Below are 143,515 nucleotides of genomic sequence, written 5' to 3' on the forward strand. Positions count from 1 at the left end.
TAAATTAAACTTGGCAACATTCATTGCTTGCAGACACACCTTACAAGAAATACTAGAGAAAGTTCTTCAGGCTAAACACAAACCCAAATGGAAATTTGGAACTACTTAAAAAAAAAGTAGGAAAGCAGTAGAAGATGGCCCAAGTCCTTGGGCCCCTGCACCACAGGGGAGACCCAGAAGCAGCTCTTGGCTCCTGGCCTCAGATTGGCACAGCTCTGGCCATTATGACAACTTGGGAGTGAACCAGCAGATGGAAGACCTCTCTCTCTCTCTCTCTCTCTTTCTCTCTTTGTGCCTCTCTGTAACTCCACCTTTCAAATAAATAAGTAAAGCTTTATAAAAAAAACCCCTACAGTAAGTATGTTGGCACGCATGTATTGTTGAACCTGTACCATACAGAAATGTTATATGCTTGGCAGCAGCAGTACAAGGGGGTAGATTGGAACAAACTATGGGAAGAGGAGATGACACCAGATGGTAACTGAAACCCACAAAAACAAGTGAAAAGTAGCAAAATGGTAAACAAGAAGCTAAATATAACAAACACTATAAATGTATACCTTATTTTCTTTTTCATCTTCAATAATTATAAAATTATATAAACTAATTATAACAATTGTAGAATATAAACATTAAGTATGTATAACAAGAATAGCACAGAACGGGGAAAGATAGAATGATGTGGCCTTTTTATATCTAGTGGAATTAACTTAGTATAAATCTGAAGCGGATTCTGATTAGATCATATGCAGATGGTGAGCTCTGGAGCCAGCACAAACACTCAAAAGCCTTTAATGAAAAAAAAAAAAAAACCTTTAAATGAGTTAAGCATTTTGCACTAGACAATATTCACATACTAGAAAAAATGAGAAAAAAGGAATAGAGATGCAAAGAACTCGCGAGTTACATGGAAAACAAAAAGTAAAACGGCAAGTATAAATTCACTGTGGCGGTAAAACACGAAATGTGAGCAAGCTGACCAATGCAATCGCCTACTCTTCCACATTAAGACATGGAAATTCTGTCAAGAAGAATTTGTCCTGGTCTTTTGCAAGCTCTTTGGAAACGCAGATGTAGACACTCACTCCTTGAGGCCAGTATTATCCTGAAATACCACCAGAAAAAGCTATAACAAGAAATGAAAAAATGTACAGTAATTCCTTCATGAGTAGAGATACAAAAACCCTCAACAAAATACTAGACCAAATCCAGACACATAGAATTTTACACCGTAACCAAGTAGGTTTTACCCCAAGTTGGCAAGGTTGGTTTAACATTAAAAAAATAAATTAACATATTATGCCACTTTAGTAGAATAAGTGAAAAAAAATCAAATACATACAGAAAAACACTTGAAAAAAAACCAACATATTTTCATGATTTAAAAAGCTCAATAAATTATGGATATCAGGGAGTTTCTGATAAGGAACATGTATGAACCTCCAACACAACTTTATTTGGAAATGAGGTCCTTGGTGAAGAGAAGTCACACTGAATTAGTGTCAGCCCCAGATCCAACTACTGGGACACTTCTAAGACGGTGGCGTGATGACGGATGCAGAGACTGCAATGAGGCAGCCAGGAGACAGGGAATGCCAAGGGCTACAGGAGCCACCGGATGCTAGGAAGACAAGGAAAGGATTCCCCCCTCACTGCTCTAAAGGGAGTGCAGCCCTCCTACACTGCCATATTAGAGAGCCTGGGTTTGATTTGCAGCTCTAGCTCCTGACTCCAGCTACATGCTATTGCAGACCCTGGGAGGTAACAGTGATAACTCAAGGGACTGTGTTCCTGCCACCCATGTCGGAGATCTGGATTGAGCTGGCTTTGGCCCCAGCTAGGGGTCGTTGTGGATGTTTGGAGGGATGAACCAGTAGATAGATGGGACAGGTGTGTGTATGTGTCTGTCTCCCTCTCAAATCAGTTTATTTTTTAAAGATTTTATTTATTTACTTGAGAGGTAGAACTACAGACAGTGAAAGGGAGAGACAGAGAGAAAGGTCTTCCTTCCATTGGTTCACTCCCCAAATGACTACAATGGCTGGAGCTGTGCTGATTTGAATCCAGGAGCCAGGAGCCTCCTCTGGGTCTCCCACGTGGGTGCAGAGGCCCAAGGACTTGGACCATCTTCCACTACTATCCCAGGACACAACAGAAAGCTGGACTAGAAGAGGAGCAGCCAGGACATGAACCGGCGCCCATATGGGATGCTGGCACCGCAGGCAGAGGATTAACCTACTGTGCCACGGTGCCCGCCCTTCTAATTAGTTTTTAAATTTAATTTTAAAAAATTTAAATGACCTCCAGGCCTGAGCCACGGATGCAGAGAGTGAGGCCAGCACTACTGCAGTGTGCATGGAGCAACAAGCCAGAGGCTTTTGTTCTCAGACCTTAAGGCACAGTGGAACAGAAAACCTGCTGGGCTTGGATTCGCATGGTGTCAGTGGCCTCTTTTCTAACTCCTCCCTTTGTTTTTAGGAACATCTATCCTATATTTTGCCCATCATGGTATTTGGGAAACAGATGACTTCTTTTCTGATTTCACAGCGCACACATGGAGAGGGAGACTGCCCTGAGATGGAACATAGAGTCTCACCCGCACCTGATACAGATGAGGCTTACGACGTTCTGTGTCCACAATGTTTAGATGAGATTTTGAACTTGGCATTGAGGTGAAGACTTTGGAAGATGTTGAGATGCGGTAAGTATATTTTGCGTGTGACATGGATGTGAATTTGGGAGGCAGGACCGTTGGGGGTTGAATAGTGACCTTCTAAAATTCATGTCCACCTGGGACTACACAATGTCACCTTATTCATAAATATTATCTTTGCAGATGTGGTCAGTCAATTTGGAGCAGTGTCAGGTTAGAGCAAGCCCTCACCCCAGTGACTGGTGTTCTTCTAGGATCACAGGAGGACGTGGGAGGGAGCACTTGTGACAACAGGGGCGGAGTTGTGACGAGTGATGCAGCTGGAGGCACAGACCTGCTGGCAGCCATCACAACTGAGACTCTCTCTCCTTTTTTGGATTTTCCACCATTCTCCAAGCTACTAAAACATATATATTGAGATAGTAATTTCAGGTTTTGCATCTTTAAATTCTGACATTCCCATTGATTTTTAAAACAGATTTATTTATTTATTTGGAAGGCAGAGATACAGAGAGAGAGAGAGGAGAGAGAGACAGAGAGATCTTCCATACTCTCGTTCACTCCCCAAATGACCACAGCGGCCAGGGCTGGCCAGGCTGAGGCCGGGAGCCTCCCAGGTGCATTAGCAGGAACTGGATTGGAACTGGCACCCATATGGGATGCTGGCACTGCAGGAGGTGATCTTCCATACCACAGTGAGGGCCCCAACCCATTGATTTTGTTTGTTTGTTTAAGAAACGGAGTCTGGTTCTCAGGAAATTATCCATCTTGACTCACTAGTCAAAGCCATTTTTCCCCATAGATCTCTGATAATACTAACAACTGCCTTTCCTGCCCTTCTTCATGGTTCCGATTTGTAGCATTCTTTGATATGCTACCCTGTCCAGTCTCTGGGTGTGTCTTCCTACAGAAGGAGCACTCTCTTCATTTTCAGCAGGAAGGTAGGGGTGGCAGGCAGTCCACTTTAATCCATTCAATAATTCAATTGGCTTAAATCCAGGCGTCGGTTTTCCTAAGGTTTAATTTACTGACTCTCCCCCATTCCTAGGATGTGCATCAGGGCCTCTCCCTCTTACTGGGTCCTGAAATACAACTTTAGCTCCAGCTTTCTACAGGTTTCTGCTTTTTCTCCCCCTGCTCTGAGCAATCCAAGGATTCAGCAAATACTCAAGAGGAAAATCAGCAGAGTTCCAGGCTCATTTCTCTGAACGTTCTTTCTTAAAGGTTTATTTTTATTTATTTGAAAGGCAGTTACCATGAAAGAGGGAGAGACAGACACACACACTGAGAGAAAAAGAGAGAGAGAGACAGGGACAGAGAGAGAGAGAATCTTCTATCCACTGATTCACTTCCCAAATGGCTGGGGCTGGGCCAGGCCAAAGCTAGGAGCCGGAAGCCCCATTTGGGTCTCCCACAAGGGTGCAGGGGCCTGAATACCAGGGCCATTTTCCACTGCTTTTCCAGGTGCATTAGCAGGGGGCTGGATCAGAAGTGGAGCAGCCGGGACTCGAACTGGCACCCATATGGGTGCTGGCGTCACAGGTAGAGACTAAACCCACTGTGCCACATGCTGGCCTCCTTGCTCTTTGGCAGCTTTCCTCTCCCAAGTGCCAGTTGGTTTCATTGCTCTAAACTTTTTATCTCTTCAGTCCTGTGTGTTGCCATGATTTGTTTGCTTCCAATTCTTGGCAGCAAATCTGTTCCTGGGCCTTTTGCCCAGGTTTGTATCAAAAAGTGGGAAATCCAATAAAAGAAGAACTTGCTGCCGAATGTCTGCTCATTCCTCTGGTTATCTTCTGCGCTGGGAGTCCCCAAGGCCACATCACACCCCAAGCGCAGTGACTCAGCAGGACGCAGCACTCCCGTGGCTATGATTTGTCATGGTAAAACATCGCACAGCTCAATCACAAAGAGGCAAAAATTCATGGGATGAAGTCTGGAGGAAAGCATGCTGGCGTGCTCAGTTCCTTCACCACTGAATGGTGACGTGCTGTGAAATGCTGTCCGCCAGGGTCACTCAATGTATTGTCCAAAGTCTGTATCGGGAGCTGGTGACACAGGCACCCTCTGCCCAGCAAGGATCGCAGTTTCAGGCCTCCAGAAGGAAAGCAGGCATTCGGCATAAAGCCAGGAACTTCACTGTCATCCAAGTTCTCAGACACCAGCCAAAGCCCCACCTGCCACGCGGAGCCAGGACGGTGTCTCCGCCTGCTCTGTCAACTCCTTTCTGCACACCTTCTCCCTGGGATTTTGGCGACTGGAGAATTGGTTGGCTCGAAGTTCTCCAATGGCCTCATTCAAAAAGATGCTTTAGGCAGTTTCATCCGTAGCTGCTATCCGTTCTCAATGAGTGTTGCTCTGCTGTACCAGTATCCCGTTATTTTTTTCCTTTTCTGTTGAACGTTGTGTTTGAGAAGTTGTAAAACTGGAGGCATAAGACGATGGGGGCCCCTTGGCCCTCTATGGGGTGTTTGTTTATTCCCAGGCACCTAGAATCCAAGTTCGGGGGTTGGGATGATGTTAGGCTGTGTGGCAGTGCCTGTGTATGTGTGAGCGGGAGGGTTGATGTACTTTCAATTCACATTTAACTTCCTTTGCAGAGCGTTCTGGGGTCCCAGCCCCATGTACGGGAGTTTTCCAAGCCCTTTGATTTGGCGGGCACTCGTATCCAGGTTTTGTCCTCATAAGCACTGCTTATCCCCCTAAACACCATTTCTAAAACCAGTCGAAACCACTTGGGAGGAAGTTGTGCCAATGCTGGGCTCCCTTCTGGAGACTTGCATGTGCCACAGTTTGTCATTCAGATTATGTGGCTGGCCAGTGGAAAGTCTGGCATTAACTACCTGCTTTGCCATGGCTGGGAGCAGAATCCTACCTCCACTTCGCTTCTTACACTACAAATTAGTTCCTTGAGCAATATTTTGAGGGAAATCATGATGGCGAAAACAGTGCTGAGAATTCAAATTCATGTGACACAGAAGCATGGCCCACAGGGAAGGCAAATCCCAGTCTAGAGTCAATCTATTCCATGAGGACAAACAGCTGCCTCTCTGGGAGCGAAGAGATCTGATACAATCAGTCTGCCAGGAAGCAGCTACATGCACCTGCTGGCATGAGCGTTGGGGAAAGTCACTGCTGCTGCTGGCAGGCTGGGCTCCTGGCTGGGGCTGAGACCGCAACAGCCCTCCAGAGAGGAAGTCCAGGGCGCCCAGCTGCCTTGTTCCTAAGCTGATCGAGCAAGGACTGGGATTTCAAAGGGATCTGCTGTCATCCTGGCCATCGGATTACTTAGCACCGCCCTCACAATGGGGCTTTGATTAGCATTTAGCCCATCTTTAAGACGTCCGATCATGTGTTCCTCTCCAAGATTTTATCACTGCTCCTCCATCACCTGGCCAGGTCTAAGTGGCATAAATCTGAACCTTGGGGATGTCTCACCTTCCACACAAAGCAGACAAGAACTACTGCTGAAATCTATCCCAACTAGAATGCGTTCCTTTGCTCCCAGTCTTCCATAGCCACCTTCGAGTGGGGTTGTAATACCACAGTCTATTTCCCTCTAGTACCACACATGGTGCGGTTCTGCTGGTGTAACTCGGTTCAATTGTCTCCTCTTCAGTGACCTGGGGAAGGCGTTCTTTCCTACTGCAGGTACAGTTCATGGCTTTGCTTGCTCACACATATCCTACCTCCACTAACTCAACTTGACGGAGGTAATGAATTAAAAGGCTTACCCCATTAAGTGCCAAGTTTTCACGTCTCTGAGTATTTCAACAACATGATATTTACTTTAAAGTTACCACAGGATGTATATGCATTGCTCAGTTTAAGTCTTTATAAGGCCCTATAAATAGGAAGATGGGACATAATAAGTTAAGGAAAGAACAAATGTTAAAACAAGATTCTAGAGTGGAATAAGAAAAGTGGTGACATATTCCAGAGGTTTTCACTGCAAGAGATTTGGGGAAGAAAATGTTAGTAGAAAATTATTCAGCAGCTTGGGCAAGACAGAAGTAGAAACATGTTGGCTAAATGAAAGGGGAAAGTTTTTTTTTTTTTTTAATATTGATTGATTTGAAACACGGAGTTGCAGAGAGAGAGGCAGAAACACATACAGAAATCTTCCATTTGCTGGTTCACTCCCCAAATGGCCACCAACAGCCAGGGCTGGGCCAGACCCAAGCTAGGAACCAGGAATTCCATCTGGGTCTCCCATATGGGTGCAGGGGCCCAAGGACTTGGGCCATCTTCCACAGCTTTCCCAGGCACATTAGCAGGGAGATGAATTGGAATTCAAGCAGCCAGGACTCAAACTGGTGCCCATACGGGATGCCAGCATTGCAGGCAGCATTTTAACCCACCGTGCCACCATGCCAGTCAAGATAAACACTCTGTAGTCCTTTATTAGGTAGAAGTGGACCTAGGATTCGAAAGCTAAATATACTTGCGGGTTCTACAAAAGGAAGGAAGTGAGGCAAGAGTGAGAATTCATAGTGTGGAAGTTAGGCTGTTCCTGCTTGGTTTCCTGATAAGTCTAGATATCACTCATACGTACCCCAGGCCGACAGGAGAGAAGAATACGGCAGAAAAACACAAAGAGCAAACATCAAGAAACACTAGCCCAGAAAAGCCTTTGTACCACTCATAATCCTAAAGAAAAAGAACTATGACGCATCACAATTTACTTCCCACAAAACTTTCGCACAGACACACCTCAAAGCATTAAAGTGGTCAAGTTTTCCAACCCTCATCTTCCTCTCCGCTTGGGTATGCGTCAGAGAACCCAATGAGTTCACAGACTTCCCCTGAGCCGAAGAGGAGTAACACAGTCTCTCCTACGCTGCCAGCAGCTTCCTCTGTTGGATTCGTATTCTAGCCACTTAAGCAAATCTTCACTCAGCCCCATGTGTTAGGGATTATACTGATCTCCCACAGGGGTTCCAGTCAGGGAGGGAGACGGCCATGTGAGAAGATACCCACCAAGCAGTGCAATGAGTATCAATATAGGGCACTTAACCAGCGTGAACCGAGAACTTAGCGGGATCGGGAAGCTTTGCAAGAAACCTTAGACTTCTCCAGCAGAACCTTGGGAAGCACGAAGAACATATCAGTACACAACATAGTGCATAACATATACTTGCAGCCTCTGAATAGGGAGAGACACAGAGAGACAGAACCAAATCCCTCAGCATCAACATGGCTAAGACTGCAGTCCACCTAGGTCGACGTAAGTTAGTCATTTATTCCAAGAAAGCTGCTCAGAAAAGATAAGTTTATAAACAAACAAAAACACAATCCCCTACAGGCTGCAGAAAATAATCTGCTTACCGGGGCAAACGGTTGCTACTTAAACAACAGTTGACTCAATCAAGACCCTTCAAGATCTTTCTTGCTGTGTCCGCCAATCCTAAACCCTTGGCCAGTCTCAGACAGCTCCCAGCCTTGACAGACATGCCCTAAACCATTTGAGCACAGACCCCAAAGGCCTCCTTGGCCAGTCTCAGACAGCTCCCAGCCTTGACAGACATGCCCTAAACCATTTGAGCACAGACCCCAAAGGCCTCCAGCTTAGTGTATCCAGGTGCCACCCTCTTACTGCAACAAGCTGTGTTCGTTTTGCTTCCTTCACAGGTCATCTGATGCATTTTGGGGAGTTTAACATAAACACAGCCTTGTTGTTAAAGGACTGGTCACTTTGCAAATGTGTCCTCCTCTCACTAGAATCGATTCCTAGGTCATCTTTCGCTATCAGGTCTATGCTGCTGACGCTAATCAATGGAAACTGGCTTCATCTTACGGAGGCTCCTTTTAAAACACAAGGTCTCTCGGAAAACCAATTAATTGCAGTCGGTTTCTAGACCAAACTTTACGTTTGCATAAACAACAGCTGAGAAACTTAAGAGGTAGAGGTTTCCATACTTTATGCAGTGAATCTGATTCAGAGAATCTCCATTTCAAAAAATACCATTTTTCCTTACTGCATGCGGTGTGTAGACCACAATTTGAGAAACAATGCTTTCCTCTCCCATTACCAAGCATGTGTGTGTATTATACATATATTCACACCCATGTGAACCATTCCACACACGTGTAATTTTTAACATACAATCATGCCACATTTATACAAGGGCACCTTAAAATGCTTGCAGGAAAATGGAATTAAAAGGTCAGTTTATTTGGGTGCCAAAAATTGTGAAATCCATGCTTTTTTTTGGTGCAAAATATGCACTTTCCTTGGACATTGAGAACTACCCTCATATAGCTTCATGCCATGCCTTTTAAGGGGGAACATTTTTATTGTATAATCTAAATCATCATATATAGGTCCACATTTTTTAATGGCTACATCATATTCTACTATACATATGTATCATAAGGTTTCATTCCTCAGTGAATGGACATTTAGATCGCTGGGTGGTTTTTGGTTTTGTTTGTCTTGGGCTTTCTTCTGTTTTTGTTTTTTGCTATTAAAAGCAATGCTGCAACAAATGCCCTGCACGCTTACATTTAGAGACTTACACTACATCTCCCGAGGAACATGGAGAGGCAGAAACATGCAAGAGTAGGACTACTCGGGCAGAAGGTGCGTGGCCCCCTCTGCAGCTGCCAGCTCCTGCTGAATCGCCCACCCCTTCACAGCCCCACCTGCTGTTCCAGAGGCCCACGGCTTCCCCTACACCAATGCCAATACTATTACAAATCTTTTAAATTTTTATCAACCTGACAGGAAAGAAAAAAACTTATTTAAGTTTGCATTTCACTTTTTCATATGAGAATTAACCAGCAGTGTACCACTGAAACACAATCATCTCAAATTCTACAAAATACATTATGATTTAATTTTAGAAAAGTATTTAATTCTACTTTAAACCTTAACTCTATCACCTACGGGGTGAGTGAATTTCAAATAGATGTCTTTTAGTCAGTACTACCTAACTAGTAGCACCTAAGTAGTAGTACCTAAGTACTACCTAAGAACTGAGTACTTCTTTCACCACTTTCACTGAGCTATAGAAAAAGGAGAGAGAACTGTGGGCAATGCCTGGCTTTGCCACACGGTAGCAGTGTGACCTCCAGCAGGTCACCTACCTTCTTGAGAGCTTCAGGTTCCTCTTTTGCAAAATGGGGATTATACTCATTTTCTAGGACCGCTTTGAGGATTCAATGAGATAACAACTTTAGTTATTAGCTGTGACAACCACCACCACAATACAGCACCAGGAAAGTTACGAGAACTGTTTGTAGAGGCCTTCCTTTGCAATTATAAAGTAGTTACGTGGATATTAACAAAGTCTGGGTCTATTGGGAGAGTCAGCCATTGGCAGGGAATTCTGAAGGCACTAGATAAGCACACAGTTCACAGGGTGAGCACCTCGCTTACAGCATCGTGGCTCTGCTTGCCCACAATGCTCTTCTAAGGGTAGTTCAGAAAATAGTTGTGAAATGACTTAGTTCCTTAGATGACATACAGGGATCCAAATAGACAGCCAACCACACACCAGGAATTTTTTAAAGTTTCTAAGAGGGTCCTGATGCTAAGTACCCACAACAAAACAATTCCTGAAATGTCATTAAGATTTCCTAAGGCCAATGAATGAAATCCTAAAATTTTACTGTAGAATAACATACTAAAGATCTCATCCTTGATTCTTTCCCAAAGCTAACCTAATTCCTTCATTCATACTGACCAATCAGAAAGTCTTATCCCAAGAACTAGGGCTATTTAATCTCCACTGAAGAGATAAAGACTCATAGTAAAGTTAAAAAGGCAAAGCAATGTTATCTATATTTTCCTGTGCTTCTAGAACGACAATCAGTCTTAACTGGCCGGCCCATGGAGCTCATCTTCTTGGACAGACGCCCATGGACCTGTCACACAACTCATGCCTTCGCCGATAAAGCACAAAGCCAACAATGGCACTGTCCTACAGCTTACCCCCAAAACTCTCAATGGCTCAACTCACCTACGTCTTCCTCCTTTTTTCTCTTGCTCCACATCATGAGTTTTGCAAATTTTTATAACGACTTTTTTACGAGTAAAACGATCTGGAAAAAATATATATTTTTTTTAGTTTTTATTTCAATCAAGTAAGAGGCAACACTTGCTGTGTAAAGTACTGTATACGGAAAACATTTACACAAATATACAAAACTTCAGAAAAATGTAACTCCAGTTTGTTTCCATAGCCTTAAAAAGGTAGGGGACAAATAAAAATATCCAAAGTCAGAGTCAATTCTTTAGGAATGTAAACTCGTAGGAACACAATGAGAAACAAGTATACTTACTATGAAAGGTTTAGTATCACTACACGATTGGGAGTAAGGAAAAGAGGTACACAGCAAGCTTCATAGAAGAGAAAACCATACCAGGTAAGCTGTATCTTGAGTTTATCAGCAAAAACTTCATAATAAGATACAGGGGCTCTCGAATGCTGCTATGAAAACCACAAACATCTTTCAAAATATCCACTGCAAGTCTCCTTGGATACGTACAAGTTACAAAGTACACATGACAGCACACTGATGCTCCCTCATGAAGAAGTCAACAATATTAAACATAAGCCTGAATAACTCGCAGTACTGAGTCTCATTTTATGAAGCAACACATCTGAAAGTATAAATTCATGCTCATTAATGGACAGTTTTAATGTCTCATCCCAAGACTGGGAAGAGACTATTATACATTAATTTCTATTTACAAGATTTAATTTAAGTGCCCATCAAATTCTTTCTTTTTTAATGGCCTCCTAAAAATATTTTTCAGTTGCATGGTCTAACATTTACATTTCCTTAATGTGTTTCCCTTTAATATATTTATCATACCTACAGACTCAAACATTAGACTGCCTTATTTTAAATATTTGTTTAAAATTATGTATCAGAGTGCCTTTTTCTCCATAATTTAACAGTTTTAATATTTTAGTTCTTATTCTTCCAAAAGAGACAAAATCCCTTAAAACCGGGGTTATTTTGATCTATTTTGGCTTAAGATTTCCCTTTAATACAACTTGTTAAAACATTGTGTTTGTGGAGCAGCTGCTTCCCACGAGACAAAGGTAAGGAAACACTGGTCTTTGAAAACATGCTTCAGTCGTCATTTAAGGGATGAGTACTTCCACTCTCAGAGTCCGCAGAGCTTGGCTTTGAAAGTCCCACGGTGGTGGACAAAGGCCTCCAGGGAGCTTTCTGGAAGACAACGGCCCTGGGTGCTCTGGCCTGCTGCTCTGAAAAGTCCTCTTTGTGTCTCTCCCCACCTGGATTCCAACAGGCGACTGCTGAGTCCAGCTTGTCCCGTGCGGTAAGGTTTTCAAGAATGACAGGTTGAATGATTTCAAGAATCCTTCGAGATTTAAAATGAGGAAAAGAGCTGCAGTTTCTGCAAAGACTGTCTGAGCGACAAGGTGTGCAAGTCCCCAGTTTTGTGTGAAATCCTCCCCTCCGGGGGATAAAATGTATTGTTCAGGAGATACAGCAGATCTGTGACCAAGTGCATCATTACAGGAAAGTGACATGCAAAATCCACCCCAACTTTCAAACTTGAAAGGTGAGGGGGAAGAGAGAGTTAGGGATAATACCAATATTGTCACAGTTCATTCATAATTGCTAGAAAGTTGCTAGAAAAATTCTCATGTATAATCCTTATTTGAAATGGTATCAAAGGAACTATACAAGAATTTTATTGGTAACATAACTACACACCAGAAAAGCAGCGGTGCAAATCACTTGGAACAAAAATTCAGAACCACTCCGTTGAGCAAAACTTCAGAGCTTTTCAAAGAGAACACACACATGCAGATTTGCTGTGTGTCCTATTAAAGGCTGGTACCTCTGTCCGACTAAAAATCACAGGCATAATACAGCTTCGAGTCCATTTATGGTTAACAATAAAAATACAAAATGTTACTTTTTATTGCCAAAATGAGTGAAGATCATTAGAAACCTACAGGACTTGAGAATTCATATGTCAATATTATTAACAAATTAATACGCTGTCCAAAACACAAGAAAGATTGTAATGGTCTGGCAACCAGCATCTGACCCAAGGTTGTGAGACCACAGAGAATTAATTCTACCTCTACCACAAGTCAGTTCTGTGTACTCGGATACTCTCTTCTCCAACATTAATATGTATAAAAGTCACTTCAGCTTCCTGGTAAAACACAGACTCTGATTCCATCAGTCTGGGGTGACTCTGAAGCAATGCATTTTTTTTTAACAAGATGCCAGCTGATCTCAATGCTACCTCCCGGTCCTTGGACCACACAAGCACAGAGGTCTAGAATATCACCAAACCGCGTTCCGTTAGTGTGGCGCAATGGCACAATCTTACCTCTCATCTGCGCTGCCCTCTTTTTCCTAAAACTGATTCTACAACATCTCCTAAGCACTTCAGCTTGCTTAGAATGCCAATCTTTTAAACTAGTTCTTAATAATATCAATACTGTTAGAAACCATGCACAGGGAAAATTCTCCACCAAAGAATTACAAAAAAAAAAAAAAAAAAAAAAAAAAAAACAGGAAATTCACAGGGACATTTTACAAGTATTTTAAATTGTACACAGAATTCTTCGTAAACCAATACAATATCAACTTCCACTGTCCAGTTGCCTCACAATTTTTTTTTTTTTGGTTTTTTGTTTTACTACAATTTATGCCAACAGGTATTATTTCATTCTGTTACTGGAACTGAAAAAAAAAGTCAAATTCATTTATATTAAAATCCATTTTGCATTCAGGGCTAATTCATGAAAACTAGTCCACGCCTCTCGAAGAATTATGTTTAAACTGGAAGACAAAGCAGTCGTGGTCAAACTGTGTTCAGAGTGTAAATGCTTTGGCCTTCTTCAGGACACAGCTGGCTTCTGATGTCGTTGAGCTCTGCATGAGCAGCCACCAGAGGAAAAGACCAGCACGTCCTCTCTGTGCCCGCTGCTAGGGACCACGGATGAGGAATTCACCGTGTGCTCTAAGCCGAAGAGCCCAGGACAGGGGTCAGCTTCCTGAGCCTCCCTCTACCTCGAGTCTCGGTCATCCTCTCACTCCCAATTCTGCAGTCCTACACTTGCTTCACAGGAAGTTCTACCACACCTGCAAGGGCCAGCAGGCACCCACGTGGGCCCTGGGGCTACACACAGGCTTGTTCAGCTTCTGCTGCGTCACTCTCCACTTCTATCTTCTTTCTATATCATAATGAGAACCTGTAAGACAGGCCTCTTCATGGGCAAGAAACACATTTCACTGTTGTCTTATTTTAAGTCAAACACAAGCAATCTTTAGTGAATATGCAAATATCCTCTGTCCAAATTTCACCATGTTTATTTGTTTTCTGTGGCATTTTACAGGTTAAAAGGATGATCTGATGTCCTTCACTTGCAGACATACAATTTGATAGCATATTGTTGGAAGTGGGATCTTGAGAGCTGTGCTGCGAGATTTAGTGATTTCCGGAGAATCTTCGGTACTGCTCTGAATGAAAGGAATCCACGCTAGAGAGGATTCCCAAAGTTGAGTGGCAGGGTAAATCAGCTCTATGGCCTCTTATACCTTAGGAATTCAAAGAAATTTCCACCTGCTAAATCCAGATCAAACACTTCAAAACAACCAGCAATCTGATTTTTGACATAGAAGTATTCCAATGGTGACAAAAGCAATGTTCCTCGCCCGGGGCCCCCAGAATTACATTATGTTCTAGGAGCTGAGCTACCAGGCATTCTCCGGGGCTTTGAACAAACCACTCGAATCTTAAAGATGATGTGGCCACACACATTCTTACTGGGCACTTCTCATAGACGTCATTTTTTTTTTCACGTGCCTGCTGTCTGGGCCAGCTCTCTGAACACGCCACCGGCTGCAACACTCCTTGAGTGGCATCTCTGCCCATGCGGCACAAACAGTCCCCCTGACTCTGACGGCCAAGCACACAGCTATCAAGAGAGAAGTTACTAACAAACAAAAAGACCAAAAAAAGATGAAAATCAACTCACAGCCTCACATGAGACACAGCCAACATGATCCAGTGTTTTAGCTAACTTGCTACAATTTATTGTCACACTGACACTCCTGGGGGAAACAGTCACGAGAAAAGAAATTTTAAAAGACTCAAACCAAAGGGGAAAAACAAAACACAATATAACCAAGAAATCACAAAACCGTATTTCCACGTACTGCCGTCTAGATAATATTCCCTTCATAAAGTCATGGGAGCCTTCAGAATCTACGACATCAGAACTTGTGTCAGGGGCAGGCATCAAAGACGCAGGGTGCTTTTGTCAAGAAGCCACGTCGCATGGCCAGAGTGACTGGCCACGGGAGAGAAACAACATGACAGACTAATCTGTGGACAGGGTAATGCTAATACTAGGCGGTCTCTGTGGACCCGACTGATGCTTTGTTGGAAGTTCGGTTCTTTCTGAAACGTAAACCAGCTTTTCTTCTTGCAAACTACAAGCTGAAAACCTGTTGGCGTCGGTCCCAGGCCCACAAGCAACAGCAGGTGGTGGGTTTGGGGGCACGGTGACACCACTGACTTGTTCAAACGATTTGCTAAACACTGTTGTGGCTGTTTTAGCCAAGCCATGGCTGCTGGGCTTCGGCAGGGATTGGCTGGTGGTTAAAGTCAGTCTCTTCAGAGACAGAAGCTCAAGATTCTCACTCTGGGCTCTCTGAGTTTGTTTTCGAGCAAAATGATCTTTGCAAGTTTCCCCTGTCATTTCTTTTTCTCTTCCTCCAGGTTTGCTTCCTCCCGACCGTCTCGGGTTCTTCCCTACACTTGTCTTGTTACCACAATTGTGACTACTGTTGGATAAACCTGACTGGCTGGTACCAGACGCAGCCCTCGAATAAAACCCCTCGTCAACTTCCGATATCTCCATCAGTTCTTCTTGACCCATTAGTTCTGTATCTCCTAAACAAAGAAATGAAAAAGATTAATTAACATTAAGCATTTTAAACAATTCCTTTAAAATGATTAATGTCAAATCAGTTAATTTTAAATAAATTATGCTTTAGCGTAATTTCAGAAAGCAACAGATTACAGAACAAAATCAAAGAATAAATCACAACATTCTATCAAATGTCACAAATACTTCATTGTAATTAAATGACAGTAATTTAAAGTGTATTAGACAAAACGCATGCCATAAACCACACCCCACTGTGTTTTTAGAAAGAGTTCTCCCATTATTCATGCAAAAGATCAGAAACAATTAGAAAAATTACTGCACAGTAAACAGTATAAAATCAAAGCTCTTACCAAGGAACTTTTTGAAAAAAAAAATGGTATCAAAATATTTGAGAGTTTTTTAGAAGGTTGCATTCTAGATCATATTACTAAATTTTAAAGATGTAGACTGTAAATATCACAAGCTCAAACTTGTTAAAATTCTACATACAATATCCTTCATATCAAAGATGGCAAAAGTGAGAAAATAATTTTAGGTCACAAAACATAAGCAGAAAATTGTTTGGGAAGTAGTTTTCTGCCTCAGTGTTTACGACAGTGTACTCAGAGACAACGTGGGTATGAGCGTTCCAAAGAGCATTAAGAGTCATGGAGAAGGTGTGTGCATCACTCATGCATTCTGATTATTAGATGACATGCAGAATTGTTGTGACTGTGCAATTGTGGCTGAACATGCATCGGTGGCCCTTTGCCTTGAGATACCTTGGAGTGCAGCTATACAGTGCTCTGCTAAAACTGCACTCTGCCAGGTGGGTTTATTCCATCCTCCATCATTTTCCTTACAGATTTTTGCCTCCTGATCTCTGGCAAGCCTTTGCTCTCAGTTCTAGGATCTGTGGGGGTGTCCTGCACACCCTGCATATGCTGAGCATCAATCTCTCCTAGTGCTCTGCTTTTTTCCCCATTCCCGGTTCTCTCTCCGGCCACACTTGTGACACTAATCTCAGGAATGACAAGGATGCCCAATTCAGTAGTATCATTATTGTTGTCAGGTTGCTCTAGAATTAAAGATGATAAGACAAAATGATGGCTGAAAACAAAACAAAATAAAAATGCAAGACAAGAAAAACAAAAGACTCAAAATAAAAATCAGATGACTGAATGTTACGAGTTAAGCCAAATATTTACACCATAGAAATTTACATGATGTTCAATACTTTGACACGCTGGAGACAACAGCCACATTCTTGGATTTTAAAACGACCAAGAGAAAACTCACAGAGCAAAATTCATGTTCTGCAGTTTTTTACACACATATTTCACATGGAACAGGGAACATAAATTCTTTTGTAAATCAGAACAGAATTTTCATTCTTTTAGAGACAATGCTGCGACCACCTGAACTTATGTTAAGCTTTAGGCAAATGCTCAAAGAAGCGCAGCCAGAAATCCAGCTTTGGCCAACAACAGGAACCACTAGCCACTCGATTCTCTTATTACACTACATTGAAACTCCCTGGTTTGGGAGGGGAATGCTCACTCTCTTTGATGCCATGGTTAGTAATGCCACAGGTACAATTTTTGTCTCATACATCCACTGCCACTGCCTTGTACGAGTATATCAGAAAATATTAATTTGGCTGTGATACAATGAAGCAGTCAATTCCTTCAGACTCAGACTGATTCCATAAATTTAGGCCAGGGTGCCATGGTTCATTACTATGCTGGAGAAAAGAAAACATGAATTTGGGAAAACAAATTGACTGTCAATCCTGTATTCTGAAAAGAAGTCATTATAATTTTAACAAAGGAGGAAAATTCCCAACTAGTTAATGCTTGGAAACATGATTTTATTTTGTGTCTTCATCAGAGTCATAATTTTATTTAGAGTCATCAAGGAATTATCTGTACTAAACAGGGGGGAAAGGACATAAATATATTTACAGTGGGCTAGTAGTAAAACTTAGAAGTTGAAAACAACCAAGACCTACATAAAACAGCATTACTCTCTAAAATACATAGGGGGAAGGCATCGCAGCTCAGCAGTTTAAGCTCTTGCCTGCAATGTCAGAGTGCTGGTTCAAATCCCGGCTACTTGGCTTCCAGTCCAGCTTCCTGTTAACGCTCTAGTGCTTAGGTTCCTGCCACCCAAGTGGGTGATCTGAATACAGTTCATGGCTCTTGAGTTTGGCCTGGCCCAGACCTGGCTGTTGTGGGCATTTGGGGAGCAAATTACTGATTGGAAGATCTCCCTCTCTCTTTTTCTCTCACCCTCACTCTCACTTTGTCTTTCTGATCGTGGGAAACAAGTAAAATAATGAGCATTAAGACATAACCCCCAAATCTGCTTGAGGCACAAAGGTTTTTAGAGAAAGGGCAGCCAGGCTCTCACTAATGGCACTAGAGTCTGAGGGACATTAATGGGCAGTAAGAGCAAGGAAGCCAGAGTCTCAGATCCCGCTAGTTCCCTAAATTTGCTGCACGCTGGTATCACCTGCCGCCTGGCTCCCCACCCCTGCCCTCAAGACGTTCTGATTTATAATTACGATGAAGTATGACCTGGGGATGAGGAATTGTTTAAAGCTCCCTGCTGGCCAAGGAACCACTGCTGTAATCAGATTCTTTCCAATGCTGAAAACTTCAGCCAAAGCTTGTGGAGGGTCCCCTGGAGACCCCACACCTGTGTCAGAACTCCCTTCCGGAAGTCCTCTCCTCAGAGCTGCAGGCTACCCTGTGCCATGCCAATGTGCTGGTATAACTACGTCCCCTTAACTTAGAGCGTCATCAACTTTTGGCTAAAGGTTCTCTAAACAAAAATTTTATTTCTCAGGCCAAAACACATGGGCGTGGCAGTAGTACGCTGCAGTTTCCACGTGCCCTCTAATAGAGGCTTAATGAGACCACAAAGTTCAACCGAGCCTACTCCCAAAGGCTAAGCACTGTCCTCACATCAGGGCTAACAAATTCTCACTGCCAGAGGCCACTGCCACCTCGAGTAAGATGACCACAACACTGCTGTGCGATGGCCAAATTTACCCATTTCCATCTTAGACACCATTTCACAAAAGAGCTAACAAAAGGACATTCAATCAAAAAAATCATAAATGTTGTAAATTATCCAGACATAGAAAAACAATGAATATTAAAATTCAACAAAACTGTTAAAGATAAGCATGGATAGCCTAATAGAACAGAACAAAACTACTTACACTGAATGGTACTAAATAGGTTTTTTGAGAGCATTCACATACATTATTCAACTATTCTCAAAGTGATACATTAGTGAGCTTCTGAAATAAGCAATTTGGTTTACAGTCAAGGAAACTGAAGTGTAGAAAGAGCTATGCAAGTATTCTATGGGGAAACTAAACAATATCTCTTGACTTTCCATGTCCACAGGTGGGCATTTGGCTTAACAGTTAAGACAACACTTTGGGACAGCTGCATCCACATTGGAATACAAGGGTTCAAGTCCTGCCTCAGCTCCTGATCCCAGATTCCCACTAATGCGTACCCTGGGAGACAGCAGGTAATGGCTGAAGTTGGTGGGTCCTTGCCACCCACTTTGGAGATCCGGATTAGATTCTTGGCTCCTGACTTCAGCCTGACCCAGCCCTGGCTGGGTTGACATTTGGGGAGTGAACCAGTGGGTGAGAAATCTCTCTTTATCTGTCTCTTTCTCTCTGCCTTTCCAAAACAAATTTCCATTGCAACACATACAATAAATTCTAACTTTTCAATTTCATTAGGGTCAATTTGAGTTAAATATCCTCTGATATCACTCAATTAGTTTCAATTTACTTACTTAGATTCCCGATCACTTAATAGAAAGCCAATAATTTACTTTGGCTGAACAGAAAGCCAAGGAAAAAAAGTCTGGAAGAAAATCTAAGAAGTAATAATTGCCAAGGTCAGGGTGTCTGGATTGTTTTTCTTGTAATTGGATTTTATTATTTTTAAATGTCAATGAAAGTTAATCATTTAAAGTGGTGCTTCAATGATGGCCATTTAAAATTTTGCAAGGAAAACAAACAAACAAACAAACAAACAAAAAAAACCAGGAATAATGTTATATAGAGCAACATTAAGCAACTGAATTATTAGTAAATATCTTAAGCCTAAGATTCAATCATATTAATTTTTTATTCATAAAATTAAATGGTAAATCAAAAAATTAGACTACGTTTTCCCAGAAGCACAAATTTTTGAGTAATTAACTGATGTATGTTATCACTCAAAATGGTAGTAACAGTATATTTTTTATTTGCTTATTAAAATCAAGAAAATAATGTAATTCCTCACAGAGCCAGAAAGAACAAGCACATAACTCTCAGGAAAATTACAGAATAAAAAAAAATAATTGTATGACCCAAAGAAATATGTGTTGTGTGGTCTTGTGCCCTATCACCCCTTCGACTTCTGCCCCCGTATAACTGTGCCCCGTCTGTTTACACACGTGTTCTTATTGGTCTTTGCGCTGTCATCTGGGCCTGCAGTGCCCTTCCCGGGAAAGTTGAAGGGCTCATTTCCTTACTTCTCTCAGGTCCCCTCAAAAGTTTCCTTTTCAGTGAAGTCTTCTCTGGTCAACCCAACACAGTCTCAGTACTCCCATATTTCAAATACCCTTCTTCCTGTTTTCTTTTTCTGAGAACTTAGTACTCTTAGTACTCTATAGTCTAGAACTTTTTATCTTGTTTACCAGATGTAATTTCCATGAAGGCCAAGAATTAAAAAAAAAAAATTTTTTTTTGAGAGGCAGAAAGAGTGAGACAGAAACAGAGCTTTCATCCAGTGGGTCACTCTCTAAAATGCCCACAACAGCATGAGGCTGGGTTTGCCAAAACCATGAAACCACAATTCAGTGCAGGTCTCCCCTGTGGGCGGCAGGAACCCAGTTAACTGAGCTATTGCTGCCACCTCCCAGGGCCTACCTCAACAGGAAGCTGCAGTCATGGAGCCAAGTGTGGAACCCAGGCATGCCACTATGGCGCACGGCTGTCTTAGTTGCTAGGCCAAACATCCACCCAAAGGCAGAGATTCTGTGTGGTCACTGCTGCATACCTAGTTTCCAGAAAAGCGGCTTATATATACAGTAGGCACACAATGAATATCTGTTTAACTGCACAACTCTCCTCCTTGGAGATGGAATTATTACTAGAATAAATAAAGTAAGCTAGGGCCGGCGCTGCAGCTCACTAGGCTAATCCTCCGCCTTGCGGCGCCGGCACACCGGGTTCTAGTCCCGGTCAGGGCGCTGGATTCTGTCCCGGTTGCCCCTCTTCCAGGCCAGCTCTCTGCTGTGGCCAGGGAGTGCAGTGGAGGATGGCCCAAGTGCTTGGGCCCTGCACCCCATGGGAGACCAGGAGGAAGTACCTGGCTCCTGCCATCGGATCAGCGCAGTGTGCCGGCCACAACACGCCAGCGGTGGCGGCCATTGGAGGGTGAACCAACAGCAAAAAGGAAGACCTTTCTCTCTGTCTTTCTCTCTCTCACTGTCTACTCTGCCTGTCAAAAAAAAAAAAAAAAAAAAAGTAAGCTAGGGATGTGTTACTTGTCCTTATAAAAGGAAAAAGAACACAGGCTTATACTAATAAAAATATTTACATGACAAAAAAGCTTTTTGTTTTTTAAAATGAAGTAGCCATCTCTAAATGCAGATTTAGTAAAACGCTTAGTAATGTTAAACTATCTTTTTTTAAAAAAAAAATCTGTGTATTTTATTTGAAAGGCAGAGTTAGAGAGAGACAGAAAGAGACAGAGAGATCCTCCATTCATTAGTTCACTTCCCAAATGGCCACAATGGCCAGAGCTGGGCCAATCCAAAGGTAGAAGCCAAGAGCTTCATCTGGGTATCCCACATTGTGTGCAGGTACCCAAACACTTGGACCATCTCCCACTGTTTTCCCAGGCCATTAGCAGGGAGCAAGATTGGAAGTGGAACAGCCAGAACTTGAACCAGAGCCCATATGGGATGCCAGTACCACAGGCACTGGCTTTCCTCACTATGCCACAGCACAGACCCCCAAAATGATCTTTTAAAAAAACCCATAGCTTTGTTTTTATTATGTTAGCCAGAGGATAACTATATAGCCAAGGACAGGAAGTTACTATCTTCTTTAAGAAAACTACATAGAAGATGCTTTAAGGGAATATATGCATAATAAAATAGAATTTGTTTTCACCCAGAACTTAAAAATCTATGCAAATATTGTCATGATTAACTTGTCCCTAAATATAAAATAAAAACTTACATTTGGCTTCAAATAACTTGAAAAGTTGAAAGAAGATCCACAAAGAAACTTCTCAGAACATTTTATTTGTGTAGCTTCTATGGGTACAAACAGGTAACTTCTCTCCATGAACACAAATGAGGAGAGTTAAAGGATGCTTTTAATAGAGAATTCCAAACTGGTTCTCAAAGGGACTCAATGATTTCTCCCTGAAAAATTTCTTTCAGGTTTCAGAAAAAAAAAATGAAGCAAATTGCAAATGTCACTAAAACTGATCATAAAAAGTTCTGATTTCTCTCAAATATAATTTTATGTAATCCCAAATATCAAATATCTATTTCATTATGTCACTTCACTCATGAAACTATCCTAGCTTTTATTCGTTTTATGGCTACCATATTATACTAAAAGTAACAATTTCAATGAAGGAACAATTTATTTTTTCATAGAATTTATGCATCTCTGAACTCAGACTAATTTATGAGTCCTAAAAAACGTGGCTATAGCATGAAACACAAACTTATTTGTGAAAAGAATAAAATAATCTGAAACATTATAAAGAACTGTACTTAGAATGTCTGTTCATACAGTTTTGACACTATTTAGGAAAAGTATTTAAGTAAACCTCAAAAGAAAGTCATACACATTCATTTACAATTTATTAAAAATCTACCCTTTAAACCAAGGATTTTATGTTTCTAATTCATTCCAGTCAATGGACTAAAATGTTATCTATATTCATTAAGCTATTCCTTGTAATATTATTTATAATAACAAAAAATTAGAAACAAATTACTTAACATATTGGGGACATGGTTAAGTAAATGATGGAATATCAAATCAATGTAGTAGTATTATGTAGCCATTAAAATGACTGAATTTACTAGGAGAACTTGGGAAAATGTTTAACAATGTTAACTGAATGAAAGCAAGGTAACCAAAAAAATTAAATAAGGAACAACTATGAAGAATGCACACATATACAGAAAAAGCATTAAAATGAAAATTCCTTAAGCACTAGGATGTGCAAGCTTACTATGTTGTTACATTGGTTTTTAATCAACAGAAAAGATGGAACAAATTTCTCACCCTGTGTTACAAACAATTTTGTCATTCATCCACTCATTCAGGCATTCAGCTACAATTCATTGATCTCTCATAATGTGTCAGACATTGTTTTAGATTCTGGGGATACATTAGCCAACAAGGTATCTGAGCTCACTTGTGATTTGGGAACCAGATAAACAGAATTTAACCAGCAAAACATGCAGTGAAGAAAACAAGATAATGAGATAGAGTAAGCGGGGTGGGGGTGGGGGGAGCTGCTGCAGACGGGTTGTCTGAGGAGACCTCTTGGAGGAAGGGATATTTGAGCTGGGATCTGATGATGCGAAAGTGCAGGCTACATGAAGATCTGCAGTTAAGAATTCAAGCTGGCACCCTTTCATCATTCAAATTTCTGCTCGCATATCCCAAACAATTAGACAAAACCCTTTACACAGGAGAGGCTCAGTCTGTGAAAGTGGGAAGGGAGGAGTCCAGTGAGCCAGGGGGAGCACGGTCTTCAGTGAGGTCAAGGCAGTAGGCCAGAGGTTGTATCACCAGGGTCCTGTATGCTATAGCCAGGAGTCTCGATTTTATTCTGATTGCAGTGGGCAGCCATTGACAGGTACACAGATCAACTAGTTGCATATCTTACAAACACTTTTCTTTAATCAACAGAAGTCACACTTGTATAAAACAAAATATTGAGCATGAAGTGTGTCCCGAGTTAGAATGCACAGCACTATAGCAATGCTTACTTGTGGGCAGTAATTTGAGAGGCAGATTAGAGGAAAGGGAGGCTGCCGCAAAACCACAGGAGGAGGACCAGGCACACTCTGAACAGAGACACAGACACTGAGGCAGGTGGGTCTTGAACCAGAAGCAGACTTCCCAGTAAGACAAGAGCAGCTCTGGCCACACAGGAACACACAGTCCAGACCACAGTGGGTTACCCAGACGCACTGGTCAGGAGCATAGTATCAGTTTCCTTAAGTTAAGAACAGCCAAAACTCAGCACATGTCGTTCATTTAGTAAAGGACAGAATTCTCATTATCCAGGGTGATTCTCGGTTACCCACAATAACTTCTTTTGTCATGTTTATTAAGTCTCAAGTTTTTAAAAAAAGAATCCCTTTAAGCCGGCGCCGTGGCTCAATAGGCTAATCCTCCACCTTGCGGCGCCGGCACACCGGGTTCTAGTCCCGGTTGGGGCGCCGGATTCTGTCCCGGTTGCCCCTCTTCCAGGCCAGCTCTCTGCTATGGCCAGGGAGTGCAGTGGAGGATGGCCCAGGTGCTTGGGCCCTGCACCCCATGGGAGACCAGGAAAAGCACCTGGCTCCTGGCTCCTGCCAGGATCAGCGCGGTGCGCCGGCTGCAGCGGCGGCCATTGGAGGGTGAACCAACGGCAAAGGAAGACCTTTCTCTCTGTCTCTCTCTCTCACTGTCCACTCTGCCTGTCAAAAAAAAAAAAAAAAAAAAAAAAAAAAAAGAATCCCTTTAAGAAGAACTAGAGCTTAGAGTGGCTGCCACACCAGGTGAATTCTTCATGCTTATTAAAGAGCCTCATGACCAGACAAAATTGGGGAGGCAACACCTGTTACAGAACAACCCGTAAAGCAGTATTTCTCCTTCAGTGTGCAGCACACAGCTAATGCTCACAGAAAGCTGGGGGTGGGGCTGTCCAATCATAAACAGTAAAAACTTCTCAGTTATGATGAGAATTTTCTAAGAACTCCTTGGTAAACATGCAGAACACAGTAATTTACAAACAAGCACTTTGCCCCGTCCGACCAATCATCCTGAAACACCTTGCTTTTGTGAGTGGGAAATACTTTTACTTAATTTTACCTAGAAATAGAGGAAGATTGTTTTGTTTTCTTCACAGATTGGCTAAGCTAATCTTTCTTCTTTTAAACCTAAAGTTCACATGTGTCTCACATATTATATAACAACCCAGTGTTACAGCTCCTTAGTATGTTCTTTTTCTTTATCTATTACTTCCTAATATTTTATTTTACCCTCTATGCATATAAAGTTCCATTTCAAAAATGCCAGTTAAAATTCATGCAATATTCACTGAGAAGGAAATGCTTTATCCCTGCTCCAAATGTTTTATCATCTACATTGACAAAGGAAAATGTGTTCCTCAAATAGCATTTTATAATCTGAAAATAATTAAACTAAATTGAAAAGAAACGAAACTAAAAACATTCAAGGCTTTTTATGCAACTGTCAGATAATATTTTTATTTTCTTATTTTCTGACCTTTGTTAACAATGAATATAGCCAGCTTTCAAAATAAAAATATAAGTATTACCAACTGCAGATACAGAAATTTCTTCAGCAGCCAATTCTTTGCTACGTTGGAGTTTTTGTTTTGTTTTGTTTTGTTTGTTTGTTTGTTTTTTAACAGGTAGAGTTATAGACAATGAAAGAGAGAGACAGACAGAAAGGTCTTCCTTCTGTTGGCTCACCCCCCAAACGGCCACTACGGCCAGCGCTGGCTACGTTGGAGTTTTAAAACATACCTTTTCTTTATCAAAATGTTTCTGTAATTCTTTGAAACATTATTTCTCCTCAAATACTTTTCTCATAAAGTCATAAAATCAGATTCACAAAATAAATATTCCATCTCAAAGTTTATGACAGTTTACTTTCTGCAGTATTGTATAACCTTAAAGGTCTTGAAATAATTATAAACATTATAATTTTTCACATTTGCCAACAGAAAGCTAGTACTTTCCTGCTTCATTAATGTTATTATGATAGAAATTTAGTGACATTTTCCAAATCAATAACCAGTTTTAAATAAGCTTTTTTCCAATATTGATTGCATATTTTCTTTGTTCCTTTTCTCATTAATGACTTTGTGCTAAATCACTAATCAAATTCTGAGACAAATCCTTGGGTTTTGGTTATTTTTTAATAAAATAATCACAAATTTCTTTGAATTTTCTTATAAGCATTTAGCTTTACTTAAACTCCAAGGTACCCGCTACATAAAAACAATTATTTGGCATGCTGAAAAAGCAACAAAAATGCTATAACAACATGAAACTGCACTTTCTTTGGATCTGAGTTAAAGAAACTGTATTTAGTTTGATTTTTCACTTAAACATTTCATATAAGAAAATATTCTAAAATACTTAGGGTACGTATTTTGTGTCACTAAGTGAAAATACTTTATGTAGAGATAGATAAAGATTGTGTATAGAGTTCTCATTTTCAATTCTTTTTTGACTACTTAAAAACTTTATATTCTTGGCTCCCCTGAGTCAAAATAACTAAATACAATTTTTTTTTTTTTTTTTTTTTTTTTTTGGACAGGCAGAGTTAGACAGTGAGAGAGAGAGAAAGGTCTTCCTTCCGTTGGTTCACCCCCCAAAATGGCCGCTACGGCTGGCGCGCTGCACCGATCCAAAGCCAGGAGCCAGGTGCTTCCCCATGGTCTCCCATGCGGGTGCAGGGCCCAAGCACTTGGGCCATCCTCCACTGCCTTCTCGGGCCACAGCAGAGAGCTGGACTGGAAGAGGAGCAACCGGGACAGAATCCAGCGCCCTGACCGGGACTAGAACCCGGTGTGCCGGCGCCGCAAGGCGGAGGATTTGCCAATATAATGTTATTAAAAGTAAGCCATTGGCCGGCGCCGCGGCTCACTAGGCTAATCCTCCTCCTAGCGGCGCCGGCATACCGGGTTCTAGTCCCGGTCGGGGCGCCGGATTCTGTCCCGGTTGTCCCTCTTCCAAGCCAGCCCTCTGCTGTGGCCAGGGAGTGCAGTGCAGGATGGCCCAGGTGCTTGGGCCCTGCACCCCATGGGAGACCAGGAAAAGCACCTGGCTCCTGGCTCCTGCCATCGGATCAGCGCGGTGCGCCGGCCGCAGCGCGCCGGCCGCGGCGGCCATTGGAGGGTGAACCAACGGCAAAGGAAGACCTTTCTCTCTGTCTCTCTCTCTCACTGTCCACTCTGCCTGTCAAAAAAAAAAAAAAAAAAAAAAAAAAAAGTAAGCCATTAACGTATACCATAACCAAAATAGGGCAAAATTCAAAATGTCTAATTCCTACATTTTTGCCTATGGAGGCCAGCACTGTGGCACAGTGGATTAAAACCCCAGCCTGTAGCACTAGCATCCCATATGGGCACTGGTTCAAGTCCTAGTTGCTCCACTTCCAATCCAGCTCAGCGGAGGATGGCCCAGGTCCTGGGGCCCCTGCACATGTGTGGGAGACCCAAGAGAATTTCCTGGCTCCTGGTTTCAGATTGGCTCAGCTCCAGCCATTACAGCCATTTAGGGAGTGAACCAGCAGATGGAAGACCTCTCTCTCTCTCTCTCTCTCTCTCTCTCTCTCTGTCTCTATCTCTCTCTGTAACTCTGTCTTTCAGATAAATAAATCTTTAAAAGAAGTTATTGCCTTTGTTATTGACACCTATCTGTTTAAACAGTTATAACTGTTCATAAGTGAAAAACAGATTCACATAACTTCTATTTACAAATATACTTAGGATTAAGTAAGACAACAGGTAGTAAAATGACATTTTTTAAAAAACAATATTTGAAAAATCCGGACTATCGTGATGACAGAGACGTCAGATTGCAGAGGAAATAAGGCTGCAACCAGAGACAAAGGAAGGAAAGCAGACCCCCGACACTGACCTTGGAAAGTGGCTGCTCCCTGTTATCTGGTGAAGCAGCTGTGAGCGATTACCTTTTCTAGGAAGGGAAGACGTCCTAAGCTCTGCTTCTGGAATTCCAGTCATAAATCTGTCCTATAAATCTGCCCCTGGTGTCTCTTTTATAAATATACCAGACCCACTGACCATTGGAAGTGTGGTCCTAAGTCACCTAAGCTGCAATTTAAATACAGCAGTGCTGTAATTGTTAAGGTGATGCTGATGAACCTATAAATAATTGTAAGAAACTTGGGTTTAATGCTCAGTTCTCAGGAAATGATTCCAGCTGAGCCTGCTGGCGTTAATAAACTGCTTTGGATCTTCTACTGTCTCTGGAGCCTGTCTGAATGAAGTTTTCCCACCCCAGGTTTCCATAACAAGATAATAGAGTCCTGTACTTCGGGGCTACAGAATTTTGTAAAAAATTGAACTGATTGCTACTATTATATAACATATGTATACTTTTGTGTTTGATACTACAAACTAAACAAGTTCATCTTAAATTGAGAAAATCTAAATCATAAATTTCAAAAACTTACTATTTTATGAAAGAATTAATCAATCATATGGCTATTTGAATAGCACACTAAAAATTTATCAGGAATACAATCACTGTGTAGCTAGTAAAACAAATAATGCATTTTTTGATTAATCAACAATCTGCCTTAATGTGTAGTGCTGTAAACTGTAACAAATGCTTCACATCTACTTGCCCCATTATCTCACAAATACACAAGCAGACAGAAAGGCAGGCTGCAAGAAAGAGTTAGGATTTCACCAAACTAATCTTTTTATTAGACTTTGAGTTGGCAAAAAGTATAAGCATTCATTACTTGCAGCCATGACTTAAGAAGGTTTTCTACCAAATCAAGGAATGGTATTTCGATAACTATTTTAAAAGAAAGGGAAGTTGTTGACATTGTTCCAAGAACACATCACTTTGTTAAAGTGGAAGAATGAGTCATAATGCTGCTGGTGGCTGGGAGGAGGAGAGTGCAGACAAAAAACAGCCGTGAAGAGGGGAGGGTGGAAAAATGCAAGGCAGGGAGTGCAGAGCAGCTCCTAGATGCTATTAGAACCACTCAGGGACTTAAGAACAGGGGCTCTGAGAGCTGAAACAGCGGATGATGAAGGCAGCTTCCGAAGCAACATTCGAGGATCGAAGCAAAATTATAAAGCACTTTCTGTTTTCCATCTAGCTACTGTGTCCATTTTTAAAGGAAGTAAATATTTAAGTAAAACTGTGTTTTTATCATTAATTTAACAGAGTAAAGACTATTTCACTAAATTTTATCTTATTTTTCTTATTGGAAGTTTCAATTTGATCCTTGTTATATAGTCATAGTCTAGTCATTCTTCTCAATGCTTTTTCAAGGTTATTCTATTATTATCATTCTTTAATCGCTTTTCATTTTTATTTTATTATTTTCTCTAAGACTTTATTTATTTGAAAGGTAGAGTTACAGACAGTGAGAAGGAGAGTAGACAGAGAGAAAGGTCTTCCATCCACTAGTTCACTCCCCAAATGGCTGCAACGGACAGAGCTGCACCGATCTGAAGCCAGGAGCTTCTTCCAGGTCTCCCACTCGGGTGCAGGGGCCCAAGTGCCTGGACCATCTTCTACTGCTTTCCCAGGCCATGGCAGAGAGCTGGATCAGAAGTGGAGCAGCCGGGACTAGAACTGGCACCCATATGGGATGCCAGAGCTGCAGGCAGAGGCTTAACCTACTGCACCACAGCACCGGCCCCATTTTATTTTTATTTTTTTACAGGTTTATTTATTTATTTGAAAGTCAAAGTTACCAAGAGAGAAGAGAGACAGAGAGTGAAACATCTTCCATCCACTGGTTTACTCCCTCTGGCTGCAACTGTCAAGGCAGGGCTAGGCCAAAGCGAGGAGCCAGGAGCTTCATCCAGGTCTTTCCCATGTGGGTACAGGGGCCCAGGCACTTGGACCATCTTCTGCTGCTTTCCCAGGCACATCAGCAGGGAGCTGGATGGGAAATGGAGCCGCTGGGACTCGAACTGCTGGGACAGTGTCCATATGGGATGCAGGTGTCGTGAGCAGCAACTTTATGGGCTCTACCACAATGCCAGCCCCTAACTGCATTTTACTTTAAAATTATGACTACTAGATAGCTCTCGATTGTAGATGGCCTGAAGATCTAGGTTCGCAAAAATACACCTTTGCTTTGAATTATTCACCATCTATAAACTAAATAAAACACAATGTGCTGAAAAGAATTAGTAACATATCAATACAGCTATTAAAATTCTGAAGTCAGAACCATTACAGTTAAAAGCAGCAATTCCACACTGTAATTTTACTTTCCAAACATATATATTGACATGGAACTATAAAGTCATTAAAAATTTCTCAAATATTTAAACACAAAGTTGAAAAGTCTGAAAAATACAACATTAAGCCATGTCAGTACAATGTTAAAATAATCAAGTAAAAAGTAGCAAGAATTGGGCAAACATGCTATTTGTAGTCAAACAGATCTTGCCAAAATAATACATCGGTTGAAATCAACGTCTTTGACTAGTGAGTGATGGAGGTTAGTTGCTGTGAGGACGCACCATGTGGTCACAATCTGAATTACAAGGCCTTCCACATGTACCACTCTCTTTGGGGTGCTCTCAGCAGGGAGACTGTGTGTCTAGGAGTTGGGGGATGTCAGGCAGGTGTAGGAAAACTCTGTAATTGTCAACCTGAAACTTCTCTTAAAAAGTCTAATAATTAGGGGCCGGTGCCGTGGCTCACTAGGTTAATCCTCTGCCTGCGGCGCCAGCATCCCATGTGGGTGCCGGTTCTAGTTCCGGTTGCTCCTCTCCCAGTCCAGCTCTCTGCTGTGGCCCGGGAGGGCAGTGGAGGATGGCCCAAGTGCTTGGACCCTGCACCCCATGGGAGACCAGGAAGAAGCACCTGACTCCTGGCTTCGGATCGGCACAGCTCTGGCCATTGCGGCCATTTGGGGGGTGAACCAACAGAAGGAAGACCTTTCTCTCTGTCTCTCTCTCTCACTGTCTGTATCTCTATCTGTCAAATAAATAAATAAAATCTTTAAAAAGTCTAATAATTAAAAAATTACAGGACCAACAATAATAGAACCTAAAAATTCGAGTTGTTACTCGACAATAACCAGATAACAGCAAAGGATGTGTGCTCTGAAACGTGTGGAAATATTAAGGCAAAACTTCCCACTTTGCATTAGGACGCCTTCCACTAAAATGTCAACTGTGCAAAACTCGTAACGCTGAGAAAGGAATGGTAGATCCATGAAGCTTCAGAGAAACCTGAAATACATTCCAGAATACTTCTAAAATGTTTTTATAATGTGAGACAATGAGCTGAAGAGAAAAGGGCAGAGCCACAAAGGAAGACGGAGAGGGAAGGAGGCAGAAAAAGAAAGGATATCCTCACGCTTCCTGTCCCTTCTCCTGTTCCTACTGTTTGATGAAGTCAAGATTGTGGGAAGAAATCCCCCCTCCTCAGAGGGCTGGTGGGGTGGGGAAGAGGGACGGAACAGGAAACGCTTAGGGTTCCATCAAATACAGGGATTTCAGAAGTGGGCGCGGGGTCCCACGCTGAGCTCACATTCTACAGTGCACTGCTTCAGAAGTTGAAGTGGCTCCAAAGGTTGTTGTGGGTCACCCTGAAACCTACAAACCCTCTCATGTTATTCCCAAAGAAGGGTACACATTAAATGCTGTCATAATCCATATATAAACATAAGATCACAAAAATAAGGTAATGAATAAAATTATATATGCAAACAAAATTAAATTTAAAAATCTCTTTTCAGTTTGAGAACTGTCTATATGTTTAAGATCTACAGCAAAGACGCCTGTCTGCCCTCACCCGAAGCCAGAGCTCATGAGAGAGCACAGAACCGTGATGTGCTCACGTAGGAAGCAGGACAACGAAGACGGAAAGTGGGAAAGGCTCTAAATCAGCAGAACGTGGTAATGCAAGGAAATCCAAGATACCCTAAAAAGGGGGAATGCAGCCCACCCATGGAGGCCAGTAAGCAGGGCCTGGGACCAGGACCACCTCAGGGTCTGCTGAGTGAACAGGAATGCACATCACAAATGGTGAAGAAGGTGGGGCTGGATGCCGTCCCTGCTCCAGGTGCACGGCTGGCTCTCCACCCTCGCTCTCTTCAGTACCCTCACTGGGGACTTTTAGTTACTGTAAGCAGGAGCTGCTCCAGTGTTGGAGATGTGAAGTGGAATGGGACCAGACAGCTGGTAAGAAGGCTACTTAATGAGCTAGCAGCCCTATGGGAGCACAAACCCCTCGAGTGCCAGCCAAAGGGAAATCCAAAGATAGGCCTAAGAATCTAACAGATAAAATATAGATTTAAGTAATCTTTTCTCTTGTTTTAGCAATTTTTTCCTACAAAATATTTCCGAGAAATAGATTCTACTTGATTGTGGGGTATGTATCTCCTTTTGTTAAATGCACACCTGTACACATACACACACACACACACACACACACCACTCTCTTTCTCTCTCAACACATGCACAAACACAAAGGAGTTAAAGTTTCACAGTTCTGACTGTAGGATCCACGTTTCACCTGGCCCTCAGTGTGCTGGGACTGCAGGTTTTAAGAAGGCAGCATGACTGACCTTGCTAACAGCAGACACTACCACCTCTTTTACGGCTTCCTGGAGGACTTCTGAGAGTTGTCACACTAACTTTAAAATAGTAAAAGGTTAACCTGGATGATTTCATCATAGTTCTTTATGACATACAATCACTTCACTTCCCTGCGTGGACAGGGCAGCAACTGTTTTCACCTTCAAGTTTCTATTTCACCAGGAGTAACCTCATTCTTCTCCCATTCTAGTTTTTTTCTATAGAGATCACAGAGACAACTGGGACCAAATACACCAAAAGGAGCTACCATTTTCTTCCCAGGTTAAAGGACAACGAAACAGAGAATGGATTTTGTATTCCCCCTACTACTCATGTTTGCCTGGGGCACAGTGCCTTGCTGTTTCCATCCAATGGTTACCTTCCAAGGAAAGTGACAGTAATCCTCTTCTTAACACTGATTCTTGCCACTACAATAACTTCTGGATAGGAAGGAAGTTATAAAATGAGTAAGAAATTAAGCCATGAGTACAAAATTAAAAGAGAAGGGAGGGAAACTGGAAGGGACTAAGAAGGCCATGGTGAATGAAATTAACCTCTAGAAAAATATTAGGATAATAAAAATGAAGTGGACAAGGAAGAACATTAATGCAAATAATCCTGAAAGAAAATTTAACTTCAAGAAAACAGAAATGCCGAGTGTTGCAGCAATATTATAACATGCTTTACCAGGAAGTCAGACAAAATGTTTAAACTCCCTGCAGTTTTTCAACTGCAGTATGAAAGTTCGCTTGCTAAACAGTTAATTCAGCAATGAGAAATAATAAGAATATTTGCAAATACTCAGGAATAGAAATCCAAATAAATCAATAAACTATAAATGCATTTTTTTCTTGCTCTCCTATTGTACAGAAATGGTATTCAAAAGGTAGCACAATTTTTAAATAAATTTCATTCTTATAATGTAAGGGGCTCTGTATCTTCCTTCCTGCCTACTGTTTCTGGAGAATGAAATAGGAGCTAAAGGCGACTCAGCAACTCTTCCTTCCAAGCTACTCTGGTAACTTTTACTAAAGTCAGCAGCTGTAGAACCATTAAGTGCTGAGAAAAATGTGAACGCACTGTCAGGGCTCTAATCTGAAGGGTCCCACGTTTCTTACCGTGTCTTTTCCACCTGTGACCTCTTATTGACATGCTGGTTACTGCGTTTCTTGATATCCTAGAGGCAGTTGGGGTGATTTCAACTTGAATACACCGTGTACCTTCCTTACTAGATTTCATGGCACCATGAGGCAATGAAGCCTTTATTGCATTGGCAACCTAAGAAGGAAAAATGAAGGTTAAGACTGACATTAACAGATGTATTATTTCACCTTGAGATAAAGCATGGTGCTAAATAGCAATAGGCTTATAAAAGAATACTCCTCTACAATAAAGAGTAATAGCTCAGAGGAAAATTTATGGCTAAAAATAATGTGAGGTACTCAAAAAAAGTTTGTGAAAAAAAATGGAATTAAATGATAAATTTATTTTAGTGCAAAAGTTCAAAAAAATACAAAGTTTTTAAATAAATTTTCATGATTTCCATGACTTTTTTGAAGTATGTGATAAGATTGAAAATTTCAAAATATTAACTTGGATTTACAAATGCCTAATGCTAAGTAATAAATGCAGCTAAGGTATGTTAAGGAGACCACACTTATAAGTTAAAAGGATTATTTATCAAGTATCTGGGAAATTAAACTAATGACATTTTCAGCTGTATATATATGCCTTCCTAAGTGTAAAATTTTCCAAATATAATAAGAACATGAATCACTAAGTATTAATGAGATGATTAATGCACTATGAATGGCTAATTTTCAATTTATAGTTGCAAAATTTACATATATAGGTGCAACACCTACCAGCAATGGCTCTGGATATAACTCTAGCTGGGCCCGGTATATAATATCATCCAGTGCTTTTTGAGCTAGCTCCCATTCTCCATTATATCTACAAAATTAAGTGAGTGAAATAATGTAATTAATTATGTATAATTAAAAAATACAATGAGAAACTATCTTCACTGAGGAAAATAACAGATCATATTAGCACACTGCTTAATATCCTGCTTCTATTATTAATATATTTTTAAATCTTTGAATTCCTTTCCATTGTATTTGAAAGCCCACTAATAGCAGGGAAATTTTATAGATGTACATTTCTTCTCTAAAGAACATGACTATTTATAGAACAAAAATCAAAAAAGGCTATGATAATTTCAAAGCACTTTATACTTTCAAAGCAAGTTACAGCATAATAAATTATATACCTTAAAATACTGTTCAGAACACTTTATGGTCAAATTACCCTTTAACTCCCACAGGTTTTCTATGAGACTCTACAACTACTGTGACTTGCAGTATCCTGAGTAGTCATTTCTTTCCATTCTGAAAGTCATTTAGATGCACACATGGTGTATGCTGCAAATATCAGAGAGATATGAGGGGAAAAATGTGCATGTGTATGCACAATATTCAAGGATATGCCAGACCCTTCCCAGAAATTGGCTAAAAGACAAAAGTGAACAGATTTATTGGCTTGACCCCCTGCCAACAAAATAAAAAATATATGAATTGCATCAAGAGTGCAAGTGAGGCCCAAAGACTGGAAAGCACTGCCCTACCCTCAAAACAAAACCAATCCAGGTAATCTAAATCATAAATTCTCAGAGCAGAGCTCCTGGGGCAAACAAGTAGCCTGAACCCTAGGAGCGGCGGGCAGCAATGCAAGCAGTGAGAACTCAGCTAAACCTTCAGACAACAGCCTGGAAGCCAGCTGCTCAAAACCAGCACAGGAGCTAGCAAGAGCACATAGAATCCCTGGAGGCACACGCAAGCGGAGCCCACGCCATGCTCCCTCACGGCGTGTCCTCCTGGCCATAAACCTCCCTCTGGTGCTCAGGAGAGAAACTGGAATCAGGGCAGGAGGCCAGAGAAAGCTGCCCTTGGCAGCACAGGCCTGATGAAGAGCGACCACTCAGTGTGGGAAAGGCAGCAAGAAGGAGCTGGAACCTTTCCTCACGCGGAAGAAACGCTCTAAAGTCTTTAAGGGGAAGAGAAACAAACCCTGGCCCCTCAGGGCACAGAAGCAGGTGGACTGTGGCTCAGAAGGAAAGACAAACAGTATCACTCTCTGCTGAGGCCACTGGAGGAGGCGCAGCACCACTGAGAAACGCCCCGCCCTGGGGTTGCAGGGGCATGGGGTTAGCCGAGAACTGAGGAGGACAGAGGTGGCCGCCGCCCACCCTCACTTCCTTCCCTCGCGCCCAGACTAGTACACACCTGCAAACAATCGACAGCACCCTATCGCCGGAGGAGGGGCAAGAACAGGGAGAGAGACCCTCTCCGAGGCGCAGCCAGACCAGGAAGGCTGGACGCTGAGGATGCAGCAGCAGTACTCAGGACAACGCGGCGGGCAACCAGATCCAAGCCTCAGGGCCAGGTGGTGCTCCGAAGGTAACCATAGCAACAGCACAACCCCCAAGCCCAGCTCACTCCTGCCTAGGACTCAAGAGGCACGCCAATTCCAGGTGTAAATAGTATTTACCTCTGTCCCTATCATCCTGCTCCTGAACAAAGTCGCAAACAATCCAAAATTACAGTGCACACACACAAAAAGCAGAGTGGGAAACTAAGGGGGGAGGGGAGAGGTGGGGAAAAAAAATCAGAGCAATCAGTAGAACTACTGAATTCAGAGACGACCCCAATGTTGAAGTTATTAAGGAAGCTGAAGTTAATATGACTAGCACATTAAAGACGAGTGGAAAAGATGGACTACATGCACACACAGATGGAAGTCTCAGCAGAAAGATGGGAACCATCAGAGGCTACTGCAAGGGAGATGAAGAACGCAGTCACTGGCCTCACTGGTAGACTAGACACAGGCAAGGGAAGAATGGCCAACGTGAAGATGGAGCAACAGAGACTACTCCAAATGAAGCGGAGAGAGACAATAAAATAGCTCAGACCATCCAAGAGCTGTAGGACAGTATTTATGGCTGAACACAGCAATCAGAAGAAAAAAATTTTTTTAATTTGACAGGTAGAGTTATAGACAAAGAGAGACAGAGAGAAAGATCTTCCTTCTGTTGGTTTACTCCCCTAATGGCCCCTATGGCCCGCACTGTGCCAATCCGAAGCCAGGAGCCAGGTGCTTCTCCTGGTCTCCCATGCTGGTGCAGAGACCCAAGCACCTGGGCCATCTTCCACTGCCCTCCCAGGCCACAGCAGAGAGCTGGACTGGAAGAGGAGCAACCGGGACAGAATCTGGCACCTCAACCGGGACTAGAACCCAGGGTGCCGGCAGCGCAGGCGGAGGATTAGCCAAGTGAGCCACGGCACCGGCCCAGAAAATTATTTAAAGAGCCAGACAACAAATCCTTCAGGCCTGTGTGTCAGTCTCTACTTCAACTGTTCAACTCTGCTACTGTAGCACAAAAGCAGCCACAGACAATATGGTGTGACTGAGTTTCAATAAAACTTTACCTATAAAAGCAGGCAGAGGGACTGGCACTGAGGCACAGCGGGTTAACGCCCTGGCCTGAAGAACCGGCATCCCACATGGCCGCTGATTCAAGTCCCAGCTGCTCCACTTCCGATCCAGCTCTCGTCTATGGCCTGGGAAAGCAGTGGAAGATGGCTCAACCCCTTGGGCCCCTGTACCCATGTGGGAGACCCGGAAGAAGCTCCTGGCCCCTGGCTTCAGATAGGCACAGCTCCGGCCATTGCGGCCAATTAGAGAGTGAACCATTGGATGGAAGACCTCTTTCTCTCTCTCTGCCTCTCCTCTCACTGTGTAACTCTGACTTTCAAATAAATAAATAAATCTTTAAAAAAAAATAAAAGCAGGCAGCAGGCCAAATTTCCTCCACAGACCATAAATTGTGCCTCCAGTCAAGAAGGGGTCTTGTAGGGATAGATCTAGTAGGGATAATTAAGGTATCAGGTGGACACAATACAAAGTACAGTAAGATGTGTAATTAAGAGAATTACAAAGTTAAAGGCAGGGTTCAAAGAAAAATGCTGGGATTTAAGTCATTAGGTACAAATGAACACCCAAATGAGAACTCAACAGTCAATTAATAATCAACTATATCTGATTAAAGAGGATTTAATGCAGTGGAGGATGCCCCAGGTCCTTGGGCCCTGCACACATATGGGAGACCAGAAGGAAGCACCTGGCTCCTGGCTTCGGATCGGCACAGTATGCCAGCCACAACGCACCAGCCGTAGTGGCCACTTGGGAGGTGAACCAATGGAAAAAGGAAGACCTTTCTCTCTCTCTCTCTCTCTCTCTCTCTCACTGTCTAACTCTGCCTGTCTAAAAAAAAAAAAAAAAAAAAAAAAAAAAAAAAAAAAAAAGAGAGAGAGAGAGAGAGGCTTTAAAACGTTTTTGAAGAGGTAAAATTTCAGTGGAAGAAGATATTCATTGTATTCATTGGAGAAAAAAACTGTTTGGAAATGATTGTCAAAAGAGTAATGAAGAGAAAGACCAGGTATATTTTAAGTCTTACTGATTGTCATTCTGTCCTTGAATTAAAGAAAAATGGTTAAATGTTTTAGCTGGTTACAAGTGCTTCAGAACGTTAAAAAGATGTTTTAAATAATAAAGGTATTATCAAGATCTTCATGTTCTTTCACAAAAATATAATTTTTCTGCAAGTACGGAGATTATAATACAGTAACAACAGACTAACAGACTATAATTTTCCAAAGAAAGCAAAAATTGACTTGCACACGAGATGAACTTACAAGGCAAAATAAATCCCTGTTAACATTTGCACCATGAATCCTGAAGAAACTGGTATCCTGCTACTGACACCTTTGTATTTTCTTACATGTTGTCGAGGATATCCACAAACACAGATTCTAGAGAGACCGAAAGAAATATATATGGTAAAATTGGTAAAAATTCAGATAATTTATTTTTTAACATTTGTAAAACAACAATCTAGTAGGTATACTCTCATAACAAACCCAGTATCTGTGAAACGAAGAATCCTTCCAAGGAGAGCATTCAGCTGTAACATTTCTCTGAGTAAATTAGGCCGAGAAAAGGATATAAAAGGTTACAAAGCCTAAGGACTCCTCATATATAGCAAGTGAACGGGTTCACCAATTTTGGTCAATTCAATTATTACTAATTTGTGGCTACCACAAAGCCCATTACATGGACCTCGGTAACTTGTCATAAATTCACCTGGGATGTGACCCTAATTCCTGACAAAGTCCTTGACACAAACTTCTCAGTCCAAAAGAATACTGTAGGGGGCTAGTGCTGTGGTGTAGCAGGTAAAGCCACCGCCTGCAGTGCCAGCATCCTATATGGGTGCCAGTTCAAGTCCCAGCAGCTACACTTCTGATTCAGCTGTCTGCTAATGCCTGGGAAAGCAGCAGAAGATGGCCAAAGTCCTTGGGCCCCTGCACCCACGTTGAGAACCCGGAAGAAGCTCCTGGCTCCAGGCTTTGGATCGGCCCTGATCCAGACGTTGTAGTCATTTGGTGAGTAAACCAGAGGATGGGAGATCTCTCTCTCTCTCTCTCCTCTGTGTGTGTGTGTGTGCGTGTGTGCGCGTGTACCTCTCTGCCTTTCAAATAATAACATTTAAAATTTAAAATAACATTTAAAAAAATTTTTTTAAAAAGAATACTGTAAATTAGACTCATGGGCCAGTCTTGTGGCATAACGGGTAAAGCCTCCACCTTTGACACCTGCATCCCATATGAGCTCCAGTTCAAGTTCTGGCTGCTCCAGTTCTGATCGGCTCTCTGCTAATGGCCTGGGAAAAGCAGCTCCACACAGCCTGCCTCCCTGTGGAGACCTGGATGGAGCTCCTGGCTCCTGGCTTCTGCCTGGCCTGGTTATGGCCATTGAGGCCATCTGGGGAGTGAACCAGCAGATGGAAGATTCTCTCTCTGTCTCCTCCTGCCCCTGTAATTCTGACTTTCAAAAAATTAGTAAACCTTTTTTTAAAAAAAAATTAGACCCACATCTCATACAGTATACCATAATAAATTTTGGATTAACTGTTTTAATATTTAAAGCTCTAAAAGAAATAAACATAAGCAAATAGTTGTACATTCTTTGCATGCTGCCTAAATAAGACACCAAAGATAGACTCCTAAAGAAAGATCAATAGGTCTTAGTGAATTTTTAAAACAATTACCATACACAAAATTGAAATGCAATGAAATAGGGACTATAATGAGAAATATTTAGGGAATACTGAAGTTGAGGAGTATTTATTAGAGTGAATAGGAAACTACCTAAAAGGTGTACACAGGAACCAGCTATATAAATCATCCAGAGAACACTCTGAAGCTATAAAGCATGACATTGTGAAAGTCTAATTAAATGATGGGAAAAACTGCAAAGAGATATAGGATGTGTCTCACTATGAAAAGAATTATAACATGGGAAGCGGGATACTCAGCAGACTCATAGAATGGCAGATATCCTAAACAGCACTCTGTTCTCAGAATCAGCCCTTAAGGCATTCGGATCTGGCTGAAGAGCCCATGAGAATATTTTAGGCATGGAAAGCCAAGACATTCTGGCAAAAAAAAAAAAAAAAAAAAAAAAAAAAAACCCAACCCACCTAAATGAAAGATCTCTGCAAGTGAGATCCTAGTGGAAAGAACAGGGCCATCAAAGAAGGAGGTACCTTTCTCTGAAGGGAGGAGAGAACTTCTACTCTGACTACGACCTTGTCTAAATATGATCAAGAATCGGTGAACTCAAAAGGCTTCCATAGCCTTGGCAACTCATGACAAGAGCCTCGGGTGATTACTGACACCATAAACAAGAGTGTCAATTTGTTAAGTCAACAACAGGAGTCACTGTGCACTTATTCCTCATGTAGGATCTCTGTCCTTAATGTGTTGTACAATGTGGATTAATGCTATAACTAGTACTCAAACAGTACTTTACATTTTGTGTTTCTGTGTGGGTGCAAACTGTTGAAATCTTTACTTAGTATATACTAAATTGATCTTCTGTATATAAAGATAATTGAAAATGAATCTTGATGTGAATGGAATGGGAGAGGGAGCGGGAGATGGGAGGGTTGCAGGTGGGAGGGAAGTTATGGGGGAAAAAGCCATTGTAATCCATAAACTGTACTTTGGAAATTTATATTTATTAAATAAAAGTTTAAAAAAAGAATTATAATCTCTAATCTGTGGGAATTTATATTCACACATGTTTTCTAAATTTTCTATTATAACATGAATTGCTTTTAAACAAAACAATAAATTTCTATTCTTAATAAATCAATTTACTAGAAAATAGCTTCATTCTCCCAATATGCTGTGGTTGATATAACATAACTTTACTTAGTGTAGTACCAGCCAATAAATTCTAAGGGTTTGCCTATTGTTCCACAGTAGTCAATACCTAGAACTTAGTATTGGGGCCGGTGCTCTGGCTTATCAGGTAAAGCTGCCACCTGCGAAGCCCAGCATCCCTTATGGGTGCTGGTTTGAATCCCAGCTGCTCCACTTCTCATCCAGCTCCCTGCTAATGCTCCTGGGAAAGCAGCAGAAAAGACAACTGAATTGCTTGAGTCCCTACACCCACATGGGAGACCCGGAAAAAGCTCCTGGCTCCGGACTTCAGTCTGACCCAGCCCTGGTCATTGCTGCCATTTGGGGAGTTAACCAGTGGATGGAAGATCTCTCTCTCTCTCTCTCTCTCTCTCTCTCTCTCCTTCTCTCCCTCTCTCTGTAACTCTGACTTTCAAATAAAAAAAAATCAAATCTTAAAAAAAAAAAAAGAAGAATAGGGACCAGCGTCATAGCACAGAAAGCTAAGCCTCTGCCTGTGGTGCCGGCATCTTATATGGGTGCTGGTTTGAGTCCCAGCTGCTCCACTTCTGATCCAGCCCTCTGCTATGGCCTGAGAAAACAGTGGAAGACGGCCCAAGTGCTTGGACCCTAGCACCCATGTGGGAGACCTAGAAGAAGCTCCTGACTCCTGGCTTCAGTCTGGCCCAGCTCTGGCTTTTTAGGCTATTTGGGGAGTGAATCAGCAGATGGAAGACCTCTCTCTTCTTTTTCTGTCTATAACTCTACCTCTCAAATAAATAAATAAATAAAATTTAAAAAAAAATTTAGTATTGCCTCTGCTTTGTGAATCTAGGCCTTTGCTTTAAAAATCCCAATGTACATCACACAGACCATTTGAAACATACCTCTCTGAGAATCTCATTAATACCAAGCAACTGCAAAGAATAAATATAAATTCATTCGACATCAAGAGGATCTCAGAATGTGTTAGAAACAAGCGTAAAAAGCAAGCAGGGAAACAGAAAAACTAGCTGCTCATGAAATAAAAGCCACTTAGAGTTTATTTGAAATTAAAAAGATTTACTCCCAAAGTAGAACAGGGGCTCCTTTACTATTTACAGAGGCCAGCATAGAGAAGTTTACTTTCTTATACTTTATGGAACGGTAGGGGTGGAAGTAAATAGAGAACCAACCATGTGTGAGAGGCAGGAATTTTCGTGAACTCCTTTATCACTCAGTCGATGCTTATTAAAGACTGATGCTGCGTCAGGCAGCAGAGACGGAGCTGGCAGCTGCAGTGCCCCGATCACAGAGACTGGGTAGGAATGTGTATGTGCTTGAATGACCCAGGCCAGAGGTGGCAAGAGCAGAGAGTGCCGCGGCGCGGTGGCAGAAGTGAGGGGTCAGAAAGGGTCTCTCAGAAAAAGATCCCTTTGAACAGCATTTTCCTCAGGGCGAAGGCAGAGGCGGGACGAAAGAGCGGGACGCTGAGGACGCTAGGAAATGATGGAGAAACTAGCTGGCTGGGGTCAGATCCTGGTGCATCTCACAGCCGCTAGGTATGACCACATGGAGAATGGGAAACCGCTAAAGGCTCCTGTTGTTTGAAGCCAGGGAGTGACAGGTTCCAGTTGCTCCTTTGATGGTATTACTCTGCACGGGAGGAGCTCACTGGAACTGCATGGGGAGGGAGCGGTGGGAGCCTGGGTGGTCTCAAAGCATCCCAGGATTGAGAAGAAGGGGTCCCGAGCTAAAGAAGTCCTGGTGGGAAGAAGGAGGAAGGGTGGGCTTGGAGCCACATCTGGGAAACACAGTCAGGCGTGAGAATGAAGGAACAAGAGAGGTGAATAATTATTCCACACTTACACTGGACAGCTCGCTAGATGCTAGTATCTCTAAATCGGGACAACAGGACGCACTGTGCTGAAAGACGTGGAGGTTCAGGCTTGCTGATCTCTACACAGATTACATGATGTCAGCTTTGCCTTCCGTGTCTATTAACACCACCGCCATTCCTCTTACCTTCAGGAATTAGTCTCCCACTGTCAAGTACAATCACAGGATTGTAATATATCATATTCAATATATAAGGCACATTCCCCTCCTCTCCCTGCCATGAATTTTAGCTAGAATACTGGCCACCCTGTCGGAGACTACATTTGCTAGTTTTTCTTGCAGCTAAGAGACCATGTGCCTAGTTTCTGGACAATGGTACATTAACTGGCGTGGCAAGCCTTGAAGAATCAGCTGCGTGCCTCCCCCCTCCTCCTCCCTGCTTATGGAATAGAAGGCAGATGTAGTAACAGTGGCCCACCTCCCTTTAACCTGAAGAATGGCAGAACCCCACAATAGAAGGAGTGGGAACACACTGGAAACATGATCAATCTAACCCCAGTCCATCTACCAGCTTGGACTTTCATGTGAGGGAGACCAAACCAAGAGCTACCTGATTCCTTATTCCTCCAGTAATACTACCCAACATGGCCCCAGAGGGGTACGTAGAAGCCTCAGACTAGAACTGGGTTCTTTGCTGGATTGTTTTCCATACGGAAGCTGAGAGAGAACATGTTCTCTCTACTGAAGTCACCACAGGTAGACCAATGAAAGCTTTTGGCTACCTGAGGTCACTGTTCTTATCACATGGATGAAGCCTATCTTCAAAAAGAAAGTACAACGCCAACAATGCAGACGATGCAATGGGAGGAAATATCCTTAAAACATCTGAGCCTCCAGCTGACCCTGGGCCACTTCCGTCCCTCCTCTTCCCAGATGCAACAAGCCCAGAAAGGCTTCCTGTGGAACAACCTAATTTAATGTAGGTATCAGCGGTAACAGGGAGAGTCCTAATTCTGAGAAGGGATCAATGGAACACTTGATGGAGATAGTAACTAGATTAGACACACACAGGTTTAGAAACCAGCAAAGAGGGATAAGATTCAGAAAAGATGCTAGGGTCAGATTAAGTTGTTGCTGTTATTAAAGACTTAAAAAAGAGTCATGGTTCTAGAGTAGTCAACCAACTTTTAAATTCACTTAGGTAAGAATTACTGAGACAATTCTCTCAAACACCAACACACCTGAAAGATTTACAAAGGAAATAAGATTTCAGTTTTCCTCATTTTCTCTACTAGCTAAGCGTAAGGGAAGAAGCACTTATCTACGAGGAGCTGAATGAACTAAAACCATTTTTCAGAAATGCAAAGGGTTAGTTTTTCTATAACTCCTAAAACTAAGACTGTGGATTTTGCATTCATTAACAAAAGATCCTTTAAAAGTAAAAAGTTATTTCCTTTAGTCCTAATTCTACTTACAGAATCATAAATATGAAGTAGAAGAGATCATCTATCATTCATTCATTTGTTCAACAAAGTTATTAAGGTTCTCCTGAATACCAGGCACTTCTCTAAGTTCTCAGGATACAAAAACAGCCAAAGTCCCTGACTTCCTGAAGTCGTTAGCAGCTGACAGACCATACCAAATAAACAAGCCAGGCAATTGCAGCGTAACAAGTGCTATAAGGAAATAAACTCAAGTGGCAAGGTGCTCCTTTAGAATAGATGGTCATGGAGGGCCTCACCAAGGAGGCAACATTTGAGCTGAGAAGCAAAACAGTCCAGACCTGGCCAGCTGCATCATTAACTTTTTTTTCCATTCATTTCTTTCAGTACTTACAAATTCTGAGCTACTCTTCAGTTTCACTTCACTATTCAAAGACAGCCTGTTCTCATACACCCTTCACCGAATATAAACAAAATGCAAAACAGAATACAAGCAAGCAATGAAGCTACCTGCCACATGGACGTTTGACTCCCCTATTCATCAGGGCTCTATCCTGAAATTGTCTGGTTCCCTCCTCCAATCCAAAACCCAATGAACACCTTCTTCAATCACATTCAAAGAAAATCCTTTTTGAAAAACACATTTTGTCAATAAATTTCTGGGAGAAGTTCTGAGTATCGACTTGTAAGTGTGGAAGATTCTTTGCTGTGATTCTCTTTCTCTGTTGAGAAACACTGGTCTTATTTTTAGAGTAAAGGTGAACTTTGGAGATCGCTATTAATATATTCTAAGTTATAACCACAAGATAATTAGAAGGCCCATTCTGGTACTGGCGTTGTGGTGCAGCAGGTTAACCTGCCACCTGGGACACTGCCATGCCATATGAGCACCGGCTAGAGTCCCAGCTGCTCTGCTTCCAATCCAGCTCCCTGCTAATGCGCCTGGAGAAGCAGCCAAAGCTGCCCCAACTGCTTGGACCCCTGCCACCCATGCAAGAAAACTGAATGGAGTGCCAGGCTCCTGGCTTCAGCCTGGCTCAGCTCTGGCTATTGTGGCCATTTGGAGAGTGAACCAGCAGATGAAAAATATTTCTCTAACTCTGCCTTTCAAATAATTCTTTAAAAAGGAAGGTGGCCTGTTTCGGTGAGGTTATGCACTGTCTTCTGTCCTCATGCTTCTGCTTTTTGAATTTAGGAGCTTAACAAAGGTTTCCTCTTCTGTCATTTTCCTCAAGTGATGAACATGCACAAAAGCCATGCTCAAGTAGCTGATGGAAAGATTATCTTTCTTGGGGTTGTGAAGGATGGACAAGGTTTAAATAGGTAAAAATAAGTTTCCAAAGAAAAGAGTAAGAAATTAAAAAATCAGCCACAGGTTCTCTCAACAAGGAATGCCCTAATAATATCAGTTATGCTCTAGGACTGTTGGTATGAGAATAGCAAACAGGTGAGGAGGAAAGAAAGTGATTCTGTGCATACACTGTGAATGTGAATGTGTGTTCATTACTGGGGTACAGCCATATGATAACTGTCACTTGTAACTGGTTGTGTGTGTGTGTGTGTGTGTGTGTAAGGAAGTAACTGGAATAGGAGAATTCACTACTCATACAAGAGTGCCCTCAATGGACAGAAAACAAGAAGAAATGCGTCCAGGTGGTCAGGAACACTGGTCCACAAGTGAGGAGAGGGGCAGGCTTCATTTATCACAGGAACAAATACACTAATGAGCATTCACAGCAGTCCATGTCCCAAGTTGGCCAGCAGCATGACTAACCAGGGGTGTCCCTCGGACAGCGAGAGAGAATTCAACTTCATGGCCTATGATGGCTTCATCTTTGGTACTTTCATTCCACATCAAGAGGCCAAGATTAGCCATCTGTTAAACAGCCTTGCATTATCAGAGGTGGCCAACGGTAACTTAAAAAAAAATAAATAAAAGAAATCCATCCCACAAACCTAGAGGACTCTGGGATATACTAACAAAACCTACAGGGAGTACTGATGAGTATATTCCTTTATGTAGTGCCATATATAGTGGTTAGTGCTAGCAAAGAATACAAATTTGACTATAACGTCTTCAGTCCAGCTCTTGCCCAGTTTGAGACGTCTTCTTCAGGTTGTCCGCGCACACTATGTAGGAAGAACACACACCACCAAGCTAGCCAGCAGGCTGATTCAGGAAGGCAAAGCACACAGTAACTGAAGATTCCTCCTCAGTAGATGGGATTTGTGTGCCAGAGACTGGGAGGGAAGTCTTCAAACACTGTTTTAATTATTACCCCAATGCATTACAATCAGAAGATTACAGAGAATTGACACATTGTCACTGATCCTAGTTCAGATGTGCACTGAGCTTTTTCTGGTTGTATTTATGTAGCCTTTTTCCTAAATGACCTGACTGGTAATTGTGAAGCAAAATGAGCAGCAACTGAAAACAAGTGGTGCGTGGCCAAACGGATTGGTTTAACCAAAAAACAATGTGATTACTTCCATCTTTATTTATAACACACTCATCACCACAGCTCTGGAACCAGCTTTCTTTCCATAGACATAAACTAGGCTTAGCAAGATTAGGAAGATGTGTTTCACTACCCTTTTCTAGTCATTAGAATATATAAAACTTTGTAATTTGAATATTTGATAAACAAAAGATACAGGAGTTAAGAGAAATAACTGGATTTTATCATTGAGAATACAATAGCAGGAAATTTAAAATAAAAATAAAAAACCTAAAAAATTAAGAGACAGGAATGACAAATTTGATGGAGTTACTCTTATACCATATCTTGTAGGTGAAGAATCAGCATTACTTAAATAGCTTAAGTCTTCTGAATTACTTAAGTCAGCTCTCACCCACCTCCTCAACACACAAACCCTTGTTTTTTTTTTTTTATGTTGGGGAACATTTATATAGAATTCATTTCTCCTGTGCACAGATTAATCTAATATATTTCTTCCAAAAATCTTCCTTAGCCAAAATTCTACAGCTCATTTTTCTTTTTTTTCTTCTCTCTTGTTTTCTTTCCTTTCCTCCTTCCTTCTTTCCTTTCCTCTCTTTTTCTGGTAAAGATTTATTAATTTATTTGAAAGTCAGAAAGAGCAAGAGAGATACCTCACCAAATGACTACAACAGCCAGGGCTGGGTCAGACCAAAGCCAGGAGCCAGGAGCTTCATCCTGCTCTCCACATGAGTGGCAGGGACCCGAGCATTCTGGCCATCTTCCACTGCCTCCCCAAGCACATCAACAGGGAGCTGGATAGGAAGCAGAGAAGCTAGGACTCAGGGTATCACTGTGACATGGGACATCAATGTTGCAAGTGGCACCTTAATCTCTGAGCCACAACACTGGCTCCTCTTACAGCTATTTTTTAAGTAACTTCTATTGCAGCTGGCTTTCAAAACCAGTTTCTGCCTGCATTCTGTGTTGAAAAATTATCCAGTTCCCTGGTTAGGTAACATTAATACACTATAATTTTTTACCTACATTATAAATGTGGTTATATTAGGAGGCAGTGCACCGGAGTTCCACAGGACAAAAACCAGGGACACATGTTCTTCCCTGGTTTTCCCATGAGTAGTTTCAGGGCAGCATCAGCAGTGATTGTTATTAGGGCACTGTATGAGAATGTGGAGTCTCAAAGATAGTTATGTACATATCCATAAACTATACAAACATACATGCATACATGCGTATGTTCATCAACACACACGTATATGAGGACGGCTTTAATGGAAAATGTGTATTATGAAAAAAAATGCATGGGTTTCAAGGTTTCTTTGCATCAAAATAAATCTTTCAATTCTATGTCCTCCCAACTTCCTGAAGTACCCCAGTGTATGCATTCCTGCGTCCTACCATCTAAGCAACTGCTTCAGAGCACGCCCTGGCCTTGGCAGTGTTTCGAGTTCTGGAGTTCTGTGGTTCTGTGGTCCTGTAGTTCTGTGGTTCTGTGGTGTTCACCCTTTAAACTAGGATTTCTGAAGAGTGGTCCTTAACCTCCTTTCAGTCCCTTACAAAGTCTTCCGTGGACCACAGTGAAGTGAGAAACAAGGAAGGCCAGACTTACTCCATTCTTCTTTTACAAATCACTGTCCTTCCCTTCACTCTTTCCCCATTTTTCTTGTGAAACAGTCTCCTGCTTGTTAAATAATGTCATAGTAGAGATCTTTAACACAACAACTTGGCAAAATAAAAAGTTGGCTCTCTTTCTATCCGTTTTGAAACTTTACCAATTTATGAAATTCAGAAGTCTGGAAAAGCTCTTCCTTTAGATGATTTAAAGCAAGAAATGTATCAGAATGACTCAGTCAGTGGTACAGAGAGCACATTGGCACCATCTTTCAAAATTAGGAAATGTAATTATACTCTGACTCAGGAATCATCTGAAATTCTCTCTCTGCAAGCCCCCTGCCTGTTAACTCCATTCTCCACTGCTTCACATGGTCTTCCACCTAGCCAGTACCAGATTCACCTTTACTGTTTTGATCAGTTTGACTTTTAAGTATTGCTCAATGGACCTCCCTCTGGCTAAGTTGCATTTTCTAAATAAGTTCCCCAATACAAATTCTTTTTTTTTTTTTTTTAATTTGACAGGTAGAGTTATAGATAGTGAGAGGGAGACAGAGAGAAAGGTCTTCCTTCTATTGGCTCACTCCCCAGATGGCTGCTATGGTCGGCGCTGTGCCAATCCGAAGCCAGGAGCCAGGTGCTTCTTCCTGGTCTCCCATGCGAGTGCAGGGGCCCAAGCACTTGGGCCATCATCCATTGCCTTCTCGGGCCACAGCAGAGAGCTGGCCTGGAAGAGGAGCAACCGGGACTAGAACTTGGCACCCTATATGGGATGCTGGTGCTGCAGGCAGAGGATTAACCAAGTGAGCCACGGCGTTGGCCCCTCAATACAAATTATTCTATAAATTCCTTAATCATACAATTTCCCTTATTCACCTGAATTATCAAAGGAATAATTTCTGTCTTTTTTGTTTTATTTGTTTAGAAAAAAAGTAATATGTTTCCCAGTGAAACTGTAAAGAACCATAGAAAATCACAAAGGAAAAAATTAAAATAAATCATAATTCCATCTACTGGATATAATCATCATTAATATTCCAGTCATATTCAGCAAGCACAGGAATCATACAATATATAACTATCACTTAATGCTCCTTTAAATTAGGATTTTTTAATGTTTCCACAATACATTAAAGGATATTATAATTTATTTAACCACCTCCTTGCCTCCATTTTTTTTTTAACAAGAAAAGCTTTAAATTCTGTATCTCTTACTTATTCCTCGGCACAGAAAAAATAAATAAGTAAAAGTAAACAAAAAGAAACCAAACACATGCCCAAACTTGAAAGGTCATAATAGTTCCACCACTTTAGATACACAGTATAATACTTTCCTGGTTAAATATTGTATTTAAGTGTTGTTACGCTCTATATTCTTCATCATGTCTTTTGTGATTGTCATTCATGGGAAGCTTCCTAGGAGTTGGGTAGGCTGAGATTTATATTAACTTAATGTTTTAAAAACATGATTGCATAAAACAAAAGCCATTTAGGTAATGCAACAAACCAGCAATCCTAGATTCATATATTACAACATTAAAAACATTTGAATTTTAATTTACCTTGAGCAAATTTGACACAGTGATTGAAGAGAAACACCGGGCATATAGGTTAAGGCAGCATTATAACACAACAAAAGGAATGTCAACACTTCAAACCTAAAGACAAACCAAAAGAATAAGAAGAGATCTTTAGAATGCTAAGAAGTCAACCATAATAGGCAGGAGTGTGACCACAGGGGAGACTTATGTTATAGAACAGACCTGCATAACATAAGGATCCCAATAATGGTAAGAAGCTAAAAAGGAAAAAGACTTTCCAAGGAACAGCCATGCAAACTTATCTTTAAAATTGAATGTTCCAGATGACACACGAAGCAAAGCACAGTGACAAATCTAGATGTGTATTTCTCTTGCATAAGATGACTCACTATTCAGATAAGTTGCCATATATAACTGATTAAACAATACTATAAATCTACTGAAATCACTTTTTAAAGTCAGTCCCAATGGTATACCTATTCTGTGCTGTCAGCATCTCCCTTTGAGGATGAGGTCCACTGTACACAACTTTGGACAAACCGTGCTGGGAGAGTGCACTTTCAGTCAGGGCCATGGACCCAATGCTGGAAGGCTGCAGAAAAGACATTTGAACAAAGGGGGAAAAGCTATTCCATTGAAAATATGGTATTTTCAGTACATACACCACTAAGAATGACTACCATGAACATGATATACACTAAAAATATTCAGACTAACTACCAAATTTTCTGCTAAAAAAGAAATAAATAATTTAAAACCAAACCACAAAGGATAAATAAGAAATGATTTCAAAAAATTCTGCTGTGGAAATACACAATTGCTATATACAAAAACAATCAGATTAGACATCTCTCAGGAGCTGAGAAAACAGACTACTTTCAACGGATCTTTTACTATCAAATTTTAATTCAGAGTTTAATGATTTTGATTATTCATTTTATTTTGGAAACAGTAAATACTTTGGTAATTTATACTTTTTAAGGTACTAATAAATTCATCAATTTTGTTCGCCTCGATAACTAACCCCTAATTTAAGGCAATATCAAACCTTAGGACTAGTAAACTTACTTTGATAAAATGTCACTTACTTCATGATACACAGATGGTTTGGATAAAGATGGAATCGTAAAACTCAATACTTTGCTATGTCCCTGTTTGTCAACTATTTCCTACAAAAGTGAAAGAAAATATCTTGACATATTTACCTTTTTTACACATAAATTCATTTTGTTAGTCTAAATTTAAAAAAAAAGACCTGAGTAGAAAGGAATCTTAAAGTCAATTATAATCTTAAACCATGAGACTCTATTATCAATTATTCATAAATAGCAATAGTTAAAATGCATATCCTCTTAGTTTTAAAATATAAGTAACAAATAGCTTTGAGAATGGCTCAGACACAGATACAATGTCTTAATAAACACTGATCTTTCTAATAAAGCCAGTTACATTTTCTAAATCAATTAAGGATATAAATAAGAATGGGTCTTAAATTTCTTTTCCATTTTTAAAACTATAAACCATAAGTATCTAGAACATCATACTAATTGATATATAAACTCTATTAGTATTGAAAATTCTAAGTAATGAAAATCCTAAATCAATGGTGCAAACCCTGGAGGTGATCCACATTTTACGGGACTATGCTGAATATTAGATGAGGTTTTTTCTAAACTTTTTGTGAAGGTCAGAAACATCATTTAAGAGCAGTACATTTTAAGTTCAAAATTTAAAACACAACAATCATATTTTTTGGGTACCTCCTTAAAAGAATTGAAATCATTTGATTTCTAGTCTTCAATCAATCCATAAGGGTTTTTTTACATAATTACATGTATGCCTGTAGAGTCTCTAACCACATACAATCTTTTTCTTTTTTTGAGAGAGAATGAACTATGAGTCATTTGATATATGAAAAACAAACATAAGCTTTACCAAAAAAAAAAAAGTTGCAAAGGTTATGGATTGGATTTTGCTAAAAAACACTGTGTTAACTACATTAAATACAAACCAAATTGTAAACCCCTAAGAGAAGAGCTTCGATGCATCCGCTGCTGTGCACGTTTCTGCTGGCTGAAACTGCGAGGTAGCACCAAATCAGTTCTGGGAGAAACTGCAGGGTGAACCGAAGCAACTGTTCCTCCCCACTGCGATAGAACTCAAAGAGCTGGTGACAGACAGGTTCTAGCAACTGGAAGGAAAATGAAACGCATTTGAATGACATTGTTATATGAAATGTAAAAGGTTTTTCTGGATTGGTGACTAATGAAATATATAAATATTTTAATATTTTTTGAAGCAAAGCTATTCATGACTAAGCTATTTAGTAAACTTTTGGAACCTTGGGGGATGGGCACACAGTGCAACACAAGTATGAAGGCAGAGTGTAAACTTCAAGACCATCTTGAACTGTTAGATAGTATAGGTATGAAAACCATGTCTTTTTAACTTCTGAAAATAGCTAAGTTGTCGGAAGTTTCTTCCTTAATATCCATCACTGCTGGTTAAATACATGACAATATAGAAATGGCTTGCCATGGGGTCAAGGAAACTAGGAAGTCACTGCCACATCTCCCTTCCGAGCTGTCTCTAACAGCAGTGACTAGCATGTACGATAGCTGAATAATTACAGAGCCCCTGGGTTGAGATTCTGATTGTAACCATGGTTAATTGTCCCCCAGATAATCTAAATGTCCCTATAATTTTTTAAAAGATTTATTTATTTACTTAAAAGTAAATTTATTTACACAGAGAGAGGAGAGGCAGAGAGAGAGAGAGAAAGAGAGAGAGGTCTTCCATCCGATGGTTCACTCCCCAGTTGGCCACAATGGCTGGAGCTCTGCCCATCAGAAGTCAGGAGCCAGGAGCTTCTTCCCAGTCTCCCCCACAGGTGCAGGGGCCCAAGGACTTGGGCCATCTTCTACCACCTTCCCAGGCCATAGCAGAGAGCTGGATTGGAAGTGGAGCAGCCGGGTCTCGAACCAGGACCCACATGGGATGCTGGCACTGCAGGTGGTGGCCTTACCCACTAAGCCATAGCACCAGCCCCAATTTTGTTTTAAACCTAATTTGGAGGCCGGCGCCGCGGCTCACCAGGCTAATCCTCCACCTGCAGCACTGGCACACCGGGTTCTAGTCCTGGTCGGGGCGCCGGATTCTGTCCCGGTTGCCCCTCTTCCAGGCCAGCCCTCTGCTATGGCCCGGGAGTGCAGTGGAGGATGGCCCAGGTGCTTGGGCCCTGCACCCGCATGAGAGACCAGGAGAAGCACCTGGCTCCTGGCTTTGGATCAGCGCGGTGCGCCGGCTGCATTGTGCCAGCCGGGGCAGCCATTGGAAGGTGAACCAACGGCAAAAGGAAGACTTTTCTCCCTGTCTCTCTCTCTCTCTCACTGTCCACTCTGCCTGTCAAAAAAAAAAAAAAAAAAAAAAAAACACACCATAATTTGGAGCCATCTGTAACCGTCTCCTTTCCCACCATACCCCCACCACTACCCAGTTACTAGAGCGGCTGTATCTTCACAATAGACTGTCTTTTTTCAATTCAGAAAGGCAAGATAAAAGACACTCATAGATAATATTATTTTACAGTATACAGAACAATCACACACAAGTCAATATGTCACAAGATTCACAGGGTACTGATTTTTCAAGGAAACAATCCAGCTATTATATTTTCAATGAACTATATACTTCACTAGTTTACATAATGGATTTAACTCATTTTACTAAACAGATTTTCTACTGCCAATAATTGAAATGAACAGAAACTAATTTAAAGTGGGTGTTTTGGTTTCAAATAATTTAAATATGTAAACTGAAAATTAAAGTCAACATTATTTAAATAAGATTTAACAAAAGTCACATTTCAGTAAACATTGACTAAATCAAGTTAAACTTTCCTATCAGACAAACTACCTAACTTCTGACAGTTACTCCTCATAAGGAATGTTTTCCCACTCTCTAAATGGTCTTTAGAGGGCGACAGGTGTCCACTGTGGCTATGGGAAGGCAGCAGGAAACTGGAGGGCAGGAGGTGAAGTAACCCCATTTACAAACAAAAAAAGATCTTAGAGTAGGAATTTGGAAGAAAGACATTAGAAATGATAAGAAGAAGGAAAGACTGGTTAGCTTCCAGGATACAGTTTCTAAATTTCCTTGTGTACCAGCCTCAACAATCTTGCCTGTGGCACCTGCATCCCATTTGGGCACCAGTCTGAGTCCCAGCTGCTCCACTTCCAATCCAGCCCCTTGCTAACGCACCTGGTAAAGCAGCAAAAGACGGCCTGAATGTTTGGGCCCCTGCACCCATGAGGCAGACCCAGAAAAAGCTCCTGGCTCCTGGCCTCAAACCAGCTCAGTTCTGGTCATTGCAGCCATTTGGGGAGTGAACCAGCAGATGGAAGATTTCTCTCTGTCTCCCTCCTCACCTCCTGTAACTCTGACTTTCAAATAAATAAATAAATCTTAAAAAATAAAAAGAAAACTTGTAGGATGATACACTTCATCTCCAAATCCCTGGGAAAGCTTTGACTAGATCAACTGGTAAGACTTGACGCATCTAGCAAATATTTGCAAGTTATAAAACCTTATTAGAAAATGTATTCAAGACAGTCTGCAAGAACACAGAATCAAACTTAATCAAAACACACTCAAAGGCCTTATAACCAGCTTGAAGTCCAACATTTAAAGGGTCGTTGCTTTATGAAAGCAGGACCAAATGAAGACAGACTCAAAGGGGAGGCAGAAATTACATGTCACAGAAAGATTAGATGAAACTGTTTGAAACCCACACCAACACCAGTATCTGTGCAGTGTTTTACAGTTTGCAAAGTACTACTTTTCCATATATGAACCTCATCAATTCCAAAACACTGTAGGGTGGAATATCATTACCCACACTTTCCAAGTGAGAAAATAGAGACAAAGAGGCCAATATCACAAAGGTCAGAACTAGACTCAGGCCTTTTAACTACTTTATAAACATTCTGGAGTTTTGGAAAAGAAAATAGTAACATACAGGTTGGGAAACACAGGCAGTGTCTGACAACCTAACTTGAATATATTTGAAGCAATGTTCATGGAGCATTAGAACAGGCTGTGCTCCCTGGAGTCTGGGTTGAAATTCTGAGTGTTCTTTCTCAAGGAAACATTGTCATGTATGGTGGTTAGGTTATCCAGTACTATTAAAAAGAACTGTACCTCAAGTTTATTTTTTATGTGTTAAATAGGCTTTTTATGAGTCTGATGAGAACCTAATCATGTATCTTGTCTCCATTCTAAAACACATCCAGAGCTCTAAAACAGTAAGCTACAAAGGGACATTTACAACAATTCGTTCATAAGTTAAGAAGTCTGTATCCAAGACACATTTCTAGTGGTAGAAACGGTTCACAAAACATGCTCTTTAATAACTAAGTAGGAGAGCTGGCACTGTGGCCAGTAGGTTAAGTCCCTGACTGAAACACCTGCATCCCATATTGGAGTACAAGCTTGAGTCTTGGCTGCTCCACTTTCAATCCAGGTCTCTGCTAATGTACCTGGGAAGGCAGCAGACAATGACTCAAGTACTTGGGCCACTACCACCCAGGTAGGAGACCCAAATAGAGTTCCAGGCTCCTGGTTTCAGCCTGGCCCATCCCCAACTGTTGCTGGCATTTGGGGAATACACTAGCAGATGAAAGACTCATTCTCTCTCTCTCTCTCTCTCTCTCTCTCTCCCTTTTACATAAATAAAAATAAATCAGAGGAAAATAACTAAACTGGGAGAATCAAGCTTGCGTAAATTTACTAGGAAAACCTTGCAAAATGTTTGTATGAACAACCACTGAGGAACACAGGTAGGGAAGACAGAGCAGTTGGAAGGACTCTGCTGCTCAGGCGCCAGCAGCCGCTGGTAGCGGCCTCTCTCATTCCAGGATCTCTACTCCTAGAACCCCAAAGAGGCATCCCATGACTCTCAAAAAAGAGCTAATGTCATGACAGACTTCAGCATTCTTAGCCTCCAATTGTATGCCTATCTAAAATTGCACTCAGTTAAAAGCACCACTCAAGCAAACAACACCATACCCATACACACTGTCTCTATATCTGTTTCTTGACACAGTACATACACCTATCTCAGGGTCTTCCAACCTATTTTTCCCCCTCCAGGAAAGTTCTTGCCTCTGATTTTTGTCTCTCTTGCTTACTTTAATTCATTCAGATCTTGGTTCACCTCCTTGGTCCAACACGTACCTTCCCTACTCCACATCTTTATATCCTCATAGCTTTATCCCTGACAAAGTATTACACATGAGGTCATAAACCTTGCAATAACCGATCTCTCTCTCTCTCTCTCTCACACACACACACACACACATGCACAAACACATACATAGAATGCTCAAAGATAGCTTTTGGAATATGTTAAAAAATTTATCTATTTTTGCTTGACAAATGGTACATACTGGATTTCATTTCATATTGCTCTTTAAACATATATATTTTCTTACCCTTTTATATGCGTTACACTTCATAATAAAAATAAAAATAATCAATTGAATATAACAGCATCATAGGGGCCAGTGCTGTGGCACAGTGGGTTAAAGTACTGGCCTGAAGCATCAGCATCCCATCTGGGTACCGGTTCTAGTCCAGGCTGCTCCTCTTCCAATCCAGCTCTCTGCTGTGGCCTGGAGTAGCAGTAGAAGATGGCCCAAGTGCTTGGGCCCCTGCACCCGCATGGGAGACCTGGAAGAAGCTCCTGGCTCCTGATCGGCACAGCTCCAGCCATTGCGGCCATCTGCAGAGTGAACCAGCAGGTGGAAGACCTCTCTCTGTCTCTCTCTCTCTCTGTAACTGTCTTTCAAATAAATAAAATAAATCTTTAAAAAAAAAAAAACAGCATCATAAACTGTAAGAATACTTACCTCACTTTGTGGTTCCTGGATAACTTTATAGAGAGATGAAACTAAAGAACTCTTGTCTTTCAAATTTGTGGCATAATTTGGTAAAGATGCTTCTGGTAGTGTCTAAACAAATTAAAAAAAAAAAAACAAGTTATATTTTTATGAAATTTCCAAGATAGGAAAATCCACAGAATAGAAAGGAGATCAGTTGTTGGCAGACACTGGAGGAGGAAGGGGGTGGATTGAGAGTGACTGACAGGTAGAGTGTTTGGGGGGTGATAGGAATGCTGGCTGCACTACATTGCAAATCTGCTAAATAAATAAAAATACTGTATTTCATATTAAAATGGTGAATCTTCTATGAATTATATCCCAACAAAAAAAAATAAAGCAAAAATATATTCTAGCCTCTGCCCATCATCAGGGACATAAATTAACATCAATACTTCATCTTTGACCACTTTGAGGTTAAAATTGAGAATGCAAACCCCGTGTGAAGCTAGTGATATTTTTTGTGGTGGTATATAAATTATGAGTCACGTTATCTATACTGATCCTGATTCTTCCGAAACATGTTATATACGGCTCTGATAATGTTTCAGAGCTGAATGTCATAGCAGACCGTTCGATCCAAATGTCTCCTGAGCAGTATGTTGTGAGTAGTAAGCTCTGTAACGCTGTTCTACTCTAGGAACTGGTGGGAAAACAGACTTCTCAGATGTTCTCACTACCAACCATAAACTAGTTTCCCCAGTGCAACTTAAAATAGGAGCAACTAATCATAGCTTGCCAGCACCACCCACACAACAGGACATGCGACCAGAGAAGAATGTGAACGGATTAAGCATTAAAAAAAAAGTGGGGAAGTATGCAGAAGACACCGATGTCATGATAACGACGATAAAATTGGCCTCTGGAGTCATTATTCTTTCTCTCCCAACTAAGTCCTCATTTCCTCCAGTCAGTGCTAATCCTGTAGTAGACACCACGCCTCAAGGTAGTCCTAAGCGTCACTCCAAAACACGTGCTACTTTTCACACATTCTGCATCCTAGTAGTTCATGATTTACACGGGTTTTGGTCCTACAGATATATGTGTACATAAATAGACATGTAAAATTCAACAGTGTGGGGCTGGCGCCATGGTGCACTAGGTTAATCCTCCGCCTGCGGCACCGACATCCCATATGAACACTGGTCCTAGTCCCGGTTGCTCCTCTTCCAGTCCAGCTCTCTGCTATGGCCTGGGGGGGAGGGGAGGCAGTAGAGGATGGCCCAAGTGCTTGGGCCCCTGCACCCATGTGGGGGACCGAGAGGAAGCACCTGGCTCCTGGCTTCTGATCAGAGCAGCTCTGACCATTGAGGCCATGTGGGTAGTGAACCAATGGAAGGAAGACCTCTCTCTCTGTCTCTCTCTCTCTCAGTCTGTAACTCTGTCAAATAAATAAATAAATCTTTGAAAAAAATTCAACAGTGTAGCTTTTCATAATAAGGATATGATGTGACGCGATTTCACTTTACAGTGAGCTCCTGGAGGGTAGGAGCTGTCTTACCACTTCTGCATCCACACCACTCGGCACAGGCTCCCGCGCAAACCTTTGCTGAGGGAACTTATCATAGATAGAAGAAGAAATGAAAACTGCCACTGCAATTCCTCAGCAGATTCTTTAAAAATAGGTCATATTTCACCTTAGGATATAAAAGGGAATAGATTTCTTAAATCTAATACATGAGTTTTGTTTGCTAGAATAGTAAGTAAATGTGAATTATCTGAGAACCTTCCACCATCCTCCAGAGGAAAAACAAGCTCACTGCACTGCTTACATAAACAAGAGAGGAGATTAGGGCATGCTTCAATATTTCAAAAGCACAGAACAAAAGATCTCCAGGCAACATTTCATTTCCGTCATTTGATCAAGAGTAACTTAACACTAGGGGAATTTATATAAAAAGGGATTAACAGTCAAATAAATAACAGATTTCTAACCCTCTGAAAAGAAATGAACCTACATATTTTATATTCCTAGTTTTATATAATTAAAGCACAAATTAAAAATTATATAATTAAAATATATACATATATAGCACACTATATATGTATCTAATATAAATGTCTATAAAATTTAAGAATAAGTGAATTAAAATATAAATATCTTAGAATTAGTGGATAGAGAGATAATATTGTAATATACTACCTAGGCTAAAATTAAAACAATGACTAAATTTTTTAGTTTATAACTCAGTTAACGCTCGTGAGGTAAACTATTTTTATGAAACAGCCAAAGGCAGAAAGACACCTCTTTTCTGAAGAGATAAGCTCTGGAAAATCAGTGCTACTACTACTAAATGAGAAGAGGGATAGCCTAAAAATTAATGCAGTAATTCTTATATTTTATTCAAAATTCTGTCATTATTTCACTTTGTGAATGTGGGAAAAGTTACTTTTGCACGCAAAAGGGGAGAAGATACAGCTGCTGTGTGTATGAATGGTGCTTGAAAAGCTTAAGATCTGAGAGGTCCAAATGAATTTAAAAACTGTTAGAGCCAACATTTATATCTCCCTGCACTATACTAATTCAAAAGTACTGGCCTTCTTAATACCATTTAAGGCTTCTCATACTTCAGACGGCAGAGGTGAGGATGAAAGGCATCAATGAGACATTATGCTGGGAAATTTTTCTGGGAAAAATTTGAAGACAGATGCTTCATACTAAAGTATCGTCTGCCAGATGGCTTTTTTTTTTTTTTAATGTAAGGAGATAATATGGGTTGGGTGCAAAAGAATTAATGAAGACGGACAGATGGGAGAAGAACCAATAAATAAAACAACCTTTTCAACAACATCACACATAAGACTGGATTTGAATCACTTATTAAGATTCAGTGGCTATCAGAAAATTGAAAAAGTTAGGAGTCTAGAAATCTATTAGATAAATCTACACATAGCAATCATAAAAACACAATATAACCTGAAAGAAATGTTTTACAAATAAATCTTAGAAAAGATAAAGATTGAACTTTTCATGAAATCTTGAAATGAAATCCTAGTCTAATCATTTTGTCGGTATATAAAGACAAGACAAATATGAGTCCAAAGCTAAAGCACACACCCAAGTTTTTACAAAGGGAAAAAAATTTCTTTAATATTTAAAATTTTAAATAAAAGATGCTCACAAAGCAAACTGTCTCTGTGCTTTGAGAGGCTGCTGAATGAGGTTATGAGGCTGGGAGTTCAGACTGTGACCATGAACAGTGTACAGCTAACACCATCTTCACTGACCACCTGCTTTGGTTTTCTGATGAAGACACTGAGACCTGCAGAGCTTCTGTGATTTGCCCAACATAACACAACAACCAGCAGGAAAACTGGGATTTGATCAAAGGATTTCTGACTCAGCCCACTTGACCAAGCACGGTGACCTTGGCCTGATTAGGACTATGGTTATTATTTTAACAAATGTCATTTAACATCACAAATCACTTCAAAAGGCAGGTTACTCAAATTTCAAATTATCTTAATTTTAAAAGTACTTACCAGGGCCACCATTGTGGCACGCCAGGTTAAGCCGCTATTATGATACCGATGCCAGCATTTCCCTATCAGAGTGCCAGTTCAAGTCCTGGCTATTCCATTTCCCATATAGCTGCCTGCTAATGCGCCTGGGTAGGCAGTGCAAGATGACCCAAGTGTCTGGTTCTCTACCACACTGACAGCAGACTAGGATGGAGGTCCTGGCTCCTGGCCTCAGCCAGACCCAGATTCGGCTGCTGTGGTCTCTCTCTCTCCATAACACTCTACCTTTCAAATAAATAAATCTTTAAAAAAAAAAAAAAAGTACTTAGCAGATTTCTGCCAAAGCACAAAAATTTAAATCCAGGCATATTTCTCCTAATACACATTTAACATGAACTTTTTTAAAAAAAGATTATTTTATTTATTTACTTGACAGAGTTACAGACAGTGAGAGGGAGAAACAGAGTTTTAGAAAGGTCTTTCATCCACTAATTCAGTCCCCAAATGACCACATCAGCCAGAGCTGGGAAGCCAGGAGCTTCTTCTGGATCTCCCAGGTGGGCACAGGGCCCCAAGGACTTGGGCCATCCTCTACTACTTTTCCAGGCCATAGCAGAGAATTGGATTGAGAGGAGCAGCTGGGACTAGAACCGGTGCCCACATGGGATGACAGTGCTGCAGGCGGAGGATTAACCTACTGCGCCACAGCGCCAGCCCCACCATGAACTTCTGAAGTCCTCTAGCATTCCCCCTGGTGTGCTGCTGATTTTGCCTGATAACCTTACTTTTCTTATCAAAGAGCTGAATTCAATATACAGTAACACAATTCAGAATCATACTCAAGACAATTTCCAGGAATTCCTCCTTCCAAATAAATGAAAACAAATAAAAATCTTAAAATCAATATCAAATTGAGTGAAAACTGGTAAGTCTAATTGTGGGGGAGACGGGTAGTCAGAAACTAAATTAAATCACTTTTTATTTCACGAGATCTGTGCGTTCACTCCCTTCTCCCAGTGGAAAAGTTTCCCTAGCCTTGTATTAAATTTATAAATAAAAACTTGGTAAAATATTGTGATCCAGGTACCATGTTAGATTGGCTATTTATCTGTACTCTGGATTCTTTTAGTGGAAGATAGTTAGGAAAAAAGATCTGTGTGCTTCGTATGCCTGTCACTCATTGCTTCTAAGTCCTCTCAGTGAACAGGGCTAAGAAACACACACGTGCATTAGAGCATATTTCAAAACAGTCAGGGAAAAATTAGTTTCTCTCTTAATTCCATGTTTCCAAAAACATCTTGAAGTTAACTGCACCTATGCGTGAACAGACACACAACTATCACACACATTTAAAACCCAGGAGTTCATAGATTCTTCTTACTCTGTCCAACACTTTAGAGTTCTTTCTTGCCTTTCCCCATCCCAAGTTTGTCATTTCGTGATCAGATGGAGGAAGAGAAATCTCACTCCCATTACGCTCAATATGTTGACACATCTGCTTGGTTCACTTCTCTGGTCAGTGGAACCTCTCTGGCTGACTCTTCACATGCCACCTCTGCACCCCTTCACCCCAATCCCCAGCTCTGCTGACATGAAAGCACACCAAAGCTGATCCTGCTCCCTCTCAGTGTCTACATACTCAAGACAGGAAGGGAATAGAATGAACAGACAGACGGGAAAGGAAGTGCGTTAGTCATGATTTCCACTAGCTGGTCCTTCCCCTATGACCCACCCTTTAACATACCCTCTTCCCACTATTCCCACCTTAAAGGATGGATAACTCTAGGTACTTCTGACTTCATCATTAAACAAACAGATATTCAAAAAGAAATAGTACTCAACTGTTAAATTTGACAAATGGCCATCAACCTACCCCTTAAAATCATGATAATATAGAACAAACCACATCAAACATTTTTGAAGCAGAAAAAAAAAAAAGCTTAAAAACATTTGAAATGCCTTATTCACAAGGTAATATAAACTGGGGTGGGGGTGGGGGTGGGAGTGGGGGTGGAGAGCACATATAAGATCTAGCCAAACTATTGAAATACATAGGAAGCACTATGGACAGCACACCTTTGCAACACTCTATACCACTTCATTACTTAGGGAATCCATGGAAGGATGCTCAACACATGACTATATAAAAGATGAATCTGCCCAGCCATTCAACAGGATTAGGTAACAGAGAGATAAGGCTGGCTGTTAGCAGGAAACATTGCTCTACCAAGGACACACAGCAACTCAAGTGTCCCAACAACCTTTGTACTTGAGAGACTCACTGACAAGCTTTGGTGTCTAAAATCATAGATTATCAAAAACTTTGCTGTTTGAATATATTAGGAAGAATGGGACATCCCACTCTTGCCTGGAAAATCTAAGTGGCTTTGACACATGAAAACAGCCCTGATTTCCAACTTGATCTCCCCGTCAGTGAAGGGGCTTCTGAATACAACTTTCCAAATCTGTGTCACTTCGCAGTTTCTGAGACAACTGTGAAGGCCAGACAAGGCATTAAACTCATTACGACAGCCCAAAATACTGCTTTATTTAAATTTCACCTAAACTCTACCCTTCCTCCAAATGGTATAATAATTTTATTTTTCCCACTTTCTGGTGAGAGGCCCCCATGGTACCTGTTGTATAGTCTTTTACTGCAGCAAACCAATAAACTCAACTCTGAGTTTTCCCTTGAAGATGGGCTGGATAAAAATCAAAGTCACTACTGCAGTCTAAACCCTTCACTCTCATGGTTCATCATAATAAAGTGCATAAACAAACTTATGTGTCAGTAAGGACAAGAAAAGATAATTAGTTGGTTTAAGGAACACCGTTTTTGTTATAGAGAAGAGTCCATGAGGTATGAAAACATAAGTTTTATTTTCTTCATTAACTAATCAAAGGTTACACATTCCTTATAGCTAACTGGAGAAAGATCTACTAGGACAAAGTTGGGCTCACGCCTTCCCATTTTCTCCTCATTGCTGGTATGCCCAGTTTCATTACTCCCCACCCCAAGTGAAGGACGACAATGAATCATCAGTGGCCCTTGGAGAGCGACATCAGCATTCAGAGACTTCACCATTCGTTGTGGCATTGCCACAAAAGGGAAAAACAACAAACAAAAGAATAAATTCGTTGAATCACTTTATGAGAAAAATGGAATACATTTTCTAGAAAATATTATTGCATGTAAATAATTCCATATTAAGATTTATTAGATCATACTTATTCCATAGTTATTTAGCTTTTCTGTTATATACAAAAAAATTCAAAGCCAATGGAATTTAAACATGAGACAAATTTCTTTGGAATATAATAACTATATTAGATCAATAAATATTACCTTAAACTCTGACAGCCATTCCTCCACAACACCTTTCTCTGAAGTGAACATCTTTCCACATCTGCTCTAGACCTTCAACCTGAAAATTAACATAGGAAAACAATACAATTTTGAATATATTTCTTTTACAGTCAAATTACTATGAAAAGGGGTAATCCAACACAATTAAGTTACTTAACACCTTATTTGTGAAATTAAAGTAGCTCCAAATTACTAGACTAATTTCAAACCAATGTGCATAAAACCAGCATTAAAATACAAGCATTCTGACTAAAGTATAAATATCACAACATGATGAAATGGGCTCTGCAATTTTCAGTCAGCTTTCAGGAATGCCAGCTGCAAAACATACTGGACACCTTCCCATTGTAGCAATTAAACAATTTCAAAAATATCACTCATCTTAAGAAAACTGCATAAGATGTTTCAAAACTGTGAAAAGACAAGAAGATATACATCCAAAATTGACTTTATAGAAAGCAACTTAATTTGATTATATTTTGTTTCTTTTTTTCAACAGTAACTATCTAGGTTAGCCATCTGGATTCTTGAAAGATTAATATTCATCTAAAAAAGTAAAAGTGATAATATCCAAGATAATGACCTGTCAGCCTAAAAAAATGAGAGATTCTCCAGTGACTAACATTTATGGCTTTATGGGGACTAGCAGAGCATCGCAATGGAACTATGCATCGGTAGTAAGCTATAGGCATATTCAAGTAAGCGCAGGCAAGGCAAAATTTTCAAAGGAAAAACTGAGAAGGATTGCATCAGGCATTTTGAAACACAATCTCTGGCCACAGTGATTAAGAACCAGAGTGATGCTGGCCTGAGGGTACAGGAACAGCTGCTAGGCAGATGTCCGTCCTTTGCAGAGTGCTTTTTGTATAAGGTCAAGTGGCCTCCGGGCAAGCTTGTGGTTCTGGCAGAGTCTGGATACTCACCACGTGGCAATTAGGCATGAGAACTCTTTCTTCATAATTGCTCGCCTTTATTTATTTATTTTCATTAGGGTTGACACAAGCAACTCCATTTTGATTCTAACAACTTCCATATTATGCTCACAGACCATATTCAGGAACAGTTACTCAGAAGATTGGGTTTTAATTAAACATAAAGAAGAAACAAAGCAAGCTAAAGGAGATGTAAAACAGTTTTACATGGGCAAAATTTTTGTCGAAGTACTATATTTTCCTCACCCATCCATCTGTTCAGGAATAGACTTAGAAATTCTTTCCTAAGACTTTGCCTAAGGGAAAATTTTAGCTCTGTTTAAACTTCCTAACCTCCTAATTCAGGAACAAATGTATTAGGCTTCTTAATTTTTTTTTTTTTTTTGACAGGCAGAGTGGACAGTGAGAGAGAGAGAGACAGAGAGAAAGGTCTTCCTTTGCCGTTGGTTCACCCTCCAATGGCCGCCGCAGCTGGCACACTGCGGCCAGCGCACCGCGCTGATCCGATGGCAGGAGCCAGGTGCTTCTCCTGGTCTCCCATGGGGTGCAGAGCCCAAGCACTTGGGCCATCCTGCACTGCACTCCCTGGCCACAGCAGAGAGCTGGCCTGGAAGAGGGGCAACCGGGACAGAATCCAGCGCCCTGACCGGGACTAGAACCCCGTGTGCCGGCGTCGCAAGGCGGAGGATTAGCCTAGTGAGCCGCGGCGCCAGCCTAGGCTTCTTAATTTTCAACAGCAAAATAATGTAGCAAAAACTGAGGCAGATTTGCCAAAAACTGAATCCTTTTTTCTTCTTCTTTTTTATTTGAAAGACAGTTACAGAGAGAGGTAGAGAGAGAGAGAGAGAGGTCTTCCATCCGCTGGTTCACTCTCCAGATGGCCGCAACGGCCGGAGCTGCGCCGATCCAAAGCCAGGAGCCAGGTGCTTCCTCCTGGTCTCCCATGTGGGTGCAGGGGCCCAAGGACTTGGGCCATCTTCTACTGCTTCCCCAGGCCATAGCAGAGAGCTGGATTGGAAGAGGAGCAGCTAGGACTAGAACCAGCACTCATATGGGATGCCAGCACTTCAGACCAGGGCTTTAACCCGCTGGGCCACAGTGCCGGCCCCCAAAAACTGAATCCTAACTCAAATACTTGTAGTATAAACTTGGGCAAGGTGTTTGCCTTGGTTTTTTTCAACTGTGAAACAGGAATGACCACTGTAAGTCTTTCCAAGGGATTAATGTGAGGATTAAACCTTAAAATGCAAACAAAAATACATATAACAGTATCTGATGATAAAGTATTATTACTATGTGATATTATTAAAGAATATTGCTAACTCATCTAATCTTTGCTCAGCTGTCTATCAAAATACACAGATGAACAACACAGCTTGCTAAAGAATACATCCTGGGGCCCATGTTGTAGCATAGTGGGTTAAGCTGCCTGGAATGCTGGCATCCCATATGGGCATCTATTTGAGTCCTGGCTGCTCTACTTCCAGCCCAGCTCCCTGTTAATGCGCCTGGGAAAGCAGCAGAGGATGGCCGAAGTGCTTCGGGCTCTGCACCTACGTGGGAGATCTTGAAGAGGCTCCTGGTCCCTGGCTTCAGACTGGGGAGTGAACCAACAGATGGAAGATATCTCTCTCTCTCACTTTCTCACTCTCTCAGTAACCATGCCTTTCAAATAAAAAAATCTTTTAAAAAAATCCTAAAGTTTTTGTTAATAAGTCCCCATTTAAAATATATTTAAGAAAAAAGAGTATATATATACATACACATATACATAATATATTCATTTGTATATACATAAATATACATGAGGTACACACATATGAGGGGTCTTCAAAAAGTTCATGGAAAATATATATTATGAAAAGACTATACATGGCTTATAATTTTTTGCAACCAAAATAGGTTTATCTATTAATTATATTTTTCTATGGTTTATTTAGTACCCTACAATATTCACTCATTCACAAAGAATCATTTGAATTATATGTATCTCATTTTTTAGAATAAATGATATTCCAATTTATCTGTGGATCAAGTCAAACTATCAGAAAGCCACATATCTCTACCTTATTACTGATTCGTTTTAACTATGTATTCAGATAAACTTTGGAATTACATCCAACATACTATCCAAAACACTGTTGGGTCACATATTATCCCCCCAAAAGTCAATAAGGAAGAAAATTTGCATTCTCAGTTTTCACTACCAAGAAAATCTCTCCTGCAGAGTAACGCTAATTTTTTATTCTATGGGTACTGTGAATCTCATAACTTTGCTTTGACTCTAATAAAAATGGGGGCCACAGCTTCGGCCTTGCCCAGAAAAAAAACAAGTCTAGATGAATCTTATCTACTGCTTTATTTTATATTCCTACCATTATTTTATTTCTGTTTTATTTTAAAGATTTATTTATTTATTTGAAAGTCAGAGTTACATAGAGAGAAGAGAGGCAAAGAGACAGAGACAGAGAGAGAGGTCCTCCATCCACTGGTTCACTCCCCAATTGGTCACAACATTCAGAGCTGTGCCAATCAGAAGCCAGGAGCCAGGAGCCTCCTTCAGGTCTCCCACATGGGCGCAGGGGCCCAAGGACTTAGGTCATCTTGTACTGTTTTCCCAGGCCATAGCAGAGAGCTGGATCAGAAGTGAAGCAGCCAGGACTTGAACCGGAGCCCATATTGGATGCTGGCACCACAGGCAGCAGCTTTACCCACTATACCACAGTGCTGGCCCCTCTTTCTGTCTCTTAACAACTTAGTCTTATCCTCTTCTATGCATTTGTGAAGTGAATATAAATATACATAAATTTTCTTTTGTATACATTCTTCTAAATAAATTTAGGAGAGAAAGTTATCAAAAATAGAACCACCCTACATCATATTACAAGGAATTGGGGAAGTAACATTTTTATAAAATTGAAAGTAACTTTGTAGTTATAATTAAAGCTACTTTTAAAATATTCAAGGCCAGCACCATGGCTCACTAGGCTAATTCTCCACCTGGGGCGCCAGCACCCCGGGTTCTAGTGCTGGTCAGAGCACCGGATTCTGTCCCGGTTGCTCCTCTTCCAGTCCAGCTCTCTGCTGTGGCCCAGGAGTGCAGTGGAGGATGGCCCAGGTCCTTGGGCCCTGCACCTGCATGGGAGACCAGGTGCAGCACGCCGGCCATAGTGGCCATTTGGGGGGTGAACCAACGGAAAAAGGAAGACCTTTCTCCCTGTCTCTCTCACTGTCTAACTCTGCCTGTCAAAAAAAAAAAAAAAAAATTTAAAAAAAGATTCAAAAGAATCCAAAGGAATATGCAAAAGATCAAGAATAACTAGAGCAATCTTGAAGAAAAACAACAAAGCTGGAAGACTTGGACTTCCCAATATCAAGACTTTTTACAAAATGTCCTAAGCCTCTAGTAATTAAGTCAGTGTGGTATGGTCAGAAGGGTAAAAAAGACAAACTAATGCAACAGAATAATCTAGTCAGAAACAAACCTCCACAGACATAGTCACTGATTTATGATGTAAGCAACATTGAAATTCAATAAGAAACTATAATTCCTGGGACTAGGTCAACTGGATGGCTACCCTGGAACAAGGGAAAGAAAGAGCCATGACCCCCCTTAGCCCACACTGCATGCAACAACCAGTTCCAGCTGAATCACAGACCTAACTAGGAGTGGCGAACCATAAAGCTTTTAGAAGAAAACACGAGCGAGTACTTTCATAACCTTGGGGTAGGCAAAGATTTCTTAAACAAGAGGCACAAAAGCACTCATCATAAGGCAGGCAGAGAGGGGGAATAAAACGACCTTCATTAAAAGTGAGAACTTGTGTTCATCAAAAGACATTACCAAGAGAATGAAAAGGAAAAGTCATAAAGTGGGAAAAGATATTTGCAATTCATATATTTGAGACAAACATCTGATAACCAGAAAAAAAAATCTTACAAATGATTAAGAAAAAAGCAGACAGCCCAATTGGAAAAAACAAGACCATCATTTATCCAAGCAGAAACTATAAAAGATGAAAGGTGCTCAGCTTTGCTAGTCATCAGGGAAATGTCAAAACTCAAAATGAAATACAACCCCACCACTACCACCACACACACACACACAAACACACACACACAGGTATGACCAGAATGAAAGAGAGGTAATATCAAATATTGAAAAAAAAAAAGATATGGTGTAATCAGAATATTCAACACAACTAGTGTGAATACAAATTGGTATAATATTCCAGAAAGCTCTTTGGCAACAGTCAGCCTCTAAACTTGAATGCACGCATACTCTATGCACATAGCAATTCCACATAAAAATATACTCCACAAAAATGCAAACATATTTTCTGTAAAGGATACGTTCAGGAATCTTCGTTAGAGCAGCAGTTTTTTTTAAATAGTCAAAAACTAGAAATAAATTAAATGTTCATCAAGAGTTGCATGCATAGATTATGGTATACTATACATGGAACTCTATTCAACAAAATATAACTTTGAATAAACAACGTAAGAGAGCACTCTCAAAAACTCTGTGGAGGGCCGCCACTGTGGTGCAGTGGGTTAAAACCCTGGCCTGAAGCACCGGCATCGCATATGGGCACCAGGTTCTAGTCTTGGCTGCTCCTCTTCCGATCCAGCTCTCTGCTATGGCCTGGGATAGCAGTAGAAGATGGCCCAAGTCCTTGGGCCCCAGCACCCGTTTGGGAGACCCAGAAGAAGCTCCTGACTCTTCAATGGCCAGAGCTGCACCTATCTGAAGCCAAGAGTCAGTGCAGCTCTGTACTGGGAGTGAACCAGCGGATGGAAGATCTCTCTCTGTCTCTACCTTTCTCTGTAACTCTGTCTTTCAGATAAATAAAATAAATCTTAAAAAAAAAAAAAAAACTCTGTGGAAACTGAATTTAAGAAAAGGTAATTTAATGCAAAAATATTTTTAGGGCCTGTGTTGTAGTGCAAAGCCACCACCTGCAACTCCAGCATCCCATACAGGAACCAATTGAGTCCCAGTTGCTCCATTTCCAATCCAGCTCCCTGCTAATGCACCTGGGAAAGCAGTGGAGGATGGTCCAAGTGCTTGGGACCCTGTACCCACAGGGGACGCCTGGATGAAGCATCTGTCTCCTAGCTTTGATCTGGCCCAGCCCAGGTGGTTGTGGCCATTTGGGGAGAGAACCAGTGTCTCTCTGACACTCCATCTCTCTCCGTAACTCTGCCTTTCACATTAAAAAAAAAAAAAAAAAAAAAAAACCTTAAACAAAAAAATTTTAATCCGTGCATGGTTTTTTCATAATACTCATTTTTCATGAACTTTTTGAAGACTCTGGCATCTATATGAATGCCAGCTCAAGTCCTAGCTGCTCCACTTCTAGCCAGCTCCCTGATAATGAACTTGGGAAAGCAGCAGAAAGATGGCCAAGTGCTTGGACCCCTGCACCTACATGGAAGACTGTCGCTCCCCCTCTTCATGGAGGAACGACACTAAACCCTGCCTAGGCTTCATATCCGAGTCACGGCACCATTATGTCGCTCCCCCTCTTCGTGGAGGAACGACACAGGACCCTGCGCTGTTCTTTTGTCTGCTCGGCCCTCCCCGGGTTTGCTGCTGGTTCTTCCCGGGTTGGCTACCGTCCCTTCCACCTCCATGGAAGGGCGGTTCCCCCTGCCACTTTCCCCACTTCCGCGGGGGAGCGGCACACCGCCGGCCGGCTCTCTCGGGGGCTGCACAGGTGTTCCTTCAGATAGATGTTCCTGGTGCATGTTGTCTCTCTCCTCCTTTATAGTCCTCTTTCACCAATCCCAACTCTGCTACACACACGCCGAGTATGCTGTTCTCCTGCAATCAGGAGCAGGTCCTGCTGTTTATTGGTTGAACTGGAGGCAGCTGTGTAGAAGCTGTTTCCTCCTCTCCCAGCGCCATATTGTGGGAGAGCAGATGCATAGAATAAGTCTTAATTCCAGTAACTTAGTCTAGTCCGAGTTGCTCCCCACAGAAGACCAGAATGAAGCTCCTTGCTTTGGCCAGGCCCATCCCCAGGAGAGGTAGCCATTTAGGGAGTGAACCAGTGGATGGAAGATATCTCTCTCTTTTTCCTTCTCTCTTTGTAATGATGACTTTCAAATAAATAAGTAAGTCTTTAAAAAATGCATCTTCACACCAAAATAAACTTATCTTTTAATTCCATTTTCAGTTAACTTTTTGAAGTACCCTCATAAAACAGGGTCACAATCATGGGTGAAAGGTTGTAGACGGGGCAGGCATCGGGCCTGGCAGGTCAGAAGCCAACAGAGATGTGCTTGGGTTAGAGTCTGCGCTCCGTACTCCAGCTTCCTGCTGCTGCACATCCTGAGAAGCAGCCCCGCCCCCTCCCTCCCCTACATTTCTAGATGATCACTGTCACTCTTTCAAACTACTCCTTCTCAAATTTGTGATGATTTTTTTTCTTGCATACTGAGATAATAATTCCAAAATCTCTCTTCCAACAGTGTTTTCCCCAGCTACTGAGTCCTGTGATTATATCCCCATGATTATAACCTAAACCAGCTGTTCTCAGACATTTTGGTCAAGGGCATTTTATAGTCTTAAACAACGAGCCAACCTGAAAGAACTTGCAATAGCCAAGGCTGGAACAATTTGAGCAAGCAAACAAATACAAGCATGAAATTATAACCCAAAGCATAAAATAAATATCTATGAGGTCACACTAGTGTAAGTGATTACATAAGTAAATAAGAGACATATATTCCTTACAGAAGAATTCCCAATAATGAACGTCAATCTCTTTCCTTCAGAACGTGGAGCTCAGTCCCCATCTCCCCACTGAGGGTGGGCTGCACATAGGAATTTGCTGCCACAGAAAAGAACATGGATGGGGGAAATAGCAACTACATAATAGGGAGAAAAATGGCCAACAGTGTTGACATCAGCTGGGATGTGCACTGAACGTCACATGCCATCCAAAATTACGTGATGAGAAGGGCATTTAATCTCTGATATTCTTTCCCCGAAACTATAAACACAATGTAATCATGGAAAAAAAAAAAAAAAAAAAAAACGAGAAGAAACTCAGGCTGAAGCATGTTCTACAAAATATCCTACTAGTGCTCCTCAAAACTGATGAGGCCATGAAAGCCCAAGAGGGGCTGGTGCTGTGGTATAGCATATAAAACTGCTGCCTGTGGTGCCAGCATCCCATATGGGCACCAGTTCATGTCCTGGCTGCTCCACTTCTGATCCAGCTCCCTGCTGGTGACCTCGGAAAGCAGCCAAAGATGACCTAAGAGTTTGGGACCTGGCCCCCAACATGGGAGTCCCAGATGAAGCTCCTGGCTCCTGGCTTCAGCCTGGCCCAGCACAGGTCATTGCAGCCATCTGGAGAGTGAACCCATGGATGGAAGATCTGTCTCTCTGTCTCTCCTTCTCTCTTTCTGTCACTCTTTTTGTTTTTTTGTTTGTTTGTTTGTTTTTACATATAGACAGTGAGAGAGAGAGAGAGAAAGGTCTTCCTTCCATTGGTTCACTCCCCAGATGGCCGCCACAGCCGGCACTGCGCCGATCCAAAGCCAGAAGCCAGGTGCTTCTTCCTGGTCTCCCGTGTGGGTGCAGGAGCCCAAGCACTTGGGCCATCCTCCACTGCACTCCTGGGCCACAGCAGAGAGCTGGACTGGAAGAGGAGCAACCGGGACTAGAACCTGGCACCCATAGGGGATGCCGGCACTGCAGGCAGAGGATTAACCAAGTGAGCTATGGTGCCGGCCCCTGTTTTGTTTTTTGTTTTTAGATTTATTTATTTATTTATTTGAAAGTTATAGTGACAGAGAGAGAAAGAGGGAGAGAGAGAGAGAGAGATCTTCTATAAGCTGGTTCACTCCCCGAATGGCAGCAATGGCCGGAGGAGGGCCAGTCTGATGCCAGGAGCCAGGAGCTAGGAGCTTCTTCCGGGTCACAGGGGCCCCAAGCACTTGGGCCATCCTCTGCTGTTTTCCCAGGCACATCAGCAGGGAGCTGGATCAGAAGTAGAGCAGCCAGGACTTGACCCAGTACCCATATGTGATGCTGGTGTCACAGGTGGCAGCTTTACCCACTATGCCACAATACCATCCCCCACTCTGACTTTCAAATAACTGTGTGAGAGAGAGAGAGAGAGAGAGAGAGGAACAAAGGAAAAAAGAAAAAAAAAAGGAAAACCAGGAAAGACTCTCACAGGACAAAAATGAAATGCCAATTAAATGCAAGATGGTATCCTTGATTGGATCAGGAACAGAAAAAGGACGATAACGAAAACCGTTTTGAGAGTCTGAGCATGAGATTTGGTTCATGATGATAGTAACGGCAAGCATACAACAGAAATGTAGGATGGCAGCACTAGGGGAAACAAACTGGGAGCAGGGTATAAAGATATTCTCTGCACTGTCTTTGCAACTATGTGAATCTGAAATTGTTTGAAATAAAAAATTAGTTTGAAACGCTATTGTGGCCCCAAAAGAGCTATTTATTTCTGTAGGTTTACATCTACCAATATTTCTGTATCAAAGACTATAGAGTGGAAAAATTCAAATGGCGTCCATACAGTTTTAAATTACCAAGTCAAGGCCGGCGCCGCGGCTCACTAGGCTAATCCTCCGCCTAGCGGCGCCGGCACACCGGGTTCTAGTCCCGGTAGGGGCACCGGATTCTGTCCCGGTTGCCCCTCTTCCAGGCCAGCCCTCTGCTGTGGCCAGGGAGTGCAGTGGAGGATGGCCCAGGTGCTTGGGCCCTGCACCCTATGGGAGACCAGGAAAAGCACCTGGCTCCTGGCTCCTGCCATCGGATCAGCGCGGTGCGCCGGCCGCAGCGCGCCAACCGCGGCGGCCATTGGAGGGTGAACCAACGGCAAAGGAAGACCTTTCTCTCTGTCTCTCTCTCTCACTGTCCACTCTGCCTGTCAAAAAAAAAAAAAAAAAAAAAAAAAAAATTACCAAGTCAAGCAACTTCCTGGAGGATACCATGCTAAGTGAAACAGGCCAGGTACAGAGAAGCAAACGGTACAGGTCTCATTTCTCTGTGGAATCCTAACAACTCCTAGAAGCAAAGAGCTGAACTGTGGTTGCCTGGGACTAGAAGGGGTAGGGAGGGGTGGAGAGATGTTAGTTCAATAATATGAGTAAGTTTTGGAAATCTAAGTACAGCATGGAGACTATAGTCAATACTAATAATGTTTTGTGTATCTGGAAATTGCCAAGAGTGTAGACCTTAAACATTCTCACCAGACACAGACAGATAAGTATCTAAGGCAATGGATATGCTAAATGCTTGATTTAAGCATTTCACAATTATACATAGATCAAAACATTATGTTGTACATCAAAAGTTTATATGATTTTGTTAATTATATCTTAATAAATCTAAAAAACAAATCTACATTTGATAAAACTTACAGAATCTTTGCAGGTGGTAAGTTTCTTTTAACTCATAAAAATAAAGGTATCTTATGAAGAAAAAGTGTTAAAATACTAAAAATCAGGGCCAGCGCTGTGGCGCAGCGGGTTAATGCCCTGGCCTGCAGTGCCGGCATCTCATATGGGCGCCGATTCTAGTTCTGGCTGCTCCTATTCCAATCCAGCTCTCTGCTCTGGCTGGGAAAGCAGTAGAAGATGGCCCTGCACCCACGTGGGAGACCTGGAAGAAGCTCCTGGCTTCGGATCGGCACAGCTCTGGCCATTGCAGCCAACTGGGGAGTGAGCCATTGGATGGAAGACCTCTCTCTGTCTCTCTCTCTCTGTTTCTCTCTCTGTCTCTCTCTCTCTTTCTCTGTAACTCTGACATGCAAATAAATAAATAAATCTTAAAAAAACTAAAAGTTGAATATGAAATATTAATGCTGTACATATGAGGACAACAGAATTCTATAAAGGGTTGGATACGTATTTAAAGAAATACAAGATGAAAAGCAAACAGTGTTTGCTAGTTGAAAGAAACTTTCTTTTTGTCCTTACCACATATCATAACAGTTTTAACAAAAAACCTTTCCACTAACGTAGGCTGCAAGATGAGTAATACCTGTGACTAATGGTATCACTAAAGGCTAGGTAGGGCAACAAGCTAAGTGACCACGAAACAGAGGCAGTGATTTAAAACACGGTTCAGGAGGCCCTCCACAGCCGCCAACCCACCTCCACCTTTCAGACTTCACATGAACCTGGTTATGTAACTGCATACTTTACAAACCCAATTAGATATTAAGTAATCTTCAAAATATGTCTCAGGTTTAAAAAAAATCTTTATTCCTCTCAAAGGCAAAAAGAATAAAATTAAAATAGGAGTTTCCTGCTGTGTAATTAACTTCCTATTTTTCTCAAATTCTGAAGCAGAATGTTTTAAATTATATTACAAAGTTCACAAGGATACTAAGTAGCATTTCAGAGAGCTGGTACAGATAAAATTAAAATTTTTTAAAGATTTATTTATTTATTTGAAAGGCAGAGTTCCAGAGAGAGAGAGAGAGAATCTTTGATTCACTGGTTCGCTCTCCAAATGGCCACAACAGCCGGAGCTGGGTCAATCTGAAGCCAGGAGCCAGGAGCTTCTTCCGTGTCTCCCATTTGGATGCAGGGCCTCAAGTACTTAGGCCACCTTCTGCTGCTTTCCTAGGTGCATTAGCAGGGAACTGGATCAAAAGTGGAGCAGCCAGGACTCAAACTGATGCCCATATAGGATACTGGCACCACAGGCAGCAGCTTTACTCGCTATGCCGCAGTGCCAACCCCAAAATAATTTTTATGTTTTCAATATTTAACAAAAGCTTTCTAAATCTAGTATCTTATTCTTCAATTCCCACATCATATTCTTACCTTCACCCTAATAATAATGATCAAATTTCATCTTGTAAATGTTGTCATCAGAGATGCTTGTAATTGTTTTATTACTATCCAATTAAGGAAGTTTATGAAAAAAATGTGTGTATAACTTTCCCTGAAGGCTCTAAATATTTCCTTATTCCAACAATATTTCACATGAAGTATTAACTATAAACTATAACAAAAGTTGTTACAGCCATTTGCTTTAAACATCATTTTGAAATTTGAGTTTCTATAAATTTATAGAACAACACAAATTTCTACAAATGGGCTGTGATACACTGTGAAATTTTAAACTTCTGTCCTAGGCAATGAGACTATTACAGTAGCTAAGTTAAACACCACAAGAAGATTGTCAAGATTCTTAGTTGGGCATTTGGTGCAGTGGTTAAAACATATGGGGCACCCACATCCCACATCAGAGTGTCTGAGTTAGAATTTCATCGCCACTTCTAATTCCACTTTCCTTCTAATATGGATCCTGGAAGGCAGCGATGATGGTTTATGTACCTGGGTTTAAGTACTGGATCCACCCACATGGGAATCACAGACTGAGTTCTGGGCTTCTGGCTTCAGCCTGAAACAGCCCTGGCTTTTGCAGGCATTGGGGAGTAAACCAATAGATGAAGGATGCCTCTGTCTGCATGTCAGTCTCTCTGTATTTCAAAGAAAAATGAAAGTAAAAAAATACAAACTTAGATAAAATTCAGGAAAACAGAGCAGAAGGAAACGCTAAAATTATCTTACAGAAAAAAATTAATTTAACCTTAGGGATTTTACTGCTTAGAAACTGACCAATCAACTGAAGAATACTATGAAACAGTAAAGTATCTATGCTGTTCCTTAAAAGACGTATTACTGATCACTTCACTGCCTATCTGTGTTCCCAGGTGAATAAGGCACAGGGAGAAGGAATAAAATTTATACAGCCAGTAAGAAAGGTGTAGGAAGCCTTTCCAAAGGCCCATGGCTTAGACTTATTTTCCCCATAAATTACAAAACAAATATCTGGTTATCAAGAATCAAGCATAAACTGTTTTTTAATTATTTATTTATTTGTTAGCACATGCTCCCATCTGCTGGTTCACTCCCCAAATGCCCACAATAGTTGGTTGCGGACCATGCCAAAGCCAGGAGCCAGGAACTCAATCCAGGTATCCCATGCGTGTGGCAGGAACCCAATTACTTGAGCCATCACCACTGCTTTCCAGGGTCTGCATTAGCAGGAAGCTGAGTCAGGAGTCAGAGACAGGTATTAAACCTAGGTACTTCAACATGGGATGCAGGTGTCTTAACCAGTAGCTTAACTGCTGAGCTACTCATCCACCCCCAGCAGAGCTTTCTTACTCAAGGTAATGTCTGTTGACTAAAGGATCTTTGCCTACTCCAAGGACAAATAAGATCACGTTGGGACATCAGTGTGCTATGGCAACCAGTGTGTTTCTGCTGGAAAGCTAGGACAATAGAAGGAAAGATAAAAATCCCTCTTCTTATTTCCTGTTTCCATTCTCCTATTTTTTTCAAATCCTCTAGAACTTTGGAATAATATTTTGTCCACTGAAAAGATCTCTCATTTGAACTCCGGTAAGAGAAGTTAGAACTTTTTGTAAACAACGGTGTTGATTTCTGGACTAGTCCTATTACTTGCTCTGACCACAAGAATGCAGCACATACAATACTGTGCAACTTGTAAGGCCAGGCCTTAAGAAGTCTGTAGCTTCCACTTTCATGCATTTGGAATCCTCTGCGTCTATAAAAGACCACAAAAATTCATTATGTCCAATACCCATGCTGTCTGGCAGCACAGGATGAATACATATGTGGCTTTGATAATGTCAACGTTTTCCAAAGGGATGGTTTTTATTTATTTGATGGCAAAATCCAGAGCATAATTCTATGAAAAATTATTTTAATCCTGAATATTGGAGCTTACAAACTCTTTCATTCTAGAAGAGAAGGAGGAAGAGAGGAGCAGATAGAGACAATGAAAATTCTAACCCTGTAATAAAACCACCAAGAAATACATGTTCAGGCCAGCACGCGACTCACTAGGCTAATCCTCCGCCTGCGACGCTGGCACCCCGTGTTCTAGTCCTGGTTGGGGCGCTGGATTCTGTCCCAGTTGCTCCTCTTCCAGTCCAGCTCTCTGCTGTAACCCAGGAAGGCAGTGGAGGATGGCCCAGGTGCTTGGGCCCTGTACCCACATGGGAGACCAGGAAGAAGCACCTGGCTCCTGGCTTCCGATGGGTGAAGTACACAGGCTGTAGCGGCCACTTGGGGGGTGAACCAACGGAAGGAAGACCTTTCTCTCTGTCTCTCTGTCTCTCTCTCACTGTCTAACTCTGCCTGTCAAAAAAAAAAAAAATACATGTTCACTCCATCAGGAAACCACAGGTCATAATGTCCATCACAAATCATGGTATGGAAGAGAACGCTCAAAAAGAATGTTGAGCTACTAAGACACATCTTAGGTTTGTATCAGTAAGAAGCGCCCAATTCACCATCCTGGCAGCTCTTCCCTGAAAGAAATCTAAGTTGTCAATAAATTGCCCAAGATTTTAGTCAGGGCTATTTGAATGCTAGCTCAAAAAAGAATCTTGCAGAAATCCAAAGGCCAGGCCTATAGCAGAACACAGCAAGTCTTAAGGAAATTGGAAATAAAACTGGAAACTAAAACGTAGAACCCTATCTTCTGAAGGAAGTCCATCCATTGTGACTTCTCCACTTTGCTCATCTATTGCATTCTTTATTCACCAGCTGACTTCCTAACTTACCCTACCTATGTCACATGATGGCTATTCTAACCCTACCATGGCCCTTCTGCTCCTGGCACACACTCTCCTCTGCCAAATCTCCAGTTCGCATTTTACCACCCCCAAATGCTTTAAATAAACTTCAGAGTGTGCCAGTTCCTTATCTTCAGCCTGACTTACAACTCACTAACCAGCCCAGAAATTGGCTGTCCTTGGGACAGATGTCTCCCATGGCCCAACAGCTGAAACCAAGAATATAGACTCATAGAGATACAGTTTATTTAGAAGCAGCTTTGCATGAGCAGAAATATAACCTCAATGAATTGGCTCACAAAAAAACAGATACTTGAACAGTTGCCTAATGAATGAATAAATGAGCAAATTTAGGAAATTGCTAGTTTGCACTCTAAATTCCATTCTGAGTTTTTAATATAATTTGCCTTATTAATTAACCCTCCATGGCAGTGGACAACATAGCATGTAATAAAAGTCATCCTGAGGCCGGTGCTGCAGCTCACTAGGATAATCCTCCGCCTGCGGCGCCAGCACACCGGGCTCTAGTCCCAGTCGGAGCGCCGGATTCTGTCCCAGTCGCTCCTCTTCCTGTCCAGCTCTCTGCTGTGGCCCCGGGAGTGCAGTGGAGGATGGCACAGGTCCTTGGGCCCTGCACCCGCATGGGAGACTAGGAGAAGCACCTGGCTCCTGGCTTCGGATCAGTGAGGTGCACCAGCCGCAGCAGCCATGGGGCGGGGGGGGTGAACCAATGGAAAAGGAAGACCTTTCTTTCTGTCTCTCTCACTGTCCACTCTACCTGTCCAAAAAAAAAAAAAAAAAAAAAAAAAAAAAGTCATCCTGAGAGAATGGAACATTGTACCAAAGAAAAAGCAAGGAATCAGAGCTAGAGATTGGTTGTAAAGCCATACATGTGTAAGTAATGCTTACTGCAATAACAACACATGACATAGGCTAAGTACAGGGGGTCCAAACTAAGTAAATATCCATGAGATAAATCTATTTTTAACGTGGTTAGCATAAGAAAGGAAGAAGGGTATATCTGAGGAAAGTTGCAGATAGGCCAATTAAAAAAACACTGTGAAACATATAATAGGAGAAATGTCAAAAAAGAAAATGGTAACCATGGATAAGAATGAATTACAACAAAGAATCTGATGATTGTCCAGGAATGCAAAGAACAAAAGAGTTTCAATGGAATAAAATTATCAAAAGCCAGGGCTTTCATTGAGATCTATTGGGGAGAAAAATGAAAGCAATGATATAGGCAATAGTTTACAATTATAAGGGTAAGAAAAAATATTTTTCTTGCTGTAAATGAATATTAAGAATGCTGATTTTTCAAGTTTAACTTTCTCATCAACAAACCAAAGTATAAATTATTTATAACATAATGACTTGTACTTCCCTTGCCTCACTCTGCCTTATACTCTAACACTCAAACCATTATATATTACCAACATTGTGGTTCTTTGAGTGGATTCATGCATACTTTAAGTTACTCACTTTAACTAGAAAAAGATGACCTTGAACTTACAGAACTTTCCAGATTCTTTTAGTTATCTAACAACCTACTTAAAGAATCACTTGATGTAGAAGTCATATTTACAAAATTCTTAAAAACAATACAAAGTGGTGGTAGGCATCAAAAGGCTGCAAACAAATGACTTTTTTACACTCTAGAACATTCGTAATCATTCAAGAATCTAAATGTAAGATTTCTTGAAAAAATGAAGCCCTCTGGTGAAGAAAGTTCCGTTTGCTTGCTGGAGAATTTCCTACATGTGTGACTGAATAGCTGCCTTTCAGTTTGTGAATCAAATATGAACAAAGTACTTCGGAAGATTAAGGGGGCTGGCACTATGGAAGTCAGTCTGGAGATTCCTCAGAAACCTGAATATAACCCTACCGTTCGACCCAGCCATCCCACTCCTTGGAATTTACCCAAAGGAGTTTAAATTGACAAACAAAAAAGCGGTCTGCACCCTAATGTTTATTGCAGCACAATTCACAATAGCCAAGACCTGGAACCAACCTAAATGCCCATCAACGGTAGACTGGATAAAGAAATTATGGGATATGTATTCTTTAGAATACTATACCGCAGTAAGAAACAACGAAATCCAGTCATTTGCAACAAAATGGAGGAATCTGGAACACATCATGCTGAGTGAAGTAAGCCAGTCCCAAAGGGACAAATACCATATGTTCTCCCTGATCGGTGACAACTGACTGAACACCAAAAAGGAAACCTCCTGAAGTGAAATGGACACTATGAGAAATGGTGACTTGATCAGCATAGCCCTGACTGTTAATGGACAACTTAATACATTATCCCTCTTAGTATTTTTTTTGTCTGTTCTACTTAATATGACTGGTTTAATTCTGTAATTATCACACAGTTATTCTTAAGTGTTGAAAATTAACTGAAATGTGATCCCTGTTAAACATAAGAGTGGGAATAAGAGAGGGAAGAGATGTATAATTTGGGACATGCTCAAGCTGACTTGCCCCAAATGGTAGAGTTAGAAACATACCAGGGTATTCCAATTCAATCCCATCAAGGTGGCATGTACCAATGCCATCTCACTAATCCAAGTGATCAATTTCAGTTCACAATTGATCATAATGAAAGGACTAAGAGTCAAAGGGAGCACATAAACAAGTCTAGTACCTGCTAACACTAACTGATAGAATAAATAAAGGGGAGAGTGATCCACATGGGAAGTGAGATACTCAGCAGACTCATAGAATGGCAGATGTCCTAAATAGCACTCTGGCCTCAGAATCAGCCCTAAAGGCATTCAGATCTGGCTGAAAAGCCCATGAGAGTATTTCAGGCATGGAAAGCCAAGACACTCTGGCAAAAAGATCTCTGTGAGTGAGATCCCAGTGGAAAGAACAGGTCTTCAAAGAAGGAGGCACCTTTCTCTGAAGGGAGGAGAGAACCTCCACTTTCACTATGACCTTGTCTAAACAAGATAAGGGTCGGAGAACTCAAGGGGCTTCCATAGCCTTGGAAACTCATGACTGGTGCATAGGGAGATTACTGATGCCATAAACAGGAGTGTCAATTTGTAAAGTCAACAACAGGAGTCACTGTGCACTTACTCCTCATGTAGGATCTCTGTTCTTAATGTGCTGTACATTGAGGCTTAATGCTATAACGAGTACTCAAATAGTATATTTCACTTTGTGTTTCTATGGGGGTGCAAGATCCTCTGTAAAAAAAAAAAAAAATTATCAATTCCCAACTTGACTCTCACTGGGATTAAACATGACAATAGGTCTGATCTTATTTCATCATCATTTAAAAAAAATCATCTATTATTTTTCACTTTATGTTTCTGTGTGGGAACAAACTGTTGAAATCCTTACTTAATGTATACTAAGCTGATCTTCTGTATATTAAGATAATCGAAAATGAATCTTGATGTGAATGGAAGGGGAGAGGGAGTGGGAAAGGGGAGGGTTGTGGGTGGGAGGGACGGTAACCCTAACCCTAACCCTAACCCTAACCCTAACCATTGTAATCCATAAGTCGTACTTTGGAAATTTATATTCATTAAATAAAAGTTAAAAAAAAAGATTAAGGGGGCTGGCAAGGTGTGTGACATTAGTTATTTCCAAAATTACAAATCAACCGAAAACAGAATGCTAAGGACTTTACCATCAGTGTACAGAATCTTAAATTTATCTTTTTGAAGCCATACATGTTTCACACAGAAACTGTATAACAATTTCAAAGCTTCAAATTGTGTTGGCAACTGCATGCAAAATTCAGTCTAGATATTATAAGCATAAATGCATATAGTATCTAATAAATATTTGTTGAATAAAGGAATTAATTTCACCCTTCACAATGCCTGCCAAATTTACCACCCGCTTGGCATCTCTGGGGCAACACCCTCAGTCCAGGCCTTTATTGTCTCAGCATGTGCTGTTCCCTCAGCCTCCGGGCTCCTGGTTTCTTCCCTTCTCCAGTGTCCCGTTTGTGTCACTGCCACACTGATCTTCCTGAAGCACAACTTTTCTCCTAAACATACAGATCAGATTTTCCACATCCAACTCCCCCTAAAATACAACCACAGCTTACCTATCTTCATTGTAACTCATCACTGGTCTCCAAAACACTCCACTCTGCTCCTCCTCTCTGTCACTCCTTTTACTCCCGGGCCATTCACAGCCCACCCAGGAGAAACTCATGTGTGGCCTAGCAAAGCAAACTGTCAGGAGAGAACTCTGGCCCTGCATCTGTTAGCTGGAACAGCATCTTAGGACTGTTTTAAAGGTTGGTTGATTGATGTAGACAAACTTGACTTAGAAAATCTCTTATTTCACAAGACATACAGATTCTGAGAATTTTATAAGGATTATATTGATGTAACTTACATGTTTCATTAAGTATAAAAATATCACAAATGAATAATTTTAAAGATAATGTTGGGTAGAAAACCACAGGAGCAATTATGCTGAACTAAGATTTTCCAAAATGTTTGTACCATCTTTTCTAAGTGTAATTATAGTATATATTAAATCATTCAGGTATTACCTCAGAAAATCAAAGTCCATGAAGCCTTGATAACTAACACACAAACTGCAAAGTTTATACTGATTTTGAGATTGGTGTAAACTTTTTAAACTATAAAAATTATCTCAATAACATTCATTGACTTGATTACTGTGAATGGTGAGTACAAATCAAAGTCCACCGAGCCCTAATAACTAAAACACAGATTGTAAAGTTTTTTTATGTTGACAGATTTTAAGAGATCAGTGTAAAAATTTTAAACAATAAAAGTCATCTCAACATTATTCACTGGCTTGGCTACTGTATAATTGAACAACATTTCTTTTACAGTCACTAGCCCATGACCTAAAACTGGTAACTTATTCAGACTGTAGGCTGGGCAAGGCCAGGGTGGAAACAAGGAAAGAAAACAAGACTTGCAAAAGCACTATTGCTATATATTCAGATGCATTATCAATAATTCAACAAGCCCTTGAGTGCCTGCTCTGTAAAATGCAAAGTGTTTCTATTACTTTGTAGTATTGGCAAAAGAATAGGAACGTATGTCCTGGGTCTTTAAGGATCCTAAAGTCCACGTGGCAAAGGAAGAGAGGAGAATGGAGGAGAAAAATGAAACAAGGTCCACCCTGCATTTTCCAGAGGAACAATCACAAGTGTTGGAACTGTGATAGAATTATGAGAAATACACAAAACCAGCAATGTGGAGGTTACAAGAAAGGTTCTGCTTTATTATGCAATTACAAAATTTCCATCAAAAAAGAAATTTTTAAAAAATGAACACTTTGGTAGAACATTGATCTCCCATTTCTGCTAATATTTTTCTTTATTGGAGACTTTTTAATTGCTACACTTTTTCCACATAATTAAAAAAATGTTCACCCTTCTCATTACTGCTTTCCCACTCTTCAAAACTAAACGCTGTTAACTGCATGTTACTTTTTTATGCATATACTATATAATCAGCAGTTCCCAAAACTCATTAAAAGTTATTGAGCTTATGATGGTTATATTTACTGATATTTATCATACTTCAAATTTTTAAAGATGCAACTTTATTCTCTATTACACGTCAGCATAACATATTTTGATTTAAAAATTTCCTAAATAAAAAATTGGTGAGAAGAGTGGCAGTTTCACATTTTGCAGGTTTCTTTAATAACTTGACTCAGTAGCACACAGTTAGATCCTCCTAACTACTTCAGCATTCAAACAGACATGATTATTTTACTTTGGTTGAATATATGTAATATATATCTGCTGTTGGCAGTCAAATTGAGAACTATGGGGTTATAGAAAGAACATACTAGGGTACTCAAGAGAAACTCTCCCATTCATGGTTAGACCCATGCTCTGCCAGAAATTCTGAAGAAATTCTTGGTTTTTTTCTTTTGAAATGAATGAAAACAAAAAGGATGAAAAAATGGATCACTGGTATTTACTCCAGTGCCTACATACAAGGGTGTGCCTGACATTTAAATGCCAAAATCAGAACCAAATCTTGACTTCCTACAAGTTGGAGTTTCTTCATTGGTTTTGCTCTGCTTTATGATGAACATAATTTTTTAAGAAAGATTCATTTATTGGGGCTGGCCTGGTGGTGCAGTGGGTTAAGCCCTCATTTGCCATGCAGGTGCCCCATATAGGAATGCTGGTTCAAGTCCTGCTGCTCTGCTTCCGACCCACCTTCCTATTAGTTTATGGTTAAAGCAGTTAAAGCGTATAATGAAAAAATGCTGAAAACAGCTACAGCAATTCAGTATTGATTGGCTGATAAGCAGAGGGTATGACAACTATGAAAGCTATGGGCTTGAGCCAAAATACACTGACTTGCCCCGTCGGTTGCAACACTGGCTAAATAATGTGGTTAATATCTTGCACAAGCAATTAGCTCAAATTAACATCATACTAAAAAGTATTTTATTCAGTCTTCCTCTCCCAGTTCTTACTTTGAAAAAGCAACCAGGTCTGTTGGCAGAGGCTCTTGAACACTTAAGAACACAAACACCCCATAAACACTCTCTTCTTGCCAAACCAAACAAATTCAGTTGAGCTAAAGAATTAGCCAGCTGCTCACCATTGGCTGTACTGGGGGAAAACCGGGGAGGAGGCGACTGGTTATTACTTTCTCCAGTACGCTATCCAAATTTCTCTCTCCTATGTCTGAAGGTTTTGGCACTGGGCTTGGCAAACTGTTCCTGGAGAATAGGCAGATTAAGGGTGTTTGAGACTCCCCTGTATCCCAGCACACAAGCCCTGGGTATTAATTAATTAATCTGCGAGGGCTGCTGTAACTAAGCATCCCCACATAGCCGGCTTCAACAACAGACATGCACTTTCTCACAGCTCTCTAGGCTCAAGGTCAAGAGGTCAAGAGGTCAGTGGGGTTGGTTCCTTATGAGAGCAATGAGAGAAGGATCTGTTCCAGGCCTTTCTGCTTGGCTTGTACATAACCATTGCCTCCCTATCTTCACGTTGTCTTGCTTCTGAAGAGTCTTGTCCAAATTTTCCTGTTCTTACAAGGACATCAACCATGCAGGATTAGGGCCCACCCTAATGACCTCATCTTAATTACTTCTGAAAGATCCCATTTCCAAATACAGTTATATCCTGAGGTGCTAGGGTTTAGGACTTCAACATATGCATTTTGCAGGGGACACAATTCACCCTTTAACATCACCAAAGCTGCATTAAACTAGGATCCAGCAATTAACCATTTCCTTTTCAAAACATTAATTTATTTGTTTGAAAGGCAGAGTTAGAGAAAGAGAGAGACAAAGAATCTTCCATGTACTGGTTCACTCTCCAAATGGCCACAAGGGCAGAGCTGGGCCAGGCCAAAGCTGGTATCCTGGAACTCCATTTGAATCTCCCATATAGGTGATGGGGCCCAAGTACTTGGGCCATCTTCCACTGCTTTCTCAGGTGCATCAGCAGGGAGCTGGATGGGAAGTGGAGCAGCCAGGAATCAAATTGGGACCCATATATGATGCCAGCATCGCAGGCAGCAGCTTAACCTGTTGTACCACAACACTGACCACAATATTTTCTTATACTAAAGGTACTTAAATATCATCCACTCATTAATAAACTGTTAAATGTCTATTTGTCCTAGATGCTAGATTTACAAAAGTGAATATTGTAGAATAGCTAACTTAGGGATTCGGTCTACTATGGGAGACAAGTAAACTTACAACACAGCCAAAAGAAGAATCCCTTAATCTCTGTTGAAATCAAGGTGAATCAGGGTAGAAGCAAGAAAATAAAATAATAAAAATAAGTGCTATGGGGAAAAAATGAGGAAGGATGTACAAGAAAACCCACTGTAAACATTATCCCTGCCGCAATCATCCCTTTCCACTCTTTTTCCCAGATACAATGGCATACAGAAATACACTTTCTAAAGCACAGCTCTACTTAAATCCTTAAAGCTTTTTGTATGCTAAGTGGCAGTTTTCCCTGCTGCAGTGTTGGGGACAAAGGAAGAGAGAAATGTCAGGAGAACCAAATTCCAATTAACTTGTGGGCTGACGTCTCAGGGTGAGTCACTGCCCTTTAATAAGCTGGAACGAGACTCAACCATTAACGAAGTCTGCCAATAGAAGCTCAGATGTTCAATAAAAACTGCAGGGCAAAGAGAGAGGTGCAATGAGAAAATGCAAATAAACACAGTTAATGTTAGGAATGTGTACTAACAGGGCCATCATAATAATAAAAGCAACAGATTTTGACTGTATAAAATTCTCTTTGATTCCTTCCAATCAGAATTTCAGTAGATCTTACTGAGTTGTTTTTCTTGGTTTAATATATATATATATATATATATATATATATATATATATATATATGAACCCCAACAGAAATAAGTAGTTCAGTATGTCCTTGTTGGTTCACATTAACTGGGTTAGCAGACAGCTGGCTGGTTTTAGCAGAGGCTGAATTATAAAATTATTTTTAAAATACAGTTTTCAATAATATTTTCTTACACCAGTGTAACAGAATGTAACCTAGAATTGCTTTGTAGCTGATTATGGGACTAAAATTAGCAGAGCAAAAACTTCCATCTTGGTGCTGGCGCTGTGGTGTAGCAGGTTAGGCTGCCGCCTACAAGGCTAGCATCCCATATGGGTGCTGGTTCGATTCACTGCTGTTCCACTTCCCATCCAGCTCCCTGAAGAAGGCCCAGGTATCTGGGCCCCTGTACTCACCTGGGAGACCTGGGAGAAGCTCCTGGCTTCAGTCTGGCCCAGTTCAGCCATTTTTGGTCATCTGGGAAGTGAACCAGCAGGTGGAAGGTCTCTCGCTATCTCCCTTTCTCTGTCTCCCTCTCTCTCTCTTTCTCTCTCTCTGTCTTTCAAATAAAATAAATAAATCTTCACAAAAAAATTTTTTTTCCATCTTGCTGCCTCCCACAGTACTTCAAAATCCTATCAGAATGCTTAATCCCTTAAGTATTTTAAGCATTTCTTTTCAATTATGCATTGTTTTTGAAGAAAGAGTTTATTACAGAAAACCAAACATCTGCTTCGGCCCTTTAGCCAATTCGTGATTGATGAAATCCAAATTCAATAAACCACATTATGTTATAATAACCTCTTTGTGGCTGTATTGTCTAGTGACCTGGTGAGTGAGTGCTGATTACCATCTCGTGACCCATTCAACACAGCTTCCATGAAGAGGCTGGCCTTTCTGAGGAGCTACCTGAACTTGCATACACATTTGAAGTTCTTTTTCTTCTTTTTTTTAAAGATTTATTTATTCAAAAGTCAGAGTTACAGAGAGAAAGAAAGAGAGAGAGAGAGAGAGAGAGAGAGAGAGAGATGTTCCATCTACTGGTTCACTCCCCAGATACCTGCCAACAGCCAGTCTGGACCAGGCCAAAGTCAAGAGCCAGGAGCTTCATGAGGGTCTTCCACGTGGGTGGCAGGGGCCCAAACACTTGAGTCATCTTCTGTTGCTTTTCCCAGGCCATCAGCATTAGGAGCAGGATCAGAAGTGGCACAACTGAGACAGGAACCAGTGCTCCCCTATGGGATGCTAGCATGACAGGTGGCGGTTTCACCACTACGCCACAACAATGCCAGCCATGCTCCTTCTTGGCCTATGCTTCCCTTCCCCTCAACCTGTCATTACCATGGGGAAAAGGAACATCTCATCTCCTAAAAATAGCATCATCTGCGAAAAATCAGATATTAATAGATAAAGCTGATTAATATGATTCCTCTTATACAATATTTTAAATTCTTATTTTTTATTTATTTCCATCAGTTTGAAAAGCAGAGTGACAGGGAGAAATAGAGAGATTTCTTCCATCTGCTGATTCACTCCCCAAATTCCTGGAACAGCCAGGGCTGAGTCAGGCCAAAGCCAGGAGCCCAGAACTCCATCCATGGCCCAGGAACTTAAACTATCCCATCTTCTGCCCCTCAGGATTCATTAGCAGGAAGCTAATTAGCAGAAAAACAGTACTGGGACTTGAACGTGCACTCAGATGTGGGATGCAGGCGTCACAGGCAACAAACCTGCTGTGCCACAATGTCCGCCCCTTTTAAAAAATGTTTAATTTTTATTTATTTTCATCAGTTTGAAAGGCAGAGTGACATAGAAAGAGAGTAAAACATTTAAAAGTAAACACAAATTAGAGCAAGGACAAGTAAAAGTCCTCATGCACTCCTTTCTGTAAGAGCAGCAATCATACCTTATATTCTATTCCTCTTACGACCTCCAGAATGTGCTAACACGGCTCAGCACAGAGGAGGCAACAGGGCACAATGAAAAGAAGGCTGACTTTGGAACCCAAAAATCACACGACACCTTCCAGCAAGCAAGCCACTTAAATTTCCAAGTCCTTATTTCCCCAACTGTGAAGGATAGGCGATAGCACCCACCCTACAGGAAAGGTTTAGGGAATTAAAAAAAAAAATCACAAAGCAGTGGCATGCAGTAGGTGCTCAGTAAGATACCTCCATCTCACTTGAGATTGCGTTTGAGAATCTCACAGCATGAAGGAGGTGGGGGCAGGGGGACTGCTTCCTCAGACTAATGCCCGCAGGGATGTCCATTCTTCCCTGTTCTTCGCTGATGGCCCTCCTGATTGAGATGTCTGTCTACCGCCCCTGCCTCCACGTGCTCACCATCAGTTTATTCCTCAGCCTCCTTCTCAGGATAAATCCATGCCTCTTCATACACTCTCCTTGACTTCATGTTGACTTCATGAATTGGCTATTTTTTTTAAGATTTATTTATTGGGGCTGGTGCTGTGGTACAGTAGGTTAATCCTCTACCTGCAGAGTTAGCATCCCATGTGGGCACCAGTTCTAGTCCCAGTTACTCCTCTTCCAATCCAGCTCTCTGCTATGGCCTGGGAAAGCAGTAGAAGATGGTCCAAGTGCTTGGGCCCCTGCATCTACGTGGGAGACCAGGAAGAAGCTCCTGGCCCCTGGCTTCAGATTGGCCCAGCTCTGGCCATTGCGGCCACTTGGGGAGTAAAACAGCAGTTGAAAGACCGCTCTCTCTGCCTCTCCTTCTCACTATCTATAACTTTACCTCTCAAATAAATAAATATTTGTAAAAAAAAGATTTTAAAAAAATATTTATTTATCTACTTGAGAGGCAGAGTTACAGACAGAAAAGGAGAGACAGAGGGAGAGGTCTTCCATCCATTGGTTCATTCCCCAAATGGCCACAACAGCTAGAGCTGGGTTGATCCAGAGCCAGAAGCTTCTTCCAGGTCTCCCACGTGGGTGCAAACACTTGTGCTATCTTCTACTGCTTTCCCAGGCCATCAGCAAAGAGCTGGATCAGAAGTGGAGTAGCTGGGACTCGAATCAGCACCCACTACTATACCACAGCGCCAGCCCCTTGGCTCTTTCTTTTAACCCTATGGCAAATGTCCTCCCTTCTGAAACTGTTTCTTGACCTCATTGCCTCTGCTATTCCTGTTCTATCATCCATGGAACCATCCTCCAATAGCTTATTCCCTTTACACATTCCTGCCATTCCTACCAATTGATGCTTCCCCGCCCCACAACCCCCACCCTGGCGTCTCTAAGACGTCTTCCTTCCTCTCCATTCCCTTTTACAGAACCCACTCAAAGTTCACAATTTCCCACAACAGTCTCTTTCTTCTCAGCTACTAAAGTGTGCACTGCCGTGGGGGCCATGTCATCACTCTAACAACTCAGCAGGAACCTTGAAATTGAGACCCACAGAGCATATACAAAGGGACCTCAAATAGCTGGCAGAAAACTGGAATTAAAAGATAAGTTTGTTTTGGTCCAAAAATGCTTGTGAAATCCAAGTGTAGCTTTCTCATAAGGTGCATTTTCCATGAGCTTTTTGTAGACCCCCTTCATTTGCATGAATTTCAAAACTTTTTTTGCACAAAATAAACTTGTTTTTTAATTCCATTTTTCCATGGACTTAAAGAGGTCTGCTGGCAACTTTTTATGCCCCTACAGGAAGGATGTGGGGAGTGCAGACTGCATGTGCCAGTTAGAACCAATACTTTAAGAGGATTCATTAAGTGTTAATTGACAAATTGACAAAAAACACAAGAGAGTTCAAAAGAGATAACAGTAAAGTTCACAGTTGCTCACCTAATCTAAGCATTTTTAAGGCTTACATTATTCTCCTAAATTTCCAAGCCTATACAGCACTCAATAAAAGAATAAATGTAAATCTTCCAATAACTGAAATCTAAAATAATATTCATAGTACAGATTAAGAACTCAGAAACAATGTTTCACTGAGAGCAAATGACTCAATGAATCCTTATTCGTTTATATGGGAAAGCAACTTGCGTGCCTCATCTAATGAAAAGACTCTTTGTTCAAGAAAATACACACCAAACAAACATCACTTAGCATTTACTACCAAAGGCTACCCTTATGGAAGGCTCCACAATGACAAATATTTAAACTAGAATGGAAAAGTACCGGGATTTCCAACACTCCTTGATCTCTTATATGTGGTACCATAAGGTCACATTCTTTACAGGGTATGAAATAGACTCAAGAACACAAACTGATCTTGAACACTCAACAGATTAAAATATGAATATATAAAATATACAGATAATACTTTAAATTCCCATCATCCTATCCCCCATAACACTCTGGGATCACCTATCACAACTATATTGGGCTGTATTTATAAAAATAGCAAAAGATAGGATACCAACACAGAAAAGACCAGTAACATCACACAAGGGTTACCAAAAATTGAAACTGAGCAAAGAGGAAAAATAGTAAGATGGCTCTTTGGTTTAACTTGGTTTAAATCAAGTCATTTGATTGAACTTGCTACTCGTTAACCGTGACAGAAGAGTCCTAATCAAGTAAATATTAGGGTACTGATTTAGAAACATGTGTTGTAGCACCAGGCAAGAATTGACTTTAAACTCTGTACTCCACCTCTAACTAGATGTTGATTTTGAGCAGGCATCTCAACCTCTGAGTCTGTTTACTTGTAGAACACAAATAATAATCCTTATCTCATAGAGTTGTACAGGTAGGAAATGAAATTAATTATGCAAAATATTTGGAAACTACTTCAGCACATATTAAGATCTCAGTAAATTGCATTCAGTTTAAAAAGATCTAGACTTTTTAATTTTTTTAAATATTTATTCATTTATTTGAAAGGCAGAGTAACAGAGAGACAGAGACAGACAGAGAGAGAAAGAGAGAGATCTTCCATCTGCTGGTTCATTCCCTAGATGGCTGCAACAGCTGGAGCTGTGCCTATCTGAAGCCAGGAGCTTCTTCTGAGTCTCCCATGCGGGTGCAAGAGCCCAAGCACTTGGGCCATCTTCCACTACTTTCCCAGGCCATAGCAGAGAGCTGGATCAGAAGTAGAATAGCCAGGATTCAACCAGGTACCCACTGCAGGCACTGCAGGTGGCAGCTTTACCCACTACACTATAATGCCAGCCCAATCTAGACATTTTTACAGATAAGCTATTTCAAACCTTCCAAAAGAGGGATTAATTATTCTCTATACTCTGTCCTTCAAATAAATAAATATTTTTATTTTTAACAAGAGGGCATATGAACAGATTTATATTTATCTCAGTTTCAAAATATAAAACTATTTCCTTAACGTGATAAAAATTGTGACTACAAACCATGAAACCATAACAGATTCTCATTCAACTCAGAAATGAGACAAGGATGCTTACTGTCCACTACCACAATTGAACATTATTCTAGAAGTTCTGATGCATGTAATAAGAAAAAGAAATAAGGATTAAATGTTGGCAAGATGAAAACATTATCATTGTTTATAAATGCTAAACTGAATTATTATGAAATTCAATAAAAACTATTAGAATTAAGAGTTTCTTAAGATGGTTGATAGAAAATAGCATAGGAAAATCACCAACTTTTCTGTTTCACTGGATAGATATAATCTTCTTTATAACGTAATGAAAAAAGATTCCATTAAAAATAGGATAAACACATTTTAAAATACCAAAACTAACACTTTATATATGGTCAGAACCCACTTGAAGAAAACTCAAAACTACATATTTGCATTACAAAGGATAAACTTTCTCTGAAGGGAGGAGAGAACTTCCACTTTGACTATGACCTTGTCGAAATAAGATCAGAGTCGGCAAACTCAAAAGGCTTCCATAGCCTTGGCAGCTCATGACAGAGCCTCGGGTGATTACTGACACCATAAACAAGAGTGTCAATTTGTTAAGTCAACAACAGGAGTCACTGTGCACTTATTCCTCATGTAGGATCTCTGTCCTTAATGTGTTGTACAATGTGAATTAATGCTATAACTAGTCCTCCAACAGTATTTTATACTTTGTGTTTCTGTGTGGGTGCAAACTGTTGAAATCTTTACTTAATATATACTAAATTGATCTTCTGTATATGAATATAATTGAAAATGAATTTTGATGTGAATGAAATGGGAGAGGGAGCAGGAGAGGGGAGGGTTGCGGGTGGGAAGGACGTTATTGGGGGGAAAAAGCCACTGTAATCCAAAAGCTGTACTTTGGAAATTTATATTTATTAAATAAAAGTTTAAAAAAAGGATAACTTGAAGAAATGATGATAATAATGCAGAGACAGCACAACTATCTGTAGAAAGTTAATACATATTTTCCAGTGAATCTCTTTGGGATATTAATAAATTACATTAAAGATAATCTGAAAAATATAGAAGAAATGCTTTGAAAAAGATAAGAGGGGCCAGCACCGTGGCTCACTTGGTTAATCCTCTGCCTGCGGCACAAGCATCCCATTTGAGCACCAGGTTCTAGTCCTGGTCCTCTTCCAGTCCAGCTCTCTGCTGTGGCCCGGGAGGACAGTGGAGGATGGCCCAAGTGCTTGGGCCTCCACACCCACATGGGGGACCAGGAGGAAGCACCTGGCTCCTGGCTTCGGAACGGCACAGCACAGGCTGTAGCGGCCATTGGGGGGTGAACCAACGGAAGGAAGACCTTTCTCTCTGTCTCTCTCACTATCTGTCCTCCCCCCCAAAAAAAAGATGATAAGAATTCACATGCCATATAGGATGTTGTATCAAAAAGTTACAATGATAGGGACAGTTTGGAATCACTGGAGCAAAAATAAAAAGTCAATGAAACAGAACAGGACACCTAAGAATAATCATATGTCCACCTCAACAGATGGAAACAGATGTAGCAGAGATCATGATTACATATGATCTGGTATTCAAAACCTCTAGAAAAAGATTGTTCTTCTAAAAAAAGCATTCAAATAATTGTCTTATCACTTTATATTAAAATTCATTATAAAATAATATAAAATGTAATGTAAAATACATTACAAATAGACTAAAGGATATGTGTTTTTTAAAACTATGAAATTAATATAAGAAAATAGAGGTGAGCAGTTACATAATTTGGAATGTGAGAAGGCCTTTCTAAGTAGACAGATACCATAAAAAGAAAAATGTGACTGATTTAATCACATTAAAAATGTTAAAAAGTCCATACCAAAAACAAATTAAGATGTGAGGGACAAACTGAGGAAAATACGTGCATTATAATTTGACAAAGCCCCAATAGATTGTATAAACAAAGAGCTCCCATGACTCAGCTTTTAAAAATCCATATCATAATTGACAAAGGCCACTAATAAATAAACAAGAGGGATATGAATATTTAACGTCACTAATCCTGTGAAAAACATTTACAGAAGATACAACTTTCCATGTCGAAACAACAATCTTTCAGTGGCTAATGCGGAACAGGGAGAGTACAGGCACTCTCAAGCACAGCTTATCAAAAGTAATATTAATTACAGGGCCAGTGCTGTATAATATCATAGCAAGTTAAGCCGCCACTTATGATGCTGGTATTCCATTTTGGGCACCAGTTCGAGTCCCAGCTGCTCCACTTCCAATCCAGCTCCCTACTAATGTGCCTGGGAAAGTAGTGGAGGATGGCCCAAGTGCTTGGGTCCCTGAACCCACACTAAGGAGGCAGATGAAGCTTTTGGCTCCTGGTTTTAGCCTGGCCCAGCCACAGCCATTGCCGTTCCAGCTATATGGGCAGTGAACCAGCAGATGGAAGATCCTCTCCCACTCTACCAACTCTCTCTTTTTAAAAATATTAATATTAAATAAACCTTTCAGGAAGACATTGGTTAATATATTTATTACATATTGATTTTTATTAAATCATTAACCTATGTATACCTTAGACTTCAGAATCTATACAAAGAACACAAGATATGGGCAGTGATTGATCTGTCAAGAAGTTAACTGCTATCTTCTCATTCAAAATTACAGGAAAAAGCTAAATTTTCAACTGTTGAAATGGTGGCTAAATAAACTAAGGTAAATCTACATACTAGAATAGGAGACACACATCCAAATGATGTGATGCTATAAAGAATAGTATTTTATTGACTCAGGTAAGCATTCATCTCCTAGTAAGTGAAAATAAGCTAATGAAAAATGGCTCTTACCAAAATTTACAAAAGAAAAATACCAGTATGGTTTCTTTGTGTTAAAGAAATAACTAAATACTCATTTAAAAGGACCTATAAGGAATCCATCAAAATGTTAGCAATAAATATTTCTGAATGGAGGCATTATGTTATTTATTTATTATTTATGCTTTCCTGAATTTTCCAGATTTCCTACAATGATCACGCATTACACTAGTAATCAAGAAAATACAAGGGGGGCTGTCATTGTGGCATTGCAGGTAAAAGCCACTGCCTGCAATGCCAGCATCCCATATGGGCACCAGTTCAAGTCCTGGCTGCTCCACTTTCAATCCAGCTCTCTGCTATGGCCTGGGAAAGCAGTAGAAGATGGCCCAAGTCCTTGGGCCCCTGTACCTGCCTGGGAGACCTGGAAGAAGCTCCTGGCTCCTGGCTTTGGATCGGTACAGCTCCAGTTGTTGTGGCCATTTGGGGAATGAACCAGTGGATGGAAGACCTCTCTCTTTTGCCTTTCAAATAAATAAATATTAAAAAAAAATACAATGGTCCAGGACTGTGATACAGTGGGTTAAGCTGCCACCTGTGACATCAAATCCCATATAGTTGCCATTTCCAGGTCCTGCTGTTCCACCTCTAATCCAGCTCTCTTAATGCACCTAGGAAAGCAGCAGATGGCCCAAGCACTAGGGCCTCTGCTACCCACATGGGAGACATGGATGGAGCTCCTGGCTCCCGGCTTCTGCCTGCTCCAGCCCTGGCTATTGGCAGCTATTTGGGGAGCGAATTAGCAGATGGAAGATCTCTGTCTCTGTCTTTCTCTCTCTCCCTGTAACTCTACCTTTCAAATAAATAAATCTTTTTAAAAAATGTTTAGAATATTGCTGTGGCTATAGTAACAACAGTATCCCAAATTATGCTAACACTTATATTCCCACTCCTATAGGCTGTGCCAAACTTAGGGAGGCCTTCTCGCTCTAGGTCCAGATCATATTTTGATTCTTTAACCACAATGAAAGAAATCTGCAGAACTCTCAGAGACAACCAGACAAGTTTTCACTCTGCCTTTGTTAAAGTACTTGGACTTTAGCTATTTTGATTCCAGCCCTCTACCAAAGGTCAGAGAGAGAGGTGAAGAATGATCCCTGGACCTCAGCTTACTAACACCCAAAAGAAAGTCGTGGAGGGAGCACAGGTCTCACCTTTCTGACGATGTTTAACTACAGCTCTTCTCCATCTCACTTGGGAGGCAGAGGGATGATTTTCTCCTCCAGTGATGTATCAGGCGCGAGTGAGCAAAGGGCAAGTGTGCAAAGAGTTCTGAGTAGAGATGCTTTAAACAAATTCCCAAGTGTTCCATGTTCTCTTTCCTCAGTGCAGATATGCAGCCTAACTCTAACAGAGCCAAAAAGGAGTCTGGTAATAGTTGGCTCTCAACAAGAAGCAATGGTCAAACAGTTTATTCCAACTGCTCCCCTTCAGAAAAAAAGACAAAGCACTACACAGGGATGCCAGGGGTCTCAGGCTCCCTAGAAGTAGTTTATCTGAGGGGTGCCTGCTTTCACAATATTAAGACATTACTGATTTTTTTTTTTTTTTTTAGTACTTCAGAGGTACTTCACAGAACCAATCTTGATTCTACATGGCAACTATGGAGACAACAAAGAAGTATGCTACTTTTAACACCACGGCTTTTGTTAGAGATCTTGCTTCCAGAACTGTTTTCCTTTCTTACTGATCAAGGCTCTGAATCCACTTCCATCTTCACAAGCCCTTAATTACAGTAATTATCTCATCTCTCCCAAATCTCTAACTTCCTTGTCTCTTACTCTCACTTTCCTTATGCATGTAAACAGACGTTCTTTCAATCTACATTCTTCCGCACTGATTTTTAACCATGCCTGTATACTGGAATTACCTAGGAAGTCATATTTTAAATGCCAATACACGGCCGGCGCCACGGCTCAATAGGCTAATCCTCCACCTAGCCGCACCGGCACACCGGGTTCTAGTCCTGGTTGGGGCGCCGGATTCTGTCCCGGTTGCCCCCCTTCCAGGCCAGCTCTCTGCTGTGGCCCCAGAGTGCAGTGGAGGATGGCCCAAGTGCTTGGGCTCTGCACCCCATGGGAGACCAGGAGAAGCACCTGGCTTCTGCCTTCTCTGCCTTCGGATCAGCGCAGCGCGCCGGCCGCAGCAGCCATTGGAGGGTGAACCAACGGCAAAAGGAAGACCTTTCTCTCTGTCTCTCTCTCTCACTATCCACTCTGCCTGTCAAAAAAAAAAAAAAAATGCCAATACACATAATCTATAGTGACAGAAAGTAATCTATAGTGGCTTCCTGGAGATGAGCAGGAAAGATTACACATGGGTGTGAGGAAACTTCTGGGGAGTGATGGGTGTGTTCATGATTTTGACTGTGGTGGTGGTGGTGTTACAGGTACAAACATTTGCCAAACATCAGATTTTCACATTGTATATGGGTTAATTTATCATATGCCACTCAAACTTCATTGGGACTTCTGAAATAATTGTTGATATCTGGGTCCAATCCATACCTCAAAAATTGGTATGGGGGTTGGCCTGGAAATCAAAAGCCTTAAAAGCTCCTTCAGATGACTGTAACTGTGTAGCCAGGACAGACAATCCCTGCTTTGTAGCTACCGTTCTCTCCCTTCGTTTGTATTTTAATTTTGAGAGGCAGAAACAGAGATCTTCCATTCACTGTTTCACTCCCAAAATGCCTGCATCAGCTGAGACTGGGCCATGCCCATAGCAAGGAGCCCAGGATGCAATGTGAGTCTCTCACATGGGTGGCAGGGACCCACGTACTAGGGCCATCACCTGCAGCCTCCCAGGGTGTCCACCAGCAGGACGCTGGGACTGAAAGCAGGGCAGTGTGGCGCAGGGTGAGGTTTCTGAGCGGTCACACTGTTCCTCCCCGAGATCCCTTAAATGACAAGGAGCAGCAGTCTCCCCTCCTGACGAGCCCCTCCCCACCCTTCGGGGAGACTCCTCATGCATTATTTTTATCAGTCTCTGGTTTCTGGCTGCAAGTTGCCCCCGTATCTGCCCTGGTCATTCTTGCAGGGAAAAGGATGACAAACAGCTTCCGAGCTTCAGCTTTCTTGATAAGCCTCACTGAAGACTTTCTGCCTCCTCACCATCCGTCTTTGTCTGGTTTCTGAACCACCACTCCGTTACAACTGCACTGGCTGAAGTCCCTGACGGACTCTTGACCAAGCCACTGGTCACTACGGTCCTCTCCTCGTCACCTCTCTACAGCACTGAGAGCTGCTTACCTGTTCACTCGCATTTGAAAATCCCTTCACCCCTAGCATTTACCCTGATGCCACTCCACCTTCCTAACCAATACTCTTTCAGGGTGTTCTTCTACCTATTGCTGCTACTTACCAGAGTGTGTCGTCTGGCAGCCGCCTTTATCACACTAAAGGCTTTTCCTGAGTCATTTTGACTTAACCAAATCAATACAACTTCAATTCAACGCCCAATCTTCTCTCTAATCCTGATTTCCACATTCTGAGATCCAGCCATCTGTCTACATTTTCACCTGAATGTTCCACTTCCTCAAATTCAAAAAAACCCCAAAATAACGATGGGTGTCTGGCATAGCAGTCCAAGACGCTGCTTGAGACACCTGCATCCCATATCACAGGGCCTAGGTTCAAGGTCCTGCTCTGCTCCCAGTTCTAGCTCATTCGGATCCCTGCCACCCATGTGGGAGACCTGGACTGCATTCCCAGCTCTAGGCTTCAGCCTGGCCCAGTCCCCACTGTTGTGGGTGCTTGAGAAGAGAACCAGCAAATGGGTGATCCCAATCTCTCTCTCTCTCTTTTTAAAAAATGTATCCAAAATATATAGTTAAATAGGACTAAGGTGTTCTATTGTACAGTACGGTGACAATATGGTAATATACCATATATTCCTCAAAAAATAAAAACCCAGACAAAAGGATTTTGAGTATTTTCATCATAAAGAAATGCTAAGTGTTTGAGAAGATAGGTTTGCCCTGATTGCACATTATATAATGTATACATGTATCAAAACATCACATGGTACCACATAAATATATATAATTCTTAGGTAATTAAAATGTTTTCAGTTATTTTTTTAAAAAAAGAAAGTAAGCCAAAATTGAATCTCTCATCCTCATTCCACATCTGTGTTCCTCGTTTCCAGTCAATGGAGCCAAGTCCAATCCTCAGAGTCCTGGTTCCTCTCTCTCTCTCTCCCCACAGATGACCAGGGTCCATCAGATTCTACCTCGCTGAAATAGGCGGCTTCTCATTTACCACCTTCAATTCAGTCACGTCAGCTAAGGACACAATGCCCCGGCCTGGCCTCTGTTGCCTTCACTATCCTCATTGCCTACCACTTCCCTGGGAGCCCCTGCATCCAGGCCACGTCAAGGTCAATGTTACTGCCTCCATCAACTGACACTGGCTTGTTGCCATCAGTGACGTCCTTGATTGCCTTGGTCTCTCCCTCCTGCCTGCCTTCTCATTCATTATATCCTCCTCCTGGGAAGTCATTCACTCAACCTCCCAGGCTGGGCAAAATTCTCTCATCCGTAAAACTCCACCTTTAACCCAGGTCAATTACGACACCATCACCACCATCCAAGGTCCCTTACTCCACCAGGCATATACCTAACCACACTCACTACATGGTATTACCATAATGTTACCAATATCTTATCTATCTGACAGTAAATTCCTGGAGGACAAAAATCTTTGACTTTCATTTCTGTACTCCTGGTAACTACTCAGCCTAGGGCAGCACAAAATAAATTTGTATTTGATGTAATTGTGTTTATTTATAAAATGTAAATTTGATACACCAAAAGTCTTGAACACTAAGATTGTTTTAAGAGTTCTAAGGGGAGGCTGGTGCCGCGGCTCAATAGGCTAATCCTCCGCCTGCGGCACCGGCACACCAGGTTCTAGTCCCGGTTGGGGCCGGATTCTGTCCCGGTTGCCCCTCTTCCAGGCCAGTTCTCTGCTGTGGCCCGGGAGTGCAGTGGAGGATGGCCCAAGTGCTTGAGCCCTGCACCCCATGGGAGACCAGGAGAAGCACCTGGCTCCTGCCTTCGGATCAGCGCAGCGTGCTGGCCACAGCACCCATTGGAGGGTGAATCAACGGCAAAAAAAAAAAGGAAGATCTTTCTCTCTGTCTCTCACTGTCCATTCTGCCTGTCAAAAAAAAAAAAAAAAAAAGAGTTCTAAGGGGGCTGGCACTGTGGCATAGCAGGTGAAGCCGCCATCTGCCATGCCTGCATCACATGTGGGCACCGGTTCGAGTCTCATCTGCTCCACTTCCAATCCAGCTCTCTGCTATGGTCTGGGAAAGCCGATAGCCCAAGTCCTTGGGCACCTGTACCCACGTGGGAGACCAGGAGGAAGCTTGTGGCTCCTGGCTTCGGATTGGTGCAGCTCCGGCTGTTGTGGCCAATTGGAGAGAGAACCAGTGGATGGAAGACCTCTCTTTCTCTCTCTCTCTCTCTCTGTGCCTCTCCTTCTTTCTCTGTGTAACTCTGACTTTCCAATAAATAAATCTTTAAAAAAAAGATGTCTTAGAATTCACCCTAAAATATTAGGCAAAATGATGATGAATAAAACAGTTGGGTATAAGTTATATATCAACTCAAAGGATGCTGAATAGAACATTTGAATATAGAATATATTTAAACTCATAGTCTAAACTGTACCACTCTAAAATAAAAATGTAACCAAGGGTAGATTTCATAAACTAGAACTACCACCAAGAGAGAGAACATAGCAGGTGTGCTGACCCGGCCAGTATCTCCCTGGGTGCTCTCATCCACCCATGTAGTTAGTGCTGATAACCAAGTGTATTTCTTTTCTTTTTTTCAGATTTTTTAAAATTTGGTTTTTTTAAAGATTTATTTTATTTATTCGAAAGACAGAATTAACAGAGGTAAAGACAGAGAGAGGTCTTTCATCTGCTGGTTCACTCCCCAGATGGCCTCAACAGCCGGAGCTGTGCCAATCCAAAGCCAGGAGCCAGGAGCTTCTTCTGGGTCTCCCACGTGGGTGCAGAGGCCCAAGGACTTGGGCCATCTTCTACTGCTATCCCAGGCCATAGCAGAGAGCTGGATCGGAAGAGGAGCAGCCGGGACTAGAACCGGCGCTTCAGACCAAGGCTTTAACCCTCTATGCCACAGCACCGACCCACAGATTTTTAAAATTTGTTAAATAACTCCATTTCCTTGGCCAACAGAAGAGGTCATAGTGACAGTGAGGCTTCAGCAAACAGCAAACAAAGCAGTGGGTTTCCTAGCCGCTTCCCAAACAGCACAGTCCCTGATCAGGAGGCTCCAGCCACCCCAGGTCAGAACGTCCAAGAGCCCATGAACCCCAGGAATCCAGGACAAATTTTGTATGTGTATGTTTTTATTCACACAGAGAATTCCCATTTGCTTGGTTCCAAAGTGTATTTGTAATCCTTCTACGGTGATAATTTTAATAAAGCAAACAGGATAAAGTGAGCCAGACCCAGGATGTGCTTTCTAAATATGTGATGGTTGAGATGGCATCCATTATTTGAATAGCTAACTTTGGAGCTATTATTGGTCAACCAGATGTTAACGAATTTTTTCCTTTCTTGCCTTTATTTGAACTCCAAAAATTTGATGCTTCCGACTAATAGTCATCTTGTAAACCTTAAAATATATTCATCTAAAGGTGAGAAAAAATGCTGAGAAAGAGAGGAGGTGAAGTTTGGCCGTCAGCAGCGGAACACCCTCCTGGGAGAAGCAGCTTCCAAGCGCTCTCCCCAGGGACTCAAGGTTATGCCACTCTTGAGGACTTCATGCCAGGAGGATTTCAAAACCTCGAACTGTAAAGCGCTTTACCTGAGCCACAGACGTGGCCTACCAGCTCCCAAAAAACTACCGTGTGACCCCCTCAAGGATACACAGTTTGCAAAAAGCGCCTGCAGTCGGGTCTCTGAGATCCACAGAGGCTGCCAGGGGACAGCGGCAGGCTGGCTGGGGCTGGGCGTGTGGCCCTGTGCGGCGAGAAGCCACCGGGCAGCAGTGTCTCAACTCCGGAGCTGCAAAGCAGACAAGCGCACGGCGGAGGGCTGAAGCCTGCAAACTTGGGGTCTCCTAAATGTGCAGACTTCCAGCCAAGCCCCCGCACGGCCCCCGCCCCCACGATTCTCCCGCATGCTAATCAAAATCAGCCTCGGAGGAGCGATAACCGACAGAAAGCAGGCGGCGAGGGCTGAAGAGGAGCCCTCCGGGGAAACCACCCGGGCAGGGCTGGCGACTGCTTTCCCAACCTCTCCGCCCTGCGCGCGACCAGACACGGCGCCCGAGGCGGCTTTCCAAGCGCAGGGGGAGTGGACACGGACCATCGTGGCCCCCAGGGCTGCCCGGACCGCGGCGGCCTCGCCCGAGGGAAGAGCGAGGATCCGAGGGGTTGCAGAGGCCGAGGCGGGGCCGACCCTGCCTCCCGAGGGGCGGCGGCACCCGGCTCACGCCCGGAGGCTGGACCGCTCCCCGCCAGGAGGGAGCCCCGAGTCCGCGCGCACTCCGCTGCTGCCCAGGCGGCCGGCGGGCTGACCCCAACTTCGGGGCGAGCAAGGGTCGGCCGCGCTGCCCACCCGGCCGGGCCTCACGCCCCCGACGCCCAGCGCCCCCTCGCGCCCACCCGCAGAGCCTCGCGCGGGAGCCGTTACCTTCAACGAAGCCGCCACCCCGGGGACAAAGTCCCGGTCCCCTCCCGGCCGCCGCCTCGCCGCGGCTCCTCCCTGACAAAAAAGTTATCGGTGGCCGGACGCCCTGAGGGGCGGCGTGGGCCGCTCGGCCGGACTCACCAGGGCAGCTCCCGGAGCGCCTGCTGCAGAACCTCCACTCGTACCGCCCGCAGCGACGGCGACGGCGGCTGCTCCGCTTTCTCCCGAGTGGCAGCACCACCTGCCCCTCTTCTTTCTAGCAGAGCGGGTCCCGGCGAGCCATCTTCCCCTCCTCTCACTGACTGACAACCCAGCCCCGAGAGCCGCCACTGCCGCCAGCCACTCTGACAGGCACGACCAGGGACCCGTCCCCGGGCAGCCAACCACCACCGCCCCACACAGGTTCAGCCTATCGCGGCTCCAGGGGGCGGGACCAGAACAACTTCTTCACCAAACAGAATCTTCCGCTGCTGGACCTGGGGCGGAGCGATAAGGTGGGAGGGCGGGCCACCGGAGTGGGCGTGGTCTGATCCGTGGGCGTGGCCGGGGATGATTGACTGTGGGGTTTGCGGCCGCAGCTAGGCGATAGAGATCAGCTACGGTCTCTCCGACGCTAAACCCTCAGGGCTCGAGGCAGTTCTCAGAAGAAAATGAGCCCTACGCAGGCGATGAGAAGTGGAATCAGAAAAAACAGGATGTGCTAATTTATTGCACAAGACCATTTACTTCCTGGTAATTAAATTCAAAGAATTTTTTTCAAAATATCAGAAGGAAAAGATATGCACATTTTTGCAAAATTAATTAAAAACTCTTCCCCTTTTACCCTATCGTTGCTTTGGCCTTGCCTTGGAAATATTCAAATAAATTTCTCCAGTTATCTTCCCATGGGCTCCATCGCTCCTCCTTTCTTTTTCTCCCTAACACACGCTAAATACTGCATGTCAGACTGGCTCCTGAGCACCGCTAAGCCAACTCCTGCGCACAGTTACATTCCCACCAGGTCTGACCTTGTGCACACCTCCTACCACAACCCTTAGAAGTCCAGCCGGACCTCCTTACAAGAAAAATGGATCCCCAACCTTGCTTCCTTCTAGGAATGGAAAGAATTTCCCCAAAGCACCAAGTCTTCTTTCAAACATGCGGCACACATCAATAACAGCTACAGAAATTAAAATACACTCTACTGATATCCGAAGGGTACCAGGCAAGCAATCTCAGCGAATCATTGCTAAAACAATCAGACAGGATCCCCGCCCTCTCCCAGGGTATAATCAGATTTATCAGGACATAATATCAAAATGCATTGGTAAGGGCAACCGTCCTGGGTTCAATGAGCAAGGACAATCAACACAGGGTGTTTAGGAAAGCTGAGGAACCTTGTGAGAAGGGTGATGCTGGAGCCGGATCTTAAAGGGCCAGCGAGCCTTTGCAGAGAAGAAAAATCGAAGCCCTCTTCAGGAAGAGGGAGTACCATGCTCGAAGGTGTGGGGCTGTGACAGAACATGCCGTGGTGGAGGAACACTGAGAAAATGAGCAGATGAGAAGCAGCCCAACACGAGGCTAGCAATGAAATTACACAAGCCCGCGAGAGCTGGTGTAAGGTGTTCAGATGAGCGCTGTCCGGTAACGCTCTCTGCAGTGATGGAAAGCGTCTTCTGTGTCTGTGCTGTCCAAAAGGGGACCCACCAGCTACTACCAGGCTGCCAGCCAAATGTGGCCATCCAGCATGGATGCGCGGTGTGAGCGAGACACACAAAGTTCTGCTTCGCTTTCATCATCTCCGACTGGACAGTTTTGTTTAGATTTTGTTCTATGGGTCACAAGGGACCAACAAGTTTTCCATATGGTCAAAACAGATTTATTTAAAAGAGTGGGACTTCGACCAAGAACAACAAAAACCAGAGTAGAGTGTGGTTGTGAGGGGATGCTGGGAAGCTCAGATCAGGTACTAACAGAAAAAGGACCCTGGGCTAAAGCCTGGTGAGCGGAAATGTTTCCCCACAGGAACAGGGACAGAAGGTTGGTCTTCCCCTGACATCTTACAACACACATGGAGTCAGAACCCAGGAGGCTGAATTCCACCACGAAGTCCTGGGCATGGGAAAGACAGGGGCAAGAAAGGAAACAAAGTGAGCGGATCATAAAACAAGGAAAGAAATAAGCAAAGGAGTGTGCACGCGCGTGCACACACACACACACACGATCAATTTTATAAGCCATTGGCTGTGTCTTGACCTGATTTAAAGAGCAAGGGTGTCCAGTGGCAGAAAAGCCAGTCAGGACCAGGGCAAGATTCTTGAAGCGAGGAGGCCGGACTCATCCTTGTGGTGGTGAGGATGGCAGGAAGGAACAAACAGTGGCTTCCTGCTCTGTGCAAAGCAGTGGATTTGTGAAGGGTACAAATGAATGCTAGCAGTTTACAACACAGATAGCTGGGAAGCAAGCAGGTGAAAAGTCCAACAAAGCTTAGTCATTCAATGCAACAAAGAGATGACACAGGCAGTGCAGAGCCGGCTCCTTGTAGATCTTCCCGAGGAGGGTGATCAGGGAAGGCAGCGTGGAGGAGGTAAGAGCTGAGCTGTCTTGAAAAATGGGGAAGAATTTCAATCAGAAAAAATAATGTGTGAAAGGAGACCCCCGAAATGCCTGAAGAAGACGAGAAGCAGCAGCAACGTTCAGAGGCCCCAGAAGGCCATCGAGACCACCTGGAGCCAGACCAGCCCTGGCTGTGAGCAGATTTAACCAAGAGCCTTGATTTCAAGTTCTCCAATGTTTTGGAGGAAAATATTCCTCCTTTTGCCTTCATGGCTTTTCTGTCTGCTTATCAGAATCACTTCAGATCTCTTTTTAAAAAAATATTAGGGGCCAGTGCTGCGGTGCATAGGTTAAAGCCCTGGCCTGAAGCGCCGGCATCCCATATGGGCACCAGTTCAAGACCCGGCTGCTCCTCCTCCGATCCAGCTCTCTGCTATGGCCTGGGAAAGCAGTAGAAGATGGCCCAGGTCCTTGGGCCCCTGCACCCACATGGGAGACCCAGAAGAAGCGCCTGGCTCCTGGCTTTGGATCGGCGCAGCTCTGACTGTTGCGGCCATCTAGGAAGTGAACCATCAGATGGAAGACCTCTCTCTGCCTCTCCTCTCTCTCTCTCTCTGCCTCTTCTCTTTCTGTGTAACTCTTTCAAATAAATAAATAAATCTTAAAAAAATTAATGTCTAAACCACACCCACACCAAATAAATCAGAACATTGGGTGTGGGGTAGAACCTGAACAAATGAATTTTTTAAAAAGCTTCTCAAATGATTCTAACAGAAACCCAGGGCTAAGAACAGAGACGGGGAGGGTGACATCACACTATTTCACTGAGGTTAAACCAGGCCTGGGCATAGATTGGATTGAGTGGAAAGAAACTGAAGTCGGCCTGTGTGTGTTTACAGTTTGTTTCCTTCCTGCAAGAAGACAGGAAGCAGTCTGCTGCCAGATTTCACTTCCCCTTTTGCAGTGGTAAAGTGACATAAAAGGCCTTTTAGGTTACATCTCCCCTCGAAGAGTAAAATGAAACACAGCTTTTTTGTTTGCCTGGCACACTCCTTTGCATCACAATCTGTGCATATACAAATAATTTCCAATAATAACGATCCGTAGTCAACTGTCACACATAATCACTTGGGTTTTAGTAGCAAAGTCCTGGGAAAATGCCTCCAAGAACATTCCGTCTCCAGAGGGAAATGCGTGTGAGCTACTTTATGAAAGTCAGCATGTTCCAGAACTTCCCTCTCCGTCTTTGCTTAGTCTCTGATATCTGCAGTCAGAGGTTTACATTAACTAATTAAAAGGCATTTACCGTCTGACAAGCAAGTTTATGAAAACCTTATGAAACACATTAAAGAAATTTGATAATGAGAAAGCATGAATGTCATTTCTATGAGATGAAATTTCAGAAACTTTAAGAAGAAATTAATTCATATTTTTATCAAAATCAGCTAGAAAATAATTTGGTGATTTGACTATTGTAAATGAAACAGGAGAATTTTGTTATGAAAAATACATCAAACTGTTACTTTAGCCACATGTTAAACATATTAAAAGTGAAAAAAAAAACAATCAAAACAAAATGTGCCCAAGAGATCACTCAAGGGTTTGAAGAGTCAGATTCCCTTTCTTTCTTTTTTTTTTTTTTTTTTTTTTTTTTTTTTTTTTTTTTTGACAGGCAGAGTGGACAGTGAGAGAGAGAGAGAGAGAGAAAGGTCTTCATTTGCCGTTGGTTCACCCTCCAATGGCCACCACGGCGGGCGCGCTGCGGCCGGCGCACCGTGCTGATCCGATGGCAGGAGCCAGGAGCCAGGAGCCAGGTGCTTCTCCTGGTCTCCCATGGGGTGCAGGGCCCAAGCACCTGGGCCATCCTCCACTGCACTCCCTGGCCACAGCAGAGAGCTGGCCTGGAAGAGGGGCAACCGGGACAGAATCCGGCGCCCCAACTGGGACTAGAACCCGGTGTGCCGGCACCGCTAGGCAGAGGATTAGCCTAGTGAGCCATGGCGCTGGCCCAGATTCCCTTTCTAAGAGAACTTCCCTGGGCAGTACCCCCAACTGAGGCAGCCATACACCTGTCTACACCATCCAACCCTCTGGGTAGAACCAGGGAAAATGAGGTCAGCCCAGCTGAGGTGAGCACTCTGCCCACACGGGGATGGGTGAGCAACAACACCCATTCTCTTTCAAGAACTTGAAGCAGAAAGAGGAAATCCACATGGGGGAGTGGAAGCCGCAAAGTCAGTAGAAAGAAGCCCTGAGAAGAGGGACGGGTCCTGGGTCAATGGAAGCCACTTGGGAGAGAGGAGACACACACAGCAGGGCAACAGTAACCAAGGAGCAGCGACAGTGGAGACACAATTGGATGAGTCATTAGCGAAGTTGCCAAGGGGAAAGTGAGATAATCCACTTCCTGCAGTTGCACTGGATCGAGCCAGCCCCCTGTGTTTGCTTCCCAAGTGCAGCTATTCGAGAGCCCCATAAATTCCTAGCACCGCCACCTAACGTATCCTAAGTGAATTGCTGACTTGTTCATCCCTGAATAAACCAAGAAGCAGATTTCCAGAATCAGGGACTATGATGCCATGACACGTCATGCTTGGTTTTCATCCACGGTTCCTGGCTTATAACCCCCATAACCTTTGCTGCTTCCCAAATGACTAGAAGAGTAACTTATACTCTGCTGAAGTTTGTGTCCTTCTGCCTTTGGTACCTGAAGCAGCTTTAGAGCGGATTGAGAGCAATAAAAATGGAAGCAGATGATGACCTTTTGTTATTATGTTGGGCACTTCTGGCCTCAGAAAGCAAAATCTCTCGCTCTTACCTTTTCCTGCCCCCCTTTCACCTGCTTGTTTTCTCACCAAGGCAGGCCGTAGACATTAGACATAGGCTCTGAAGGCCGGCATGGTGGCTCAGCGGGTGAAGCTGCAGACTGTACTCCAGCATCCCATATGGGAGTGCCAGTTCCAACCCAATCTGGCTCCTTGCTAATGTGTCTGACAAAGCAGTGGGAGATGGCTCAAGTTTTTGGGTCCCTGCCACCCATGTGGGAGACCAGGCTCGGCCCCAGCTATTGTGGCCATATGGGGAGTGAACCAGCAGATGGAAAATCTCTTTCTCTCTGCATCTCTCCTTCTCTCTCTGTCACTCTGCTTTCCGAACAATTTTTTTTATCTTTTTTTTAATTAATTATATTGTAATCTTTCCCTGCACTTCCATTTTGGAGCTGGCCATAAAGAAATTCTCTGATCCAGCTGGCCTGATCGTGGATCACGAGACCACATTAGAAGGGGTCCGGCCCCAACCCCTGGAGAAAGGAATGCTGCCCAGAGAGGCCAGGAAGAATCTGCACAGACAGGCCTTGCTGTCTCTCCACTCAGCCTCTTGGCATGTCATCAGACCACTTCTTGTCCAATCCCATCTCTACGCAGGAAGCCAAGCTTCCTTCATGCTTATGCAGTGAAGCCTTCTTTCAGACCCAGGAAGACAGAGGTCTAGAGAGCTCCTGCAATCTGAACACGTGGAGACCCACAGAAAGGTGAATAAGAACCCATGCAGGCGCCAGGAGTGGGGTGCACCCCAACTCTGCAGGGGTGGAAGCTCCCGCCCTGAAGATCCATCCTTTCCCTATGTGTCTCTTCCTCTGGCTGTTTCTTTGTAAATATTCTTGACAATAAACAGGTAAATCTAAGTCGTGGTTCCCCAGGTTCTGTGAGCTGCTCTAGCAAATTAACCGAGCTCAATGAGAGGGTCCCGGGAGTCCCAGTTTGCAGCCAAGTGGTTGGGAGTTCAGAAGGCCTGGGTAGGCAACAGGTGTCTGAACTGAGAACTGGTGTTGTACAACCAAACCTCAACCTATGGGCTCTAACACTGTCGCCAGGCAGACTCAGAACTGAATTGAATTCAGGGATACTCAGCAGGCCCTCTGCGGCACAGTTGATTGCTTGCTGTCCCGAGAAGACCCCACACACTTGCAGGTCACAGAAGTGATGTGCATTGTGGATGTACAGCAGGAAGAGACTGAGTTTGCTTTTCCTCTGTCGCTTCAAACAACCTTGTGAGAGAAGCTGAACCAAGTGAATTTTGCAAAGATAATTTTACCTTCAGGGTTGGTTATGGGTTTTTCTAGAATAAACGACCCTAAAAAGAAGAAAATATTCTCTGTGTCTTAAAACAAAGACTCTATACATTAAAATTTAACAGGAAACTTAAGGAATAAATAGCCTTCTATGACTTCTGACAGCTACGCCAACCTGGCTCCTGTGTATACGCAAGCCATCCAGATAGCCACCCTCAAGTGACCAGAAATCAGAAATCCTCACAGCTGTCTTCTAAGACATTTATTTATTTATATGAAAGTCAGAGTTACGGCCGGCGCCGCGGCTCACTAGGCTAATCCTCCACCTTGTGGCGCCGGCACACTGGGTTCTAGTCCCGGTCAGGGCACCGGATTCTGTCCCGGTTGCCCCTCTTCCAGGCCAGCTCTCTGCTGTGGCCCGGGAGTGCAGTGGAGGATGGCCCAAGTGCTTGGGCCCTGCACCCCATGGGAGAGCAGGAAAAGCACCTGGCTCCTGCCATCGGATCAGCGCGGTGCGCCGGCTGCAGCACGCCAGCCGCAGCGGCCATTGGAGGGTGAACCAATGGCAAAAGGAAGACCTTTCTCTCTGTCTCTCTCTCTCACTATCCACTCTGCCTGTCAAAAAAAAAAAAGAAAGAAAGAAAGAAAGAAAGAAAGAAAGAAAGAAAGAAAGAAAGAAAGAAAGAAAGAAAGTCAGAGTTACACAGAGGAGAAGCAGAGAGAGAGAGAGAGAGAGAGAGAGAGAGAGTCTTCCATCTTATAGTTCACTCCCCAATTGGCCACAATGGCCGGAGCTGTGCCGATCCGAAACCAGGAGCCAGGAGCTTCTTCTGGGTCTCCCATGTGAATGCACGGGCACAAGGACTTGGGCCATCTTCCACTGCCTTCCCAGGCCACAGCACTGGATCAGAAGTGGAGCAGCCAGGTCTCAAGCCAGTGCCCCGTATGGGAAGCCGTCACTTTAGGCCATGTTGTTAAACCGTTACACCACAGTGTCAGCCCCTAAGGCATTTTATTAAACAATGTCTTCTAGAACTATTGTCAGGATACAATTATTATGCAGCTTTTAAAAATCACATGTTTGAAAAAGATTTAGTGACATTTTAAAAATCGCATATTAGAAAAATATTTTGTGAGAAGACATTTCACAGCCTGTTAGATGAGAAGGATGGCTGCAAGACGTCACAGATGACATGGTCGCTGTTTGACATTTAAATGTTCCTATGAGGAGGATGGATCAGCAACACACGAGCATGGAGAAATCATGGGTGAGTTCTATCCTCTTATTCGTACATGTTTGTAATTTACCAAAGGTTCTACAATAAACAAATGTGGGTTTTATAATAAGAGAAGTTCACTTTAAAAAAAAAAAAGATTTATTTGTTTGTTTGAAAGGCAGAGTTACAGAGAGAGAGAAAGGAGAGACAGAGAGAGATCTTCCACCCACTGGTTAACTCCCCAAATGGCTGGGTCAGGCTGAAGCCAGGAGCCAGGAGCTTCATCCGTGTCTCCCAGGTGAGTGGCAGGGGCCCAAGAACCTGAGCCATCTTCCACTGTTTTCCCAGGTGCATTAGCAGGGATCTGGATCAGAAGGGAAGCAGCCGGGACTCGAACCCAGAGCCCATTTGTGATACCTGCATCGCAGGTGGCAGCGCTACTGGCTGCACCACAACGCCAGCTACCACATTATTTATTAAGAGGGAGAGGCCGGCGCTGCGCCTCAATAGGCTAATCCTCCACCTAGCGGCGCCGGCACACCGGGTTCTAGTCTCGGTCGGGGCGCCGGATTCTGTCCCGGTTGCTCCTCTTCCAGGCCAGCTCTCTGCTGTGGCCCGGGAGTGCAGTGGAGGATGGCCCAAGTGCTTGGGCCCTGCACCCCATGGGAGAGCAGGAGAAGCACCTGGCTCCTGCCTTTGGATCAGCGCAGCGCGCCAGCTGCAGCACGCCAGCCGTGGCAGCCATTGGAGGGTGAACCAATGGCAAAAGGAAGACCTTTCTCTCTGTCTCTCTCTCTCACTATCCACTCTGCCTGTCAAAAAAAAAAAAAAAGAGGGAGAAACGGTGGCCGTGCTTGGCTCACTGCTAATTCTGCCCAAGTGAACCTCGGTTAAACATGATTCCTTTCACTTTTAGCCAATACATTACTCAAAATTCTCTAAAATGTTCTCATAAATCCCACAGAGAAGTTGTTGTTATTGCTGGCAAGCAAAAGACCTCGCCAGTGAGTATTTAGTTGAGAAGGACAAACTTGCACATAGATTTTTCTCTGTCAAGTGCTAGGGAACAGAAAAATCACACAGGAAAGATATGTGGGTGATGGTGATCAGCAGGGAGTCCCCAGAGGAAGCTGAACTAGTAGTGAAGCACTAGATCCAGGGAGGGACTCCAGAGACGCAGATTAAAGGAGCGCATGAACAGAAGGCAGTGCTCCTTCCGTCTGGGTTTGATTTATGAATCTAAGTCTGACTTGGTGCATCTACGCCCACCCAAGTGTCGAAAGCTCTGACTTCTCCCCTCTCTGACTCGCTGAGTTCCTGCTTTGCAATGTATTTCGGCCGTATTCAATTGAACACCTCATTGTATACCATCGGCCGTACTTCCAAAATCGTTTCCTGTGGGAAACAGGGAGCAGAAGAGGCCATGAGGCCACAGGCTACCATGGTTCCCTGCCGAGCGGTGCCTCCACAGCCGTTCACCAGGCACAGGCACTGGGTGAGGGGTGGCTGGGGCTGGGACCACAAGGCCCATCTGCTAAGAAAGGGGTAAAAGGAATGGCAGAAAGAGGCACCCCCCCGCCAAAGGCTTGGGCAGGTCACCATCTCTGCTTCGTCACACCCAGGCTAAGGGAATCCAGCATATGAATAATACTTGCATTTTTCATTTTTGTTCTCATCTACTTAGTCATCATCACCACACCCTGGTATTTATGTCAAAAAAAAAAAAAAAGGAAGGGGGAGGGGTACTGGGAAAAGAGTGCAATATCGTCAGTATTCAGTAAGAATAAGTCTGGCTTCCACTTCCTCCACCATGAGGAAGTGGCCCAGCCCATCAGGGAAGTCTCTTTGACCCTCACTTGCTGAGTCACAGCACATACCATTCTCTCATCTTTTTGGCTGAGCTGAGGCAAGTCCCCAGCACACACATGTCCAGAGCCTGCTCCCTTGGGTCATTTAAGGGGATTATCAAAAACAACACAAAACAAAACAAAAATTCTATCCTCATGGATTGGACCAGGTACTAAACTTTAAAAGTCACTCGATTTTTTTCAAAGTTGGATTACAGCAAGAGGAGAAGATGCCTCAGTCATCAAAAACTTAGAAAAGGTGAATTGACCAAGTCCCTAAGAAAGAGCAGAGCTTCGGGAAAGAACGTGGGGAGACCAACGAGGTGGAAAAGAGAGAGCTGCGTCAGGTAGGGCTCTAGAGAGGGCTCAAGCTCTGGGCATCATGGACAGGAAGATGTGCCAGGTGCTGAGAAGAATGAAGGCAACTTGAAAGAAATAAAGTGAACCGACACAGCCAAGGAAATTCTGCAATTTTTGCAACATTTTTTAAGCTAAAGATCAGTGGTCCCTCCAATCTTATTCTTGGGGGACATTTCCAAGACCCCCCACTGAATGCAGATAATACTGACCCCTAGATGCACTATGTTTTTTCTCATACATATATACCTATGATAAAGTTGAATTTATGAATTACCCACAGAAAGAGATCAACAATAATAACTAGTAATAAAATAGTATATAAACAAAGTATAACAATACATTTGTTATAGAAGTGCTAACCTCAGTACTCTGTACACTAGGGCCAATATTAAATAAAATCAGGGTTACTTGAACACAAGCACTGCAATATTGTGACAGTCCGAGTGATAACCAAGAACAAAGCAACTAAAAGTGGAGAGCGGATGCCGTATGCAGACGCCAGATCAAGGAGTGATTCACATTCCTGGAGGCACAGAGTGCAAGTGCACCAGATTTCATCATGTCACTCAGGACGGTGTGCACTTTAAACCTTAGGAATTGCTTATTTCTGGAATCTTCCATTTAATATTTCAGACCACAGGTGACCAACTGTAACTGAAAACTACAGAAAGTGAAGCCACACAGAAGGGGAACTACTGAACAACATGGAGGGGGAAAAGAAGAGAAAAAAAAAAAAAAACACAGTGAGCCCAGGGCATTGTCACAAGGCACACATACAACCAGATCAAGGGAGAGAATACTGACGCAATGCAGAAGCTGCCTTATGGGGCCGGCACTGTGGTACAGCGGGTTAACGCCCTGGTCTAAAGTGCTGGCGTCCCATATGGGCACCAGTTCTAGTCCCGGCTGCTCCTCTTCCAAGCCAGCTCTCTGTTATGGCCTGGGAAAGCAGTAGAAGATGGCCCAAGTCCTTGGGCCCCTGTACCCACATGGGAGACATGGGAGACATGGAAGAAGCTCCTGGCTCCTGGCTTGGGATGGGCACAGCTCTGGCCATTGCAGCCACATGGGGAGTGAACCATCAAATAGAAGAAGATCTCTCTCTCTCTCTCTCTCTGCCTCTCCTCTCTCTGTGTAACTCTGACTTTCAAATAAATAAATAAATCTTTAAAAAAAAAAAAAAAAGAAGACGCTGCCTGTGCCCACTCCCAATCCCCATTCCCTCCCTTCTCCCCAAAGTCAACCTGCTTTGACTCACTATGCTATGGTTTATCTATGCTTGTGAAATTTCATCTAAGTGGAATCATGGGAAATACACACTTTCGTGTCTGGCTCTTTCTCTTGATGTTGTGCTTGTAAAGTCCATCATGTTTCTTGTAAATATAGCTGATCTGTTTTTATCATATGATATTCTACTGGATGGTGCACTATGATTAATGTGACCACGCTACAGCTGATGGGCATTGCATTTATCTCTCTTTTTTTTTAAAGATGTATTTATTTATTTGAAAGAGTTACAGAGAAAGGGAAAGAGAGTGAAAGAGAGAGAGTCAAGAGAGATTTCCATCTGCTGGTTCACTCCCCAAATGTCCACAACAACTAGGGCTGGGCCAGGCCAAAGCCAGGAGCCAGGAGCTCCTGGCTTCATCTGAGTCTCCCACATGGGTGCAGGGGCCCAAGCACTTGAGCCATCTTCTGCTACTTTTCCAGCAGCATTAGAAGGGAGCTGGATCAGAAGTGGAGCAACTGGGACTTGAACCAGTGACCAGATGCGATGCCGGCACCATGGCCAGTGGCTTTACCCACTACACCACAGCGCCGGCCCCTGGCTGTTTCTAGTGGTGGGGCCGGGGGCATTACAAAGAATGCCACTGGGAGCGTTCCCTACACTACTCTTGCGCACATGTCCATGCCCTTCTGTGGTACACATCCGGGGGTGGTGTTGCTGAGAACAACCTCCGCACATGCTCTGCTTTCCATGATCCTGCCAAATCATTTTCCGCAGTAGACGCATCTCTCCCACGTCCACTGGTGGAATATGAGAATTCCAGGCGCTCTGCATCTGTGCCAATATTTGTATTACCAGTCTTTTAAATGCTAGTTCTTCTGGTGGGCGTGTCACACTAGCTCATTCTGGTTTGAATTTGCATCTCCCTGATGGCTAATGCAGACCTTTTCATTCTCTGCAATGTTGAAACACTTCTGCCTGTCTCAGGGCAAATCACTGCTCAGCCACACTTAGATTCAGCATCAGCAATTATTTATTAAGCCCCTTCTGCGAGTCAGAATTTGCATGTGTTAGCTCCTCCACGTGGGGGTGAGGTGTGTTTCCTAGGATAGGTGGCTTCTGGTCAGTTACTGCTTGCTTACCTCTGGGTTATATTATCCCCGACACTGTGGAGAGAACACATTGGGGTAAAGAATTTCCCAGTAGAGATTGGAGTAGAAGAATGAGAGTGGGGTTGAATGTGGAGAGTCAAAACCACACTTTCCAAACTTTACAGCTTAAAAAGACTTGATGACAGTTTCTACAACTAAATAATGTAACCTAGACCTATCAGCCATAAAATAGGATGATGATTAAGAAATTCACGGACAGGACCAGCATTGTGGTGCACAGGGCTAAGCTGCCCCCCTGTGACACCAGAATTTCGTAACAGAACACCAGTTCAAGTTCCAGCTGCTCTGCTTCCAATTCAGCTCCCTGATGATGTGCCTGGAAAAGCAGCAGAGGATGGCCCAAATACTTGGACCCCTCACCTATGTGCAGTCCCAGGAGCTGCAGCCTCCTGGATTTGGCCTGGACCAGCCCAGTCCTTGTGGCCATTTGGGGAGTAAATCAACAGATGGAAGTTTTCTCTCTCTCTCTCTCTCTCTCTTCCTCTCTCTCTCTCTGTTTCTCTTTCTCTCTCTCTCCCTCTCTCTCTCTTTCTCTCTCTCTCTGCCTCTCTCCCTCCCTCCTTCTCTCTCTGTTACTCTACTTTTCAAATACATCTTTTTTAAAAAGTTCATGAAAAATGCATATTATAAAAAAATTGTGCATGAATTTCAAAAATGTTTTACACCAAAGTAAACTCACATCTTAGTTCTACTTTTCTACCCTCTGACTGATAACAGATAACACTAGTCCTTACAAGTAAGGGGGAAGTGAACTTTGATAAGTGCTTGGTGGTGTTGTGAAATAAAAATCTCCCAGCAAGATCTTTCTCCATACGACTTGAAGAACCGGATCCTCTGAAAATGTGAGTGAACCTCTGATGAGTTGGATGTTTTCTGAAGGTCAAAGACAGGTTTACTGTGTCTCAAGCCCACCTGGCAGTTTTGTACAGGCGTGGCCATGGGGGGCAACAGGAGCTCTCTGCTTTACAAAAAGAGGTCCTGATTCACCTTCCTGTGCATCTCAGCCAAGAGGTGGCAAGAGGTGGCAGCCAGGCAAGGCTGCCTCTGTTCCAGTTTGCCTGGTGAAATGAACGTGCCATCTCAAACTCTGCTTAGCAGATTGAAGTATAAACACGGAGACAGTGGCTAGGAATGAGAATGTGGGGAGAGCACCTGGGAGGGGTAGCACAGCAACATGCTAAGCACCAACACTGATGGACAAAGCATACTTGAACAGATACCCTGTTGAGCTTTCCTAAGCGGAGAGTCAAGAACAATCGGAAATGCTGGGCCACGTTCAAAGAAGCCAAATCCAAGGAGGTGGGAGAGTGGCTTTAGGATAAACCAGGACTAGCAAGAGGTGTGAGGTCACCTTCCACTGAAGTCAACCATTCCCCTGGGGCTGCCCTGAAGCCCTGAAACCCATATTCCTCGGGTGGCCACGGGCACCACTGAACCTAACAGCACCAGCATTCTGACTTCGCTCATCACCACACAGCACACCTGTGCTGCATTTGGGTTGATCAAGTGGACCTCACCTGGGGAACCAGTTCTTCGGCTCCATCTGGCGTGGCCGAAGGGATGTAACTGGGCTTCATACAAGCATGTTTTCACTTCTGTGCAATGTGCACGTTGGTGCGTTCACAGGAGCTGCAAATGCCTTCCTGATTCAGGTGCAGAGCCCAGTGTGGTGGCACAGGCCCACCTGGAGGGGAAATCGTCCTCTCTCCTTTCCCTTCCCTGGGAGACAGAGGGATCAAAAGACTGAATTTTGAGAGAAAAGTAAGGTGATGTGTAGACTCAGGGGGATTAGAAAAGATGCAGCGTGAGTTAGTGAAATGGATTCAAAGTCAATATTGAGCTGAAACTTTCTATTGATTTTCTGAGATTTGTGATCTTGGACAAGTTACTTACGCTCTTAATTACTTATGGATCTTAGTTTTCTCACCTGTAAAATTCTCTTTTCTCTTCTGCTCTCTGCCTAATAAGGCTGAAGCACTCCTCCTCTCCAAGGATGGAGCACTCAGGGACCTGGGAATCAGAATTGTCAGCCCTCCCAAAATCTGGACATTGGGCTTCCCAGCCTCCCAGAACTGTGAGCTGATATATCTCTGTTCATTATAAGTTACCCAGTCTGTGGTATTCTATTCTAGCAGCACAAATAGACTAAGACAGCAGGGTCTACATGCCCCTTTGGTTATCCTACATCCGCAGTCCAGCGTCTACAAGGTAGGCCCTCCTCCACCTGTATTCTCCTTGCTAGCTCTGCCTACAAGTGGTAACAGCTTCCCACTGCCTCCAGACCTTGGGTTCCTCTGCACCCCTGCTGACTCCCTCAACTTCACCTCTGTAAACAGATCCGATATGGAATCAAGCTAAGCGACCATCAACAGATGACTAAAGAAAATGCAGTTAACGGAAAAACTGAACTAAAAAGTAAGTTTATTTTAGTGCAAAAAGCTCTTTTAAATCCTTGCATAGTTGTTTCATAATATGTATTTCCCCAGAACCTTTTGAAGTACCCTTGTATATACACAATGGAATGTTATTCAATCCTTCAAAAATAGATGAAATCCTGTCATTTGAGACAACATGAGTGAACCTGGAGGACATTCTGTTAAGTAAAATAAGCCAGGCACAGAAAGACAAACACCTGCCTGACCTCATTCACATGTGGAATCTAAAGAAGTCGCTCTTAGAGAAGCAGAGAGTAGAACAGTGGCTGGGGATGAGATGGGGATGGGCTAGGAAGAGGCTGGTAACTGTGACAGTTACCATGGCACAGACAGGACGAGCGCACTCTGAGGCTCTGCAAGGAGACTCCAACAATTTTGTGGAAAAAATAGAACTAAAAGGTAAGCTTATCTTTGCACACAAAATTTTTTTTAAATCCATAGTTTTTTCATAATATGCATTTTCCATCAACGTTTTGAACGACCCCTTGTGTTACAGATTAGGGTGATTATTATTAATAATCTATTGCATATTTCCAAATAACTAGAAAAGAGGGTTTTGAATGTTCTAACCACCAAGAATGATTATGTTTAGGGTTAATTACCCTGATTTTATCATTACACAATGTATACAAGTATCAAAACTTCATACTCTACAAATACAGACAATTACAATGTCATTCCAAAAAGAGAAATAAAACTTACCAAAAAACCCTTCAGTTGAACCATTTTGAATGGAGAATTTGGTTTCTACCAGCACTCCAGCTACTATGAGAGTTTTCCTCTTCACAAAGGGAACTACACACTTACAAGTTCTGTAACTCCCCCGCCCCATTTGAGACTCTAGCTCTGCTTCTCGTTTCTGAGTGGTGAAGTCTCATGAATTGGGTTACTGAGAGGAGAAAGAAGCATGCAGAGCCAAAGGGTTTCCTTTTTTGGTTTTTATTTATTTTATGTAAATGTTTACATATTAATTTATAATATTTATTTATTTGAAAGAGTTACAGCGAGAAAGGGAGAGACACAGAGATCTTCTGTCTGCTAACCTACTCCACAAATCAAGGCAACAGCTGGGGCTGGGCCAGGCCGAAGCCAGGAGCCTAGAACTCCATCCGCAGGTCTCCCACATGGGTGGCAGGGATCCAAGCACTTGGGCCATCTTCTATTGCCTTCCTAGGCACATCAGCAGGGAGCTGGACAGAAAATGGAGCAGGGACCAGTGCTGTGGCGCAGCGGCTTAAAATCCCAGCTGCTCCACTTCCAATCCAGCTCCCTGCTAATGTGCCTGGGAAAGCAGTAGAAGATGGCCCAAGTCCTTGGACCCCTACACCCATGTGGGAGACCTGGAAGAAGCTCCTGGCTCCAAGCTTTGAATCAGCTCAGTTCTAGCCATTGTGGCCATTTAGAGAGTGAACCAGGGGATGGAAGACCTCTCTCTCTCTCTCTCTCTCTGTATCTCTACCTCTCTCTGTAATTCTTTAAAATAAATAAAAATAAATCTTTTTTTAAAAGGGAGAGAAAGTGAAGCAGTTGGGACACAAACCAGCCCTCATATGGGGTGTGTTATCACAGACAGTGGTTTACCTGCTGCACCACAACACTGGCCCATGTTTTTAATTTTTTAATTTATTTATTTTCTTTATATATACAGACATAGAGAGATCATCCATCTACTGGTTCACTTCCTAAATACCCGAAACATCTGGGGCTGGGCCCGGCCAAAGCCAAGAGCCAGGAACTCAGTCCAGGTCTCCCACAGGGATAGCAGGGAGACCCAAGTGCCTGAGCCAGACACTCCTCCCCAACCACCATTCTACGCTCAGCTTCTATGAGAGCAACTTTTTTAGATTCCACATGCAAATAAAACCATGCAGGCATTTGCCTGGCCTATTTCACTTGGCATAAATCCCCAAGCAGAGATTTAACAACTATGCCAAAAGCCCTCCTTGGGTTTCCTTCTTTATTACTTATCGTTTCCCAACTGAACTTGCTCAGTGGAGTCATTGACAACCAAATACAGCTTCACCCAGAAGAAATCCTCTTTGGAAGTGGCCAAGTTATTTACCCAATACAAATGGCCACACTGCAGGACCCAGGGTCCAAGGACCATTCTCTCCTTCTCTATACCTCCTCCGGCCAGAACGATCGGACTTGGCTTTGAGATGTGACTGGATTAAATAGACAGTTTCCAAGTTTTCTCTTCCATTTTGCTTCCCAAGATAGACATGATCTGTGACTTTAATTTGAATGCATTGTGCTTTCAGTTAGGAGTTGGCAGCTTTTCCACAACCCTCTGCCAAGTTTTCATTTATTTACTGCATTTTTCCATTTTCCATTGCTAGTTAAAACTTTCTCTTAAGTCCACTCCTTCTGCCTCCCCCAGTTGTTCTGCACTGAAACTGCATCATCCAGGAACTAAGGGACTTGAGAAGCTAAATGGCAATCCTAAGAGATCCCAAATTTGACTGGAAATGTCTGTGAGGTCTGGAAATGAGATATGCTGAAGACGCAGGAGACTGGCGGGGAGGTGGTGGGTTTGCAGTTGTATGGAATAAAACCTGGAGGTTTTTAGGGCATGAGAGAGCTTGCATGTGGAGGGAGGCATGAAAAATAAAAGCTTTAAAAGTGAAAGTAGCTTGCATCAGTCATTCCTGCAGTGTGCGCTGTGGAATCCCAACACTGGGAGGCCGCTCCCTGGGGGGCAGTTGGGACAGGAGAAGTTGTGATCTGATAAGTTTGGGAAACAGCACGTAATGTGGCTCCTTCTGAGACAGCCCCCAGAGCAGTTGTATGGTACAGACTGCTGGTGAATGACTGACTCCCCACGTTTCGCTCCTCAAAATTTTTAGCCATGCAAACCAAAATAACACCTGTCGTCATTATCTTGTTAAAATGCCAAGGAATACCAGGGGAAACTGAAGGAATAAAAAGTAGAGAAATGGATTTCTACCTTCTCCATCTCCTACATCCTGACTGGGTAATACGGCTCTTGCCCTGAAACCCAAAACCAGATGGCTGCTCTTCTCCATCCAGAAGAACCTTCCGTAAGACAATAGTCTATAGCCCCAGACTGGCGAATGCTAGGGATTCTGCAAATGTTCGTTGAATGAGTTCATGAATGGGATGATATGGAAAGCACTGGGAAGCACTTAGTACAGTGCAGTAGAGGAGCACCAAGTGTTACTACCGCTCTTTAGCTTAGGGGGAGCAGGAAAACTCAGACTTGGTACTGGTCCCCTCCAAATGACTGACAGACTTAGACAGGTTCTGGGCTCAGGTAATAAGCACTTGCAGAAAGAGAACCAAATGATCACATCCCAAAGTGATCTTTCTCACAGAGACATCCTACAAGGAAATGTATCAGAACCACAGGCAACAAATGTTGTTTGCTTAACATTCATAAACAATGAGGGGCATATTTCTTTTTTTTTTTTTAAGATTTATTTATTTATTTGAAAGTCAGAGTTACACAGAGAGAGGAGAGGCAGAGAGAGAGAGAGAGAGAAATCTTCCATCCGATGGCTTGCTCCCCAGATGGCTGCAACGGCCGGAGCTGCGACAATCTGAAGCCAGGAGCTTCTTCCGGGTCTCCCACGTGGGTTCAGGACAGGGCATTAACCCGCTGCGCCATAGCGCCGGCCCCGAGGGGGCATATTTCTATATGAAAAAAATAACTGGGATTAAAAATACCTTGTCCATACAAGTGCTCTGGTTCTGCGATACTAGAAGGCAGATCTAACAGGTTATTAAAAAAAAGAGTTTTTCTTTTTACCTTCCTCATCATAGCTGTACTTATTTGCAATAACAATATAAAATCATGCAGCAGTTGAAGTCATCAATTTCACTTGTGATTCTATCTGGACTTACAAAACAGAGCTGAGGTTTTAACAAGCCAGCAATTGTTAAGATGATGTGGATCGACTTCCTTAGAAGGAATGTATCTTGTCTAAGAATTTCAAGTGTTTCCTAATTTAGTAGTGTACTGGAGTATGTTTCTCACTGACAACTACTAACTAATCACATCGAACCTCTTGAAAGAGAACTGTTTTTCCTGCCCACAGTACATTAAGAAAGCATTAAGAATAGCTTGGTGCTTGTATTGAGCACTTTCTGTGATTTAAAGTGCAGGAATAGATTGGTATTTATATATGTATTCTTGCATACAAGAAAGATAAGGTCATCAGTTATTTAGGAGAGGGAAAGTTGACGTTAAATAAGGACATTTATTTTCAATGTATTGACTCTTAGGAATTTGTCTGACTTTAAGTACCTAAGAGTGGCCAAAATCATGGAAGTTCTGACCTGAACTAGCTGGGCAACCAGGAGAGCCGCCACCCTCACAAACCATGAGGGGCGGAGCAAGATCAGGTCTCCAGCGTGGATGGCTCGGGGGCTCAGGGATATTAGCAAAGGCTTGGGCTCTGTCTTTCTGCTCTGCTGTCTGCAGCACTGGCTTTTGCCAGAGGCTAGCTTTCTCCTCAAGGTGATAAAAGGGCCACCAGCAAAGGCTGAAGTAGTATTGTCCATGCACAACAGGGTAAATCCTCCAACCGAGGGATCTGAATCTTGCCTTTAGTCTGACTGGACCAATGCACTACACTTGCCCATCGCAGAACAAGGGAATGACACTGACACTTGCAAACCTGTGATTCTCAAAGCGTGGCCCCCAGACCTGCAGCTTTAGCTGCTAGGAACCATTAGATAGGCAAGTTCTCAGGTCTCACCCTATATCTGCTGAGTCAGCAATCCTGGAGGTGAGTTCCCCCGAAGGTTTTAGCAGGTCCCCCAGGTATTCTGAAGGTGAGGAAAGACTGTTTTAGACAAAACAGGATCCATCCCTGGTGACGGGGAAAGAGTGGACACATGGACCAAACCAAGTTTCCATTAGAAAGGAAGAAGAAGGGGCTGGTGCTGTGTCACAGCAGGAAAAGCCACCACCTGCAACGCTGGCATCCCCTATGGGCGCCAGTTCAAGTCCCAGCTGTTCCACTTCCAATCCAGCTTCCTGCTAACAGCCTGGGAAAAGCAAGAGAAGGTGGCCCAAGTGTTTGGACCCCTGCCACCCACATGAGAGACCCAGATGAAGCTCCTGGCTCCTGGCTTCACCCTGGCTCACCCCTGGCTGTTGCAGCCATCTGGGGAGTCAACCAGCAGATTGAAGATTCTTTTTCTCTCTCTCTCTTTCTCTTTCTCTTCCTCTTCCTCTTCCTCTTTCTCTTTCTCTTTCTTTTTCTCTTTCTCTTTCTCTCACTCCGACTTTCAAAATAAATAAATCATTTAAAAAAAAAAAACAGGGAGGAAGGAAAGAAGAGGAAGTCAATGCCTGTTCAGCTCCTGACAGTGCTCACTGCCTGGGTTTTTCTAGAACAGCGCTGGTTTCAAATAATCTGTTCCACAAAGTTTGTAAAACATGATGACTATTACAATGGCCATCTTGAAATCCTCTTGCAAAGGACAATGCCTTAGAAAGACAGCGAGGGTCCAGCACTGCAGCTCACTAGGCTAATCCTCCACCTAGCGGCGCCGGTACTCTGGGTTCTAGTCCCGGTCGGGGCACCGGATTCTGTCCCGGTTGCCCCTCTTCCAGGCCAGCCCTCTGCTGTGGCCAGGGAGTGCAGTGGAGGATGGCCCAAGTGCTTGGGCCCTGCACCCCATGGGAGACCAGGAGAAGCACCTGGCTCCTGGCTTCAGATCAGCGCGGTGCACCAGCCGCAGCGCGCCGGCCGTGGCGGCCATTGGAGGGTGAACCAACAGCAAAGGAAGACCTTTCTCTCTCTCTCTCTCTCACTGTCCACTCTGCCTGTCAAAAAACAGAAAAACAAAACAAAACAAAAAAAACAAAAAACAAAAAACAAAAAGACAGCAAGGGGATACTAAGAGCTGAGTCCCAGTTTTAGTGCTATCGCTGATTAGCCTTATGTCCGCAAGAATTCTCAAAGACTCTTGAGTTTTCACTTCTGTGAAGGTATTGTATTCTTTTTAAGATTTATTTATTTATTTATTTATTTGAAAAGCAGATTTACAGAGAGGCAGAGGCAGAGAGAGAGAGAGAGAAATCTTCCATCTGTTGGTTCACTCCCCAGATGGCCACAATAGCTGGAGCTGGGCCAATCCTAAACCAGGAGCCAGGAGCTTCTTCCAGATCTCCCACGTGGGTGCAGGGGTCCAAGGACTTGGGCCATCTTCTATTGCTTTTCCAAGTTCACTAGCAGGGAACTGGATCAGAAGAGAAGCTGGAACTCGAACCAGCTCCCATATGGGATGCTGGCACTGCTTTACCACTACACCACAGCGCCGGCCCCTCTGTGAAGGTATTGGAATTGAGTCTTTAAGTTCCTAAAAATGAAAGCAATTGTAGCCAGTACTTACTGTATACTTGCTAGGCACTGCCAAGGACTTTACTTATCACTCTATTGTTTGAGATTTAAAAAATATCCAAAGTATGTGACTTGCCTAAATTCAGTGGGCTGCTGGGTGAAGACTGGGATTCACATCTGTTGGACCCCACTGTCCATTTGCCTAGCCACTACACCACACTGCCCCACTCTACCTGGCCCCTGTCACAATCGTGATTTTGTCATTCACTTGGTCTCCTGTGGTTTGCCTCATTATACACTTTGGGAGAGATCCTGACTGGTGTAATGAAAAGAATGTGGACTTTGAATTTAGACTATAATTTGAATCTTGGCTTCACCACTCTCTTGACCTATGATTTGGGGAAAGTTACTTCATTTCTCTGTACTTTAATTTTCAATCTGTAAAAGAAGATTTCATACGGCATTGATAAGAATTAAAAGAAGTAATACAGGGGCCGGCGCTGTGGTGCAGTAGGTTAAAGCCCTGGTCTGCAGTGCCAGCATCCCATATGGACACTGGTTCAAGTCTTAGCTGCTCCACATCTGATCCAGCTCCCTGCTAATGAGCCTGGAGCCCCGAGTGACCTGGAAGAAGCTCTTGGCTCTTGGGTCTTGGTTGCAGCCATTTGGGGAGTGAACCAGAAGATGAAAGAGCTCGCTCTCTCTCTTTCTCTCTCTCTGCATATCTCTACCTCTCTCTGTAACTCTTTCAAATAAATAAATCTTTTTTATAAAAGAAGTAATACATATATAAATATTAAAGGAGTTAATACATATGAAGGGAAGGTGTGTGTTTTCCACCTGGGAGTATTGCGGCTTGCTGTCACAATACTGGCTCCTGATTCCAGCTTCCTGCTATGCAGATCCTAGAAGGCAGCGGTTCCTGCCACCCAAGTGGGAGACGTGGCGTGAGCTCCTGGCTGCCAGCTTCAGTCTGGCCCCGCCTCAGCTATTGAAGGCATTTGGAAATGTAACCGGTAGATGGGAGCTCATTCTCATGCTCTTTCCCTCCCTCCCTCCTTCTCTCTCTCTTAAATAAATAAATAAATAAATACAATTTTGAAGTGCTTGGCAGAGCGCCTGGACTATAATAGGTGTTCAGTAAGCATTCACTTCCTCCTCTGCGTATTGACTCATGGGCAATATTATTTGCTGGACGAGGGGGAAATATTTTGCAGCATTTATTTATTACCCAAAATAAATATTTCCATTCATAAGTGACCTCACTAAGTACGACAAAAATGGAAAAATCCTGCCTATGACTTCTTGGCTAGAACTTTTCTCAACATAAGAATACAGACAGAGGAGCTTGTCCAGACAGGAACAACCCTGGCATCTTCCATTGCTCTCTTCACATCCATTCTCTCCCAACCATCTCTTTCCAGGCTTCTTCTCAAGTGTCTATATTTGAATCTGGGACAGCGTTGATGACCTGTGTCAATTTCCAAGTCACACAGCCTGAAGCGGGTGAGGAGTCTGCTCCTTGTTTTCCTGGCCCCTCTGCAGTGGAGGAGGCCCTGTGTTAGACAAAGGCTCAGGAAAACTCTTTGTTTCAGGACAACAGAGGCCGAAAACGCCAGCCTCAAAAGGAAAGAGTTTTACTGCACGGGCTTGCAAGAGTACGTTGTATAAAACTTTCATGACTCACTCCCACGGATGTTGAAGGATTGTTCAGCAAAATGTATTTATGGCTGTGTCATCACATCGTGTTTAATGGTGAAAAGTAACAAAATCAGGAAACATCCATTTCAAGGGCTTGAAAAGTAAGCTGCTCCTGGGCCTGCTTTAAATTCTAATGCTGCAGTTGGTGGTGGACTATTTCATTTTGTCATCTGGAAGAATAATAGACACTTCGGAGTAAATTTACAATAAGTGGTGTCTGAAGTTATTTATGGCTTATACTTCCTTGCAGCATTATTCAAGCAGAGTGGACATTTATGGCCTGGTGCTTTCCAAGGTCATGACTAATACCCCTTATAGTCAGATTTTGAAGCAAGTGTCTGACATCAGATAATCCAGACTGAAAATAATCCTCTAAAAAGTCACTTTCTTATAAGCGGGAGACAGTAATGGGCCATGAAGATGAATGTGCGTTATCCTGCTGGTTGGTATAGAAAACACAAAATTATAAAAGTTTGTTTTATGGCTTCTTTTTATCTACACAATGTCAGCAAACCCTTTAGCCATGTTTCTTATATCTTTACAAGCAGAGGAGAATATAAAATTGTGAAAATATCTAAAACTATTTGTAGTCATTGTTAATAATTCAACACTATATTTGGATCAAATCTTTCTGTATGTTTTAAAATACACTTATTATATATGCATACTTACATAAGAGGCAATTATTCTAATGCAACTGTATGAACATATATTTTAATTAATAGCACCCTGAGCTGAATTAATACCCAAGGATCTTTAGACCCTGTAGAGTGAAACCCAGGCAGCAGCATTTTGTTTGAAGTTCCCTAGGGTGTTATTGTGCAGGCAGGATTGAGGATTACTCATCCAAAAGGTTCTACCAACACACACATTTTTAGCTTCACTGGGAACACTTACTACTAGCAATATACTATTGTAGCACACGCAAGTTCAAGGGCTTGTGATTTGCTACCTGCCTGCGCACACTCTTTGTTCTCTTTCCAAATTAAGTTTCCTTCGGATTTAACAAACGATCTGAACTAAGCAAAACTGACAGAGCTGAAGTGGGAAGGGGAGGGCCTCGGGCCCCTCCTGCCCTCTTGTTCTTTCTCTGTCATTGCCAAAATCCATGACTTCCCAGAACACTGTTTAAAAATCTTCCGAGCCTAGAGAACTTCACCGTGTCACGGGTTGCCGAGAGAAGGCTGGAATTTTCAGGCAATAGAAAAGCCCAAGGACAACTCCTGCAACTGGTAGCCCCACCCAGGAAGCCCTGGAGCTGCCTCCACTGGACCATGGCCACACCTGACACGCCACCAACTGGACGTTCAGAAGACTGTCCTGCCGTTCGCGGTGTGAAAAGTTCTGAGCAGAGCCTTTTCCAATGGGTTGAAGAATGAAGCCCATTATACAACATGCTCTCCTCCCTCTTACGGGCTGTCCCTCTGCCTCCAAATCGGGTTCACAAGGGACCTAAAAAGGGACAACCAGTTATGAAAGGGCAAGATGTGGGCTGCAGGGGGTGTGAAGAACAAGGGAGTGCAGTCTGATTCAGGTGACTTGGGAAACGGGGTGGGCAGGTGGCATAGGAGTATGTATTTCTGTTAAAAACACAGCAAAACAAAGGACGGCTGATTGACAGCAGGTCTTCTTTCAGAACACCTCCAGGTCTCTAACTTTGGATCCACCGGGACCTCCCTGCAGGGCTTGGAACACAATCTCATCACACAAATGGGAGCTTGGATGAAGGCGCTAGCCAGCACTGTAGAAGATGCCAGCTGCCTTGTATGGTGTATACATGAATGCTTCTATGCCTTTGAACAGCACAGTGGTTAACCTGATTGTTTTACGAGTCAGTAAATCAATGCTTTGAGAAGCTAACCGATTTGGCCAAGGTCATACTGTGGTGGAGACGAGATTCCTCCTCATAGCTTTCTGACTCCAGAACCCACAAGCTTTCCACTCTACTAGCTTGTCTTCAGGGAGACGAGTGTAGGTGAGGGGATAAGACGAAGAAGGAGTAATTTTGGAGAACAGGTCAATTTGGGTGAGACCAGGCCTAAATAAGCACAATAGTTGGGGTCTATAGGAAAAAGTAAGGAAACAGCCCTCAGCCTCTGGGAGGCTGCAAAAGAAGACAAAGGAGAGACAGCCTCCCCTCCTTCAAACACTTGAATACCCTTAGCTGGATTCTTTTGTGTGTTTTTGTTTGTTTTTTAAAGACTTATTCATTTATTTGGAAGGCAGAGTTAGAGAGAGAGAGAGAAAGAAAGAGCTTCCATCCACTGGTTCACTCCCCCAGATAGTTGCAATGGCCAGAGCTGTGCCGATCTGAAGCCAGGAGCCAGGAGTTTCTTCTGGGTCTCCCATGTGGGTGCAGGGGCTCAAGGACTTGGGTCATCTTCTACTGCTTTCCCAGAGCATAGCAGAGAGCTGGATCAGAAGTGGAGCAGCAGAGATTCGAACCGGCGTCCATATGGGATGCCGGCACTGCAGGTGGCGGCTTTACCCACTACGCCACAGCGCCAGCCCCTAGCTGGATTCTGAAAGGCAGACATGTACATGGTTTTTGGTTAGAACTAAATAGACACAGCTCTTATAAATTGTGTGACGTTTTTGTCTGCTAGATCTATATTCACATTCTGTGCTCGCTTAATTCTTCAGTTTGTTTTTGAAGCGAGTAGCAGAGGAAGCCCAGAGAGAATCTGATTTGTCAGGGCCAGCATTGTAGCTCAGCGGGGTAAGCCACCACTTGTGATGCCAGCTTCCCATCTGACCCAGTTTCCTGCTAATGCACCTGGGAAAACAGATGATGGCCCAAGTGCTTGGGTCTCTGCCAGCCATGTGGGAGATCCAGATGGAGTTCTGAGCTCCCAACTTCAGCCTGTCCTAGTCCTGGTTATGGCCATTTGGGGAGTAAACCAGTAGATTGAAGACAATCTCAATCTCCTCCCCCCCATCTCCCTCTGTCACTTTGCCTTCCAAATAATAAAAATAAATCTTTTTACAAAGAGAGGGAATCTGATTTGTCATAAGTGGCAAACACTGGGAAATTTTGCATACTGATTTTTTAAAATATTTTTAAAATATTTGTTTATTTGAGAAGAAGAAACATACAGAGGTCTCATCCACTGGTTCACCCTCCAAATGCCTGCAACAGCTGGAGCTAGGCCAGGCCAAAGCTGGGAGCTGGAAAATTAACCCAGATCTCCCACACTTGGTGATGGGAACCAACCACTGCTGCTTCTCAGAGTGTACACTAGCAGGAAGCTGGAGTTGGGAACAGAGCTGGAATCCAACCCAAGTACTCTGAGATGCTATGCAAGAGCCCCAACCAGCATCTTAACTGCCAGGCCCCTGCATGTTGACTGAGGCACCAACCTGATGATTCCATTCACAAAGGTCGCCATAGAAATTAACTTCAGCAGGCGCCGTGGCTCACTAGGCTAATCCTCCGCCTTGCGGCGCTGGCACCCTGGGTTCTAGTCCCGGTCGGGGCGCCGGATTCTGTCCCGGTTGCCCCTCTTCCAGGCCAGCTCTCTGCTGTGGCCTGGGAGGGCAGTGGAGGATGGCCCAGGTGCTTGGGCCCTGCACCCCATGGGAGACCAGGATAAGTACCTGGCTCCTGCCATCGGATCAGCGCGGTTCGCCGGCCGCAGCGCTCTGGCCGCAGCGGCCATTGGAGGGTGAACCAACAGCAAAAGGAAGACCTTTCTCTCTGTCTCTCTCTCTCACTGTCTACTCTGCCTGCCAAAAAAAAAAAAAAAAGAAAGAAAGAAATTAACTTCAGCCTATCTGCCCTGGCCTATATCTGATCACTCACCGATTCAGCAGTTCTTATAATTTGTACTGAGTCCACCCTAGCTCTTGTGCATCTGGATGCAACGAGATTAAAATGAGGTGAAGCTTTAACCAACTTAAATAACGTGCCTTGAATGAAAATTAGCTCCAATCATCCTAACACAAATAACCATCTGTGGGAAAAAAAAAAAAAAAAAAAAAAGAATGCATAGGGAGCAGGCCTGGCAGTTAAGACACTGGCATCCAAAATCGGAGAACCTGGCTACACTTCCTGGCTCTGGCTCTGACTCCAGCTTCCTGCCAATGCAGAACTGGCGGGCACCGACGATGGCTCAGTTGGGTTCTGCCACCCCCGTGGGAGCCTGGACTGAGTGACCAGCTCCTGGCTCTAGGGCTGAACGTTGCAGACATTTGAGGAGTGAACCAGTGGATGGGAGCTCTCTGTTTCTGTTTTTTTCTGTGCTCAAATAAGTAAAACCTAATTTTTTAAAAAAAAAAAACTTTTCAGGCCGGCGCCGCGGCTCACTAGGCTAATCCTCTGCCTAGCGGCGCCGGCACACCGGGTTCTAGTCCCGGTCGGGGCGCCGGATTCTGTCCCGGTTGCCCCTCTTCCAGGCCAGCCCTCTGCTGTGGCCAGGGAGTGCAGTGGAGGATGGCCCAGGTGCTTGGGCCCTGCACCCCATGGGAGACCAGGAAAAGCACCTGGCTCCTGGCTCCTGCCATCGGATCAGTGCGGTGCGCCGGCCGCAGCGCGCCGGCCGCGGCGGCCATTGGAGGGTGAACCAACGGCAAAGGAAGACCTTTCTCTCTGTCTCTCTCTCTCACTGTCCACTCTGCCTGTCAAAAAAAAAAAAAAAAAAACTTTTCAAATAAAAAAGAATGCAAAGGAAATTATGAACATGGAGTTGTTAATATGATGATATTAAGGAATTTATTGCCTACTTCTTTAGGTGTAATGATTTTATTATGGTTAGCTTTTATTAGAATATTTATCTTTCAAAGTTACAGACGAAAATATTTACCAATGAAACGGCGTGATCTCTGGGATTTGCTATAAAATGATTCAACAGTAGAGAGGGAGTGGATATACAGTAGGTAGATAAGGATGAAACATGATTATCATGAGTGAATGATGGAGAATTTGAGGGAAGAGTATGGGTTCGTTTTACTGTACTCTCTCTTTCATTTAGGCTTACAATTTCTCACTAGAATGATTGTTCATCTTTAAAATGTTGAGACTAGGGCTGGCACTGTGGCATAATGGGCTAAGCCTCTATCTGCAGTGCTGGCATCCCATATGGGCACCGGTTCATGTCCCTGCTGCTCCTCTTCCCATCCAGCTCTCTGCTGTGGCCTAGAAAAGCAGTAGAAGATGGCCCAAGTCCTTGGCCCCTGCACGCATGTGGGAGACAGGGAGGAAGCTCCTGACTCCAGGCATCGGATCGGCCCAGCTCTGGCCTTTGCAGCCATGTGGGGAGTGAACAAGCCAATGGAAGATCTCGATCTCTCTCTGCCTATCTCTCTCTGTAACTCTGTCTCAAATAAATAAATAAAATCTTTAAATGAAAATAAAATGATGAGACTAAATTGTACCTGATAGAAACATTGAAAATTAAAATAAATCATATCTCAAAGCACTTAGCATGGTGCCTGATGTATGGTAAACACTCAGTATCTGTTGCTAAAACTGAAGAAGTTACTGAAGACGTAGGCATTTCAGACAAACTTGGAACAAGGTGTCTGGAGATTTCAGTGGAATCCTCAGAACAGAAAGAATTAAATGAACAAAGAGGAAGAAGTCCTACCCTTTCAAAGAGAGTTTAAGGTTAGAACTTATCTTCCTAGGCAGCAAGACAATCATTTAAAGCAAAAAAGCAAGTAACTTTTTATTTTTCTCATTTTTAAGGTAACCATTGTATCACTTGGGAGATGGTTCTGGCTTAAGCTGGACATGGTGTGCAAGCTAAACTCTCACATTCCATTCCCTTTCAGTATTTGAATAAGAAGCAACAAAGGGCCAGCACCATGGCTCAATAGGCTAATCCTCCGCCTTGCGGTGCCGGCACACCAGGTTCTAGTCCCGGTAGGGGTGCAGGATTCTGTCCCGGTTGCTCCTCTTCCAGTCCAGCTCTCTGCTGTGGCCCGGGAGTGCAGTGGAGGATGGCCCAAGTCCTTGGGCCCTGTACCCGCATGGGAGACCAGGAGAGTCACCTGGCTCCTGGCTTCAGATCGACACGGTGCGCTGGCCTCAACGCGCTGGCCACAGGGGCCATTGGAGGGTGAACCTATGGTAAAGGAAGACCTTTCTCTCTGTCTCTCTTTCTCACTGTCCACTCTGCCTGTCAAAAAAAAAAAAAAGAAGAAGAAGCAACAAAGAAATATGTCCACTGTTCAAGCAGAGAACATAACAATTCAGAATTTTCTTTACTGGCTTTTTCCTCTAATTTAGATTTGTGCTGTTTTTTTAAGTTCATTGTTTGAAAAATGGGCTCTCAGGGCCAGTGTTGTAGTGCAGGGGTTTAAGCTGCTGCCTGCAAAGCCAGTATCTCATATGGGTGCCTGTTCAATGCCTTGGTGCTCCACTACCAATCCTACTAATACTCCTAGGAAAGTAGCAGAAGATGGTCCAAGTCCTTGAGCCCCTGAACCTATATGGGAGACCTGGAAGAAGCTCCAGGCTCCCAGCTTTGGCCTGACCCAGGCCTGGTTGTTACAACCATTTGGGGAGTGAACCAGCAGGTAGAGCTCTCTCTCTCTCTCTCTCTCTCTAACTCTGCATTCTAAACAAATAAATAAATCTTTTAAAAAATGGATTCTTAATAGAGAACTGTGTTTGGGATCTACTCTTCTTCTATAATGATGTAGCTAATTCAGTTCATGGCCTCATAATCTGGTTACTCAAACCAGAACTCTGGTAGAAATGTTCACTTCCCTTGTCTGGCTCAGGTCACTGTAGATTAATCACCAAGTCTGTGAGTTTCATCTCTGAGAGGCCTTTTTTTTTTTTTTTTTTTTTTTTTTGACAGGCAGAGTGGACAGTGAGAGAGAGAGACAGAGAGAAAGGTCTTCCTTTGCCGTTGGTTCACCCTCTAGTGGCCCCCGTTGCCGGCGTGCCGTGCTGATCCAATGGCAGGAGCCAGGTGCTTATCCTGGTCTCCCATGGGGTGCAGGGCCCAAGTACTTGGGCCATCCTCCACTGCACTCCCTGGCCACAGCAGAGAGCTGGCCTGGAAGAGGGGCAACCGGGACAGAATCCGGCGCCCCGACCGGGACTAGAACCCGGCGTGCCGGCGCCGCAAGGCGGAGGATTAGCCTAGTGAGCCACGGACTGAGATGCCTCTTGAAGGTGTCCCTTGATCTCTACATTCATGGTCACTTCCTTAGGACAAGCCGTTGACATCCCACACTTCACTTTCTGTGGCAATCATCAAACTGATTTCCCTTTCTCTAATCTCTTCCTCTTCAACTCATATTCCAGAGTGCTGGCAAGATGGCCACTTTGACACACAGATCTGATCATATCATTACTCTGAGTAAAATATTGCCGCAGTTCTCAACTGTCTACAGAAGAATTCAAACTCCTTAGCATGTCATAGAATGCTTATTCCTTATGCCCTTTTCTTTCTTTCTTTTTTTTTTTAGGACTTATTTATTTACTTGAAAGTCAAAGTTACACAAAGACAGAAGGAGAGGCAGAGAGAGAGAGGTCTTCCATCCTCTGGTTCACTCCCCAGTTGGCCGCAATGGCTGGAGCTGCACCAATCTGAAGCCAGGATCCAGTAGCTTCTTCCTGGTCTCCCACGTGGGTGCAAGGGCCCAAGCACTTGGGCCATCTTCTACTGCTTTCCCAGGCCACAGCAGACAGCTAGATCGGAAGTGGAGCAGCTGGGTCTCAAACCAGAGCCCATATGGGATGCTGGCACTACAGGTGGTGGCTTTACCTGTTACACCATAGCACTGGCCCCCATACGCCCTTTTCTAACCACATTTCCTTTGCAACTGTGCATTCAGAAGCCCCTTGTCCCTTACTTTCTAGCCATAGCAAGCCAGTGGTCATTTTCCCCATCTGCTTTCCTTGTGTTACTCCTTCTGCCTTGCAAGATGATCATTCCCTGTTTGTTGACAAACCTGGCTCATATGCAAGACTCGGCTTGCACATCCTTCTTTGGTGATGTTTGCCCTCCCCCAAGAGTTGCTCATGGCCGCCATATTGAATTAGCCCTCTAGCCTCCAAGCAGCTTGCATATCCAAGCGTGCACCTCTATTTAAAAAGCTGGGAGCAGGCACTGAGACTAGCAGTTGAGACACCACTGTTCCTTCTGCATCTGAGTGCTTAAGTTCCCAGCTCTGCCATCTGATTCCAGCTTCCCACAAACGCAGAACCTGGGAGGCAGCAGTGATGGCTCAAGTAATTGAGCTCCTGAGACCCATGTGGAAGACCTGGATTCAGTTCCTGACTCCCAGCTTTGGCCTGGCCCAGCCCCAGGCCACTGCAAGCATTTGGAGAGTAAACCAGCAAGTGGGAGTGTGTGTACCGCTCTCTCTCTCTCTCTCTGTGAGTGTGTGTTTCCCTTTCTGTGTGCTTATCTTGCATATAAACTTTTTAAAAGTCATATAAAACATACAATACATATAATTACTTTATAGAAATTTTTGTGTATACAAACACACACTAGCCCATGAGCTGTCTCTGGAAACAAAAATTATGATTTACTTTTTATCGCCTTTTTTTTAATAAATAGAGCCTGGGATCTTTTTTTTTTTATCTCCTTAAACTGTACCTGCTACCTGGTGTGGGGAGCAACCCGGACTGGACTGAGTTACTGGAATTAAGACTTATTCTATGCATCTGCTCTCCCACAATATGGCGCTGGGAGAGGAGAAAACAGCTTCTACCCAGCTGCCTCTCACCAACTTGACAAGCTGCAGGACCTGCTCCTGATTGGAGGAGAGCAGCGTACTCGGCGTGTGGGCAGCTGAGTTAGGATTGGCGGAGGAGGACTATAAAGGAGGAGAGAGACGGCATGCACCAGGAACATCTAAGGGGAACACCTGTGCAGCCCCCGAGAGAGCCAGCCGGCGGTGTGCCGCTTCCCCGCGGAAGTGGGGAATGTGGCAGGGGGAACCACCCTTCCACGGAGGTGGAAGGGACGGTAGCCAACCCGGGAAGAACCAGCAGCAAACCCGGGGAGGGCCGAGCAGATGAAAGAACAGCGCAGGGTCCTGTGTCGTTCCTCCACGAAGACGGGGAGCGACACCTGGCACAAAGTAGGTGCTCAAGAATATGTGGACTGGCTGGCATTGTGACACAATCGATAGAGCAGCCTCCTGTGAAGCCAGCATCCCATATCAGCACTGGTTCATGGCTCAGCTGCTCCCCTCAATCCAGCTCCGTGTCCATAGCCTGAAAAAAAGCAGAAGAGGATGGCCCAAGTGCTGGGGACCCTGCCATCCAATGGGAGATCCAGGTGAAGCTCCTGGCTCCTGGCTTTGGCTTGGCCCAGCCCTGGACATTGCGGCCATTTGGGGAGTGAACTAGCAGATAGAAGACCTCTCTCTCTCTCTCTCTCTCTCTCTCTCTCTCTCTTTCTCTCTATGTAACCAACATTCAAAATAAATCTTAAAAAAAAAAACTATGTGTAATGAATGAAGGGAACAAAGCAGGCAGAAGAAAAGTTATAAACTTAGTATAAGAAATATATAGTCAATCTTTCAAAATGCTGAGCTTCAATCTTTCAAAAAGACTCATCTTTCCTAGAATGCAAGTCTCAGTGCCTTGGGTTTTTCCTTCTGTCTGGAATACCTTTCTTTCCAATTGTATCCTTAGCTCATCCTCCAAAAAGCTACTCAACATTTAACATAATCATGTCGGCCAGGCCTGGCCTGAGCCTCTTAGGCAGAACGATCCAGCTCCTCTTTGGAAGGCTTAGAGATCGCTTACAGAAAATAAATTCTAGTTGTCCTCATGCACCTTACTGTGTATGCCACAGACCCCTGTTATTCACAAGGCACACAGTCCGAGACCTCACAGATCCAAATTTTTGAACACAAAAATGTTGGCAGGGGCTTCTAGATTTCTTCTAAATTAAATTTCTAGCTTGAACAGTACAAGTTAGCCAGCGTTTCAACTTTAACTCGAAATCTTTCTCTGACTTGGCCATTTTTAAAAGTCAGGCTTGTTGAGATATAATTTATATAGCATAAAATTTATTTTTTTAGATCCATAATTTCATAAGTTCTGGCAAACAACTCCAGTCATATAACCACTGCACAATTAAAATGTAAGTGCAGCTCAATTCACAATAGCTAACATATAGAATCAACCCAGATGTCTGTCAACTGAACACTTGATAAAAGAAATTATGGGATATGTATACCATGGAATACTACACAGCAGTAAAAAAGAAGAAGAAGAAGAAGGAGGAGGAGGAGGAGGAGGAGGAGGAGGAGGAGGAGGAGGAGGAGGAGGAGAAATCCTGTCATTTGCAACAAAATGGATACAACTAGAAACCATTATACTTAGTGAAATAAGCCAGTCCCAAAAAGACAAATATCATATGTTCTCCCTGATCTATGGTAACTAAAAGAGTGCCTAAAAGGTAATCTATAGAAGTGAAATTGACATTTTGAGACACAATGATTTTGAACAACCATTGTCTCCACTGTTGAAGAACAGTTTTTTTTTTTCATAGTATTTGTTGAACTGCTGACTTAGTGTAGGGTTAGTTTTAGGAGTATGAAGTTAATTGAAAATATCTTTGTAAAAAATAAGAATGGGACTAGGAGAAGAAGGAGAAAGAAGACTGGAAGTGCAGGAGGTAGGGAAGGTAGGGTGGGAAGAATCACTATGTCCCTAAATTTGGATGTATGAAATGCATGAAGTTTGTATACTTTAAACAAAAGGTTCCTAGGTTTTAAAAAATGATAGAAGATAGGACCAGTGCTGAGACACAGTAGGCTAAGCCACTGCTTGTATTGTCAGTTTCCCATATTGAAGCACCGCTTCAAGTCCTGGCAGTGTCGCCTCCAATCCAGCTCTCTGCTAATGACCTGGGAAGGCAGCAGAAGATGGCACAAGCACTTGGGACTCTGCCACCCACGTGGGAGACCCAGATGGAGTCCCAGGCTCCAGGCTTCAGCCTGGTCCAAACCCGGCCACTGCAACCATTTGAGGAGTGCATCAGCAGAGAGAGGATCTCTTTCTCTTTTTGTCTCTGCCTCTCTCTCGCTCTTCCATTCAAATAAATAAATAAATCTTTATATACATAATAATTCTACTACTCTAAAAATTTCCCGCATGACCCTTTGTGGCCAGTCTCCAGCCCATGTCTCTGCAGAGAGTTTTAACTAATTCAGAGTATCATATATGGTAAGACATAGTTGGGGCCGGCGCTGTGGCGCAGTGGGTTAAAGCGCTGGTCTGCAATGCTGGCATCCCATATGGGCACTGGTTCGAGTCCCAGCTGCTCCTCTTCTCTGCTCCTCTTCTCTGCTTCCCAGCTCTCTGCTGTGGCCTGGGAAAGCAGTAGAAGATGGCTCAAGTCCTTGGGCCCCTGCACCTCCATGGGAGACCTGGAAGAAGCTCCTGGCTCCTGGCTGCAGATCGGCGCAGCTCCAGCCGTTGCGGCCAACTGGCAAGTGAACCAGCAGATGGAATACCTCTCTCTGTCTCTACCTCTCTCTGTAACTCTGTCTTTCAAATAAATAAACTAAATCTCTAAAAGTAAAAAAAAAAAAAAAAAAAAAAAAAAAAAAAAAAAGACGAAAAGACGGAGAGCATGTGTCCTTACAAAGTTGGCTTCTTCCAGGTAGTATAATGCATTTGTGAGCTGTCTTTTTTTGTTGTTGAGTAGCATTACAGCATATGGCATTCCACAAAAATAGCTTATTTATCCTTCACAAGTTGATGACTATTTTGGTTATTTGTAGAGTGTGTTTTTTTGTGTGTGTGCTTATGAATAAAGCTGCTAAACACATTCATTTACATCCCTTAGAGTGAACATTTCTTTTGGTTAAAAATCTAGAGGATGGTTGGCTCATACAATAAGTACATTTTTAACTTTACAAAAAAACTAAGAAACTGTCAGACTGTGTTTTCAAAGTAGCTGAACCACCACACTCCACCCACGAATGTATGACAGTCCTAGTGGCACAGTATCCTTACCAGACCAATAGATGTATGGTTATAGCTTACTGTGGTTTAATTTAAATTTCTTTAATGACCAATGATATTTTATGCCATATGTACCCATTGCAAACTGTTTTTTAAAATATTTTTTCCATTTTTAAGTGGAATTGTCTATTTTCTTTTTATTGAGTTCTCAGAGTTCTTTACATATTAAGGATATCAATCTTTTATTATATATTTCATAAAGTTCTAAAAATTATTAATTTGAGATGTACAGGGACAAAAAAGAGGAGGGCTCCCATTTCTTGGTTCATTCCCCAAGTGCCCTCAACAGCTAGGGCTGGGCTGGATTGAAGCTGGAATTAAGAGACACAATCCAGGTCTCCTATATGGGTAGAAGTAACCTGATTACTAGAGCCCTCACCTGTCTCGCAAAGTCTACATCAGAAGAAAGAAAAGTTAACAGAAAGCAGAAAGCTGGAGTCAGGAGGCAAAGTTGACTACTGAACACGGGTACTCCAATGTAAGAATTGGCATCTTAACTACTGGAGCAACACCTGCCCCCATGTATAATTCTAGTCTGCGTCTTCTCTGTCATTTCTTAACAGAGTTTTTTGAAGAGTACACATTTTTAACTTTGATTACATCCAGTTTGTCTATTCTTCTTTTCTGGTTTATACTTTTTAGATACTTCAAAATTTTTACTTAAACCAAGGGCACAGATTTTCACCTATGTTTTCTTCTAGAAGTTTTATACTTTTCAGTACCACACTTTGGTCTATGGTCCATTTTCAATTAAGTCTTTAGTACAGGGTGGAAATGACTCAAGGTTCATATTTTTTGCACATGTATGTACAGTTGTCCCAGTAGCTTTGTTTCAAGCTTCTCCTTTCTCTGTTGAATTATCTTACCATGTTTGCTAAAAATCAGTTGCCCAGATATGTGTTGTTCTATGTCTGGATGCTATTTTAGGGGCTAGCTAACTTTTCATGCAAAGGGACAGATAAAGATTTCAGGCTTTGTGAGCCATACGGTCTCTGTCACAATAACCCAACTCTGCTATCATAGCACAACAGTAGTCATAGACAATGTGCGGATGAGTGTGGTTCTATTGCAACAAAACTTTATTTACAGAAGCAGACAATGTCAGATGAGTTGTACAGGCCAAAATTTGGCCACTTCTGCTCCATTCATCTGTGTCTATCGACTGTGGCTTGTAGGTTTTGAAGTCAGGTAATAACATGGTCTTCCAATTCTTTTTCTTGTTTTTCATCATTGTTTTGACTCTTCATGTGTTTTAGCCATTTTTTTTGGTAGAGTTAGGTTGACTATCCTTTGCTTTCCCATGTAAGTTTAGAATATCCTGGCTGGTTTTTGCACTGAATACATAATCAATTTGGAAATAGTTGGCACTGTAACAATATTAAGTCTTTCAATTCATAAACACAGTTACTTTTTCTGTAGAAAAATCTTTTTTTAAATTTTTTAAATTTTAAAAAAATTTTTTTGACAGGTAGAGTTATAGACAGTGAAAGAGAGACAGAGAGAAAGGTCTTCCTTCCATTGGTTCACTCCCCGAATGGCCGCTACAGACAGCGCTGCGCCAATCTGAAGCCAAGAGCCAGGTGCTTCTTCCTGGTCTCCCATGTAAGTGCAGAAGCCCAAGCACTTGGGCCATCCTCCACTGCCCTCCCGAGCCATAGCAGAGAGCTGGACTGGAAGAGTAGCAACCAGGGCTAGAACCCGGTGCCCATATGAGATGCCAGCGCCGCAGGCGGAGAATTAACCAAGTGAGCCATGGCGCCAGCCCCTCTGTAGAAAAATCTTGATTCTGTGACTAATGCTTTATAGCTTTTGGCATACAAAATTTGCACATGTTTTGTTCGACTTAAACCTAGATATGTAGTGCTATCAATGCTTTTTAAAATATTTTATTATTTTAATTTTCAACTGTTCATTGCAAATACACAAAGACACAACTGATTTTATGTACTGAGCTTGTAATTTGCAAACTTGCTAAACTCACTTACTAGTTCCAATAGTTATTTTGTAGATTCTTTAGGATTTCCTAAGCAGAAAATCATGTCATCTGAAAAGAGACAGTTTTATTTTGCTTTTTACATCTATTTGGTTTTCTATTTCTCTTCCCTTATTGCACTATGATATTGGTATTGAAAATAGACAGTCTTCATTGTTCCTGACATTAGGGGAAAGCAATGTTTTACTGATCTCCCCACCAAATGCAGATACAATGAGAAGACACCCATTCTTCACCAGGAGGAGTACCCTCATCAGACACTCCACCTGCTGGCAACTAGGTTTTGGCCTTCCCATCTCCAGAGCTGTGAGAAATAAATGTCTGTTGATCAAATCACTCTGTCTCTGGTATTTAGTTATAGCAACCTGAGCTGATGGAGCAAACCATTAAGTATGATATTAGCTATGCATTTTTCATAGATACCCTTTATTAAGTTCAGGAAATTCGCTTCAATTTCTAGTCTGCTTGGCATTTTTATCCTAAGTGGATATCAAATTTCACTGAACTTTTTTTCTGCCTTTTTTGACGTGACCATATATTTTTTCTTTAGTCTGATGATACAGTGAATTACATCTTTCCTCTTGAACTAAGCCTCATTTGCTTGTGTTACATTAGCCTTTTTATTTACACAAGTACCTCAAAAAGTCTGTGAAAAATGGAATTAAAATAGTTTATTTTGGCACAACAAAAATTTGAAATCCATGCTTAGTTTTTTCATAGTACATTTTTCCACAAGGTTTTTTAAGTCCCTTCATATGCCTGTATCTGCTTTTCTGATATGTTTTGGGGGATTTTTTGGCCTATGCTTATGCAGGATATGTGCCTATGGTTTTCTTGAAATGGCTTTGTCTGGTTTCAACATTGGGCTAATACTGGCATTATAGAATGAGTTTCCCATGCCAGCCTTCCTAGTACAAATTAGACAGCTTTTCACCCACACACTTCATGAACATTTAAAACCAGAAGATCCCTTCACAGTGACTTTCTATGAAAAGGAGTTTGCTTGCATTGACGAAGACTCTTTGGAATATGGAGACCACATGGTGAGCTAGACATTCTCATTGACTGAGTGCCTGGATCCAGAAATATGAAAGAAGAAATTCTCAGTATGGTGCATGTCAGTATGTTTCATTGGTCTCTCAGTGGCTCAGGACTAGTCAAAGAAACACCTATTAAATCCAGCGGAGTCTGGCCACTATAATTTTTGTTTCCAAAAATTGACTCTCACTGGAATACAACCTCGTTATAGACAGGACAGGACACATAATATATTCATCTTTGTATTCCCAATTTTAATACAACTCTTAGAAAATCTTAGGCAGTCACATAATTTAATGAATGAATGAGCTCTTTAAAGTTTAAAGTAAGGCTTTTCATTTTAGTTCAATGTTTCCTTGAGCCAAATTCTTGTTTCAGAATAAAATGTTCTCTGAAACAACTCATATGTCATAAAGGCTAAGATTGAAGTCTTTCATGATTACTACAAGTGTTCAATTCATCTCTGGGTTTCACAAGAGAAAAGGCAGGTGTTATTAAATATAAGTAATGGTTGTTAATGTTTCTTTGAAACGTGAAGGTATCAATTAACCTCAAAATCACATTAAAAGCTTGAAAGTCCCAAGTTTCCTACTACGTTATATATTAGATTAGAATATTGTTGGCTATGAATATTCATTTTTCAGAGATATTTTTAGTGAAGCTTCAAATACCCTTTAACTTTCAAAATAACTATAATTTTGTGCTCATGGTTGCTCTGTGATTGTGTCACTAAGGGAAAAATCTACAGGATACCTTTTTTTTTTTTAGGATGTATTTATTTATTTGAAAGTCACAGTTACAGGAGAAGGAAAGAGACACACAGAGAGAGATTTCCATCCACTGGTTCATTTGCCAAATGGCTGCAACAGCCAGGGCTAGGCCAGGCCAAAGCCAACAGCCGGGAACTCCATCTGGATTTCGTACATGGGCAGCAGGAGCCCAAGTACTTGGGCCATCTTCTGCTGCTTCCCAAGGCACATTAGCAGGTAGCTAGAGCAGAAGTGGAGCGCCAGGACTTGAACCGGCACCCATATGAGATGCCAGCGTTGCAGGCTGCAGCTTAACCTGCTGCACTACAGTGCAGGTCCAAACACGATGCCTTTAAAAAATGTATTTATTTATTTGAGCAGCAGAGAGAAAGAGAGGGAAACACAGACCCATAGAGACAGATAAAGAGAGAGGTCTCTGGGGGATGGCGCCGTGGCTCACTTGGTTAATCCTCTACCTGCGGCACCGGCATTCCATATGGGCATCAGGTTCTAGTCCCGGTTGCCCCTCTTCCAGTCCAGCTCTCTGCTGTGGCCTAGGAGGGCAGTGGAGGATGGCCCAATGCTTGGGCACCTGCACCTGTGTGGAAGACCAGGAAGAAGCACCTGGCTCCTGGCTTTGGATCGGCACAGCTCCAGCCATAGCATCCATTCAGGGGGTGAATCAACGGAAGGAAGGCCTTTCTCTCTGTCTCTCTCTCTCACTAACTCTATCTGTCAAATAAAAGAGAGAGAGAGAGAGAGAGAGAGAGAGAGAGATATCTCCCAACCAGTGGTTCACTCCCCAAATGCACACAACCGCCACAGCTGAGCCAGGCCTAAGCCAGGCACAGAGCACTCCATTCAGGTCTCCCATGTGGGTCGCATGGACAGTCACTTGAGCTATCACCACTGCCTCCCAGGGTCTGCATTAGCAGGAAGCTGAGGTTAGGAGCTAGAATTGGGTGTCAAATGTGCATACCATGATGTGGGACACTTGTTTGCTAAATGCTAGGCTAAAGGCCCTTTTCAATGCTTTTTTAACAATTTATTTGAAAGTCAAGAGTTGGAGAGAGAGAGAGAGAGAGAGAGAGGTCTGCCATTCACTGGTTTACCCTCAAAATGCCCATAACAGCCAGGAGCTTCACCTCAGTCTCCCACGTGGGTGCAGGGGCCCAACCACTTGTGCCGTCTTCCCCTGCTTTTCCCAGGCACACAGCAGGGAGCTGTGTTGGAAGAAGAAGCAAGCGGGGACATGAACCAGCAGCCGCATGGGATGTGTGCGTCACAGGTGGCAGCTTTACCTGCTATACCACAGTGCTGGCCCCTCCGATGCCTTTGTAATATGTACATCATGCACCAGAGAGCAAGAGCGAGAGCGAGAGTGAGCAAGAGCGAGAGCGAGAGAGAGAGAGAGAGAGAGAGAGAAATTTCTGAGCTTCGTGTCTTCAGGTAACCTCAGTTGGGTTAGTTGGCCAACACTACCATGACACCTGCTGGCACTACCGGGGCTGAGCACTCAGATGACCTAGAAGACAGGGCTGCCTTTGGGTTCTCTCTGATTACTAGCTGATAACATAAATTACACGAGCCTGAACTGCTTGGAGAAGGAGCTCTGTACCTCCAGTGCCAATGTCAAGCTTGTCACACTGGAGACGCTCCAAAACCACGTGACTGACCGTGGCTCTCACTGCCCATCACCCAGCCTCTTAAAAAGCTTGGAGTCTCAATTGCAACAATATTGTTGGGACCGATTTAAATATTTTAAGAATAATAAAATGGTCTAAACAGAGGCTTTCCATTTTTGTAGTTGGTAAAACCTCTTTTAAATTCTGAAACTAAGTCGCACATTCCCTAAAATTGCACAAAATTTCACCTACAATTTCAAGAATGTCCTGAATTGCAACCCTCTGCTCAAGATTAAGAACCTTTGATCCAGGAGGTAGAGTATGAAGTGACTTCAAAAAGTTCATAGAAAATTGAATTAAAGATAAATTAATTTTGTTGCAAGAATAACTGAAATCCCTGGCTAAGTGGGGTTTTTCAAAAAATTTGTGGGAGGGTCGGCACTTAGCATAGTGGATAAAGCTGTCAACTGCAGTGCCAACAGCTCCCTGCTAACAATGCACCTGGGAAGTCTGCAGAAGACAGCCCGACTACTTGGGCTCCTGCACCCATATGGGAGACCTGGAAGAAGCTCCTGGCTCCTGACTTTGGCCTAGCCCAGCTATTTGTGGCTATTTGGGGAGTAAACCAGTGGATGGAAGATCTCTCTCTCTCTCTCTCTCTCTCTCTACCTCTCTCTCTTTCCCTCTTTCTCTCTTTCTCTGTAACTCTGCCTTTCAAATAAAATAAACAAATCTTTTAAAAAAGTTCATGGAAAACATGTATTCTGAAAAGACTATGCCTGCATTTCAAACCACAGTCTCACTCCTTAATATTTACTTCAAATAGTTGAAACCTTATCTCCACACAGCAACCTGCATACCAGTACCTATGTCAGCTTTGTCCATAATTGCCAATACTGAGAAGCAACCAAGATACCTTCTGACAGGTGAAAAAAATACACAAGCTAGGGAAAATCCTGACAATCAATACTATTCAGCAACAAAAGGAATAAGCCCTCCAGTCACTCAAAGACATAGATGAACCTCAAATGCATGTTGTGAAGTGAAAGCAGTCAGTCTGAAAAGGCCACATACATGACTCCAGTTATGTGGCATTCTGGAAAAGGCAAAGCCATGGAGAGAGAAAAAGGTCTGCCATGGGGCAGAGGAGAGGGAAAGACAAATAGATGCGCTCAAGGGATTTAGGGTAGTGAGAAGATTCTGTGTGATACTGTGATGGTGGATGCATCACGACGGTACAGTGACCGGTTACCCTGTGTGTGTATTACACATCTGTCATGTTACACTCATCAAAACCCATTCGGCAGATGACACAAAGAATGAACCTCAAACCTATAGGCTTCAGCTGGTAATTTTATGTATATATAATATATACATACACACATATATATAAAGAACAGTGGGTATATCTGTCTTTTTGTTTGTTTGTTTGTTTTCCATTTTATTTACTTATTTGAAAGGCAGAGTCACAGAGAGGGAGG

At 42.8% G+C, this 143,515-nt stretch overlaps 1 protein-coding gene across 4 annotated transcripts; it reads right to left on the reverse strand.

Moving 5' to 3' along the window:
* Window positions 1-11,570: 11,570 nt before the first annotated feature.
* HYCC1 (hyccin PI4KA lipid kinase complex subunit 1) lies at window positions 11,571-102,172 on the reverse strand. 4 transcript variants are annotated; one of them, XM_008261521.5, is made up of 12 exons: window positions 101,937-102,172; window positions 63,071-63,149; window positions 56,233-56,334; window positions 51,336-51,515; window positions 50,413-50,493; window positions 49,801-49,916; window positions 49,346-49,441; window positions 37,901-38,017; window positions 34,013-34,100; window positions 33,266-33,425; window positions 16,317-16,612; window positions 11,571-15,557 (listed from the first exon to the last, which is right to left on the reverse strand). In XM_008261521.5, exons 2-11 carry the CDS (start codon window positions 63,119-63,121, stop codon window positions 16,344-16,346), a joined length of 1,260 nt encoding a protein of 419 aa, XP_008259743.1. In that variant the 5' UTR covers window positions 63,122-63,149; window positions 101,937-102,172; the 3' UTR covers window positions 11,571-15,557; window positions 16,317-16,343. The 4 variants fall into 4 exon arrangements, with proteins under 4 accessions (XP_008259743.1, XP_089171495.1, XP_002713757.1 ...); XM_089315369.1 differs by lacking the exon at window positions 37,901-38,017; XM_002713711.6 differs by lacking the exon at window positions 16,317-16,612.
* Between the last annotated feature and the right edge of the window lie 41,343 nt (window positions 102,173-143,515).

Source organism: Oryctolagus cuniculus, chromosome 16, assembly GCF_051225735.1.
Source record: "Oryctolagus cuniculus isolate XC-2025 breed Fujian yellow rabbit chromosome 16, ASM5122573v1, whole genome shotgun sequence".
In the NCBI taxonomy this organism is placed as follows: Eukaryota; Metazoa; Chordata; class Mammalia; order Lagomorpha; family Leporidae; genus Oryctolagus; species Oryctolagus cuniculus.

Coding starts and splice junctions, on each gene's coding strand:
- HYCC1 (XM_002713711.6), bottom strand. CDS start 63,121: ATGTTCACTTCAGAGAAAGGTGTTGTGGAGGAATGGCTGTCAGAGTTT. Junction 49,442..49,800: donor ATGCTGACAGCACAGAATAG/GTATACCATTGG, acceptor GTTTGTCTTTAG/GTTTGAAGTGTTGACATTCC. Junction 38,018..49,345: donor CTGTGTCAAATTTGCTCAAG/GTAAATTAAAAT, acceptor CGGTCTCTCTAG/AATCTGTGTTTGTGGATATC.